Genomic DNA, 130,848 nt, shown 5'->3' on the forward strand with positions numbered 1-130,848 from the left:
GGAATATAGAGTTTTTGTGCTTGCCTACAACTACTCTAAATGCATATACGTTTTTTTCTGCGCACATCCAGTTTGCCTTCTTCGCCTGTGGAGTTACAAATTGTTTTGTCAAACTACGCAGCAGTCTTTTCTAAAGACATTTACATTAACTTTAAGACAATAATGTTTTTTACGACATGGGATTTTTTTTATTTATGAAATTACATTATAAATAATACAAACCACACACACACCCCACCTAGTGATTATTGTGGCCGAAAGTATTCGAACTTGTGACCTCTTGGACAACAGGCAACCACCCCAACCACTAGGCCATCCCAAGGGGACTACGACATGGGATTATTGACTAGCGAGGATGGTGCATATGTGCTATAATATTAATTTATTTATATGTAAAGTTGTGTGTCAGTGTGTGTACGATTTAAAACCTTCTTAAATTCAAGGAGTGATTGTTGGGGTTGGTCATAGAATCGGAATATTGCTTGCGATTGGACAAGTGTATGATATGTCTAATTAGAGAATCTATCAAAATAGAAACAAAGTAAGATGAGATATGTATATGATGATGCTTCAGCCCAGCATAGGTCATGAATTTGACGTCCGCACGCAAATAACCTTATTAGCCCAAGAAGCCCAACAATGAATTCCAGCCTCTTTCTTTGTTTCTCTTCACAAAACCAAATAATCCCAATCCTCATCTCAACACAAACAAACTAAGAAACTAGCTAGAAGAATCTGGTGCTCTACAATTGTTGTAGAAGAACCTCAACGTATGTGTCAAATCAAGAAACAGGTCAAGTTATATAGTATCACACAGCCAAAAAGAGAAGGAAAAAAGAAAAGTTTATTAGGATGTTTTTGTAGAGACAGGTGAAGTTGTTACATAACCGCGCGGTATGTTGTTATACAACTGGTACATAACCACAAAATGAGTTCTGCCTTGCCTCAAGCATCATTGTATGGTTAAGCAACACCTCCGCTCGTCGCCGTCCTGATTATCTGGAAGAGTGCTGATCAAAACAAAACATAATGTCACAAACCCACTCCTCTTCAATTCAATGTTGCTACAATCAATCAAGTAAGAAGCATGAACTTTACCCAAGAATCGCAGAGTAACAAACTTATTGTTCTACAATATAAATCTAATGTCACATGCAGTAGAATAAGATACTTGCAAGGTTTCATGAGCAAAACATAATGTCACAAACCCACTCCTCTTGAATTCAATGTTGCTACAATCAATCAAGTAAGAAGCATGAACTTTACCCAAGAATCGCAGAGTAACAAACTTATTGTTCTACAACATAAATCTAATGTCACATGCAGTAGAATAAGATACTTGCAAGGTTTCATGAGCAAGACCAATATCCATATGAGATGGTTATAAAGCATCATAAGTTAGGTAAATTACTTCCTAAAATGTTTGATCTAATCTCAGTCTAATATAACAAAGGCATGTGCGAGTGCGAACTAACATTAGAGAGATGATCATGAGAAATACTTACATGAGCCTATGACAACAAAAATGAAAAACCCAAGCAAGATAGGGCCAACAGGGTAGTTGTTGGCCTTCTTTGCGGTGGTCTCTGGGACAGCACCTCGCTTAGTTATGTTCTTCTCAAACCTCTCCACTTTCCTGTCAGCAAGCCTCCTTGAAGTTGTCTGCATGGATAAAATCATATTAACTCCAATGTGAGTTATGTACTTCAAAATTCAAATAGTAATCCTAGCCTACGATCAACTTACGTTCATTGATAACAAAAATAATGGAGGTATCTAATCTGCTTAATTTGGGTACAATGCATGAGATGAGAGAGATAAATCTCGGTTCTACATACCAAAAAATTCGAGAGTAAGATAATGCTTTTTTTCATACACGACGGCTTTCATGAACTTGCGGAAATTTCTATTTAGCAAGAGAAGACATTGCGAATCATCACGGACAAGATTAATGAGAGGATAAACATGATTATTCAGCTATTCCAGCACCATAAATTCTCCAAAATTTCATATATAATTCTCGTTTCAACTTTAAAATTATTAAGCATGCCTACATTGGCACTAACTAAACAGATAAGCTCTCAAATTTAACGAATAATTAATCCAGCATTCACAAGAACAATATCGACATAGCAAACTGAAATCATCGCAAAAGAACAAATAGATACAAATCTTACCATTGTTACAGTGAGATCGGTTATCCGTTAAAACTCCGAACAAAAAAAACTCAGCAAAACACAAGAGCAATTCAGCTCCGGCGAGGTAATCAGAAACCGATCTCTTTATTTGTCAACGTTTTCCCTTTTTCCTCTCCGGAAAATTTCGCCCACAGAACCAATTGGCACGATTACGATATAAATCTCGCCGCTTTCTACAGTAATTATAGGAGTTATTGCCGCGTCAATCTCTGGCTTCTGATTGGGTCAAACGCGTATGTGATATACGTGGCTTAATACCATTGGCTGATCATACGTAGGCACATTACGAGTCCGAGTTCTGTTTTGTTTCTGGTGGGTCTATTTTTCATAATATTCGTTAGTATCGTTACACAAAATTGATCTCCACCGTTAACGGTTATATTTTGGGCTTTAATAGTTCTAGCCCAATTTTGGCCCGTTAAATATTAGAAGTCATCAAAATAAGGCCTGTTAACGGATATATTTATTATTCCAAGCCCACGTAGATCTCCTTCATGCTTACATGAGTTGTAGTACAATTATATCAATATTAATAGAATTTAATAGTATAAATTTGTACTATCAGGTGCGTTTACATTGATGGAAAAGGTATATTTTCACCTATTTTTAACCATTTTTACATGTTTATTATGATAGAAAAAAATTTCGGGCATGATGAAATATTTTCTCGAGTAGCCCTTTTTCACTCATTTTCTCTATAACATTAAATAATATTATCCTAAGATAGAGGTGTGAAAATATTTTTCAATATTTTCTCATGTTTTCTTATATATAAAAGGGTGTTTCTACGTCTTCACGTTACGGAATATTTTACAAGATTCTAGCCATAAGGTGATGCGGTGATTAATTAATCGGGGCATGCTAATTCTGAACTAATTAGATCATTGATTGCGTCACGATCAAAAGAATGCGTTCAGTTGTGTAAAAGTGTAAACTAAGATTTTTCAATGGTTAGATAGAATTGTGTTCATTTTAATTCGAAAAAAAAATACTACTATGTTGTAAATATATCTTCTAGATATATCTTATGTGTGTTGACCAAGAAACCTAGAGGGAGAATAACACTTGACATCTTCAAGCCACCGGAGTTGACTGTCCTCCGTTCACACCGGACGTGTGTGAACGTTCACACTGGACGTGTGTGAACGTTCACACCGGACGTTCACACTTGGTTTAACACCTATAAATATGGGTGTGTTGTGAACTTCACAATAACGATATTTGTATTCTCTACTATATTCTCTCGCTTCTCTCTAGTTTATAACACGTTATCAGCACCATAGTTCTAGTCCTCTCATCTTCCTTCGATCGTAAAAGGATTGGAGGTATGCCCTAGGAAAGAATTGTGTCTTTCCAATAAGATACGACTAATTTTCTTTTCATCTGAATTTCAATCCGTATAATTTTAGTAATCATCTAAATCCAGACGAAAGAAACTTTGAAGTATTAGAATATTATACTGTTTAATATGTTTATATCAATAAATTGGCTTGGAAATAACCAGAAAACGGAATCATGGTAACATATATGCTTTGCATAAAAGAGATTGTTATTGAAATTTGTGCAAATTCCCCTTATATTTGTGGTTTGATGCAAATATGTTATATTTGTTTATTACGAATGATATAATTTTCGTTATTCTTGAAGAAATACAAATAATCCTAAAAGTTATATTTTGATGCTATTAAAATAGCATTTGTTTGAGCATATTAAATTAGTGATGCATTTCGAATGATATTGATCTTAATCATTCCACCAAACAAAAGTGAATTTTGATTGGAATTTGGAGGATATAAAGTAAATTTTTGATCTGTACTTAGACGGAATATGTCATTTTATGTAAACTTGTATTTGATATGGTATAAAAAGTCAATGTGAAATAGTAGATTTTAGAAAAATAATAAAGAAAAATATGAAAAGTTCACGCAAAATAGAAGACTATTTTGATAATTGGAGACATAATAGATTCGCTCGATTATGTTAAAAAGATATGATGCCAATAGATTTAATCTCAATATTTTTGTGCACCCTTTCGGTGAGATGACAAACATATATAATTGAGTTTTAATTTATTTTGTTTGTTAAGAGTGCAATATTTGATTGGATCTTATTCTACAAAATCTTGAATATGATTTACTACTACGTGGCAATTCTTGTTTCGTATTATTCAATGTTCTACTACTTGAATCACTATTGATATTATCATGTATTGGGAAATTTTTTAATTCATAGTGGATATATACTTTGTATATTATATATATACAACGTATTTTTTTAAAATAATCTTGAAAAACTCATTGATGCTATTCAAATAGCACAAGTAGTATTCCTGAAGAATATTACATTCAAGATCTTAAATTGATGCTATTAAAGTAGCACAAGTAATATTCCTGAAGAATATTACATGCTCTAAGAGCAAGTAAATTAAATATTTGGATAACATATCCTTGAATCTTTATCTATTTGATTCATATTGTTGCTCCCGATGTAGCACAATCAATATTCCATGAAGGATATTACATACTCTTCAAGAGCAATCCATATTATATGCTTTTGAAAATTAGACCTTGAAGGTCAAACGGCCCTAAAGGCCGAATGGTTGTACTCTTTTTCCCTTACTAAGTTTTTTCCTACGAGGTTTTCTTAGTTAAGGTTTTTAACGAGGCAACTAGTGTAATATATGAGTAAATATATATGTCTTGTACTATTTTCCTCGTCCAAATTTTTCCCATGGGGTTTTTACGGAGAGGTTTTTAACAAGGCATGAATATATATATATATATATATATATATATATATTAATATCATATGAAATCTTGTGATATTTGTCTTGGTAAATAAATACACATATTATTCTTCAAAAGAAGAAGTATTTCCTTAAGTTGACATTAGATGAGAATAATGTTAACATAATATCAGGTGCATCAAAAATCATTGAAGGCTCCGGAAGAGCTTGTATCATTTTGTCAAATGATACTAAATTAGAAAGAAGAAGTATTTCCTTAAGTTGACATTAGATGAGAATAATGTTAACATAATATCAGGTGCATCAAAAATCATTGAAGGCTCCGGAAGAGCTTGTATCATTTTGCCAAATGATACTAAATTAGATATTGAAAATGCCCTGCACTTTAGTAAGTAACTTACTAAGTTTCAAGGATATCCGAAATAATGGATACCACATCGAGACAATTATGTGAAAGGTAGAAATGAATATATTTGCATAAATTCTTTTGTTTCAGGCTATAAGCTGACAAAAGAAAAAATTAGCAACACTACCTTCTGGAATGTATTACACATTCATAAAAACAATTGAGACAAACCATTTCATGAACGTAAAGTTCAATGATACAAAAAGCTTTAAGCTTTGTCATGATAGGTTTGGACATCCTGGAGCGACTATGATGCGCCGAATAATCAATAATTCATATTGGCACAACATAAAGAATCAAAAGGTTCTTTCTACAAATGAATTCTCATGTGATGCTTGTGCGCAAGGCAAGTTAATTAGTCATTAGACCTTCATATACGAAGGATAATACTGAATCTCCATATTTCTTAGAAAGAATTGAAGGAGACATTTATGGACCTATACATCCACCTTGTGGACCTTTTCGATAATTTATGGTATTAATTAATGCCTTTTATAGATGGTCCCATGTATGCTTGCTTTCTACTAGAAATGCAACATTTGCTAGACTACTTGCTCAAATAATAAAATTAAGAGCTCAATTCCCAGACAATTCAATTAAAAGAATTCGTCTTGATAATGCTGGTGAGTTTACATCTCAAGCATTTGATAACTATTGTATGGCTATTGGAATTGAGATTGAACATCCAGTAGCTCATGTCCATACTCAAAATGGTTTAGCGGAATCATTTATTAAACGTCTTCAAATTATTGCTAGACCATTACTTATGAAATCAAAACTCCCAACTACTGCTTGGGGTCATGCCATATTACATGCTGCAACATTAGTTCGACTAAGGCCATCAGCTAATCATGAATACTCCCCAATGCAAATTATCTTTGGCCGAGAACCCGATGTTTCTCACTTACGAACTTTTGGTTGCGCGGTTCAAGTCACAATTGCACTCCCACAACGTACAAAAATGGGTCCCCAACGAAGACTTGGGATATATGTTGGATTTGATTCACCATCGATTATAAGGTATCTAGAACCTTTAACAGGTGATTTATTTACTGCACGTTTTGCAGATTGTCATTTAGATGAAATGACATTTCCAACATTAGGAGGAATAAATCTACATCCAGAAAAGCACAAGGAAATCTCTTGAAATGAGAAAAACTTATCACATTTTGATTCTAGAACAAATCAATGTGAACAAGAAAATGAAAAGATCATTCATTTGCAGAATATTGCAAATCAAATTCCTGATGCTTTTGTAGATACAAGAAAAGTGACACAATCTCACATACATGCTGCAAATACTCTAGCTAAAATTGATGTCCCTGAAGGACAAATAGCTTTGGCAGCAAATGAGTCCAAAATTCGTCAAAAACGTGGTCGACCAGTTGGTTCCAAAGATTCTATGCCTAGAAAAAAGAAAGGGGCAAGATATAAACCAAACAATGACGAAAACGACTAATCAATCAAATGAAAGTGATGTAATTCCTAAAGAATTACAAGTATCTGAAAATCATGAGATCTCAATAAATTATTTACATCAGATACTAGAGAGAGAAAATATCATTGTTGATGATATATTTGCCTTTCATATAGCTCTTGAAGTTTTAAATATCAGGATCCTGAACATACATCTGTTGCTAAATGCAAACAGAGACTTGATTGGCCAAAGTGAAAAGAAGCTATAGAAAGGGAATTAAATTCCTGTGATAACCGGAAAGTATTTGGGCCTATAGCCTTAACTCCGGAATCTAAAATCCCTGTTGGATATAGATGGATTTTTGTTAGAAAGAGAAACGAGAAAAATGAAGTTACGAGATATAGAGCAAGACTCGTAGCACAAGGTTTCTCACAAAAACCAGGAATTGATTATGAGGAAACATACTCTCCAGTAATGGACGCTATTACTTTTAGATTTTTGATTAGTCTGGCTGTGTCACAAAGGCTTGATATGCGCTTTATGGATGTAGTGACTGCTTATCTATATGGGTCATTAGATACTGACATATATATGAAAATTCCTGAAGGATTTAAAATGCCTGAAGGATTTCAGTCAAAACCCAAAAGCATGTATTCAATTAAACTGCAAAAATCGTTGTATGGGTTGAAACAGTCTGGTCGTATGTGGTACAATAGACTGAGCGATTATCTTTTGAAAGAAGGATACAAGAATGATGAAATATGCCCAACAGTCTGGTCGTATGTGGTACAATAGACTGAGCGAGTATCTTTTGAAAGAAGGATACAAGAATGATGAAATATGCCCTTGTGTTTTCATTAAGAAAACCGAAAGTGGATTTGCAATCATAGCAGTTTATGTTGATGATTTAAATTTAATTGGGACTCCTGAAGAGCTCAATAAAACTGCTGAATATTTGAAGAAAGAATTTGAGATGAAAGATTTGGGAAATACAAAGTTTTGTCTTGGTTTGCAAATGGAACGTATCCGTGGAGGTACGTTTATCCATCAATCCACATATACAGAAAAAGTGTTAAAACGCTTCTATATGGATAATGCACATCCATTAGCATCACCAATGGTCGTTAGATCTCTTGATACTAAGAAAGATCCATTTCGACCAATTGAAGAGGGTGAAACGATACTTGGTCCTGAAGTACCATATCTAAGTGCAATTGGAGCATTGACTTATCTGGCTAATAATACTAGACCAGATATAGCTTTTTCTGTTAATCTTCTAGCAAGATTTAGCTCTGCACCCACTTTGAGACATTGGAATGGTGTTAAGCACATTCTACGTTATCTAAAGGGTACCATTGACCTTGGATTATATTATCAAGAAAATTCTGATAATACTCTAGTGGGGTATTCGGATGCAGGATTTTTATCCGATCCACATGAAGCTAAGTCACAAACTGGATATATTTTCACATATGGTGGAACTGCTATATCATGGAAGTCTGTGAAACAAACATTGACTGCAACATCCTCAAATCATTCTGAAATCATTGCAATCCACGAAACAAGTCGAGAATGTGTATGGTTGAGAAATGTGACGAGTCATATCCAAGAGTCATGCGGGTTAGCTTTATCAAAGGCCAAACCAACTGTTTTATATGAAGACAATGCTGATTGCATCGCGCAACTCAAGGAAGGATACATCAAAGGAGATAGGACGAAGCATATTTTTCCAAAGCTCTTCTACACACACGACCTTCAAAAGGGTTACGATATCGACGTGCAACAAATTCGCTCAAGTGAAAATCTGGCGGACTTATTCACCAAGGCATTACCAACATCGACATTCAGAAAGTTGGTACACAAGATCGGCATACGTCGACTCAAAGATATTCAATGATCTCAAGTTCAGGGGAAGCAGTTGTACTCTTTTTCCTTCGACTAGGTTTTGTCCCATTGGGTTTTCCTAGCAAGGTTTTAATGAGGCAACATTTTTTAGGGATTGGTCAATCAAGGGGAAGTGTTGTAAATATATCTTCTAGATATATCTTATGTGTGTTGACCAAGAAACCTAGAGGGAGAATAACACTTGACATCTTCAAGCCACCGGAGTTGACTTTCCTCCGTTCACACCGGACGTGTGTGAACGTTCACACCGGACGTGTGTGAACGTTCACACCGGACGTTCACACTTGGTTTAACACCTATAAATATGGGTGTGTTGTGAACTTCACAATAACGATATTTGTATTCTCTACTATATTCTCTCGCTTCTCTCTAGTTTATAACATACTACTATTATTGAATACTTTATGATACCTTCAACTGAAGGCAGTGTAAATAACTTATGTTTGTCACTTTGTGAGCCGCGAATTTAGGCCTGTTGAGTTAAATTGGACTTTCTATCCTTTTTATTTATATTTATTTACTTATGTGTGAAAACCTCTCAAAATTGATCGAAAGATATAAATTATTGGTACCGCTTCTTGAAATTTTATATTATATATATATATATATATATATATATATATTATATTCCTATACTTATTAATAACAATAATTTAATAATCGACACGCATAATATGCATTTCATATATCATAATATCGAAATATAATACTCCAACACCAACACATATAAATGAGTTTAATGACTGTCAAATAGAGTGACGCTAGAAAAACGTAATCTTACATAATCTCATCCGCTAATATAAAAATATGATTATTTCTACAATTAAATATATAAAAATTAAAGACATCAACCAAATATTGCATACGTACTATATTAATTAAGTCATATACATATGAAGGCTATATTCGACAATAAAATAAAATAAAAGTAATGAACAAAAAAAGAAGGAATAAGGTTTGGCAAGTTCCCACCTTCAGTCACGTGGATGAATAGCTAACATACAATTTTTATTTTTTATTTTTTTAAAAGTAAACCCTACCAATTATAATAAACTAATCAAATATATGCAAAGTGATAAAGTTACTGATTGTTTAATGATCTAATGTACACATTTTCTTCCTCTCATGAGAGATTTTTCCACGTATTAGTTAATCTAACGGCCCAAATGTAGGCTCTGACTGTTAAGAGATGTTGCCGGCAATCGTTCGAACATTATTAGAATTAATTATGCTAGTTTAAGTAAAATTTATGGTAATTAATTAAGAGTTGTAGTTTGAGGGTTTTGGACATTTGTAGTAAAGTATTAGTGTTGATGTCGGCTTTTACAATGGGAATTGGAAGAGTCAGGTGGAATGTCATAATCTTTGATTAATTTTCTAAACATTGGTTGCAAAGTGTTAATTAGAAGATGACATAGGAATGTTTCATGTGATATATCTGAGATGATAATTATGTGGAGAAAATGTAAAGGAAAATACAAGTAGTAAAATATTTATTGATTGCAACTGTAGAAGTTGATTTTATTTCGTAGATTTATAGTCAATTGGTTGTGAATTAGTCTGATTAAATTGATAGTCGTGTATGGATGACTTTAGCTGGCTAGAACTTCATCGCATTATGTATATATTTTACGATGTAACATTTAAATTATAAGTTTTTACTAGATTTATTATAATTTTGATATAGGGGTGATGTTAGTTCGAAGCGATTGTATCGGTTATATTTTCGTCATAGCTTTCTTTGTCTCTTCTTCTTGATTGTATTTTTTAGACGATGGCTATACCGAAGCTTAGACAACGTTATTTTTCTGTGCGCTGCATGCTTTTCGTTTCACATGCACTCTTTTTTCTTCATCATTTGAAGCTTTTGAAGGGTTCGCTTGTATGTTTTGAAGGATTCGCTAGCATCTGTCTTTTGAAGGGTTCGCTTGTATGTTTGTTTTTTATTTTATTTTCTTAAATAAAATCGCATGTTAATTAATAATAATTTTGATAAAAGACAGATTTATATTTTATGGACGTTGAAAAAATATTTTCATTGTTTACAACTAAAACTTCTCAAATTTTATAGCGGTGGAAACTTTGAAAATATTTTTCGGGTCCTTAATTAATTCAAAAAAAAAATGAATATTAATGGAATGGAATGGGGAAGAGAAATTATGAGATATGAATGTCATCACAATATTCCCTTTTTAACAATTTTCATTATATTCGAAATTGAAACTCGTTGCTTTACCACTCATCAATTTATACATTAAAATATTTCAGTTTTCGAAACTTGACAAACCCCTTATTTTTTTATTTCTCAAATAGTTGGATCAACTACATCAATCATAGAATTTTGGGTCTTATATTTTCTCAGGGGAGTTCTAATTATGAAAATTTGAAATATTGATTTGTTTTATTACGTTTTAATTTAAAATTATGTCAAAATACAAATTAAGTAAAAAAATAATAATTTAAATAGAAATTACATTCACGTGAAAGCAAGATCTTGGCAACCTAGGTTGTTAGTCGCTACATCACAATTTACATAAAATTTAATTATCGATTTGTTGATTATTTTCAATTTGGATTCGTGCTATTTGATAGGAAAGGGTGCTATATTTTTTCACAACTTTCAAATATCTTTTAAGATAATTTTATTTGAGCAGCATGAAAAAACTTCACAAATAATTTATTTGTTTTCACTCTCACTTCAAATCATAATAATACTCCCTCCGTCCCATATACATAGACTGATTGAGATTTTCACAAAGATTAAGAAAAATAATTGGAAATGCAAATATATAAATAAACTTCCTAATATGCCCATATTTATTATTTAATGATATATTAAAGTTGGAGTAAATTAAAGAATTGAATTGGGATACAATAGTAAATGAATAAAAAAACATTACTTTTAATAGAAATAGGTCTATATAAATGGGACATCCGAAAAAAAAAGCCTGTACATATGGGACGGAGGGAGTATTATCTTAATGTATTTGATGCAATAATATTTTTCTATATTTTTTATTTTAGAGAAAATGAGATAAAAAAGAAAATAAATGTGATCAAATTTTACTGTCTTTGTCACCTTTTTTGAGCTACAATGAGTTAATTAATGAAGTAATTCTTTTATGCACGAGAATATAGAAGGGTTAATTGCCCATAAAATATTGAACTTTCGTCCAATTCTGATTTTGAACACAAACTTTGAACTGTAGTGTGAAAATTACTAAACTTTAGATTTTATCTGTTTTTGCTACTAATTCAAATTTCGGTCAAATATCAGGCTAATATGACGTGCCAATATTTGACGTGACGTATTTATTGTTAATTTCTTATTAATAAAAAAAGAACACAAAGCAAATAACCAAAATTGTCAATAACTTAATATATCAAATCAAATAATAGTATTTTTTTAATTCTCAAGTTTAAACCAATTTTTTTTTCTAATTCACTATTACACAACTGATTACTCCAATATATAAAATAGAAGTCATTCAAATAGTATAAATATATATAGTTTATATAAAAAAAATTTATCTTTAGATAATGAAAATTTAATAAACTTTATTACTTAGCTAAATAATTTTTATATATATTAAGTTATTGATAATTAAAATATTTTTTTGGCTTACACACCTAAATTCGAAGAATCCCCTTACTATTATTGAATTTATTCAATTAATTAATTCAACTAAAAAAATACTACTTTGATTTGATATATTTAATTATTGACAATTTGAGTTATTTACGTTGTGTTCTTTTTTTATTGATAAGAAAATAAATAAAAAATATTATTTTGCCAACTAATTGTCACGCAAGAATAAATACGCCATGTCAAAATTGGCACACCATATTATATATTAGCTTAGTATTTAGCCGGAATTAGATTAGTAGCAAAATCAAATAAAATCAAAAGTTTAGTAATTATCACGCCACAATTCAAAATTTATGTGCAAAATTAGAATTGGATGAAAGTTCAGTATTTTATGGGCAATTAACCTAATATAGAATTTGGTGTTAATACATACAAATTCACCCAAAGAAAAGATCCGATTCCATCACACTTATTTGTAAACTTTATTAAATGCGATTTAATTTACAAAGCACACATAATTAAACGGCAAAGCTGATTTTCTTATAATTTGAAAAGGTAAAACGCAATAAACTCTAGTGTTAAATAAACTAGTATGCCCCCTCGTGCGATGCACGACCAATGTTAAAATTGAACGATATTTTAAATAAATAAATACATATATTAAATATAATTTAAATATAAATAAATGCAAACATAAATCTCAATAAAAAATTGAAGTTATGAACAACATAATCTTAATAAACACATGAATCTGAAAATATTTGAATTTTCAATTTTTGAACTACCAAATACAAATATAAGTTTAATCTGTTTAGTTGCCTTAAATTTTTATAATAGAAAAAAATATAAATAAAAAATATTTAAAATAATTTCTAACAAAAAAATAAAATAAAAATAGAAAAAGGAATGAAATAAAAAAGAAAAAGGAAAAACAGTAGCATTTAAATAAAGAAGATAGGAGAGAGAGAAGATGATAGATAAGAGAGAAGAGAGGAAAAAAAAATAATTTTGTGACTTTAAATGATAATAACTTATTTATTTTAAATTTATTTTATATAATTTTTACATCAAATTAAAGATCTTGTCATCATCTTTAATTTAACATCCATATTAAATATTTTTTTATGAATCAAAGTTTATGATTTTTAAAAGAGAATCAAAATAAAAAAAGAAAAGTGAGAAGAGAAAAATTTTGGTGGGAAAAAGTAATCGTTATACTACTATTTTACATATATTATATAGATGGGGTTAAAAAAAGAAGCAGAGAAAAAATTAAAGGGAGGTTGTGGATAAGCGATAAGCACAAGAAACAGTCTGAGAGGTAGCAGGATCGACCCCATAAGGCCACGTGGCGGAGAGAGAGAAAAAAATCCCAACACGTACCACCCAAAAAATTAAAAGCCCATAATGGGCTACTATTATATAAGGCGGTCAACGTCATTGGTCCGGCCAAATTACTGGTGGGCTGACGTGGGCCGTCGCTTTCAAAGCCCAGTACGCAACTCACACCAAATTTTTATTTTTATTTTCTTTAAAAATTACAAAGGAGAGAAGTGGGTGTAGTGATGGCCTAATCACTTCATGACAAGGCATCGCAGGGATCACTTTGCCCCCGCTTTTGGGCGGTATTTACGTCGCTGCCACTGCCCGTTTTGCCCCTCTCGTGTCCTTTTTGGGAATTTTGTTTTTATTCTTTTGTTTTTTGTTTTGGTTAGTAATGTTTCGATTAGTTCAAATAATAGGGTGATGAGGAAGACAAGGCCTATCCAATCATAGAATAGGTTTGTTGGTTACAACCTTGCTGTGCACCATAAAAGTCAATTTGTCAGTGCCAAAAAGCCAAAAGCCTTCATAGTTTTTTTTTTTGGGCAAAGAAAAAAAATAAAACATTCCAATAGTAAAAGGTGGTAGTAGTTTAATTTAAGATGGTGTCTCGTGTCGTGTCTGTTTGGAAATTTTGAAATTGGTAAAATTTTCAGCTTATTTTTATATTTTTATTCACATGTGAATACTAAGAAAGAGGTATAAACGAAGAAAGAGGATGTGTTTAGTGAAACGGATATAAGGTAAACCATTTTAATAATGTGTTGTATAAGAGAATCCAAGTATATTAATTATGAATTATGTGAGCTTTATTCCATCTAGAAGTGTTAGTGGTGTAAGTAAGCCTCTTAGCTAAACACCACTTTAATTAGATTCAATCACAAGGGAGCAAAAGCAAAACATAATAACACCTTGAGGGCTCATCATGGGCCTCATTTTCTATCAATTCTTGAAAAAATTTCCCCCTTCCAACATGCCTGTCACTTCCATTTGAGAGGTGAATGTCATTTATTTCTCCTTGCTAAGAGCATAAATAAATTCCAAGAGGATCACAATTTATTTGCATCATCAAAGTTGAGCTGGTGTCAGATCCAATTATTTAAATCGAGTGAGGGTTCATGAAAAGCACAATGTCAAAAAGGGGGAAGCAAGAAGTTATGATTTGGGATATTTTTGTATGATTGAAAGGGTAGTTAGGACTTTCAATGTGCGGATGCATCCAAAAAAGAACAATAGAGTTAACTTGTTGGCGTGTAAGACTTGGCCAGTGGATGTGAACATCAAGGGAGTTGGCAAAAGCAGTCATTTTTATTTTTTTTTATTTTTTATTTATTTTTTTTCATGGTGAGTGGGAGCATACCTTTTCTGCCCTCTCTCTTTAATAAATTATTGTTTTCCCATTCTTTCTGCTAGTTTATTCCTGCAATTATTAATGTTCAAAATAAATTTTTATCTTTTGGTAGGATTATTGTTATTTTTTTTTTATAAATTTATTTGGCTTTTCTTGGGCGGATGGAGATAGATGGATGGATGAATTGGGATAGAGATAAGAGCATCCACAATGGTTACACGATAGCCATTACACGATAGGGCTATCGTGTAAATGTGCTATCGTGTAACCGTTGCGGGAGAGGTTTACACGAGGGCTACACGTTCTATCGTGTAGCCCATTTTCTCAATAGTGTAAGGCGCGTGCGATGCACGCGCCTATTTAAAAAAAAAAAAACGATTTATAATTTAAATTTATGTTTTTAAATTATGTTTTTAATTTATGTTTTTAAATTATGTTTTTAATTTATGTTTTTAAATTATGTTTAAATTATGTTTTTAATTTATGTTTTTAATTTATGTTTTTAAATTATGTTTAAATTATGTTTTTAATTTATGTTTTTAAATTATGTTTTTAATTTTTTTTGCATAATGTAATTTTTAGGTTTTTTATTTGAATGAAATTTTAATTATTAGTCAAATGTGTTATTTAAATTTGAGCAATTAAATTTAAGTAAAAAGCATAAAAATCAAAACTAATTCTATCATGTAACCCCACTGCAGCATCTTTACACCATGTGGTCCCCTATCATAAAGTAGGCTATCATGTAAGCTATCATGTAACCCCATTGCGGATGCTCTAATGGTCCTTTACTAGCAGACATTTCTACCACCATATTCCCCTCATCTTACTTTCACAGATTCTTGTTGCATAGTGTCCATATTAATCTAAGCTTTTCTCTTTTCTTTTTTCTCCCCCTCTTTCCCTCTTAGATGCTTTTGCTCTCTTTCTTTTTTTTTCTTTTTTATTTTTTATTTTCTCGTAGTGGGAACATTATTTACTGCAGCAATCATTAATCTTTCAAACATATTATTACCTCAGTTGCTGTCCAGAGCTCCAAATAGTTGGCTCATTTGAGAGTCAAACTCAAAAACCCACAATCCCACTTTTCTGATTACTTTGATTTTTCAGGAATTTTAAGGTAAACCTTAATCAGAAGAAGATTTAATTTTTATGGGTGCAGATTCTTGGTTTTGCTTTAGATATGCTTATTGGGGTGTGAATGATTTGATTGCAGTGTTGTTAAGGGAATCTTTGCTTGGTTAGTTGCTTTGGAGCATTTCTACGGCTGAGTTTTTGGTTGGTAGCTAACAGGATAGAAACCAAAGTTCTCGTTTTGTTAAGGAAAAAAGTTGGAATTTTCGAAGATTCCTTGATTCTTTCTCTGGTTGGGGTGTTGGAGAATTTTATCATCTTACTCAATTCTTGGTGTTTTGAGGTTAAAGTTTGTGGCAATTAAGGTGGATAAGGTAGCATCAGCACATAGCCTTTCACTAATTTGTTGTCTTTCTAATCTGAATTTTTTGAGGTGGTTGGTTGATTTGATTCAAAATTCTCAAATTTGTTAGATGGGATTCTGTGATTATTATTATGTCTGCTCGAGGGCTGTGTTGGTGTTGCTATTCGATAAAAATGGGGAAAATTTCTGAGTTTGTTGCTGTTTGAAAGTTTTCTGTTGGAGATAGATGAACTTACTTCACGTAGTTGGATTTGGGTTGAAGGTGGGCCATCTTCTTTTGATGCTTTGCTGCTGGTTTCTGTCTCTGATCTCTTTGAATTGGCTGAGTAATGGAAAAATCATGACCACCAAGAATAGTTTGCTTGGTGATGGAGGGAAGATATGGATGAAACTGTGGGATCAGCTACCGGGCTGTGGTTCGAAGATCCATCACCAGTATTCACAGTATATATCCTTGAGGAGAGTGAGGAAGAATTGGTGGACCAAGCTTTTGATAACATGGATAGTATTTGGGATCATAACATCGCTGTCTGTGTTTTGGTATATGCGCTCACAAGCCATCGAGAAGAGGAAAGAAACGCTTGCTAGCATGTGCGATGAGAGGGCAAGGATGTTGCAGGATCAGTTTAATGTCAGCATGAACCATATCCAGGCAATGTCTGTGATAATTTCAATCTTCCACCACGACAAGAATCCCTCAGCAATTGATCAGGTAAAGCTGTTATTAGCTGACTATAATTCGAGTTCCAGAGGATTTAGAGACAGCTAGTGTTGGCTGCTGAATTTACCGTGTTTTCAGTTACTTAATTGTCAGTTGATTGAGCATTTCTCTTAGCTACACTCATTTGCAGTTGAATCCTTATATTCGTTGTAGGCTATGGAAATCATGCCCTTACATACAGAGATTGCTATTAAAATATGCATATAAAGTTTGATATATTTGAATGGCGTACATAGTACGTAAGACGACGAGATTCTTATCTGGAAGTGTCTAAAGCATCATTTTAACTTGTTGCCCGACTGACTTGCAGAGAACTTTCGCAAGGTATACAGAAAAAACATCATTTGAGAGACCTCTCACAAGTGGAGTTGCATACGCAGTGAGGGTGCTTGATGCTGAACGAGAGCAATTTGAGATTCAACAAGGATGGACTATTAAGAGAATGGACAAGGATGAACAAACCCCAGTTCATGAAGACGAATATGACCCTGAAGACCTCGAGCCATCGCCTGTGCAGGAGGAATACGCTCCTGTCATCTTTGCACAAGAAACTGTTGCTCATGTAATCTCTGTTGATATGCTGTCAGGAAAGGTAATTTTTTTGTATAAAGATATTAAATGAAATTATTGGTTGGAATTCATATCTGCATTTACAAAATCAATGCTGTGGTTTCATGTCACTTACATTCTGGCTTAATGATCTAGATGGATGTGTGGTTAAGTAAGAAATACGGATTCCTTGTGGTAACAGGAAGATCGTGACAATATATTGCGTGCCAGAGAATCAGGAAAAGGTGTCCTAACTGCCCCATTTAGGTTGCTCAAGACGAACCGGCTAGGAGTGATACTGACTTTTGCCGTGTATAGGAGAGATCTCCCTCCCAATGCAACCCCTGCTGAAAGGACCCAAGCGAGTGCTGGGTAATGCCATCTAACACAATTTTGTCATCTCAAAGTGGCCTTTTCAAGTGAATATTCTTCCAGTCTTATTCCAATATATTCTCTCTTCGAATAGGTATCTTGGCGGTATCTTCGACATTGAATCACTTGTAGAGAAACTACTTCAACAGCTTGCTAGCAAGCAGACCATCCTTGTGAACGTGTTTGACACTACCGATTCCTCCCGTCCTATCAGTATGTATGGCTCAAATGCCTCGTCCGATGGGCTGCTTCGTGTCAGTGCTCTTAACTTTGGAGATCCGTTCAGGAAGCATGAGATGCATTGCAGGTAGTGTGTGCTCTTCTTTCCTTGAAAGATCTGCTGTATGTTTAGTTGGATTCCAGTCCTTATATTTTTATTTTTAGTCATCATTTGCAAGATGAATCTATAAATGATTGCATAGTGGTGAGTTTTGAAGGAAATTTATTGATGCAGATTCAAGTATAAGCCACCATGGCCATGGGTTGCAATAACTACATCTGTCTTTATCCTTATAATTTCATTGCTTGCGGCGGAAATATTCCATGCTACCCTGAATCGAATAGCCAAAGTTGAGGATGATTATCATAAAATGATGGGGCTTAAGAAACGCGCAGAGGCTGCTGATATTGCAAAGTCTCAGGTAGTTTTTTCTTTTAATTTTATTATAAGTTATGGCCTTGTTTTTTAAAGTACTCTGAAGCCTAAATGAATATGATATTTGTTTCTGTGCAGTTTCTCGCTACTGTTTCTCATGAAATCAGAACCCCTATGAATGGTGTTCTTGGTCAGTGAATAGCTATTATCTTTTTTATATTTCAAAATCTAATTATCTTTTTCACTTCCCGAGGAAACTGATTTTCTGTCGTGTTCCGACAGGGATGCTTCAAATGCTCATGGATACACATCTTGATGAAACTCAACAAGACTATGTCAGAACTGCAAGGGAGAGTGGTAAAGCTTTGGTTTCACTTATTAACGAGGTGTTGGACCTAGCGAAGATTGAATCTGGTAAACTTGAGCTTGAAGCAGTTAGCTTTAATTTGAGGGCAATTCTTGATGATGTTTTATCACTATTTTCGGGAAAATCACAAGATAAAAAAGTCGAGGTAATTTATGTGCTTTGACTTGTGGGTTTTTCTTTCCTGTTTTGACAGTTGTCTAACTTGACTCACGTTTATCTTCGACAAACACATGTGTAGTTGGCAGTTTACGTCTCTAGTAAAATCCCTGCTATGCTGGTTGGTGATCCTGGAAGATTTCGACAGATAGTCACGAACCTAGTGGGGAACTCGATCAAAGTGAGTTCAACCTATAAATTATTATCTGTTTGTTTTGTGGTTCTTGTGTTTTGATGCTTACTGACTATATATTCGTTTACAGTTCACTGATAAAGGACACATATTTGTGACTGTTCATCTCGTTGAAGAAGTGGCGGAGATGGAAGTGGAGAGAGACCCGACTAGCTCCTTGAGTGGCTTGTGTGTAGTTGATAGAAGGCAAAGCTGGGCTGACTTCAAAATTTTCAAAGAGACATCCACGATCACGTCCCTAGCAGATCAAGTTAGTATTATCGTGTCAGTTGAGGACACTGGTCAAGGGATCCCACACGAAGCTCAAGCCCGTGTATTCAACCCGTTTATACAAGTCGGCCCCTCCATCACCAGAACACACGGCGGCACTGGTATTGGCTTGAGCATCAGTAAGTGCTTGGTCCACCTCATGAGAGGTGAAATCGGGTTGTCCAGCTCCCCCGGCATTGGATCAACCTTCACTTTCACAGCTGTTTTCACTAACGGCTGCTCCGATTCAAACGGTGAGATCGCTCTGCCTGCTGACCATCCTTCTAATACTATCTCGTCAGAATTCCAAGGGATGAAAGCTCTGGTCGTGGACCCTAACCCTGTCCGCGCCAAGATCTCCAGATATCACATCGAGCGACTTGGAATCCACGTTGAAGTAGTTCCTCGTATCAGTCTAGTATCGTCCAGCTCAACACCGGTAAACATGGTTTTCGTTGAAGAAGATGTCTGGGATAATCAATTAGACGCGTTGGTTGCTTTAAATGAGTTAAGGAAAGATTATGAAGTCAGCCCTAAAACCTTGCTTCTTTCCAATTCGTCGAGCTCTAACCGGGCCGGAGCTTCAGCTTCTGGTGTCCCGACTCCGTTTGTTGTCATGAAACCACTGAGAGCGAGTATGCTTGCTGCCTCCCTGCAGCGCGTTATGGGTGTTGGGAACCGAGGAAAGCATCGCAATGGAGAGCTTCTTCACACATTGTCCCTCAGCAGTCTCCTTCATGGCCGGAAAGTTTTAGTCGTGGACGACAATCTGGTGAACCTCAGGGTGGCTGCCGGTGCTCTGAAGAAGTATGGTGCTGACGTGGTCCACGTAGAACGAGGGAAAGACGCCATCTCAAAGTTAACTCCCCCCCATACTTTTGATGCCTGCTTCATGGACATTCAAATGCCAGAGATGGATGGGTAAGCTTCATAGCCTCTTTAGGAATTCCGTTAATCATCTGTAGTCGAAACTTAACTGAGTTGTCATTGCACGTTCAACTGCAGGTTTGAAGCAACAAGGAGAATCCGGAAGATCGAGTCTGCCATCAACAATGGTCTCCAAAGCGGAGAGCTCTCCATGGAAGACTACTGCAACGTCTCAAACTGGCACGTGCCGATTCTGGCCATGACTGCAGATGTCATCCAGGCAACGAACGAGAAATGCTTGGAGTCCGACATGGATGGCTACGTCTCAAAACCATTTGAGGCGGAGCAGCTTTACTGGGAGATCTCACGATTCTTTCAGACAGCGACAGACGAGCATCCCTAGAAGGAATCTGCTCCCATACGTGATGAACTGAGGTGCTGCTGCTGCATTAGCTAGGTTGTGCATATTCCCAATTGTGAGTATGCCATTTTCAGCTACTTGCTCGGTTTTTAAACGTGGAGTAGCACAGTGCATGATCGATGATCTATGCTCGTTGCAGGTGAAGGTTTTTCTTTGGTTGTATATAGAAAGTTGAAGATTCTTTGTGGAGACTCCGTTTTGGATATGGCAAAACGGAGCTCCTTTTCGTCTTGGGTGTGCTTGTGGCCAAAGGTTTGTTACTCGAAAGTCGAAGACTATTCTTTTCGCGGAGAAGCCCTAGATGTTGGAGCATCATTTGTATGATAAGAAGAAGAAGAAGAAGAAGTAGGTTAGTGTTGCACAATGTTAGGTTGTAGAAACTAAAAGTGTATGATAGGTATATTTTGTGGTGCTTGAATAATAATAGAGCCAATTCACATTTGGAGCAGGGGATTTTGTTTAGTGGGAGAGCTTTTCAAATCAGTGATGTCAGTATGTACATACTGTATTTCATGGTGTAGCTGTAGAAATTATTTACCAAGTAAAAATACATATTTGGATCCCATGTACAAGTATTCTTTTGTGAATTTGATTCTTCTACTTGAGTAAAATTTTCATTTTTATTTGCATTTGCATAAGACTGTAATGCTTCTCACCAGGAATTTTATGGACACATTTAAATTAAAGTGAAATGGTTAAATAAGTAGTAACAAGAATGGGGGAAGCTTATTCTATTGAGCTAGCGAATATAAACTTAAGGCAGTATAGTTTATAAATACTGCACGAAGTCGATATGTCCGAGTGGTTAAGGAGACAGACTTGAAATCTGTTGGGCTTCGCCCGCGCAGGTTCGAACCCTGCTGTCGACGATCTTTTTTTTCACATGTTGATTTTGTATGCCAAATTAAAATACGAATTAGACTAATTTTCATCAAGTTCCATTTTAAGAAACTTTCCAAATATGAAACAATAATAATCCGAAATCGGTTAATTGAAATTGAAGAGGAGTTGAAATTTTAATTATTATTTTGCATTCTTTGTATTAATCAATTATGATGTTCCACTTCCACTAGTAAAAGTTTTTCCTATTAAATGCGACATGATTCAAAATAGATCCGCAAAATTTAAATTTGAAAAGCAACCCTAGTTGGAAGCCAAAATTTGAAGCGTTGAAAAGACGCGAACACTTAGTGTGACAAATATACCCCCGAGCATATCTTAAATACCCCCTTCCGCGGCGGCAACAAAGCAACAGCTCCTCCGCCGCAAGGGTAAAATAGTGCGATGGCGATGGATCCAGAAGCGGTGTCGAAGGCCTTCGTGGAGCACTACTACTCCACATTCGACTCGAATCGGGCCGGGCTTGCGAATCTCTACCAGGATACGTCGATGCTCACTTTTGAGGGCCAGAAATTCCAAGGCACCCAAAACATCACTGCCAAGCTCACCAGCTTGCCGTTCCAGCAGTGCCAGCACCAGATCACCACCGTCGATTGCCAGCCCTCAGGCCCCGCCGGCGGAATGCTTGTTTTTGTTTCCGGCAATCTTCAGCTCGCCGGCGAGCAGCACGCCCTCAAGTTTAGCCAGGTAATTTTTCCGGATTAATTTTCGAGACTTTTTAGCTGAAATTGAGTAGTTAAATCTGATGAATTTGTTTGAAAGTTGGATTCAAATTTGAGCGTAGTTTGTCGCGGTAGCTGAAGGCTGCGGTATAATAGGGATTGCGAAATCGAAACATCGCTGCAGCTGAGGAATTAATTATACTCGTATTAATAAATTCTGATTTGAAAACAATTATATTTAGGATGCTAGATTATCTTCTGCTATGCGTAATTAGTTGAAAACTGATTTTCTATGAAGGATGGCTGAAATTGTATGATGATTTAGGGTTTGAAACTCGTGTTGAAATAGCATTGAGTAGTAATGTTTGTCTTATTTGGTTACAGATGTTCCATCTGATGCCAACACCTCAGGGAAGCTTCTACGTATTCAATGATATCTTCCGGCTCAACTATGCATGAAGAGTGGTTGATGGATCTTTATTTGTTGTTCCAGATATTGGACAAAATTGCTTGTGTTTTTGATGCTTTGTTACAATGACAAAGAGTTTCTTTCTTGTATGGCTAGACTCATCACATTTGAGTTTGAATTGGAATTGGAATTGATGAACACCTTGAGAAATTGATCTACTCTACTCTAATCTAATCATCGTCGTCTTCTTCGTTGCTGGTGTCGAATCCGGGAAAATCGGGGATCTTAAGGCCCGGCAGGTAGGTTGGTGGCATAACCTGTGTTTGCTTCTGCTCATTATCTTGAGTGCTGGTGTTGAGGAGGGCTTTGATTGCTCCTCCAATGGATTTGAGAGGGTTGTTGAAGCCTTGTTTGATTCTCAAAATGAGAGAAAATTCTGAGAGCTGCCATGCCACGGTCACCAGAATTGAAACTGTGAGGAGATAATGAGTGATTGTGTTCTGCCGCTGTATGTTCTTGAGCTCTTTGATAATCTCTTTGTTGGACGTTTCTTCATCATCATCATCTCTTGCATGTCTATCCTCTTCTTCCGATGACGACTCTACCTGCGGAAATTGGGGTTGTGTTAGAAAAGATTGCTGTAGTTAACCATCTCAATCCATCAAGAATTTAGAGTAACCTCGGACAAGGGCTTGCTTCCGATGGAGGAGAGTTTGGTGCTGTTGCTTTCTTCTTCCTCCATTCGTTTTTCCTTATGGCTCTCTCTCTCTCATCTCCACCTTTTCTGTTTGATCCCATCTCTTTCTTTCGCTCTAGATGATTCTATCGTTGCCCAAGGCAAATGGGGCTACTGACACGTCACACCCACAATTCCACGTTCCAAGTTGGCTGCCGTTTACACGATTATTCAACTGTATTATTTTTTTTAGAACGCCAATAAAAGGAAACACTCATATAAATTTAATCAAATTACATCCTATTGTTAATAAGAAATAGGAAACAGTTTTATTTGATTCGATTTGTGTGAAAACTGAAAAGCGAATCATGCATGATCATAAAAATCCACCGGATAGTTAGTCGTTAAAATAATTGTAATTGATCTTTGAGGAACATTTGTTAGTACTTTTTTGGTTATTCCGACCTAAATCCCATGATTAATAGGTTTTGGCAATTTCAACATCTAGTTCATATTTGTTTACATACAAATTTTTTTTTTTTGCACAAAACATACAGACAGTAATTGTTCCTACAACATAAGCACAACCATTTACAGAGAAGATCCGATGAGCACACCAATTAGCAGCAGCTACGTTGGCTGGTAAATCTCATCATCAATCTCATCATAAGAAGCTGTGTCGGAGTCTGCATTTTGGAGTTTAGCCTGGCATTATGGATAGAGTAGTAGATTAATAGATATTGGTTAAGGGATAAATATTAACAATAAACACAAAATCTTGGGTACAACCTGCACCCAAAATAATGTTATTTATAAGGTTTAAGTCAGAATACGAGTTCAGATTAGGGTGTGGGTTAGGGTCTAAGTGAAGGTGCAACTCGGTTGTATGGTACACCTGATTGTACCCAAAATCATCTCAACAATAAATAGATAGTTTACCTTAACCTGACGATATTTGCCAAGAATACGATGATACTGCTGACGCGCCTCGGGAGATTCCACCATGGACAGCACTCTGGACACGGCTTCATCAATGGCTTCATCTACTTTCTGCTTCCGGAACACCTTGAGGATGTCGGTCTCGTCGATGGATTCTAGCTCCGGCCGGAATCCCCGAAGCCCCACTCCCCTCCGCCGCCACCTTAGTATGACCTTCTCCAGCACACCAACTGCCCAGCAAACCTTGTAGTTCTTTCTAACTTGGTAGCCCCTCACATGAGCCTGCACCACTCACACTCGCAACATATATATAATGCAAATCTCATAATCACATAGTTTCTTAGTTGTAATTATAAATTCATGGCACACCTGTATCTTGACGACTTTCTGGCGCAGTGCGAGGAAGTCCTTCCTACCTTTCCACCCTCTATATTTCTTCTGTATGGATACGGCGGCCGAGTTGTAGTCGCGTGTAGAGCGGAATGCCAACTTTGACGCAGCTGAAAGCCCATGAATGTCCTCCTCCAGGAGGGAGAATTCATCTCCACCAATGGCTATTGCGGATTCCCACTGCTGCCTCTTCCGGAATGAGTGAGCACGGAACGCTGATTGAATGCGTGCAGCAGCCTGAGCAGCATTGCGAACTGCGGCCAGAGTCTGACGGAGGGAATCCTCATCCTCGTACTCGGAGGATGATATACTATTTACGGCTCTTTCTGCTTCCAAGGCAGCAGAGCCTTTAGAGAGCTCGCTCTCCACCAGTGTCAGGGATGTTAGGTGAGTGGTTAATGCAACTTCCGAGAGATAACCTGCGAGTCCCCTGTGGCCGTAGGAAGCAGCAATTGATGCAGCTGTTTTCCCAGTAGGGTCCTGTGAATTGGGATCAGTAACTGCACCAGCCGACGCACCAGATGCAATCAGTGCAGCCACCATCTTTTCCCTGTCGGAAACTGGGTTAGACACATCAATGTCATAGTTACAACAAATTTGGAGGAAAAAAATATATATTCACCTCCCAAATCGTGCAGCCCAATGAAGAGCAGTCCATCCATTATTGTCGCGGAAGTTAACGCTTACTCCAGAGTTCAAAATTGGTTGCAACGCCCATTCAAATCCTAATATGGCAACCATGTGTATGATACCTTGTTCGTTCTTGGATAAAGAGCAGTCTTTCTCGTTACTATTTTGTAATTTAGACGAAAGCCATACTTCCAACTTGCCCCTGAGAAGTTCTTGGAGAAGCCAATCAAGAGTGCTTGATGATGTAGAAGCACCAACCAAAAGTGCATGAATGACTTGGCTCCATGAGTCTTCATCAGTTCTTGATTCAGAGGCTTGCTGAGCATCAGATAGCAGCATTTGCACAAATCTGACAAGCGACACGAGTTCCTCTGGATTCTTATAAGCCTCTGTTCCAGTTAAATTACTGTGACTGTGTGCACAAACATCAGACTTGGCTCGATATTCAAACTCCCTGACTTCGCTGCAAGCCTCTCGATTCCCAGAAGTGATGCAAATACTAACTTCCCCCTGCAGGTGAGCTGGAGCATAGCAGCAGAGGACACCTTCTTGAATGATCTGGACAGGAACTTCAATGTCACCAATCATACAAGCCCATTCGCACTCCGAAGGATCACAGTAGAAAGAACCAATAATGAGGATCTGCAAGTAGAATTTGAAACCTTGTATAAGCAACTCAGAGAGTCTCATATGAATACTGATCAAACTCCAAAATGAACTCTAGTGCATATGCATGTGTACATACATATATGTGTGTGTATTTGTGGCTGGAATGAGCAAAGCCGTGATTTTATTTCCATTGCATAGGGCAGGAAATGACAAGTAACATTATATTCTGTCTAATGAATCATAAAAGTGCCATCAATCTAGGCCTATAAATCATGAAAAAGACGCATACAAGTACATAAGTAAACAAAAATGAGAATGCCAACAGAGGCCAAAACAAAAGTTGCCTACTAAACAGTGTCAGCCATGATACTTGGTGGTGGCTTCACATACTGAGCAACACGCAAGTAACTGCAACACACACGGGCGCGCATGCAAACACACAAAAACAACTACAATAGTAACTGCTGAATCTAATTCTCACTATATATACCTTTGAACCCTCAGAGGTATAACACCACTCTGGAGATATCTCACGGATAGTGAACTTCTGTTTTTGGGCAATGGTCAAACTCACGTTGTTGTCAAGAGAACTTCCCAAACCATCTTGGTAAAATAACGGCGAACTGCAAGCTGGAGGGTAAGCATGTGGTATAGGAGTATATGTATGATACTTCTGTGAATCTACTTCTTCGAGGATTAACGAAGCTGGCAGGGTAACTGGGGTGTGAGACTTCTTGCAAAATAAAAGATCACAAAAATAATAGAACAAAGATTGTTACGTAAGAAATCTTACGAGTTTCATGCCCTCCGAACTGCGGTGCTGATTCTGCACTTGGAAAATTCTTGGAGCCATCCAGCATCTCTTTCCAAATGTCAACTTCAGGTCCTGGTGGTTTCTGGTGCTGTTGAACTCCACCATCTAAAAAGTCATGTCCTATTAGCAACTTAGCAGCCCTTTTGGTTTACAGAGATAATTATTCAACTTGAACATGAGGAAGCAGACAAATAGTAAGAACCTGATTGTAATGGAAGAATGTTGTCTGTACTATTTGGTGTCAGACTAGAAAATTCATATTCCCGCAGCACATCTAGGTCATTTGAATCCTCGGCCTCAAAGTAGTATTTATTAAAGTCTGTCACCTCATCATCATTTAAACTTAGTTGGTGCCTAATTCTTTCTAATGCCTGGTCCATATCAGGCCCTGAAGAACTATTTACTTCATTTGCTCTCTCTTCCAACTGATTCATTACATGATTGTTGACAATTTGACTAGAGCTTATCTCCACCGAGCTGGGACTTGATTCATTATGATACAATTCATAAGATTCACCAATGACAAAGGGCGAGTCTGGCAACTCAGATGCAAAAGACGCAGGACTAGGACTGAAGGTGGAAGGAGATCGTGTTGGAAGAAGAGATGGTGATCCAGACTTCTCCATTCCCTACAATCCACATCTGAATTGGGTAAATCACGCTGAGGTTTAAGCAGACGAACCCATTAAAGCCATGCAAAATATTTAAACAGGTAAAGCCTGTGTAGATAAAGCATGGTTTTCATTAGCATATATTAAACGATTGAATGTTAAACTCAGTCCAAAGGAACAAAACAAAAAATCTACTTGTCTAAAAGCAAAGACCTAGTTTTTCTGTCATGAATGACAAGATTTGAGCCATCAGGGAAGTAAATACAACCTCAGCATATGAAAAGTTATCTGTTAAAGTCAATGCCCTTTAAATGATTGAAATACTAGCAGCAACATCACAAATACTGTGGTCAAAAAAGAAAAAAAGAAATAACTCAGCTATGCCTACAGTTAAACTCAAGAAGACTTACCACACGAATATCTCTGTAGTGCACAAGAACAATATGCTCGTATGCCCTGGTACAGCAAAAAACTTATTAGTTTACAAGTAGTCTCTGTAGTTTACAAGAAGATTGTGCTCATATGGCCTGGTACCAAAGAAAACTTACTGCAATAACACACACAAGCACGCACGCATGTGCTCTCACACAGAGGGATAAATCTAGGTTAAACTAAATCAGGACTGATGCTTATATACTCCCTCCTTCCACGAAAAGTGGAGCACTTCCAAAGAAAACTTACTGCAATAACACACACAAGCATGCACGCATGTGCTCTCACACAGAGGAATAACTCTAGGTTAAACTAAATCAGGACTGATGCTTATATACTCCCTCCGTCCACGAAAAGTGGAGCACTTTCATGTACATTGTACAATTTGTACATGAAAGTGCTCCACTTTTCGTGGACAGAGGGAGTATCTTTAAGTTATTATTTTCTACTCTTAAAAACTAAAAATCCGAGGATACAATCAAGACGCAACCTCCAATATTGCAACTGTATCATTAACCTCAATCACTGCCCTGACCAAGAGCTAAATGGGGCAAAACAAAAACTGATGTAGTATAAATCTGAAAACTTACGGATCTAACATCCAGTAGCTGCGTCTTTGAAAGCTATTGTTCTCCTCTCCATGAGCATAGTAACAGTTTAGGGCTTCAGCATTTCCAACCTGAAAATATCAAAATTTTCATGCAACAATTCACAGTAACCAATGACACCTAGCAAACTCAATACTGTAATTAGATCCCTTAGGGGGCGTTTACTTTGAAGGATTAGCCTTGATTGACAAAAATAGTAAGGCTAATCCCTTGTTTACTTTGATGGATTGCAACTTTGGATATCCCAAGGCCCATGATTATTTCTATTCATCAAGCTAGTTTTGCTTGATTCTTATCCCATGGAAAAGGTGGGATTAGAGATATCCTACTCTTGAGGATAAAAATACTCAATCATACATATAATCAATCATACAAAGTAAACGCCCCCTTAGCGTCAGACATACTGGAAGATGGCATGTTAACCTATAACTTGACATGGTGCTATCATCAGCAAGCACCTCTGTACCATAATTACAGTTTGATTGTTCTATAACTTATGTCCCAAGTGCTCATTAAAAACTGAAAATTGATGCACATTATTTCTGGACCATATTGGCTAACATTTCATGAATTTCACCATATTTATAATCATTTACTGTTAACAAGATATTATGCATTGAACACCGCCAGTATGAAAGAGCAGAAGATGGCATTTTGTTCATTACTCAAATATTCTGTCAAGATCCTAATAAACATTAGGTTATTATAGGTTTTATCCCAAGTCCCAACCTTTGGAGCATTTATAGAAAATGTCTGACCTTAGTGAAATAGCAATTTACTAACCAAACTTTGGCAGACTTTTATAAATCTAACATAAGCAAACATCAAAATGAGAGCTGAACGAAAAACCTTAAGCCGTTCATGTGCTTCAGCAATGGTTTTCTGATCCTTTCTTTTACGCCAACTATGACCATCTTTCCGGAAAAACTTTAGCACTCGTTTGTTGAACAGATATAAAGATCCACCTATTAAGATATATCAGTGGAATCAAAAATGTATTTCTTCAACAGCCTTGGAAAGAAAAATAAAGAGATAAAAAATCAGTAGATGTCAATATTACTAGTAGGTTTTTGAGGAATTTTGTGGGTGAGCTGGTGCTCCTCATAATTCTTCAATATGAAATAAACTTCAGCGGGCTTTAACCACCGACTTTGAGCTTCTCGAGCCAGATGATTAATATCATATCCTGAAATATTTTTTTTGCATTTGTGTCAAGTCCAACAAGGATCACACTCCTGTGCCTAGATCCAATTAAGTAACTACTGGAATATTTTCAGGGGAACAGCAACTCACAGGCAAATTTTATTACGAAAAACAAAAAAATCAGAGTCGAATGTGTATGTTTTATTAATTTCAGGAACCTAATAGTACTCAGAGATTTATCCAACTGGAATGCTTCTTATGCTAAAAAGGGAAACTTGAAGAAATCAAATGTCAGTAGTATGAATTTTCTTTGCATTTTGTCTGTGATTAGATATAGATTTAGAAAGTGCACATAGTATTCTAGAGAGACAAAAAATACTGAAGCTGCCAAAATTATCCAAAATTCCAGCTCTAAAATTGAAGTCTTTCTACAGGGGATCTTGCAAGTTGCAACTCGTACCACACAAAATGAACAGAAGAAGAACCAAAATTCTTCGGCTATTCAGCAGTGGCAAAATCTTAACTTATCAGACTTGGATATACACAATATACAAATAAATGTTCCGTTTTTTCTCAACTCTCACTGCCAGGGTATGCATTTATGCCATAAATCAAGCCTCCTTTGACCTAGACAATGGAATCATAATAAAAAGGAAAGTCACCAAAAAAACTCGGTAAACTGTAAACCTCTAGATAATTGGGCGACCTAGAAGCTCAGTTAGCCTCGGCGAAAAATGATTATAAGGTTGTCAACCGGAATTCAGGAAATTCCACCAAAAATATGAGTTACAAAGCATGATAAACTCGAGGCAATTAGCAAAAACAAAATTTAATCACAACTGTCGAGAATTAAAACATATGGAAGGAGATGAAAGAATTAAATTAATTCACCTGATTGCATCGTAGTGGCGAAGAACGCTTAATCGCACCAACTGTAGGTAAACACTTCAGCTGAGCGAATTCAAGCACATTTCACTGACTACAGAGAAGTACCTTGATTTCGAATATTCACAGAGCGATATTTTACGACGTCGGCTGATCGACGGAGAGCGAGAGAGAGAGAGAGTCAATTTTAACTGCAGAATGAAGTGCCAAAAATCAACTGTCGAGTAAAGTAATACAAATATCATACAATACAAGTTGATGTATTTTTAATTAATAAAGGTACAATTTAGTCTTCTACTATTCCACAATTTGACAGTTTCGTCGAAATTTTCTACACTAACAAGAACTTATAGTATATTATTAGAAGACTAATTTAAAACGTACGAAAAAAGGGAATTTTTTAAAGACAATTGGATAATGAATAATTGAGTGTACCATAACAACTATTGACGAGATTGAAGCTAACATGCTGGATCAAATGTGATTTGACTTTATGTATTTTTGTTTGCAGTCTCAAAATAGACTGCCATTTAATTTTCTCTAAGTGCGTTTCCAGCGTGTAATTCCACGACAAATAGGGCATGTGGGATATGAAAATAGACACAAAAATCAGTCTAAAATTGTACCCACAACCACAAAAAGAAAAATTAAATAAAATAATTTTATACATTAATTGGGTTCTTTCTTGAATTTTTGTAGCTATGTTGATGCATTCGTGTGAATCATATAACGTAGTATTATTGTGTTGACTACATTCTAAACAAATTTATAGAACTGATATTGGGGTTACTTTAATCTAATAGTGAAGTTGATGGTTCTTGATAAATGATAATAGTAATAATTTGAAATTCAGTATACTCATTAGATATCGTAGATAGATACTTATATTTGATGTGAATCGTTTCTTAACTTTATTTGTCAGTTGAATTTTATTTAATTATTACTAGTCAATGCATAATTTGACAAATAGGTTGGGAGTAGGAAAATAGATAATAGCAAATAAAACAAGTAGGTGTCTTATTTCTTAATCAAATCATCACATTAATATGGTTGGGCCGCTTTCTTGACTACTTCATTACTAGGCTACAATTTGTGCATTATATGGAATCATCCACTTGCTATTGGATTCCAATTTGTAAAATAAATTAATTATTAAATGCACATCATAAAAGTATTATAATTATGAATACGATTTAACATGTGTTAACATATACATAAAAAAAAATGATCAACTAACATTCCACCTACCCTAATTCTCCTAAGCTAGTACCTTTTGAGTGTGTAACCAGAGACTCTATGGAATATGGATTCTCTCTCTGTCTCTTTTCTAATAGATTCAAAATCCAAAAAGTGAAAGGACAAAAGAAAATGAAGAGATGGAAAATATGAGGAAAGAGGACTCGAAGATAAAGATGAATTAAATAATTGAGTGAATTATTTAATGATTGAAATGTCCTCAATCAAAATATCCAAATACTTCCGATTTATGCAGCAGTGTCTAGGATTTATCATTTTAGGGAGCGTTTACTTTGTATGATTACTTTGTATGATTGATAAAATAAAGCATTGCGTATTTTTATCCTCAATAGTAGGATTATTTCAATCATACCCTTTTGATGGGATAAGAATCAAACAAAATTAGCTTAAATGATAAAATAATCAAGGATCTTGTGATATCTCAAAGTTTTAATCTAACAAAATAAACATGAGATTCGTCTTACTATTTTTATCCATCAAGACTAATCTTTCAAAGTAAACGTGCACATGAATAATGGCTAAAAATGAAAAAGAAAAAAAATACTACTACAAATTATAAAATTGAAGAACATGGTGTCAAGACGTGATGATATCATTTGATCTATGGAAACAAATTAATTGTGAAACAACTAGTTGTACGATGAGGTTTGTAAGTTTGTGGTCTCTTCTTAATTTTTTTATTTTTTTTTTGTGAGAATATAAATGTTACTTAATTGTTATTTAAATACTCCCTCCGTCCGCCAAAAGTATGGCACAATTACTATATTTGGCGTCCGCAAAAAGTATTCTACTTTCCTTTTTAAGCCATGGTCCCACCATCCACCTTTATATTTTATCCTTACAAACACTCTTTATTTACAAAAAACCCACCCCAAATTCAATCTCCACCACACATCTCAAAAAGTGGTGGGACCCTTTCTCCACTACATCAACATCATCACCAATTTTATTAATCTCCGTGCCCGGCCAAAGTGCCATACTTTTGGCGGACGGAGGGAGTAGTATACTAGATAAAGCGAACTCATTTTTCACGTTTTCGCGGGACCACGTAGTAAAACAGTAGGGTGGGCCAGCCTATTAGTTTTTTGTTGAATAGGTTTAATCAGTGAGGCCCACAACATTTAATTTTACTATACCAATCACCAATCCACCATTTCATTTTCAAGCTTGTATTTTGCATGATGTTTGGAATATTCTCCACGATTTTTGGTCCGGATCTTGTTTTATTCATGGTCTCGTTTTTATGTTCAACATCCCAACATGAATCTATTTATTGTTGTATTTTTTTTATAGACCAACAATATTAGGTAAAGAAATTTAAAGACTGTGTCACGATGAACTCACATATTTTTTGTTGTATTTTATTATTTCTATATGCCGTGTAATGATGATATAAGATACAAAATAAAGTATGAATTTATACAAAGTCTCAATATTGCTGATTGCTCTCCGTTGAAATTTAGGCCTCTCTACAACAGTGTTGAATAGTTTTGGGTTCAATCTCAAATTAAGTCTATACAGTCAAATTAATTACTTAATTATGGGCTTTAAGTCTACATAATGGGCCAAGTCTGTAATTGGGCCCACTTAATCATTCTTAAAAAAGTGGTCCATCATTTTGCCCAGGCCCCATCACTGATGTTTTCAATCTACAAATAGACCAAAATAAACCCAATAGGTAAAGAAATTTTTTTTTTTTTTTCTGAGAACCAAAAGGTGAAGAATATTGAGACAATGTAAATTCTTTTTTTCTAAGACGCTTTTTATTACTATATATTCTCCTACATGATTACAAACCGAAACACATAGTTTTGTTAAATTAATATTAGTTGATAAATTACAATAAACTCGCGGTGGTAATTTTGTGTTTTGCGTAAATTAACATAAATCAAATGTAACAAGCTTAGACCTATATAGAAGATAATAAATTTTGAATTCAAGACCACTGAACCCAACAAATGACAAGTTTAGAGGCTGCTAAATATAGATTCTTTCTCTATTGAAAGCTAAAAAGTTGAGAACCATACGAAGAGGTATTGATTCTCTAAATGTAAAGGCAAATCAACCGAGTGAAACAACTGGAAAAATAACCTTTGCACTTTCCTTTTCGCAGCAATTGGCCAACTTAATTATGCTTGGTTTGATTCTTTGCGATTTAGCTTTGAAATTTGTAGAATAATTAATATTGCCAATATTTTTTTGAAAAGTGCAGGGTGTTCCTTTGTCAACGGATACCTCACAAAAAAAATCATTCAAATACGATTTCCTTTAGTTATAACCACCTATTTTGCTTGTTACTTGACTTGTAGGAGGATTTCTACATCATGAAAAAAGATTGGTTGAGCCAAAATTAATTATACTCTCAATTTGCATAGGAATTTAGCACCTCAACTCAAGCTCAAGGCAAAACTAACCAATAAGAATCACTTACATTCAAAGCTATGTTAATTTGCAAAATGCTGTTAATCAAAAACTCTAAATTGCGTCACATAAAATACTATCAATGGTTTTTAATTTTAGTGGAATTCATGAAATGCACGAAACTCAAAATCGCAAAGAAAGAAATAGTCGGTGGAATATATTTAGTAAGGAAATGGAAGAGTAATGTAGACGATAGAGACATGATTCCGCCACGTACTTAAACATAGTGGGCACATGTCCAAAGCTTCTCGGTAACGTGTCCATTTCTATCTTCAAATTACTCTCACTATCAAATATAGTTTCATAGTTTAGAGAGGGAGAGGGTGTAATTAAGAGTTATAAATTATAATTAAAAAAAAAGGGAGTTACAATCAAATATATTCTTTGCTTTGCTTCAGGCTCATCTTTGGAATCATGGGCAGCCACGTGGACAAACAGCTGCCCTCGATTGGATTAATTGCAATCCAATAAATGCGGTTAAATTTTGTAGAGAGATAGGATAGGATCATATTGATAGCGGGAGAAACAGTCGAGATTGTAGAGAGAGAAAGAGATGGCTGATTGGGGGCCGGTGGTGATAGCGGTGGTGCTGTTCGTGTTGCTGAGTCCGGGGCTCCTATTCCAGTTGCCGGGTCGGAATCGGGTGGTGGAGTTCGGCAACATGCACACCAGTGCAGTGTCCATTTTGGTTCACACCATTCTCTTCTTTGGTCTTATTACTATCTTCCTCATCGCCATTGGCGTCCACATCCACACTGGCTAGCCATTTTAACTAACATCTTTTTCTTTTTTTATAAAATAGATTTGGTTGCTTGCTTGGTTTAGTTTAATGTTTTTTTGTTCATGTGCTTCCTATTGTTTATCAAGTTGAAAGTAATTCGAATGATTGGTCGGCTCAATGTAAACCATTTAATTTTGTTCTTCCACTATTATATATATATGTTTGATTGACAAGAGTAGGTAGTTCTTGGGAGGGTTAATGATAGTTTGTGTCAATGTTTTTCATGTTTTTGCTTTAGAAACTCACCTTTTGAAGAAAAAAAGAAAAGATTCGATTTATAGCTTGCAATATTATGTTTACAATCGATTGGTTCTTAGGTAGATTATACATTGTCCCCAAGGGACAAGGGTACATGAACATCCAATTGCAAACTTTCTTATTTTTGATCAATTATATAAAGAAATAAAGAAATTCAAACATCGCTCGAACCTAAACTCTCAAGCCATTGCAAACTTGTGTATATTTGAGTGAGGTTTATGGTTCAAATCACGAGAGGAAAAAAGGTAGATTATACATTAAAGGAGAAACTGTTTCAAGCATTTACTACTTCTAAATCCTAATCGACACAGAAATTGCGATACATGAAAGGAGAAGACAGAATGTGCATATGCATATTGACATTTATTCTTTGTACACTCTCCTTGTTCATGATTAATAGTGTCAATATATAGATGAAGATGAAGATGAAGATGAAGATGAAGATGAAGATGATTGATGAAGATGATCCTACCACATAACATAAGTAGGCACAAAATCAATGCCTTGCAACACATGATCTGCTTCCTTTCCCCTCCATCGCTCTTCTCAACATACATAGCTTAGTTTAATTGCTTTGATCCTCTACTACCAAATTACATCCCACCGTGTAAATGCCTCACAACACCTTCCACGCTGCCATCACACTAAGCAACCATTCATTCTAACTAATTTCCCCAATTTTTACACAAAATTGAAAAATACAAATTCGAAATTCTTACGAGCAGCATCTTTCCTGCTCGGCGCAGCACAGAATACTTCTCCCAATCATCGAAATGCTGGAAACCACTCCCACGAAGTAGAGAAGCATCACCAGACCTAGAACCCAAGGCATCAAAACCAACCCAATGAAGAAAGTCACCGATCCACACAGCATCAGGGACAGGGAGATCCCCAGAAGCAGCGACGCGAATCCCGCCGGAGTCATCTGCTGCGCCGATCTCCTCCGCGCCGGGGATTGCTCCGAGAAGTCGAGGGGCGGCGGCGGAGATCTGATTATGTTCAGAACTAGAGCTGACAGCTCGTGTAAAGCCTTGGACCGATGATCTTGATGATTCTGCGTCATCATTTTTGATTTTTATATCAAACTAGTTTTAATCGAGAAGAAGAAGAAGAAGAAGAAGAAGAAAAGTGGTGTTGGTGTTGAGCGATTTGGGGAGGAAGGGAAGATATATCACAGAAAAAGCGTGTGTTCTTTTCCAATAGGGAGAGGGGAGAGATGTGGGGACTCTCTCTGCCTTGCTTTTCAACTTTCTTACACTTTTTCTCTTACGAGTTTGGTTTGACAAAGAGAGATCGGGACACGGATCCTCTACTATGCACCTCATTTGCCTATATGCTTCATTGTGTTGTACGTTGCTTAGGAGCATTTATTTTTTAAGATTAGTGTTTAATCTTATTGATACTTGGACAAATTCTTTATTTATCAAGATAAATTAAAATTTTGAATTGTACCAAAGGCTTTGATGTGTTATATTATTTGAGCTAATTTTTGTTTGATCATATCCTATTGTAAAAGTGACATTAAAAATTATTTTTGAGGATTATAATGTATAATCATACTTATATTTTATTAGTTATGAAAATTAACGCTTCTAATATTTAAAAAATAAAATAAATTATAAATTCATGTAAAGATAAAAAATCTTTCTAAAAGTTTCATTTACATTTTATTGCCAAATAACTAGCTTACTCGACTTACGACGGATAAACAATTGTTGATAAAGAACATATAAAATTATTGAAATTTTCAAATTTGATAAATATTTCAAAAGTATTTGCACATTATCTTAACTTCTAATTTATTTATTGTATGAAAAATAAAAATCGACCGTCAGAAGTAATTGTCAATAAAAAATGAAAATTGTGCATAAGTGTGTTAGTCTAATCATAAAATGGTTAACGTGTAAAATCAAATATATCAACTTTCGTACAAGTTTTAAAATTAGTATTTGTTTATCAATTTGTATGTTTTCTTAAAAAAAAAAAAAGGAGGATTGCATTCCATATAAAAGTCTTGGGCAAAGGTACAACACCTCAAAGCACGTGGTTGAGGAAGAAGGTTTGGATAGGATGAGAGAGAGGCCACATAGGGGTATGAGTGACATATTGGATTAGTGAGTCAGGTTGTAAGAAGAAGCGCTTATCTTTAAAGAAGATGTAAGAAATGAGATAATGTGTATGATCGGTGGCGGGGAGCCTCACACGTCTACATCGCCGGTGAGCCACACGCGCAGTCGGTCCAGTATAAATAAAATAATTCTAGTGCGGGCCCAGCTGACTTGGGCCTTATCCATATCGGCCCACCACCCCCGCTAATTATTAAGTTAATACTATTAACTACTAATATAATCTGTGACGCGGCAACAGTAAATCAGTCATGCATTTTACTTGCTTCTTTTTCGAGGGAGAAATATAAATTACACTAATAACAAGATGCTTAACAAAAGATGCCAAGCGGTAATTAAATTATTTATTTCTCCGATAAAAAAGAATATTTATGCGGGATATAATCGGTGGTAGAGTAATGAAAAAGAAGTTACGAATATTTAAATGCGTCCATACTTGGCTCAAATTTGACTACAAATCGGTAAATATATAATATGCTTGTTTATAATAATTAGAATATATCATATAGCCTTGATGTGATTGACAACCTTCTCCCATGCAAGTGGGATTTTTATTTATTTTAGATTTTATAGTAGATGATCAAATACGACTTCTACTTGATTTATGGCGGAATGTGATTATTCATCGATGTTATTTATGCATCTGAATTTTTTTGAATGAAAATGCAAAAAGGCAATGAAAAGAAAAGAAAAGAAAAGGTTGTTGGTGGGGTATAAGGTGTTTAATTTATTGTATTTTGGCGATGTGGAATTATGGTAGCATAGAAAAAGGCAAAATCATGGTGGGGGGGTAAGTACAAATTTGACTAATAAAAATTGACATCTCAAAATTCGTTAATTGCAACTTGCAAGAGATAGGATATAAATTAAAGACGTGGTTCATATATAATTGAGTGTAGGGCACGTATAGCATTATTGCAATAATGAACATGACATTGACATGTCGCCACCTGAAGTAAAGTTGCAACGTTTGGATGCATTTTCGTAATTTCGTTTTGTATATTATAATATAAGGTGATAATAAAACATAGCAGAAATTATATAAAAATGGAGATGTAATGTGTTTCGATAAAAAAAAAAAACGTGGATATAATATACGCACAGAGCAAGTGTAATCAATATGTAGCATTAATTGAATTATCAATATGGGTGATTCTGTCTATTCACAACCCCCCATAAAGTAATAGTAATAAAAAGTAATTATAAAATTACTATTTTATCCTATTATTAATATTTTCAAATTAAATTAAATTAGAACCCTATTTTTTTATAAAAGATATACTTACGTTTTCGTATTTTTCTTGTGGTAACAGATTCTATCACACAAAATCCACATGAAAATAGATCAAGCCAAATAATCATCAATTGAAAAACACAACAAAGAATTGACAACACTGGAACGTTGGAAACTATATTAAAATTTTCAAAATTTGAGAATATAGCATCCGTTTTCAACAACCATAGTAAGTTACTAAGTTTGAGAACAAAAAAATGACAACCTTAATAAAATCTAACTTGTGAAGATGTCTCCAACAACGTACATGCTTCACATAAGTTTATCTTTCCCATGGCATTGATGAACTCGAGAAGCCATTGTCCTCGTATTCTCAACCTTGACAAAGAACATTTCGATGAAACCTTGGCTAACGAATCACAAAACTTGCATCAACTATTAAAATTTTATATTCATCTTTGTCAACCGCATTATTTGTAAATCTATTTTATTTTTCACAAAAGCTTTTTGAAATTCTCAGCTGTTGATCAGTTGTGTGGTGTGGTTGGGGACTATGGTAAAATTTGAAATTTAATTTGCTTATTAAAAGAATTAAAAAGAGTTTTCACCGTGAGTGGCGCCTGCGTATGAATTTAGTTTGAATAAAAAAAAAATCACATTTAATTTTGAGATTATAAATTATAGGATAAAATAACAATTTTTATAATTATTTTTAAATAATATTTTATATGAGGCTATAATAAATAAAATGGAGGCTGTGAATATCATCATCCTCTTAAAATAGTACGTCCTCCGTCCAGCTTCAAGTGACCAAAAAAAATTGGGCACGAAGATTGAGAGATGTGTGATAAAGGTGTAAGGTGGTGGTGAGACAATTCAAAAAATAATGTTAAATACTTAATTTTATTTTTAATTTGAATTGGATCATTTGAAATGAGACGGAGGGAGTACTCCGTGTAAATAAATAAAGCAATATAATGTAAGGTGATGAGCACGTCAAGGCAATGGGCAAATGGTGTTTACTATCTCAGCCCAATTATAGTCGAAGTCGGAAAATGGGCTGTCGATAGTTAGGCCCATTATGCTGCTCACAGTAACACTCACACAACGCTTTGCATATAAACAAATTTAACAAGCGATAATTGATTTTCTTCAAGAAAAAACAAGCGATAATTGATTAATTAATGTGGAAGAAAATATAGTCCTACAATTTTAATTTTTTGAAAATTATCAAAGCGCGCCTCTCAATATGGGCACAACCCCAAATATCCAATACTATGATTGGGCTTGACTTGTGCTGGCCAATTTGATTTCTAACCCCAATTTAGTGTGCAACTTGTAGAAGCAGAAACCTGACCCAATTTGTTGTTTTTCCCAACTCTCTTCGTCTTCAACATCATTTAGCAGTCTCTTCGAAGGTGTGAAAAGCCAAAAACGAGAGAATCTTCAATGGGGGTCAGATGCTGTAGAAACCGTGGATGGAATTATTATTTGCATTTGAATATTGATCAAAGCGATGTTCTCCATTAAATTTTACTATTTCGTTCATGATTGATTTTCGACCCAATTTGCCTTCTAAATTCGTCTAGCTTGTGGAGGTGCTATTATTATTATTATTATTATTATTATTGATAAATTATATAAGCAAATAAAAAGAAATTAAAAATTGCGCGACGAAAAACTCTAATTCAGGACTTCAGGTCTTGGACATTAACCTTCTACCTTAGGCCAACACACGCATACAAGGTGCTGTTATTTTGGTTTTTGGATTGTGAACTCCTTAATGTTTGGATTTTGAATAACTGTGATACTCACTTCTTTATATATTCTCTCTGTCTCACAAAAATATGAACATTTTTATTTTGACTATCCATCACAATTTATTTATTTTTTATCTCTATTTTTCACTTACAATACACTTTTACCTAATATTTCTTAAAATTCGTGTCACTTATAAATGTTCATGGTTTTATGAGACGAATGAAGTATTTTTTATGGATTTTTAGAAAATAATAATAATAATGAACAAAGAGGATTGGATGATGTGTGGACGTAGCACATTTGGTGTTGCGTAGCTTGCCGATGAAGCTATGTGCGTTGAGAAAGTGAACGTGTAGTCGACGTAGATGCTATTATTAATTAAAGCTACGTCATTAATATTGTAGCACTCATATTCCACCACGTACATTTATTCTTTTTTTTTGTTCTTTCCCTGCAACCAATCCAATCCAGTATTCATGATTTTTATGATGTGCATCCAAATTTTAAAATATCTAATAAAGTAATTTACTTAGTATCTAGACTAAATAACGTAGATTTAAGTAGAATTAATCACAAGTGGAGTATCTTTCTCAACTTAAATATCCCACCGCATAATTTGGCCAATCCTCATCGCACCTCGCAACTAGAAATACAAATACAATTGGACGTAGTGTTTTTACTTTTTTACATTTTACCACGGATGTTAAAAACTTAAAATTGCTTTTCCTTGTTTCTATCCACTATATATACATGGCTGGTTTCACTCATGCTTATCGAACTGGAGAAGAAAGAGGAAATTGTATGATTTGCTCGGGCTTTCAGAATGTAATAAAAACAAAGCTATGAATGTGTTTATTGTTACTGTATGGTGGCGATGATGACACTCTTATTTGTCGACGACATTGTTACATTCTGAGAGCTTGAGCTAATCACTCATTCTCTCCTCGAAAGGAAGCGCGTTGAGATCGATCGTCGGTATCTTCGTCTTGCTCTTGCCCTTGCTCCCGTTGATCTGTTGTTAATAGGTGAGTTACATCCTTAGTAGTTCCCAATACATCACTTCACTTGTATTATGTATCTAATCTTTATATATATACATACATATATATGTATACCTTCTCCTGCAGCAGTATCTTCTCTTCCTCCAACAGCTTTTCCTGTTTAAAATTAAGACCTAAATGAGGTGCCTCTAAACATTTTCATTTCTGTAACTAGTAATCCAGTTTAAAATACATGCTGCAAATCATTACCTTTTCCTCAAGGCTTGATATAGTCTTCAGAAGCAAATGTGTCTGCATAAGCAACAAACTTGGCAATCATAAATATAAATCCTAAGATGGTAGGAGGCAGAAACAGTATATATAAGCTCCTTCCTAGCATTTATAATTTTTTTTAATATTTTTTATAAGAAGACAAAACAAACTTTTCTCATCTTGTATTATAATTTTTGCCTGAGCTCCTTCCTAGGTTTGAGAATCAATGGACTTATCTGCTTGGACTGTAATTGGTCATAGCTTTTAACAAAAAACAGTTTGCTGGTAAGCGGCATAACTCAATATATCGCTTCATTATGTATGGCTTATATTATAGTTGAGATTAAGAATGAAAGTCCAATTACCTTAGTTGCTCTGGCCTGTATTAGTGCAGTCTCAAATTGTTTCTCAAGATGCATAAAGTCGGCGACGCTGAGGTCGTCAGCGGATGGCTCCTCAAACTCCCTGCAAATAATTAAGTAGAAGAGCTGTTGTAGTCATGAATGCCAACTTAACAAAGTAAAGAAAGTATAAGGAGAGGGAGAGGGAAGGATGAAGTGGCTGCCTTTCCACTACTTGTAGGAGCTCCTCACATGTCATGAAACGCGAATATTTAGCCTGACATGGAAACACAAAACCATTAATAACCTTCACAACATCCAGCATATATTCATACAATTAATTTAAGACTATGACCCCTGTTTTCATTTATAATTCAATCACTATCTAAAACTCATTTACCACATCCGCGGATTTCACCACATTAACGAATACGGTTATTTATGTATAACATTGATTTATTCATGAATTTTATTAATTTATTCGTTAATCTCATTTCGCACGGTATATATATTGTCCCGTAAATTATGTTTTGGCTTCTACTAAAGACAAACCCACATAACATATCTGCTTACCTGTTTCTCACAAACTTGAGTGGAGGGGCCTGCCTCTGTCTCAGCACGACTATGATATCGTTGCAGGATCTCACTCAAGCTGGATAGCAATTCAACTTCAGCTAAGTCAGAACATCAGTCACAAACAGAAGAAAACACCAAAAGCAGGAAAATAATGAAGGAATCTTTCATCACTCAAAAGTAATAAAATTTTGTTTCAAGTGAATGATAGATATAAAAAGGAAGACAATGCAGGCACATGTGCTAGCTAGCACTATTCATTCCAACAAAATTTTATACATCTCTAACAAAAGCATCTCAGCAGCAAAAAACTCATTACATTAGTATATAGGCCTGCAATCTAAGTAATCAAGCTAGTACATATATTTTGATTGATGCATGGTTTTTTAATTAACTTGCAAGCAGTAGACAAGAGTTGAGATATTATTGCATGCACATACATACAGGAGTGGAGAAGGAAGAGCAAAGAAAAGCTGCAGCTGAAAACGTTCCTGTCTATATTATAACATACTCGAATTGAATTATCTCAAGCAGCCTTCTCAAATGGAGTCGTGTTAATTTGTCTGTGTATAACAGAAGTCCAATTCCATGAAAGATCATGTCACGTTTCGATCGTTAAAGCTATCAATTCTCTGAAGGAGAAGTAAATTAAAGCCAGCATATAAAAGAGGAAAGGAAATTAACTCCCAAAAAGATTAAAAATCTCAAATACCGAAGTAGCCGGTGGTAGATGGATAAAGTTGAGCGATACGACGTAGCACAAGGTTTTCAGGGGAAGAAAGGGATGGAAATTAGAAGGCGACACCTTTATGCTAAATTAAGCTCCGAGACTTCTATTTTGGGAAATCAGCAACTTGGGCCAACCTCAGCTTACATTGCAATGGGAATTTAATTATATATAAAAAAAAAAATTAACCTGTTGGTGCTGCAGTAGTGGTAGAGCTTGCCTCGGCAGGAATAGATTATGGCGCCGATATCCAGATCGCAGAGCACCGATAGCTCTTTAGCTTTCTTGAGCAATCCATTGCGGCGCTTGGAGAAGGTAACCTGGCGCGAGCTCTTATCTTCGATTCGCTTAATCTCGAGCTTCCTCCTCCCCATTGATTATCTCCCAAAATGGAAAATTAGGTCTGGAAATGAGAGGAGGAAAGCGAATCTGGGATAAAGTTAGATGCGGGATGGGTAGAAACGAAACGCAGAAGGGAATATTAATCTTGTTTGGAAATTGGAAATTGGAAGGAAGGAGAGGATGACTGAGTATTGAGCATCCACGTAATGGAAGGGAAGGGAGGGCCCAAACACTTGGCGTATTGCTTAGTGTCGCTGCCATCGGCGCCTCTCTGTAGTTTCCAAATATATAAAATGTGCGTTTGCTGGATTTGGATTAGCTCAGTAATGACAGTGTTAGGTTTGTGCCCATAACTAGCATTCAAGTGCATGCCAAATTGCCAATTCCCATGGATGGAATGGAATGGGAGGGTAGATTTAATTAAAAAAAAAAAAAAACAAGTTGTTTGAGATTATCAATAAAATAAATATTTTATGTCTATAGCTAGTTTTTTTTTTTACTATCCACATTAATGATTTTACGAATGTATTGGAACGGTGGTGTAAATTACTCGAGGAATTTAGCGTTCGATTTTCACCGTCTTACAATTTCCTGCGTATTGATATTTTTAATTAGGGATATTTACCATAAAATACACGAACTTTCAATAAATTTTGATTTTTCTCCCAACCTTTAAACTTTGAAAAAAAATACATCACCTTTCAATTTTTTCTGATTTTTCCCACAGCGACTCTTTCCGGTGAAATTAAAGCTGAGGTGGCATACTGTCACGACCGGCCCTAATTAAGGATAATTAAGCCGGGGAAAACGTGACTAATGGAGGGAGATTAGAAGCGGGGTAGAAAGGGGAATAATCAAACAAGGAAAGATCGCATTTCATCCGAACTTACTAGTTAATTGAATCTTTGTGGCTAAACATAAGTTATATTATAAATGTCCCCTTCGCTGTCAAAGATTAAGTTCGATCCTTCATTATATATTTACCCTTTCTATCCCCGCTTCTAATCTTCCTCCCTTAGTCATGGTTTCCCGGCTTAATTATCCTTAATTAAGTCCGGTCGTGACACATACTAACGCCAACATAGAAAATAAACTAAATAAAATTTATGTTTTATTAGTTGAGGTGGCACATTAACTTAAGTCTTAAATTAGTTGATCCCTCACGAATTTCTCTCAAAAAAGAAAAGAAAAAGAAAGCCTCACAATTAACTACAAATTCTGATCTGAAACTTAATCAAACAACTCTACTATCTTATTTTACATCATATAATCAAGCTCAAGCAAAAGTCTTCAATCACAAAAGTATCGAGCTGCTCAAACAAAAATACTCAAACATACTTCACAACAAGTAACATCACTACAATAAAACCAAATGCAAAATTCATCATTTTGATCCTCAACTTCATCCTTTTGAGGCTCATCTCCATTTATTTAGTCAATGTTTTTTCTACAGCATATGTACGAGTTCGTCGAATTCCTCTAGTGAATCTGAATCTCCAACTCTATCGTAATTCACATCATCCATCAAGCTTCGATTGTGCAGTTGCTCCAAGGCTTTATCTCTCTCTGATTTCATTGTCAGAAAACAAGCTTTGTAGTGCGTTGTCAATTCTGGGTCAATCCACTCCCAAAAGCCACAATCTTCCCACTACATGAAATCGAAAATCAGGAATCAAAATATATATAGGAAGAACAAAAAAAAAAAATAGAATCAAAATATACCACTATGCGTCGACAATAAGCATATCTTCGCTTTGGGTTCTTACTGGTATGTGAAGTCTGGATGACCACAGGTATCTCATGCTTGTAAATTCGTAGCGGAATTTCGGGCGCCATTTGAGAATTTGAGGGTGAGCGTGATGACTAGTTGTTTCCCATAGACATGGCTTCTCGATTTCTTCACCTAAATTGCTGAAGATGTGCAAATGTTGTGAGGATGAGAAGATTCATTGTTCGAATTGCTGATTTTCATTGCTTGGTTTGCTGTTGGATGAGCATATTTGTCAATGTTTTGAAGAACCCCAATTTTTCTTTGAGCAGATTTGCTGCCGGATAGAGGAAGAGAATGCAGATTTCAAGATCCCTAATTTTTGTTTTAAAACTCTCACAAAACGGCGTCGTCTCATACAATTGAGAACGACGTCGTTTTAGATAGCCGACGATTGTGCCACGTTGGAAATTCAGGCGGCCACCTCAGCTTCGATTTTGGGTATTTTAGATGCGTGGGAAAAATCAGAAAAAATTGAAAGGTGGTGTATTATTTTTCAAATTTTAAAGGTTGAGGGAAAAACCAGAATTTATTGAAAGTTCGTGTATTTTACGGCAAATATCCCTTTTAATTATATTACATATATACTTTATCTTTAATAAATTAAATTTGATATTTAATTATAATTATAATTATGATAAACTTGGGATGTTAAATTTCATGAACACGAGTACACGACAGCTTGTAGGGGGGCGGATTGGAGGGCAGATTTTCCACATTCGCCTTTTAATTTTTTATTTCATATATATATATATATATGTATATATATATATATATATGTATATAAAGGTTAAACAGAGAATGCTAAATATTTAAAGAATAGAAAATTCGCGAAACAAAAACGAACATATGTATAAATTTGATGAACAAATCAATGTACCGCATGAACATCAATTTGCCCCAGGTTCGAATCCTGCTGGTGGCGAATTTTTCTCTTTTTTTTATTAAATACGTCTGTTCGTTAGTTATAATGATCTGTTCATAAAATATATAAATTTGTTCAAAATGAAATATATAATAATTCTCTGTTTAACTTGACCATATATATATAACCTCTCTGTTTTGCTTGAATAACTAGTGTGGCAAATGGCAATGTGACTCCATTATCATTCCAATTTACCATACTAATAATTCCTCGAAAATTATTAGTAAGTAGAACAAAAATAATATTTCGTTCCTTGGTACATAATTAAGCTAGACTGGAATAAGAAATACGTACGTTCTATAATCTATATAAGGAGTGAGGCGTGTTGGAGATAAGAGAGCATCATTATCAGAAACAACCTGCATGCAGGATTGTAAAAAACACTATACTAATTAATCATAAATCTGAAGATTAATTTATTTTTCTGCCTACCTGTTATTATTAATTAGTTATTACCACTGTCACGGTTTGACGCACAATATGACTCATCAGCAAAATGCATGCATGCATGCATGCAGAAATATATAATGTGATATATGCGGATAGAATTTAGGGATCTTCTTTTTACGTACCAAAGTATGGGCAATAAATAAATAAAAGTTATATGTAATCAATAAAAAGTTGAGATCATTTGATATACTGTCTAATTGGTTATTGGGTTTCGGATAATTCGTTAACTGAATCGAAATTTTCGGGTTTGGTTATCCAATAATCGAATTTTTTGGTTATTGTGGTTCGTTTTCGGGTATCATTTTTAGAAAAATTCCGGGTATCGGTTAACCCAATAACCGAAATAACCAAAAATTATTTAATAAATGATTTAATATATATATATATATATATTATATTTTTTAATTATTAATTTATTTATTTAAAAAAATCAATTATTAGCTAAAATAAAATTATGATATATTTAAAGTATAAGAATAAGCTTTAGTCTAGTGGACAAGTTGCTTTGTTTATTTTCTGGAGACTAATGTTCAAATCCTCTGTCTAGCAAATTATTTGAATTTTAATTTTTTAAATGGGTATTTCGGATACCCAAATAACCGAATCGGGTAACCGAACACCTAAAACGGTTAGTGAAATATGACAATTTCGAATTCGGGTAACCCAAAATTTGGGTATGGATAACCGAACCCGAACTGATCGACAACCCTAGTAGGTAGTGCCTAGCTGGATGTTATTATTTATTTTTTATTTTAAAAAGAAAAAATGGAAAATCGATCAAGACCACCTGCAGCAGCAGCTAGAAATGTGGTTATTGACATATAATTTTGATATATATATATGAGAGAGACGTAACATCTGAACAAACTATAGTTCAAAAATTTTGTAGGCCACTAACTTAAGGAGCTTTGCAAAATTAGGTCACATTTTTTCGGGCTTGCAAATTTGGGTAATTTATTATTAATTTTGGCGTAAATGAGTAAGATTCGTGGAACGGCCCAAAAAGGAAAACGTGTCAAGATTCGTGGGACGGATGGAGTATATATGTTCCTCAAGATAACGATAATTATTTATATATATATATAAAGACATCTTATACTATATAATAGGAAAATATTAATTTTCTCTTCTACATGACAATATAAAATTTCACTATTTGAATTTTTTTCAAATATCTTTTATTTATACTTATTCTCATTATATACATTCTCAAATATGCGAAATGGATAGTGAAAATCAAATGTTAGCCACCAATTTAATTGAGTTCAAAATTTTTTGTAGGCCACTAAGTTATGGCACTTTGCAAAGTTAGGCTACATTTTTTCGGGCTTTCAAATTTGGGCAATTTATTATTAATTTCGGCATAAGTGAGCCATATTATAGCCCAACCGGACCCAAATGTGACTTATTTACGCCGAAATTAATAATAAATGACCCAAATTTGCAAATCCGAAAAAATGTGACTTAATTTTACAAAGCGCCCTAAGTTAGTAGCCTGCAAAAATTTTGAACTCAAACAAACTATAGCCAGCTTGATTCATTCGTTTGAGTTAAATGAAATGTACGAAACAAATTTAAAAATGAACAAACATTTTGGTTCAACCCAAAATTATAATTTAATTATCTAAATTTGTGAAAGATTAATGACTTTGACTCTGTCGTTAGAGTTGGTGAAATGCAATTACTAGAAATTGAATGCACATCAATACAAGAATGAACCACATGCATGATCAGATGGCCGATTAATTAATATTCTTTTATTTTTATCAATTTAATTAGTCTCGTAATAAATTAGGCTAGCTAGCATCGTAACCTTTGAATATACTTAACACTGTATATTATTGATAAGGTTACATTTTTATGACCATATGATAATGATATTGGGCATACAAATTAAAGAGTACATAATAAGTCATGATAAAGCAGATGGTCACACAATTAAGATTATACTGTCAATAAAGCGTAGATTTAGCTAGGGTTGAGTATGTAAATGGATTGCTAATATCGCTATGAAATTAGTAGAAAAAGATTATGAGTGATTTTAAAAAATGGAGGCGACAAGAGATTTTGGAAATAAATTAATCAAGACATCCTGCCATTTTGAAAGCAACAATTCAATAACATAGGCCAGATGCTCTTTTTTATTTATTTAAGTGTCTGCTTTGAATTTGGAGCATCGAAATGGCGTGCAAATCGTCTTTTACCAATAAGGATGCGTTCTCTTTGGTTGTAAATTTATCATGGGAAAAAGAAGGAAAAATAAAATTTCACCCTTTAAATCAATCAATTTTTTTTTCACATTTTTTATTTGACCCTTACTCATTCCTCATTTACACTACAAAGAAGGGATAATATCCTTTAAAAATAGTGTGATAATATTATCTCTCATTTGTAGTGTAAATGAGAAACAAATAAGGGTCAAATAGGAAATATCATATGGGAAAATAAAGGAAGAATTTAAAGGGTGAAATTTTGTTTATCTTTTATTTTCTCATGCTAAATTTACAACCAAAGAGAACACATCTAATGGTAACAATCTTATTCACTCATTTAATTTTAAATTCGTCGGAACACTACACAAGTACTCCCTCCGTCCCATTAAAATTGGCCACATTTCTTTTTTGGGTGTCCCACTAAAGTTGGCTACTTTTCTTTTTGGGTAAGATTTAATTTAATTAAACCAACCATTAAACTAAATTTAATTAAGATTCTAACTTAATTAAATATCTCATCTCCTTCTCTCTCTATAATATCGTGTCTCTCTCCCTATCTCTATATTCGCCCAAAAGACACCCCCCATGGCCGCCTTCTCTCTTCTTCTCCGGCGGCACGCCGCCTCTCTGCGACCGCCGCCGCCTCTCTGGTCTGCGTCGAGACCACCGCCTGTCACATCTCCTGCAACCTCCGGCGTCTTTCGAATTCCACTTGGTCTCTGTAATTCCAGAGTCGCGAGCCCTAGCCCTCTCTCTTCTTCTCCGGCGGGATGCCACCCCCATCGCCGCCGCCTTTCGCCCATTCGGCCGTCGCCGTCTCTCTCCCTCTCTCTCTCGTTACAGATCTCGTGATCTCTCTCTCCCTCCCTCTCACCGTCGCATCCTTGGGCGATTTGGGGGTTCGAAGCTCGCCGCCCAAATGCGTGAGGTCGTGCGCCGATTAGGGGGCTAGGGCTCGCCGATTTGGGGGCTAGGGCTAGGGCTCGCCTGCGCCGATTTGGTTTTTGATTTCTGGTTTTTGAGTGGATTTTGAAGGGTTCTGGTTGGCGGTGGTGGTGGTGGTTGTTGGCGGCGACTTCGCTGGAGGTGGCGGACAGAGGGAGACGAGGGCGGACAGAGGGCGACTTCGCTGGAGGTGGCGGACAGAGGAAGAAAAAACGAGGGGGACAGAGGGAGACGAGGGTGGCGGCGACTTCGCTGGAGGAGGGGGTGGCTGATGCCGGCAACTTCGCCGGAGGAGGGGGTGACTGATGCCGACGACTTCGCCGGAGGTGGGTGGCAGTGGATGAAGAAGAAAGTGAAAGAAGGAAGAAATTATTTTAATTAACTCAATAATTTTGATGGGCCCCACTCAATTAAAACATAACACTCCATTTCTTAATCTCCGTGCCGAAACAAATGTAGCCAACTTTAGCGGGACGGAGGGAGTATTAGGTTGAGTATGCAATCAAATATTTCTAAATTGGATAATTAGTAAAACAAGAATTTCCAAAGATATACTATATTATCCATGACCCTAACAAATTTAGGAATTTGAAAGTTATTTTTTGAGTTTGATTCTAATGCTATATTTTGTATAATCCTTGTATAAGAATGACGAATGTGCAAAATCCGCCCTCCGCCCAAAAGCCGCCGAACCAACCTACGAAAATATTCGGATAAATTGGGTTTTGTCGTTTTGTGGAGATTTTCCCAAATCAAAATTACTATGATAATAGTTAAATACTGAACTGACTTATCAAAGATTATAATTGTAACAATTAAATCATTAAATTGACCAAACCTAAATGATACACTATAAACATAATTTATGAACATCCTGATTTTTTTAAATTAAATTAAATGTGTATGGACCACATGAATTCTCATGCGTCCCATCCCATTCATGGCATGATCGAAGCTTGAATGCTAGCTGCTGACACAAACCTAACACTAACACTATTTGAGATTTGCTATCATTTTTACTACTCCCTCCGTCCCGCGAGTCTTGACACGTTTGGGTTCGGCACGGGAATTAAGGAGTTGTAGATTAGTGTTTTAAGTGTGTAATTAATAAAGTATAAAATTGATAAAGTAGGAGAGAGAAGGTAATAAAAGTGATAAAGTAGGAGAGATAATATAATAAAGGTGATAAAAGTAGGAGAGAGAAGGTAATAATTATTGCTCAAAAAGGAAACGTGTCAAGATTCGTGGGACGGCCCAAAAAGGAAAACGTGTCAAGATTCGTGGGACGGAGGGAGTACTAGTGAGTAGTGAGTTGATCCAAATCCATAAAACTATGAGTCGGCGGCGATGCCAATGGTTTTTATCCTGTGATAATGCGGTGTATGTAGGTAAATACGCTCTACCTGAATACACACGTGTTGAATATGTAGCTGCATGAATGCTCTAGCTTCTTCTCTTATTACTATTATTTTTTTTGTTTTTTTTTTTTACCGTAAAGTAGAAGAGAATAGCGATAGGGAGTGGGAGCGGCAAAGGCAAAAACTGCCGCTGCGAGCGACCACAAGCAATCGACAGGTGTTTGGGCCCTCTCTTCTCTTGAATTAGACGTGGATGCTGAATAGTCAGTCATCCCCTCCTTCCTTCCAAGTCCAATTGGATTCCACTTCCTTTCCTTGCTAATTAGATAACTTTATCCCATTCCCAGATTCGCTTTCCTCCACAAATATCTCTCAATGCCGCTTCATTTCCAGACCTAATTTTTGTGTTCAATGGGGAGGAGGAAGCTCGAGATTAAGCGAATCGAAGATAAGAGCTCGCGCCAGGTTACCTTCTCCAAGCGCCGCAATGGATTGCTCAAGAAAGCTAAAGAGCTATCGGTGCTCTGCGATCTGGATATCGGCGCCGTAATCTATTCCTGCCGGGGCAAGCTCTACCCCTACTGCAGCACCAACAGGTTATTTTTTTTTAATTAAATTCCCATTGCAATCTAAGCTTAGGTTAATTTCTCTCTCGAGTGATCACGTCAGTGGGTGGCCCAAGTTGTTGATTTCCAAAAATAGAAGTCTCGGAGCTTAATTTAGCATAAATGTGTCGCCTTCCAATTTCCATCCCTTTCTTCCCCTAAAATTAAACCTCGTGCTACGTCGTATCGTTCATTCTTCTGCTCCAATTTATCCATCACTATCAGGGACGGACCTAGGAATTTAATAATGACCGCGCGAGATTTCACCGGATGATTTTAATAAAATTTTAGTAAAGAAAACGTATTGAATCTTGAAATAATTATTTGAAATTACATAATCATGACCGGACCGGACGAGATTAACATACATAGATAAAAAAAAAAAATTAAATCATATATATATATATAGGTAATAAAAAAAAATGACCGGGCGACGACCAAGAGTGCCTGGCCTTTAGATCCGTCCCGCATTTGAGTTTTTTAAGATTTTTTCACGACTAGAGAATTCCCATTGATTTCCTCTTAGGGTGCGATCTCTTTGATTGTAAATTTATCATGGGAAAAGGAAGGATAAACAAAATTTAACCCTTTAAATTCTTTCTTTCTTTTTCCACATTTTCTATTTAATCCCTACTCATTTACACTACAAATGAGAGATAATATTATCACACCATTTTTGGAGGGATAATATTATCCCTCTTTTGTAGTGTAAATGAGGATTGAGTAAGGGTCAAGTAGGAAATGTGGGAAAAGAAATGAAGGATTTAAATGGTGAAATTTTGTTTAGCCCTCCTTTTCTCATGATAAATTTACAACCAAAGAGAACGCACCCTTACTATTTTAATCAATGTATTAATTGATTAATGCCGGCTTTAACGATTGAGACGTAACATGCATTTGACTGCTGCTTACTGGAATTTGAATCCAGCTACTTTGTTTTGTTTGCAAGTGCTACTTCGAATTGATTAGTCTTTCATGTAGTTGGACTTTTGTTCTTTCATGTAGTTGGACTTTTGTTATACAGCAGACAAATTAACGCGACTCCATTTGAGAAGGCTGCGTGTGATAATATAGACAGCAACGTTTTCAGCTGCAGTTTTTCTTTCGTCTTCATTCTACACTCCTGTATGTATGTGCATGTCAATAATATCATATCTCAACTCTTGTTTGCTGCTTGTAAGTTAATCAAAGACCATGCGCAATCAAAATATAACAAGCTTAATTACTTAGACTGGAGGCCAATATATTCTAATGTAGTGCAAGAAAACGCACAAAATGTAGCCCTTATAAGCTTCCACCAACCAACCTTCCAACTTTCAGTTTTCTTGCCAATGAGTAGCTCTTAGTATTAATAAATACATGCATATATACATATGTGTTATGTTAAACATTGTTAAAGCATGCATTTTTATTATCAATGATGTAGTTTCTATTTACATATTCTTTTCTTTGTGGTTGTTATTACATGCATCTTTTGTTTGTTTTCATTCAAGTTTTACTTTCGCGCAAATTAAGATGATGATTTTATTTTAATATATTGGTATTTCTTTCTATGTATTACCTGCAGTTTTGTTTGCTTCAAGTTTTATTCTCAACTAAAAGTCATGATTTTATTATAAAATATTTGTTTACATCATATTGGCACATTATTTACAGTTAATTGCCAAATAACACATGGCTTTTCTACTAATTTTGCAATTTTAAAAGCGATCTTTGAGACCTTTCAATAAGGACTTAAGATTTCGACTTGTAGCAAATTCATTACTCCTAATTTTCCCAACAAACAAAAGGTTGATGTGGCACAAGAATTTCGTTTTTTGATGACGTGGAAAGTTTTTTCTACCTCATGATAAATGATGTCATTTTGTTCATAAACACAAAAATAAATAAAACTAAAAATTTATATTTGTTTCTTTCTCTCTACACCTAAAAGTTGTACTCCTTTGAATCCATAAAATCATCGTTTAACGCCTGTTAACATCTACAAGTGGTCTTTGGCTTTGCGATCGCCACGTCGAAAGGGACGGTAAATGGGGATATCAATCCAATTTGAAACCAATAGGTTTTTCCAGATAGTCCTAAAAGAGGAGGGTTGAAGGCCAAAATTTTCTAGCTTGAAAATAATTCAGTCAGATTTGTCCGCAATTACCCGACATTCGCAACTCAGAATTCATGTAGGTTGGCCCTAGGGATGTCATCCGGTCCGAAACCGAGGAAATGGCCCAATAATAGAATGAGTTAGGCCTTATTGACATCCCTAATGGTAAATCTATTGCTTAATTAGCCAAAACTTTTTAATGTACATCAGCTGGAAGTGGCTGTTTTGGCCATGAATGGTAGCGACCTAAAGGGCAAAGCGTGGCTGTTTTGGCCATGAATGGTAGCGACCTAAAGGGCAAAGCCACCACCTTACCAAGCAACAATCGATCATTGTATGGTGATCACTATGGATGTCAGCTTGTCGAAGTGGCAAAAACTTATGTTACACATTCGCGGAATTACTTTGTTTTTGTTTCACATGATTTTTTTGATTGTTGGCAAAATTGTGGCTCCCAATTTTGCTATAAATACAAAATTTTAGGTCCTTATGAAACATATCAAAGATTGTGTCAAAATTGCAAATCTGTTGAAAGGTTGGCATAATTTGTCAATTAACCTTTGTATTTATTCAAACATAAGTTGAAATTATAGACGAATATAGTAGGTTTTGTAAAGTGTAACTTTTTATGTCACAATATTATGAACATATAGTTCTTTTATTGTAAAATTGTTATAATGTCATAGCACATTGTATCTTTACTAATGTAATTTTATGATAAATAGTTGATCTCTTGTATATTAACTCCATCATGACTACTATACATTATGCATGGAGATGATTGATCAACACAATGTCTATGTCAAATATGTGTTGAACATCCAAACTCTAAAATATTGTATAGATTCATTGTACTTTAACTCCTTACCGCAAGTAAAAAAGCATGATGTATATTTTCTCAAGTCAAGCTCATTTAGTGAAACTCATTAACTAAATAAGTAGCTCAAGCTTGATATCACTTGATTAACTAGCTCGTGAGCAAGTTCATTATTCTAATTAGATGGGAAAAAATTATTTACTTGGTATGGCTTGTTTACTTGTATTTTAATTTGTAATAATAATAAATTCTAGTATGTTTCTTGATTCTAATTAAATGATAAATTCAAGTAAGAATATTATATATCTTTTCTAGGTTATTCATATTTGAATTTAAATTTAACTTTAGAAAGCTTGTTTAGGCTTAATTTATCTTGTCTCAAAGTGTCCGGTAAATAAAGCTCGACTTGATAATAAAATATAAAGAATCCATAGCTTTTTTGCATTAAATAAGTGAGCCATTTTTCTAAAAATTGATACAACATAACTACAATAGAGACAAAATTTTAGCTTCTGAATGAGAAATTTAGGATGACAATAGAGATTTAATTCCAAAAATTTGACATAGGGCTTTGTGAGATGGCATACACAATATCTTTTTACAGATTTCATAACTTTCTCTTAAACAACAAATAATCAAGCGAGCAATAATCTACATACTCACCTCATCACCATTAGGATCCTCTTGGAATATAACTATTTGATGGTTTCAAACCCTTCAAGTTGTGGAACTAGCAATACAACATGTTGATAATAGCAACGCTATTCAAAGTTCCACTCTAGTTATTTTCCACAAAAGTGTAACTTGTACATGATACCCAATTAGCATGCCTCATATTAAAATTTGATTAGTATATTTGAGATCTTTATAATTCAGAGGTATATGTATTTTCTAATCAGATATGGATGCCTATCTCTAAAAGTTTGAATAGGTTTTAGGCAAGCAAGCAATAATATTCACTCACCTCATTTACATATCATAAATCTCCCAAACATTAGGATCCTCAGTATATAACTCTTTATTGGTTTCATAACGTTAAAAAGTTCTGGAATTAGCAACATAATATGATGATTACTACTACTTTATTCGAAGTTCTACTCCTCTGCTTCATACAAAGGGGGAACTTGCCGATTAGCATGTCTCCAATACATTATAATTTGGAGTTATAGAAACTATTATTTAACCAGATATGGCTGCATATGTCAAAAAACTTGAATGAGTGACACGTTATGTGTACAATGCTCCCCTTCTCTTTCAACTTTTGACATTAGATGCTTCACAATCAACTCCAGTAATTTTCTTATGGCAACAAATGCATAAAATGTCCTTATCTTTATTGAAACTTCCAGGGAACCTTAAATAAGTTTGTTCTTCAACTATTTAGTTGAACTAGTTGTAGTCATGCTAAAATTTCTTATAAAATAGGTGATACAATAATGTCAAACCATTGATGTAAGGTTTTTAGGGTAGCATTATTGGTTTTATCTTTTTCTATCACAATGCCTCATTGTGATCTATTGAGGCATAGCAAATACATGAGAATATTATCGTAATAAACAATTATCTTGAATAGGACTTTCGTTTTTAGAATGAATGGCTAACCAAGCCTTTGACATAGGTTTGCTCCTTTTTTGAAGCCATTTAGCCTTCATCCCCCGATTTAATTTGAATACTATAATTTAAAAATAATTTTTGGAAATGTTTTGGCTCCCACGAGCAAGTCCACTATCTTTAACACTAATAAGTTGAAAACGCCTATTCTAATACTTGATGACAGTTCATTTAACACTAATAAGTAAGTACAACTTAATAACCTAACCATTTCTGATGCGACATTTGTGTAAGAAGTCTATGTTTATTGTTTAAGCTCTTCATGTTAACTTGGACCCTTTCAGTATTGACGTTTCTTTGGTACAATGACATTTGGGAACAAATTGATCTTGTGTTTGCTATGGAAAAGACCATGAAGTGACTTTTTAGGAGTTATGGTATGACGCCCCAATTTATATAAATATGAGAGGCAAATGTTGATGAGTTATTCATAATAAAATCTCAAATCTAATAAGCACAACCGAAGCTAGTTACATAATCTCAATTTGAGTCTTTCACTTTGGAAACACTCAAAATCCTCGGAGACACTAGACCATCATCATGCGTCCCGCCACTCATTGCATGGGTTCATTGTTGAAAAAGAAACGTGGTGTTATGCATTTACTTCAATTATAACAAATAAGCAATAATAATGTCATATCATAGTGTGTCATACGGCTCGGAGACTAGGATCATATCATGAGCTTGTAAACTCATGTTTAGCTTGTATGATAAATTCAATTTTCACAATATAAAGAATTGTCATCTCGACTTGCTTGATTTAACTCAAAATTGCAAGTAAATAGTAGAATTTGGTGTAGGATAGAGTTCTTGGGTCAAAATTTTGTATTTAAGCTTAGGTCATTGGGGTTAGGATGTACTATCTCAGTTCAATTGTAATTTGTGCATGAATAAAAATATAACATAATCGAAAATTGATTCTTTAAAAGCAATTATAACAATGTTTTTGATACAATGAAGAGAGATTAAGATAAATGAAGAACGATTAACAGTCAAGTTATCAATTGAATGACAATGAAAACGTAGAGAAAGCATAGGACCCTCATTCTGTTTCCTCCTCCTCTAGTACACTTGTAGCTCCACATAAGCCTTATTTTCCGCCCTAGCATAAGTTCTTCGCGGTTAAGTTGGAATCTTTTACACTTTGAATGCCATCAACAATAAATAGCAATTAGTTAGACCATAGACATGTATGCCGTTATAAGATGTATGAAGAGCTTATAAGTTGTCAAAGTGATTGGATATTCAAGCTTATAAGTTAGAAAGAGATAATAGTAGTTAGAGAGAGAAAATTTATGAGAAATGAAATTGAAAGGCTATGTGTTGAAAATAACAAACCATAGTGAAGTTATAGTTGTAAATTTGTTGTTTCTTATAAGATCATGATAAAATATGGTGGAATTGTGAAAATTAGTCTTTGGTGAGCTTATAAACTAGTTAGAGCTTATTTCTTTGGGGGGATAAGTAGTTTATAACAAAAAACTATAGTACAAAACCCTCCCTCCAAGGCAAACCCTCACAAAGGAAAAGTGCACCAAATCCATGAAGAATTTAAAAAGCGGTGAACTTAATCCCATGAACAATACTCCTTCCATCAAAAGGGCGATTTTGCCAAGCACTCTTAAATAGCTTATAAGTTGTTTTAAGCAGCTTATGAGCTCAGCCGAACACCCTTTTTAGTTGTGCCTTTCTTGAGCTATTCTTCTCAATTTTCACGTACCCCTTCTCGGGCACCTTTGATCTTTTGTGACCAACTCGGGTATGTGGCTTGGTCCAAGTTACGTAGTTCCAACGCCAAAAGTCATCGTGTTCCTGCTGTCGCCTTTGCTTGCTTCATGAATCTCACCAACACATTATCCTTCTCATCCAACTTTCCGAACACTTCAACTCACCAACACCTTTGATTGGTCCTCTCCTATTCCTAAGGAGACCTTGGCGATTCCATTTAACACTATCATGTCTTTCTCCTCCTCTAACCCTATTATGGGTCTTGGGGACAGCTTCCCCTTCCCCCAGTGAGGGCAGCGGAGGAACGGATGCAGTGTTGGTGGCATTAGAGAGAGTCGGCAGCGGTTTCGGTGAAGAAGCAAGAAAGATTGGATGAGAAATTAGAGAGAGAGATAGTGAAGTCGCGCGGTTAGGGTTCAAGTCTAAACCTTGACATTTTTGGGTGAGTTGTATATATATAATTCAATGGCACCGCCATATCCACCATCACAGCCGCCATACAGAAAAACTGCATGCCATGGGGTGGTGCCGTGGTAGTGGCGGAATCCTCAAAAACCGCCACCACCATGGTGGAAACTTAACGACATTGATGTATATTTTCAACTTGGAAAACTAAATAAATGAATTATGCATTAGAAATATATACTAGAGTGAGGATGGTAATTTTATACTAAAAGGAATCCCTTTTACGTTTATGAAAGGTGTCATCAGATCTCCCTAGGATAAAAACCGAGGGTGTATAGAGAAAAGATCTTATTAGCTCTTGCTAACTTCTTAACTTTAAGGTTATAGAATGTTATAATAATAGAATACACAAATGATCACAAGTTGTTAACTAATAAAGCATCACAATCAAAAGCATCTTTCATCTATGTTCTTTACGGGAGGGGACCCCAGTTGAACCACTTGAAAGATCTTTTTAAGATAAATTCATTAATATAGTTGGATGAGAAATGTAGAGAACAAAAAACATAGTATATGATATTTTGTCCAAAAAAAGAGATATATTCATAGAAATTGTAGAGTGAGATTACAAACCTTAACCTCCCTCTCTCTTTATCTTGAACACGACAAGCTAGCGACATCAAGCTAGCAGCAAAGACAGTTTATCTACTTAGGTTGATGTGATACAGTATATCTTTATGCCCCTTTTGAATCTTTGAAATGTATAATTTTACAGGCTGAAGCTGAACAGATGCTTTAAAATGATTTGAGAATCCGTTATACTTATTCTACAAGGATGATTTGGGCAAAATAAAACAATAGAAAAAGAAAAGAAAACTGATGTATTGTGTATTTACCAGAAGGGGGAATGCACGTCAATATTCATCTGGAGGGGCGTTAAATGTCGACATTTGTGGAGATTGTACAAATCAGGTCCTGTCCTATTCTTGGAGGTTTAGATTGAAGACCTTTCCTCAGTTAGTAGACTGGCTAGTAGATTAATCTTCTATACCTAGAGCTATATAGGTAGGCTAAACAATGTATTAATTTGGTGAGAATTTCTGCACTGGAAGTTAACTAAAATAGTGAATAGTTCACTTCCAATGGAGGTGTCAACCAGTTTACATGGTGATCAAATTTCTAGCATGATTTAATTTTAAGATTTTTGCAGGGCCCATCTATGCTATAGTTGCACCTATATATGTATGATGTATCTATACAGAAGTTCGCATTTAGCGACTATAGGCCAGAAGATAAGAACAAGTGGCAAGACATGCCCTAGTTGTGGTAGCTTTTCTTGTTTTTTTATCCCTCCACTTGGTTACATCTTACAATCCGTTACTCATGACTGTGATGTATGAAAAATTCTAATGTGGAGTCTCTTGCTACATAGATTGGAATTGGTGATTATCTATTTTAGCATTTTTATCACCATATCTTGACTCATACCTCAAAATATTTGAAGCTAATATAATATTATAATGAGATTTTTGCTGCTGATATGCTTGTGTTAAAGATGTATAATATCCTCTAGAGACTGGTGCTAGCTAGCTAGCACATGTGCGTGCATTATCTTCCTTTTTATATTTATCATTCACTTCAAACTATCTAAAATGTTTATTGTATGATTTACAAAACTTCATTACTTTGTATGATGAAAGATTTCCTACTTGAAAAGTCTTATGCTTGAGTCGGCAAGAATGTCTGGATATTTACCTCGAGATTATGCTTTATTTTTTCAGCCATTTGCAGTTGTTATCTTTTATCATTCATGCTAGGCCCATGGACTTGTGTCTTTTAGTACGTGTCTTCTTTTATTTGTGAGTGATATTCTGACTTAACTGAACTAGAATTGCTATCCAGCTTGAGTGAGATCCTGCAACGATATCATAGTCGGACTGAGACAGATGCAGGCCCCTCAAGTCAAAGTTGTGAGACACAGGTAAGCGGATCTGTTTATGAAATTAAAGTGGGGTTAATAAGGCCTCTGTGCAGGTTTGTTTTTAGTAAAAGCCAAAACATGTCTGAAGGTATATATTCAAGTATTTATTCATCTTACCATAATTTGTGGGACAGTTTTGATAGAAATATAAATTTGAAAGCAAATATAATAATATATGTATGGATGTTTACATGCGTGTCAATGTAAGATGTAGATGCAAAATATAGATTATAGTATTTAACATAAATAAATTTTAAAATCAATAGTTATATCATGGACCATGCATGCATGTAGTGATTTGATTGGAAGTTAATTTGAAATTGGCCTATATTTTAGCCTTAGTTGAACAAAAATTCCATACTTTCATTTGCCAATAGATTTCTTTAACACCAATGTGTGATTATGCTTATGCATGTTCCATACTAATTACTACACTCTCTTCATACAAAATTGTATATGTTTACAGTAAAACGTTGTATCCAAGTGTATAACATAATAAATGAATTTACATTTTCAAAGATTTGTGCGTAAATGTACATAAAATCTACGTATAAATGTAAAGAGCATAGGGTTAATAGTAGTTATGACCTCAACTTTGAGGTTTGTTTTGTTTACGACATCAACTTTAATTTATCCTTTAATATCCTGAACTTTGCAATATGTTTAATTTTGTCCTGGGCCGTCGGATATCTGACTAGCTCACCCATAGATGCAAGGAAAAAAAAAAGATATGATACGATTAACACGTTTTACGGATGAGCCTAGTTTGATATCCGACGACTGATATTTTTGTTGGGAGGCAAAATTAAACAAATTTGCAAAGTTCAGGATATTTAAGAAATAAGTTAAAGTTGGGGTCATAATTAACTACTGTTAACCCTATGCTTAGTTGTTTGATATATTTTTTATAAGTTCATAAGCATTACATTATTTATGATTGTAATCATTATTTTTATGAAGATTGTATGTAGGGGTGGTTTTTTCTAGCTTGTACATTTTTAGACATATCTATAGTCCAGATTGTGTGATTTATTTAGCAGACACTCGGTTTGAGTTTATTTTTCAAATTTTGCTTCTCAACTATTTTTCCTATAATTTAGCACTAGTCTCTAGAACAGCACCTAGTAGGAATATTTGTGATACTTCAAATATTTGAGTATCCATATAATTATAAAGAAAATGGGTTTTAGATAGTGATTGAATTATAACTGAAAACAGGGATCATAGTCCTAAATTAATTGTATGTGTATATTATGAAGGTCATTGGTTTTGTGTTTCCATGTCAGGCTAAATATTCGCGTTTCCTGACATGTGAGGAGCTCCTACAAGTAGTAGAAAGGCAGCCACTTCATCCCTCCCTCTCCCTCCCCTTACACTTTACTTTGTTAAGTTGGCAGTCATGACTACAACAGCTCTTTCTATTTAATTCTGCAGGGAGCTTGAGGAGCCATCCACCGACGACCTCAGTGTCGCCGACTTTATACATCTTGAGAAACAATTTGAGACTGCACTAATACAGGCCAGAGCAACTAAGGTAACTGAACTTTTATTCTTAGCCCCCGTTTGGTTGGGTGTTTTTAGAGGTTGGAAAGAGAATCAAGTAATTGAATCCATTACTTGTTGTTTGGTTTGGGTAATGAGATAATCATTACCCTTACTTGAAGGTAACCCAATCACCCAATTTGTTACCCCTCAAAATAGAGGGGAAACAAAAGAAAGGGAATCCCTTACTAATGATTCCTTTTCATTGTTAAACCAAACACTCAATAAAAGTAATGGTTATTGTTACCATTCCCTTTCCATTTCTCTACTTGAACCAAACGAGCACTAAATATGAAGCGATATGAGTTATGCTGCTTACCAGCCAACTGTTTTGTTGTATCGGCATGCCTTTGTGTTAAAAGTTATGCCCATTTGCAGTCCAAGCAGATGATTCCGTTGATTCTCAAACCTAGGAAGGAGCTCAGGCAAAATTATAATACAAGATGAGAAAAGCTTGTTTGGTCTTCTAATAAAAAATATATATGTACGCTAGGAAGGAGCTTATGTGTATATATATATCTCCTGACTGACCAGTGACCACCTATTATCAAAAGCATAATCTAGATTGAGTTGAGCGACCTATTATACGTACATATATATCAATTTTACAATTTTCTTATGCTTAACTTCCATTAATAGTTGGTAGATTGATTCTTATTTGATTGCCGAGTTTGTTGCTTATGCAGACACAATTGCTTCTGAAGTCTATATCAAGCCTCGAGGGAAAGGTAAACATTTGCATCTTGTATTTTTGGTGAAGACTGCTAAGCTATGAACCATGCAAATGAGTTATATATATTCACAACGGGTTTAAACATAAGGAGAGGAATTAAAGAGATGCTGTGTATTACAAAAGTGGAAAAGTTAAGGAGTCACCTTATTTATACCTTGATTTTGAACAGGAAAAGCTGTTAGAGGAAGAGAAGATGTTGTTGAAGGGGAAGGTATATTTGTAGACTTGGATATACAATACAACTGAAGTAATGATGTTTAGTTAGTAACTCACTGATTAAGAACAGATTGGTGGGAGCAAGACGAAAATACCGGTGATCGATCTCAACGCCCTTCCTTCCGAGGAGTGAATGGCTGAATACTAGCTCAAGCTCTCAGAATAATAAGTGGCAAGAAACACATTCACAGCTCAGTTTTTACATTCTGAAAGCCCGAGCAAATCACACATTCTCTCACCGGATGCATATATATATTGGTGGTTCAGCATGGAAATAAACAAGAAGAAAGCAACATCCATGGCAAAAAGAAAAGAGATGAGACGTGGCGGAATGTGATTGGGGAGAATCCACCTTTCATCAAAGACTAATGCGTCTCCACTTGTATTTGTATCATATTCATATATATACGCTCAAGAGAGATGCTGCGATTTATTTAAATCTTAATTAATACCTGAATAAATACTCGTATAGACAGTCGACGGTAGGGAAAGTAGAAGAAAGACGTGGTGGAATGTGAGTGCTACAATATTAATTAGGCTGCCCACTTTGTTTTTTAACAACATAACTTTAATGGAATCGCATCTACGTCGACGATACGTTCACTTCTCTGCACCCATAGCTTAATCGAATAGATTATAGAGCCAAATGTGCCACGTCTACACGTCGTCTCCTCCCAATAATTCATATGCATGTAACAATAATTTAAATATTGCCTTACTCCTCAAATATTAATGTATATGAAAAGAAGGAAAAGCATATGCGAGGTGGAGGAATGTGATTGGCCAGAATTCCTGATCAACTTATGTATACTTTCATTTCATTTCATTTCATAATCATATAACAATGTTACCATGGCATGCATATTAGTAAGCTTGCCTCCTATACATAAATTTAATAACAAAACTTTGAATTTGAATCCGAATTGCATATTGATGGATCAATCTTAAAATTCATGTACAATTTCGTATATGACTTTACTTATATAGTTCGTATATTTACATGTTAATAATCTTGTAAATTTCTGCCACCACCTCTTATTTTGGAAATTAATTATTTACCCTAAATTATTCAGTAATTTATCTGACATCCTGCCATTTTGAAAGCAACGATTCAATCGTAGAGATCATATGCTTTATTTATTTATTTATTGTCCGCTTTGAATTTCGGAGCATCGAAATGACAAATTATTTTCAAGTCGTCTATATCAATAATATATATTTATATATAAAAAATTCAATAATAGGTTGAGTATAAATTAAATATTTTGAAAATGATTACTTGAGTTGCTGCACCACTTGTAGAGCTGTAGTAGCAAAACCTGTTTATGGCTCCAATTACTGAAGCAAGAATTTCCGACGATATATATTCTTGTTTCTGTTTTTTTTCAAAGAAAATAAGTAGAAGCATGGTTTTTCTTAGTGGGTCTGTTGGAATTTATTATAATGCAATGTGGGCTAAATTTTAATGCGGGAACATATGTATCTCAGGCTGCCACTTTTTTCAGCCCATTAGTTTCAGAAAATAACAATGATAGGTCATTTTATTATTTATATCCTCCGAAATTAATTACTATTTTAATTACTTTTGAGGGCTATATATGAGAAAAATGGGAGCTAGCATTGGATAGATCAAAGTGCATAAAGTTTGTCTAATACATTTTGTTTCTCTTATTTAGGTCGTGGATGATTGCTCATGAATGAGATTTACTCAAAAAAATCCCAACAATATGATGGCTATAGATTTCTCTACGTCAACAAAAGTAAATACTATATAAATAAGACTTCGATATATATCTGTATTCTTATTTTTCTTTTAATATTTAAAAGACGACGATACATATATGATAAGTCACACAGGAAAACCATGAGCTAGCCAAGAAAAAGTAGTATGTATAATTACAGTAGCAATTATATTAAGAAATGCTATATGTAATTATATATAAATAGTAGTAGTAATTAATAGTTTCCGACTAAATTAGATTCTTCAAGTCTCCGGCGTTCTCTGACTTGAGAAATATAGGTGGAAGCTTTTGTGTCGACAAGATGATCTCCGGCGCCACCGCGGGGGCCGTGAACGTAGCCGTCGTCGGAGTCGCAACGCAACGACGTCGTTTTGACCAAGGCAGGTGCAGCAACCGTAGTAGTGGTTGGCGGCGGCTTGGGACTTCGATAGAAAGACATGAACAGCTTGCTTTTCATTGATCCACTGCGTTTCTCACTCACTACTTCCATTATTTTGTGTTGGCATTCATTTTAGGCTCACATAGCTCTATATATAATACACAATTAATTAATTAACCCAAGAGAACATATACCGCTAGCCCCTCCACATTTCATTTTTAAATGCTTTATATATTCTTTGGGGGAGATAGGAATGGATCTTATCTTGTAGCTAGCTCTAATATGTTTAATTATAGCTAAACAATATACTATATAATTGGGGTTTGCTCATGCATAATCAACTTGGATATATTCTTCGTGGATGTTTTTAAATTTGATTTCATCGCTTTATAAGATATGGATCGTTTGTAAATAAATTAGAATTGGAGATAGGCAGGAATAAATAGGGGTATAAACATGCTCAAGCTTGAGCTCGGTCTATATGTATGAAGCTCGAGCTCGACTCGACTCGTTCGAGTTTGATATTTTTGAGCTTGAGCTCGACTAATACCGAGTTGATTTCGAGTAATTTTTGAGTGAATCCCGAATAGCTAATTGTGAATTGGTAATGCCAAGAGAATTGTTAATTTTTATTTCTCATCGTAACCCAATATATATAATTGTGTGCACATCATCTTTTTAAGTTTGTGGGCCAACGTAAAAATTAAGAGATGGGTTTATGGGAATTGAAGCTTATGTTGAGATGGGCCAAGTTTAATTACATCGGAGCCCAGTTACGATGACTAGAGTCTAGAGCAATAGCAATTCTGTATCTCTCATTCTTTCGCAGGCGTCCTTCAACACTCAAGCCATAGTTTAAATGAATTTATTATTTTGCATCAACATAATTTCAAGACTGCGCTCAAAATATAACATAAATATAAGCTCAATTATTAAAATAATTTGATAGTTTTTTTATTATAAATTTTTTTGTTTGATTTAGGACACTGAGGCGTAGCAGCAAGTTCCGAAACTAGTTAAAGTGGGCGTAAAAAACTCAGCTCTTTCTTTCTCTCTTTACTAAAAGACAAGTTTCACAGCATAACTCTTGTGTTTTCTTTGATGCAATTTCCTATCAAATTTTTCATTTTTAAATTCCCATATATATCTATCCATCTTTATCTTCAAGATCCATGTTGCAAACTGAATCCTTCAATAAAGGAAAAAAAAAATGAGCCGTCTTTGAGAAGAGAAATTCATTATAGCTCCGCCCCTAGTTTTAGCGCCTATCGTCTTTCAATCTAAAATATTTTTTAACTATTCGAACAAAGCAAGCCCTAATTCCAGCGCGGCTCCCTTCAAATCTCCCATCTCGTCCGCCGTCTGTCCCCACCGGCACGGCGTCGGAAAAACTGCCATCGTTGAAGGGCTCACAGTCAAAATCGTACGAGGCTCAGTTCCGGATAAACTAATTGGGAAAAAAGGTAATTAATTTGATTTTTTTATTATTATTATTATTGTCAAATTAGTTTGATTATTGTATTCATGATTTTCATTCCGCAAAATTGTCAGGACCATGTCTTACGAAATCGTCGAATGCTATTTTATTGCCCAACTGTGAAGAGCATTTTTACAGATAATAATATACAGAGTAGCGGCGCTTACTGTGTGTAAGAGATAAGTAAGCATAGTCAATCTCTCAAAGTTAATATTTTTCATTTATTTATCTCTGGTACTTAGAGATTTCGATAAATTGGATGACATTGATAGGAGATGATTATACATTTAGTTTTGGAATGATAATAGTGTGGTAGTGAATGAATAAGGATTCAATAGTTGTCGGTTTTAAATTGCTGAAAAGTAAATGATCAAAGATTTATCTTTTCCGATCAGTTGAACTCTATCTTTTCTTTTTACAATCACAGAGAAAAATAATTACTTAGGCAACACTTGCAATCTATGTCAAATCTAGAAGAAAAGTTAGAAATTGGCATAACTGTTCAGTTGCTGTTGTTGATACTATCTGAACAACTCTTGTAGATTGAAAGAAACCCAGTTGCACTCAATCGGATTTCTCACACCACCAATGCAACAACAAGCAATTCAATTAAGCGAAATGAATCAAAACAAGTAACAACACAAAAGAGTTTACGTGGTTCGGATGATTTCTTATCCTACATCCACGGGAAGTGAATCGAAGATTTTATTGCCAAGGATCAAGAGAGAATACAATACAAAAAAACAGATCAAGAACACATCTCAATCTCTCACGAAATCACACACCTCTCCACTTTACTTTTTCCACTCAGTAAATTGAAGAAGAAAACAAAGATGAAAAACTAACTAACTGGAAATCAGCTGTACAAGTTCTATTTGTTGATGAAGACCTATCTTGAACAGAAAGAAACTCATCCAACGGTTGAGATTGAATTCTGCTCCAATGGCTTCATATCCAACTAACAAACTTATACAATATTGCTGATAGGTCCTTAAAGAAAAGAACTTACAGCTTTAAGACCCTCAAGTTCAGTATATTACACAAACGTCCCAACACTCTCCACCTTGCTTGTGTAATAAAAGAGCTTCAACTTCCTTCCAATCTGCCCCACTACAGGGCTAACATCATGTTAAAAAACTCATTGCTGCCTAAGCAGCACACTTACTAGTTTCAAGCAATGCTTGAACTTATCAACAGTTAAAGCTTTTGTAAGCATATCTGAGGCATTATCCTCAGTACCAACCTTAACAACTTTACCCTTCCCCTTATTCACAATATCTCTGATGAGGTGGTACCTAACATCAATGTGTTTGCTCCTTTCATGAAACACTTGATGCTTAGCGAGATGTAGTGCAGTTTGACTGTCACGGATTATCTTCACACACCTATGCTCGAGTCCAAATTCAGATAGTATCCCTTTTAACCACAATGCTTCTTTCACAGCCTCTGTTAATGCCATATATTCAGCTTCTGTAGTAGAAAGAGCTACTACAGATTGGAGCACAGATTTTCAGCTCACAGCTGATCCATAGAGTGTGAAAATGTAACCTGTTTGTGACTTTCTCGTGTCTACATTAGCTGCGTAATCAGAATCCACATACCCTTCTAATATATCTTCCTTTACAACATCATGCTTCTAAACATAATGCCAATAGATGATGCTCCTTTAAGATACCTCAGTATCCACTTTAAAGCCTCCCAATGACCTTTTCCTGGATCACTAATGTATCTACTCGTAACACTTATAGCATGAGATAGATCCGGCCTAGTACATATTTTGCAATACATAATGCTTCCAACAATATTAGAATAGGGTATATTCTTCATGTACCTTTTATCTTCATCAATCTTTGGCCTTTGATCTGCACTAAGTTTGAAGTGTTGCCCCAAAGGAACCTGCACTTGTCTGGATTCTGCCATCTGAAATTTCTTGAGTACCTTCCTTATATAATCTTCTTGGAACAACCACAGTGTACCAGCCTCTCTATCTCTTAAGATATCCATACCCAAAATTCTCCTGGCCTGCCCCAGATCCTTCATTTCAAACTTAGCTTTTAGATCTTGCTTCACCTTTTCTATTTCATCTCTACTGCTCCCTGCCACTAACATATCATCTACATACAGTAGAAGATATGTCATTCCATATTCAGCTGTGTTCTTGATGTATACACAGCTGTCATAGTTAGATCTTATAAACCCTATAGCCTTCATGTGTTCATCAAACTTGAGGTACCATTGCCTCGAGCTTTGCTTCAGGCCATAAATTGATCTTTTAAGCAAACAAACCTTGTTTTCATTACCCTCAGCTATAAAACCTTGCTTCGAATATAGTCGATTTGCCAGAGATTTCTCCATATACAGACTTTCAAGCTTGCTCCACACAGCTGCTGCACTCTTCCCCTTGGCAACTTCTCTTAGAACTTTATCACTTAAGTTCAAGATAATTGCACTATGAGCTTTCTCCTGAAATTCTGCATTCTTGGCATCAACCACTCCGGTTTTATCATCGGTTGCTTTCGCATCCTTTGGTTCATTCCTCAGAAATCCAGCCAACCCTTGCTGCACCAGCAAGGCTCGCATCTTTATTTGCCAAATGGCAAAATCGTTCTTGCCATTAAACTTCTCCGCTTCATACTTTGTTGTCGCCATCGCCGATCGAAGTAATTGCAAGATTTGCAATCGCAGTTATCACCGATAAGATCAGATCGCAATGATCGCACCGTGGGCGTGGGTTACTCTCTTCCCACAGACGGCGCCAAATGTAGATTGAAAGAAAACCAGTTGCACTCAATCGGATTTCTCACACCACCAACGCAACAACAAGCAATTCAATTAAGCGAAATGAATCAAAACAAGTAACAACACAAAAGAGTTTACGTGGTTCGGATAATTTCTTATCCTACATCCACGGGAACTGAATCGAAGATTTTATTGCCAAGGATCAAGAGAGAATACAATACAAAAAAACAGATCAAGAACACATCTCAATATCTCACGAAATCACACACCTCTCCACTTTACTTTTTCCACTCAGTAAATTGAAGCAGAAAACAAAGATGAAAAACTAACTGGAAACCAGCTGTACAAGTTCTATTTGTTGATGAAGACCTATCTTGAACAGAAAGAAACTCATCCAACGGCTGAGATTGAATTCTGCTCCAATGGCTTCATATCCAACTAACAAACTTATACAATATGGCTGATAGGTCCTTAAAGAAAAGAACTTACAGCTTTAAGACCACCCTCAAGTTCAGTATATTACACAAACATCCCAACAACTCTAGTAATCTTTCTTTATTAATGTAATTGTATATGGGAATTAAGATTGGAACTAAGAGCAAAATCCTTGAATTGGGGATGTATAACTCTGTCAATCTTTGTTCTTGATGGTGATTGATGTTTATTCACTGGTTATTAGATCATCTCTCGTGGAAACAAAGCATATCCGTTTGGAAGATAATTGGCGAGAGAGAGAGAGAGTAATAAAGAGATAAGTTTCAACGGTGACTCGGTGAGTTTCATATACTCATGCTTATATTCTAGGTTTGAGTCGAAAACCAAGGAGAAACCCGCTGTCAGATTCTAAGGTGAAGGCAGTAGGTTCTTAGTGTATTTTCATAGTCTTCCACTTTGATTCTTGGCGTGGAAATTTTATGGTATTAAATTGATTGTGTTGAAAGTTTACCCTCCAAATTTCATCTCATTTAAGCTCGTCTTCTATGTAAATATACATTTGTAAAAACACTGCGCGTCCAGTGGATTCACTGACGGCAGTAGGCCTTTTTCATTGTATAATTTTAAAACCATGGGTGTTATATTTTTAAGGATTTTTATTTATTTATGAAAAATAGACACTAAGACCTCTAAAAAATGGTATGACAAATATTTTTTGGCCAATTACTGAAGGAGTTATGGATTTTTTAAGTTTGGAAACAAAATCCTTGACTTCCAGAATCCGACAAGTTTCAACCTACATGTGCTTGCCACTTGGTCTTTTGATCCTTAGTCTGGGTGATTTGTAGCCTGAAAATTTTATGGTATTAAACTGATTGTGTTGGAAGTTTGCCCTCCAAATTTCAACTCATTTCGAGCTTGTTTTCTATGTAAACCTATTTTTGTAAAAGCACTGCGCGTCCAATGGATTCACTGGTGGTAGTGGGCATTTTCCAATGTATAATTTCAAAACCATGAGCGTTATATTTTTGTGGTATTTTTTTTTTAATGAAAAATACACACTAAGGCCTTTCTAAAATGGTATGGCTAATATTTTTTGGCCAAGTAATGAAGGAGTTATGAATTTTTTAAGTTTGGAAACAAAATCCTTGAATTCTTACAGGTTTTGTTTTGTTTTCTTCGGGCTGATCTCAATGGAGTCGCCGACGCCAGTTTCTCGATACGTCTCCCAGAGTTCCAAGTAATTTTTTGTTTCCTCATTTTTGGGGGTATTAATTTTGATTGTATGTTGTGTTGATGCCGATGATGCTTCAGGAAAAGAGTGTTTTCGTCGTCGGTGTTTAATGATGACGAGGTTTTGGAGATACCTCCGCCGTCGACGATCAATCGCGCTTCGAAACCCAATTCCTCCAAACAGAAAGAGGTTCAAGAATTACAGTTATAATTGTTTTCGTTTTTCTCTTATTTGTTATTTGTCAATTGATTATTCCGCCTTGGGGTTTAGTGAATTGTTTAGAATGCCGCCTTTTCTGTTGTAATTTTCTGGGTTTTGTTATTGACGATTTAATCTATTATGTGTGTGTAGTATTATTACCTAAGGGATTCAATTTTCAGAACTATTGCAGCTTTTGTGTGGTCAGAATTCTGATAATTTTGGATAGTTTTCTGTTAGATTCTTGTATGGCCTGAATTATATGTGGCTAATAGATATCAATAGAAGGGCACTGTCCTAAATGCTTTTGCCTCGTTTAGTGCTATTATGAGTTCATTCTTATATGTTTACCCATTGAAAATAAACCATTTTTACCATCTTAGTCGTATTTGGACCTCTCTTGGACCAAATTGCTGTGAAATTACTAGTTGGTGAGGCATGGTTGACAATCCTAAGAACTAAAAGGTGACTTTTTTGCTTAAAGGTAGAAAAACTGAGATAGACTGGAAACATAAATTTCATAGCTGCTTCTTGGTTGTTTCATCAACTCTGATGACAGATACACTGCTGTCTTTTTTAATTATGTTATGTTAAAAATGTCGCCGTCTAGGTTTAGATAGAGAGGCTTGTATTAACTTTCTGGAGGCAACTTCTAAAAGCCATATGGGATAACATGTTGATTGTTGGTGGGATTAAGCTTTAGTAAAAAATCAGGTGTTTGAATCTAACGAGTTCCCCTTGTTGCTGGCTAATCAGCATTGTTTACAATTGTCATAGCATGCACTGTACCAAAAGCTAGCACTTTTGGTACAATATGATGAACTTTTAATTTTACAGGCAATTTCCCAATGGAGCTAAACTGATTTGATGACGTCATATTGCAAATGCCTTTGTCTAAATTGGCCTAGATTTCCTGTTATGGTCACAGAACTCTTTACGCTGCATAATTTATTGCATTCTATGTTGAAATGTCATCTACCCAAGTTGCCTTCTCTTCCCAAACATCCTTATTTGCATTAATTAAACCCAAGTGTATCATATGTCGATAAACAGAGAATATGGGATTTCAATTTGGGTGTGCTATTGTTCTTGTTCTTTTTGTTTTTTATTTATCTCTTATAATGATTTTCTGAAAATCATGCCACTAGATGCATCTTAACCTCCAATATTCCAAATACGTTGAAGGTAATTTGTCATGAAATAATAGATCTTGACATTGAAGAAGATCATGCTGATGTCTTCCGTATCGAGGGGAGTAGCAAAGGCAAGGTACTTTAGAGTTCTCACTAATAAACATAGATATAACTTCTCCCTCTCTCTCTGGAAATATACATTTACTTTTAACCTGATGTGTAGAAAGCTTTGTCGAACTCTTCAGCGAGCCTTTGTAATTTTACAAGTGATGGATCTGGAAGTGATATTCAGAAGTCAAAGCATGGAGCTATTAATGATTTCAATCCTAATCTATTTTACGGAGAGGATCAGTGGATAGCTACATATTACGATGACATAGTATATGATGATTTCTCAGTCTTGGATTTTGATCATATGGATATTCCGCCTGGGGTTGAAGCGCCATTTCCTTGGTTGTCAAGTAGCCCTGAAAATGATACAAAGGTTCAATTGACTAGAACTTTCAACTATTTCAAGTTCCCAAATTGAGTTAAATGATGCAAATATCTCAAGACTTGCATGTGTCTGACTGTTAGTTGGCTTTTAAACTATTCAGGCAAGAGGTCTGACAACTTCGTCATCAAAGATAGGTAATCAAGCAGCAAGCCACAATCCAAAGAAGAAACTATCTTCTAGGTGGTCTGAAAGTGGTCCCAGTCTAACGAAAACTGCATCTTCTTCTAGAAGTAGAGACGTTTTTACTTCAAAAACCTCTGGTGGTTCCCTGTCTCCTGGTAATTTATCATCTTCAAGAAAGAGTAAAAGGTTGCGTGCCAGTTTAGGCTCAAGCAGCCAGTTTTCTTCAGGAGCAACTCTTGCAAGCACTGTACATAATCACAGCAGCTATTTAACCTTAAAGAAGATTTCTTCTAGTGCACCGGGAGTGGGAATCCACATGCCTTCGTGGTCAAATTCACCCCTGAATATTCTTGAACCTCCTATTGGTCCGTCTACATTTACGAATGGAAGTGGATATATCCCCTTAGTGCAAGATTCTGCTAATAACAATCTGAGAGTAGCTTCTGCCAGGGTAGATAAGAGAAATGCGGATGAGATACTACAGGACTTTGTAGCTTTTAAGAGTTTTGATACCGTTGATGATTACTCAGATCACCACTTCGCCAAACATGATTCTTCAGCAAACCTGGTGAGTGCATCTTTAAGAGGTTTACTTTTCTCCTTTTTTTTGTTTCCTTTTGTTTTTCTCTAGGTTGGGGCCAGGGGTGTGTGTGTAGTGGTGTTTTTACTTTGCTCTTCTTCTGTAATTGTATTAATATCATCCGGTACAGGCGCAAAAGAATTGGGCGAAGAGAATACAAGAAGAATGGAAGATACTGGAAAAAGACTTGCCAGGTTGATATTGAAATAATTATGCACCAATTTTCCTTAATTGCAGATTATAGTTTAACTTTTAATTTGATTCATAGATTATTTTGTGAGTTTTGATAATCCCACTCTTGTTAATTGGAGCCATGTACACTATGTTTATTTTATATACAGTATCTCCATATCTGCTATATTTATACAGCCTTTTTCTCATGTTTCTTGCGGTTATTGTGAATGCACCTGTCTCCTTGCATTCTTCTGCTGTTGCTCCAACAGATACAATATTTGTGAGGGTATATGAATCAAGGATGGATCTTTTAAGAGCTGTCATTATAGGAGCTGAGGGAACTCCATACCATGATGGTCTCTTCTTCTTTGATGTATTCTTCCCCAGCAATTATCCCACTGTTCCTCCTGTAAGTTTCTTCATATAAACACAGGGCTGTGATGTCAATTTTGGAGTTAATTACTTGAATCTATTGTTAACAGAAAGTCCATTACCATTCTGGTGGCCTTCGAATAAATCCCAATTTGTACAATTGTGGAAAAGTATGCCTGAGTCTTCTCAATACTTGGAGTGGTCACGGCCGGGAGAAATGGATTCCTAGAGTTTCAACCATGTTACAAGTTTTGGTCTCGATTCAAGGGTTGATTTTGAATGCCAAACCCTATTTTAATGAACCGGGCTATGCGGACTTGGGTGGCACCAAACATGGTGAAGAGAAGTCGCTGGCGTACAATGAGAGAACTTTTATGTATACCTTGCAGACGATGGTATACAGCATGAGAAGGCCTCCAAAGGTAAGAAGAGGAACTGATGATTGAATCTTTACACACAAGTCGAGTCTGCATAGTTTATCTATTGTTTTGGCTTATTATGAGTGGCATTCTGGTTATTGTAGTATTTCGAGGCATATGTTCAGGGCCACTTCTGCAAGCGTGCACGAGAGATCCTGGTGTCCTGTAAAGCCTACTTGGATGGAGCTCAAGTGGGTTGCCTAGTGAAAGGGGGCGTTCAGGATGTTGATGAGGGCGACAAGAGCTGCTCAAAGGATTTCAGAAACAGCTTGGCTCGGTATATCACCACACTCGTTAATGAGTTTTCTCAAATCGGAGCCAAGGATTGCCAAGAATTCCTTTGTTTATCTCAAAAGGCGAACGGACCTGCGCCTGCCACTTCTGGGGCTGTCAACTTCTACATGTAAGTTATATGCAGATTTGTGACTTAAGTTTCTACCTGCGCTGTGATGTGAGATATATACTTGTCTCGGGTTTTTCTTTGCAACTGATTTATTATGTTGGTCAGTTTGAGAACGTAACAACAGTGTTCCTTACGATCTTAGAAGGCCCCTCTTTGATTTTGACAATAAATTAATGTTTTTACTTGTTAATATAACTTTGCGGTTATCTTTATCATTGCTCGACCTAGCACAAGTTAAGTTGTGAATCTATCCTGACTTTTAACTAATTTTATTACTAAATTCCTAAAGCTTTGTCCTTTTTTTATTTGCTATGATTCAGTCATTTAACTCATACTCTAATCATTTAAGGGGCATTTGGTTGCTCGAGATTGAATTATTTTGAGATTATCTAAAATTGCATTGGTTCAAAATTACTTGAGATTATTTCTTGGTCCAAGACTTGTTGAGATTATTTCTTGGGCCAAATCCTATATAGAATTGTTTCTAGATTAAGTATTGAACTTTATCTACCCAATTGAACTAGTCATAGTTTAAATTTGGCTTAAAAGAAAAAAGGCATAGTTTAAATGAATTTATTATTTTGCATCAACATAATTTCAAGACTGCGCTCAAATATAACATAAATATGTTGAAAAGTCACCACAATGTCATAAGCTCAATTTATTAAAATATGGTGATAATTTTTATTATTATCTCAAGACATTGAATCTTGCATTTACTTTAATAAAAGAGAAGATAAAAGATATATTTTCACCATTTTCATATGATTATTACTATGATAGAATTTTTTTTTCGTGTAGGGTGGACAATTCATTCACTCATTTTTTTCATCTCTAGTAAAAATATGATAAAAAAGATATAGTATTTCCTCATCACCTCTTATTCATCCTTTTTCAATAATTTTTTTTACAACCAAAGTAAATGGCATAAGTAGTTGAAAAATGAAAATTATAAAGCTCCTCTAAGTGAGAAAGCGAGTTCCATACATGATGTAGCTAGTTTTAGACGGACATCTAAGCGTAATATGTATATCCATGAATCGAAATTATTAAGATCGATACATGGTATCTAGCTAGGTTTAATTGTAAATATATTTAAGGAGTTAGAAGGAAGAGTAGATTTGCATCTGAGTGAGAATGTGCTCGAAATTGTCGGTGGAGTTTTGAATGGGATGGGAATGCATCCCTTCGTAGGTCGTGACTACGATCCCTTCATCTTTGGACAGCCTCTGGATTTGCTTTTTAACATTGCAACCTTGATGTGTGCAACGGTAATAACTTCTGCAAAAAATATAGTAATTAATTCAATTCATTCGTTATAGTATTTAATTCAATTCAATTAACTACTAATTACCTTGGGAATGTGTTGTTCTTGACTGCCTTCTGACCATATTTCCTCCATCTATAACCATCATCCAGTATATCCACTTGACTTCTTGTCTGAAAAGCAAACCTAGGTTTCCTCGACTTCTTCTCCATGGACCCCTTTTTCTCTGCAGATTTCATCATCATCATCGATGACGATGAACACTCCAATTCATCTACTATTCTTCGATCATCCTCCATATATGTCGAGAGAGATTGTTTTTGTTTGATTGAAGAAGAAGAAGAAGATATATTAATGGGAAATTGGTATATTGGTGCAAGCATAAGGGTATTAATTACTATGGGTATAGGTAGCCAAGATGAATTAAAGTTGAAAGGCGGCTATGATTTAATAGTATGTCTTTGTCTAGAGGGAGAGTCGTAAACGCCACGCAAACTCAAAACAAAAATTAATCAAAATGGATTGCTGGCTATTTTACCACTACAATTCGTGTGGGGGCTAGAATTAGAATTAGAATTATATACTGTGTAACACGGGATATCATATTCATTTCTATATATTCATGACTTTTCTTTTTATTAATTTTCACCACAACTACACTTTCCATACTCACAATACTAATACTTATATGTATTCTTTTCATTTAATATTAGCGTTTAGGTTGGTTAATATGGTGTTTCAATATATTTATATATCATGCATCTCTCGGTCTAAAGTCCTTGGACGACTGTCGTCTTTTTTTTTGCACGTTGTTATAGTCAAAATAATCTATTTTATTATTATTAATTAATGCAGAAAAACTAACTAATGAATATGTACAAATTTTTTACATAAGTTAAAGCCCTCATACGTGATTGAATAAAATATGTTTATTTTGCTCAAGGCAACTACATATAATTGGCCCGCCACATGTTTTGATGACAGTAGCTCGATCGACAATTAATAATTAATTAATTAATTACAAATTCCATGACTTCTATAAGTTTTATGTTATCGCAATCTTATCAAAAGATTTTGTCGTATCACCCGCCGTAGTCATTAATGCGTTTCATTCGTCTATTTATGATTACTTCTTTTTTATCGAATTAAATTAAATGGATAATTAGACAGTTATTTTTTAGAAGGTCTGCCATCAGCCTGAGAGATTTTGTTTTTATTTTTTGTTTGCTAAACACACATAATCATCAAAAGATAATTAATTATATTGTCTTTTTTTTTTGTCCGGATGGGTTGGTGGGATTACTTTTGATCGATCCCTCTTAGATATGCAACGATCCACACATGTATTTCGTGGAATAATAAACTGGTCAAAGCACATGTTCTAATTTTTTTTTTTAGTAATTCATTATGGTAAGATGTGTTCTTAATTATCATAATTAATTGGATGCATGCTGATGGGATGCATTGATAGCTAGGTTTGGTGCAATTTGTTCAGATAATTAATTAAAAAATTTAAGAAATACTACCAACGTATGAGTCGCACGTTCTGTGACGATTTTTATTTTCCTTTATTTTGATAATCTTCTTTGGAATGTATATTCTTAAAAAACAAACTAAAAATCTTCTATGGAATCAATTTCCTCGTTATTTCTGCTTGCTAATTTCTTCGCCACGTGCCTTTTTAACGACTCTAAATATTGAATTTTGATTAGTCAATTGCACTGTATGTGATGAGATTTAATATGTACTTCTACTCAAATTGCATTTCTTTTTTATATAACATCTTCTTTTTCTATGCTATCATACATTCGTTCGCAAAAAAGAATGCTATCAATACATAATATCGTAACAATAAGGTTCATCCCGAAATAGATATATATTTTAATAAGTGGCGGACATATATATTAGAATAACGTTCATCCCGAAACTGATATTTGAATTCTATAATATACTACTATTTTTTTTAGAAGAATTCTATAATACTAGCAATGAATACTACTATATGAATTTAGATATATATATTCTCATCAGGTTGCATGGGATTGGACGGTCAAATAAAACCACCTACTATATCAAATACTTATTATATAGTGTATTGATACATTGATATTAATATATAACTCTCGATCTAGAAAAAACAGTGATTGTAGTTTCATGTATTATGTTGAACAACGTGCTCTAAACGCTGCAATATTATATGGCAATCTGTAAATACGTACATGCATATGCATTATTATTAAAAGAGAAAAAAAAACAGCAGAAATTCAATGGATGTGGAAATATTCATTATTTCAAGAATATAATGTTCCCATACATAGATAGTCCAGTTTTATGGACTGCAGCTGCTCGTGACTTAAGTCCTTTCAACTTTTTTATACTTGGTTATTTTATAAGTTTAATATTCTTCATTTATCACACATGTGACGTGAGTCTTTTACTCAAACACAATAAACTTCACAGACAACAATCATTTTCCGAAAAACTAATTTTGCAAATTTAGGACATCATCATGATCATGCCAAAAACCTCAAACAAACACCTTATTAATGTCAAAAAACTTAAACGAGACCGTCTTATTTAAAAGTAGATAAATAAAATAGGAAAGTACGAAATAAAAAAATACGCTAAAAAGAGAAAAAAGAAGAGAGAAGAAAAGAGCTCCAAATTAGAATTGTTGTTGGCTTCATGTCAAGTGAAACAATAGCTTTTGCTTTGTGTTGTGTTGTGTGATTTTTAAATGCGGTCCTAATGTGTCAATGGGCTGCTCTTTTAATACCCTAAGTGGGCCGTCCCTATTTATTGGGCCTTTTTTGGATCCTCAATATTAACATGATTCTGGGTTTTTTCAATATTTATATATGATTTATAAAGATAACAAGACATGCTGGAACAATTTTTTTAATACAAATTTATATTTATTGTAAACATTAATACTAATGCATTTTTGTAGGTGGCCGTGGATAGGGATATAAACAAATCAAGCCGCTCGCGAATTATTCGAAGTTCAGTTGGAGAAAAACTCGTTCAAGTTCATTTAAAGAAGTTCTATAAATAAACATACCAAACTTGAGCTGAGTAATATTTGGCTCGTGAACACGTTCGTTAAGTATTTTAGGTTGAAAAATATAAATTATTTGTAGATACGACTTATATTTATATATTAATAATAATTGTATTAACTTTGTAATTTTCTTTGCTTGTTCTAAAAAATTATATTATTATTTTGAATGAAATAATTTATTTTTAAAAGAAAATAATTACTCCCTCCGTCCCAATATTGTTGGCCACATTTCCTTTTTGGTCCGTCCCATTATTGTTGGCCACTTTCTTAAAATGGAAATATTCAATTTAATTAAGCCCAATTAATTAATTTCTACTTAAACCTAAATCATCTTTAAATAAACACACGCATAGCCTCCCCTCACCCCCACCCCTGCCGCCCGGCGCCCGCCGAACGACAACAACACCGATATGCTCTCTCCCCCTCGCCACCCCATGCTCTCTCTCTCTCTCTCAGCCTTCCCCTCCATCGCGTATTCACTTGCCTCTCTCCACCGCGACCTGCATGGCCGTCGCCTCTCTCGACCATCTCCCTCTGTCTCGCATCTCCCATCTCCCATCTCCCCCGCGTCTTCACTATGTTTCGCATTTCCCTCTGTCTCCAACTAGAGAGGTGGCGCGATTTGGGAGCTAGGGCTTGGAGGGGGCTGTTGGTCTTGACGAATTTGGTCTGGATTTTGCCACAACACCGACGTTGATTTGGGGTTCTAGGCTCTGGATTTGGGGATCTAGGGTTTGGAGGGGGCTGTTGGTTTTGATTTTTTAGTTTTTGATTTTTTGGTGACAAAACATAGCCAGAATATTTGGGGCCATTGTCGCCATCGTCGGCGTTGCTGTCGGCCGGAAAATGGAGAAGAAGACACAAATTAGAAAGACTTAATTAATAATTTAATTAAATTTCACAAAATACATTAAATTGTAGGATTACACTTAATCTCCATTAACTACCTCTTTTTTAATTTTCGTATCGAAAAGAATGTGGCCAACAATATTGGGACGGAGGGAGTAATATTTTGAATATAAATATAAACTTAAAAAGTTGGTATAGACTTGATTAAATTGGTGAACTTTAAAATATTCGATAAATAAAATTGGAAATTAGATTCAATATTAAACAACCCTGCAACACACCGGTCAAATATTAGTGCATTGAAATATCCGACTTAAAAAATTCAACAAAATTTGTGACTGATTGCATAATAAAGAATCAATTAATTTATTAATTTGAAGGTGTCGCAACTCACAAGTCACAAAGTAGCCTTTGCTCATCGTCAAAGTGGCAAAACCCATACATTTCATCCAGACTCAGCAGCCTTTCGGAGATCTCAAGGGCCCTCTCGACAATTTCTAAGTTGTAGTATATCAGTAGACAATCTCTCTCTCTCACAGTTGAATTTGGGAGGAATTGCGTTTGAGACTATGGCCGCAAGTCCTATCTCTGTGTCCAGACACTGCTGTTCTTCATCTTCAGCTTATTCCAATTCATCCTCTACTTGGTTTCACCAAAATCCCAGTAAATTTCTATTTCCTGCCGCTTCTCCTAAAACAAAAAATGGCTCTTTGCAATTCAAGGGCAACGCCGTTCCTAGTGTGATTTTCATGCAAGATGGTTGGTTTTCTAATTTACAGCTGCTTCATCTTTTTCGTGAGCTGACGCGAGTTTTTGTGTTTGATTGCCTTTTCTATGGTTTATGAGCTTTGTTCTCTTTCGTGTTTTTTTTAGACTGTTATGTCTCTCTTGGGACTAAGAACAATCTGCGGATTCATGATTTAAGATTCTTCGATGTTCATGTTAATTGAAGAAACCTAGAATTTACTAGTGAAGTTTGAGGCATTTGGGTTTCTTTCTTTTGAAGAAACCAAATAGAAAGGGCTTATCCTCTTAGGATGTGTTTACTTTTGAGGATTAGATACTAATCTTTTGTTTACTAAGATGATTGAAACTTTGGGATATCCATTCCCAAGGTCCTTTGTAACTGTTATCATTTAAGCTAATTTTGCTTAATTCATATCCCATTGAAATGATAGGATTGGAGAAATCCGAGTAATGAGGATAAGAATCCTCAATCATGTTTCTTATCAATCATGGAAATTAAACCCCCTTAGTGCGATTATGTTATTCTATTTCAATTTGTATGTTGAGGCCCCCGTTTTCATCTTCATGTCAGTGTTGTGTAATCTGCAATGCCATGTGAGGATTTATCTAATTGAATAAATTATATAGGTTCTTTGGCTGCAGCAGTTGCTGGACTGGAAAATGAAGCTCCTTGGAAAAAATTGAAAAATGGGCTGACGTCAGTTACCCCACCTGAGGAGAAAAAACAGCTTGGTAATTTTGATGTTAATGATGATAAATCAACTGTCACTATTACTGTTGTAGGGGCCTCTGGGGATCTTGCAAAGAAGAAGATATTTCCTGCTCTTTTTGCTCTATACTATGAGGATTGCCTACCTGAGGTCTGTTTGGAATCTATCCTAGTTTTGGGGAAACACCTAATAAAGTATAAAAACTTGCGTAGTTTGCTCTTATCACTAGTCTGCATGGTGCTATAGTGGATGATTATTAAGTGTTTAATTGTTCCAGCATTTCACCATCTTCGGTTATGCCCGTAGTAAGATGACGGATGCTGAACTAAGAAATATGGTTAGCAAGACTCTTACTTGCAGAATTGACAAGAGGTAATTGCTGCTGCCTTCTAAACCGAATTTCTTGTTTGGAATTCGTCGCACTTAATTTTATGGGTGAGTCAATCGAGTATTGATTTGAAGAATTTTGACCTGTATTTAGGGAAAATTGTGGTGAAAAGATGGAGCAGTTCCTCCAAAGATGTTTTTACCACTCTGGCCAATATGATTCTCAAAAGGATTTTGCTGAGCTTGATAAGACACTAAAGGAGCATGAGGTAGTGGGTCACAGAGCTTTTAACTTTTCTTATATTCTAGTATGCACACTCATTTATGCTTATTAGTTGGAGCCCACTTTAGATGTTCCCACTTAGAATAAAAATTACTCGAGTGATTTGAGTAGAGCTACTCTGTGGCTCTGCCTGTGGTGAACAAGCACTGCCTAGATAGACGATGTTGAAAGAAACTGTAAAGTTTTCTCCACTTTTTGGTGTCAAAGCATCCATACGACTTAATGCAGACAGTACCTTGGGCTTGCTTCTGAGAACCTGTTTCTGTTTGTTGGACATATTTTGAATGCTGTGCAACTTCATCTACTTATATGACTCTCTTGTTGTTTGCAATTTCATGTTTCCTGGACATTGTTGTTGGTCTGTAAAACTCATTATATATTACTGAAGATATGATGACGTTTGGCTTCTGTAGGCTGGTCGGGTCTCAAATCGGCTATTTTACTTATCCATCCCACCAAACATTTTCGTAGATGCAGTAAAATGTGCCAGTCTCTCTGCTTCTTCTTCTGCTGGCTGGACGAGGGTCATTGTTGAAAAACCATTTGGCCGGGATTCTGAATCCTCTGCTGCTTTGACTAAATCCCTAAAGCAATACTTGGACGAGGATCAGATTTTCAGGTAGGTTAATTTTCATCTCTATCTGAATGCATTTCCTTATCAGGATTGACTATGGTTAATGGCTTCAGCTAAAATCTGATTGACAATGCGTATTTGTGACAATTCTCTCCTCACAGGATTGATCACTACCTAGGAAAGGAGCTAGTGGAGAATCTCTCTGTCCTTCGCTTCTCCAATCTTATTTTTGAACCCTTATGGTCAAGACAGTATATAAGAAATGTTCAATTGATATTCTCTGAGGACTTTGGCACTGAAGGAAGGGGAGGGTAAACTATCTGGTTAATTTGATACCGAACGAATTCTATTGAGTAACTCAAAGTTTGCTTATTAATCATTTTGTTCTGTGCCAGCTACTTTGACAACTACGGGATCATGAGAGACATAATGCAAAACCATCTGCTCCAAATATTGGCACTCTTTGCCATGGAAACACCTGTCAGTTTGGATGCTGAAGATATCAGAAATGAAAAGGTTCCTTTTTGTGTGTTTTTTATTTGCTTGTTTTCTGCTGAAGAGAATGCTAATTCTTCATGGATTACAGGTTAAAGTTTTGCGCTCCATGAGGCCTATAAGAGCTGATGATGTAACCATAGGGCAGTACAAGAGTCACACAAAAGGAGGTGTCTCATACCCGGGATATACCGACGACAAAACTGTTCCCAAAGACAGTTTGACCCCAACTTTTGCTGCTGCTGCACTTTTCATTGATAATGCAAGATGGGATGGCGTGCCTTTTTTAATGAAAGCTGGAAAAGCTTTACATGATAAAAGGTATACCAAAGTCCAAATATATGACATATACAGTGTGGCTAAGTTCAAAAAAATAATATACTATATAATTAACTCAGGATTGTCACAGGTTTCTTATTTGCTGTACTGGATCAGGGTTTGATGCTAACATGTATTCCTTTTCTTAGGGCTGAAATAAGGGTGCAGTTCAGACATGTTCCTGGTAATTTATACAATCGAAACTTTGGGACTGATCTCGACCAAGCAACAAATGAGCTTGTAATCCGGGTTCAGCCTGATGAAGCTATTTATTTGAAGATTAATAACAAAGTCCCCGGACTGGGAATGAGATTGGACCGAAGCAATCTTAATCTTCTCTATAAAGCAAGGTATTGATAAGATTTTTCTGATTTCAACTTTTAGTTATAAATTTTTGTCTTGCCATACAATTGTTTAGACGAATCCCTGAAAGTGCTATATGGTTTTATGTCCAACGTATTCAGAGGCTGAAATGTAGTTAGTGATTGTTGGTTGTGGTTTTGGCTTTGAATAGAGAAATTCTTGGCACTTTATAATATTTGAGTGATCAAATTTATTATCTTGTGTTGCGTAGGTACTCCAAGGAGATACCTGATGCGTATGAGAGACTTCTATTGGATGCTGTTGAAGGTGAGAGGAGACTATTTATCAGGAGTGATGAATTAGATGCTGCGTGGGCACTCTTCACCCCTGTGTTAAAGGATCTCGAAGAAAAGAAAAAAATCCCCGAGTATTATCCTTATGGAAGTCGAGGACCAGTAGGGGCCCATTACCTTGCAGCCAGATACAACGTTAAGTGGGGTGATCTAGGGGTCGACGAATAGCATCCAGGTCATTGCCATCTGAGTCCAAGAATATATATTTGAAATCTGCAGGAGTTTCCGAAGATGCACTTCACTCATTTGCTCAACATGTTTTTTGCTGCTTTACAAGATTTTTTCAGTTTTTGATTTAGTTGAGGAGAAAGAAATGTAGATTGTATCTTGGTATCGACATGTGCATGTAGGGAATAAACTTGAATAAGCTACTATGTAATTGGATATATGTAGTAGAATTCCAGAAACTACATGGTTAATGACAGTAAAGTTTCCGACTTTCTGGTTTCTATATGATTTTCTTTCTTAAATTTCCGCTGATTCCATTGTAAATGAGAATACAAGAAGCTGTAGATGAAGGAGTAAGACAACATGGTTGTTCTTGGTAAATCCCAATATTTGAATGGGAATGTTTCCAAAACAAAGGCATGTTCCTAATTTACACTGAATCAGCAAATAATGTATAAATTTATGTAATGATGGAGCTATGGATTGGTAGGGGGAGGATGAGGAAACCATGTATTCGGATCCCAGAAATTGAATATAGGTGATGGTGGAGGGGGAGGAACATATGGGAATGGAAAAGGCAAAGACGGCGGAGTTGGAGGAACATATGGGAATGGGAAGGAAGGGAAAGGAGGCAGGGGCGGGAACGGGAAGGAAGGGAAAGGCGGCAGCTGAGGCAATGGAGGCAGGGGCGGGAACGGGAAAGGCGGCAGCTGAGGCAATGGAGGCAAGGGCGGAAACACGTAGTAGGGAGGAAGGAAAAACTTGGAAGTATTCCAAGAGGGATGGCTCTGATTCCCACTCCCACAAAGAGTAAGATTTGTTTGAGGTGGAGAGTATGCCAAGGCAGCTAAGGTGTAGGTGCAGGCATTGTCTTGCTTTGATCTCACTGTAATGTGAGATGAAACGGTTTTAGGTGCGGTGAGGTTGCAGCAGCAGGGTGGTGCAGAGCCTATCAAAGTTGCCTTGCACGAGGACTGGATGGTGGGATGCCGGCTGCAGTCGACGCCGTCCACACAGGGAATCTCCACCTTGTACATTCCATATCTATCTGTGCTTCTGTTCACTGAGAATGATATGTCTTCTCTGCTCCTTGCCCACCTGCTTTTCATTTTGCACTCTATATTAACATCTACACCTGCATTAATCATGCAATAAAATCAAATCCCTCTCCTCTCATACTACTTAATTAGTTTCATATATGTTTATACCTGGCAAGAAGTAGCTATGCTTGGAGAAAGTATTCTCATGACATACATCACAATATACAGAACCTAGTACGACGATGCGGGTGGCCCGCGGCTGAGCTGCTGCGAGGGCCAAGCATGCAACAAGGAGAATGATGATGGAATGAGACATGCTTCCAAATCTAGTACTCAAAACCATGGATGGATCAAGCTATATAACAATGCTAGCTACTTATAATCCGTGAACCAACAACTGTAAATAACTAAATTTGAATTCACGTTCTATTTCTGACTTGCAACCTTCAACCATTAATTCAATCCAAGCTTGCTTTTCTTCTTCTTCTTTCCTTGCAATACTTAGTTGCAACTTCATTCTCTGCTTGCTTTCTTATGAGCCTCACCTCACCTGCTGAATCTCATGACTACATACATCACCAAGCATTTACTACATCTCCTTTTCAACCAAAAACAACTTAGCTACCTACTATATATGCCTTCACATGCATACAATTCTACAATTAATATCTTTCTTCTATTTCCATCTATGTCAAATACAACATTTGTATTCATAACAAATTATATATTGTATCCGAGTAGATAAATAAAATGGCTCAATTGCTAGCATTGAATTTGGATCATTACTCCAAACTGAAGCCATTCGCATGCGTTCGACTACATCACCTCTACCATTTCATCAATATTTGTATTATTTCTCCTAAAATGATACGTACATTTTTATATTTTAATAATCTTGTTTCATATTGATTTCACGATTCATGAATACTAAGTTTAGATTTTGATTGGTCACAACTAGACATCAAGGTTCTATGGTGTAGTGGTTAGCACTCTGGACTTTGAATCCAGCGACCTGGGTTCGACTCCCGGTAGGACCTTTTAATATTTATTTATTTGTTTTTCTGTTTTTTTATACATAGGTATGTGTCTGTATTAACGAGAAGCTTAATTATTCCAAGTAGGAAATTGTTTTTATAGATGCATAGCTCATTCTCTCAAACAAACAAAATAAAGCTAGCTTCCAAGGAAAGTAATGATCGCAAATAACCTTTATTTTTCTTTTGGGGTGGGGGGTGTTTAAACTTGTCAAACTAGCTATACGATGCATTACAGAGAGACTCCTAAAATTTGAGATTCTAGTCATTGCAATTTGCACGCAACATAATAAAAGTAACTAGTAGTTTTCCTTGGAAATAATGTAACTAATTAAATTCGTTTTTGCGGGTATAATATATATGTCCGTACCTGAACACATGCTTAATATACTATTTTAGAGCACTCCCAGCAGATCACTTAAATGCATCACTGGTGGACGTCGTATACCACCAAATAATTCCTGCAGAATTATCAAAATAAATTAGTATAATGACAAGCAGGGTCGATCCCACAGAGAGCAGGTAAAATCATTCAATTCCCTAAAATCTATAATTTTGGTGTAGCCACCACGCCTTAAATTTGAGAAGAATATTAATTAACTAAGAAAGCAAATTAAATCAAATAAAATAACTCTTGAAATAAATCAATAAAAAGGTAATTCGGCTCAAATAAATCCACACTAATTTAATCTCTGATCCTCGACGCAAGAATTAATTAATCCCTATCAACCAACCAGTTATAGGATACCGTGAAACGCAACGGACGTACCCCAATTCCTACTTACTGTGTCGATAAACAGCTGGAGACGCCAGACCTGCTTATTTCCCTTATTAAAATATAACCTAGCTGGAGACGCCAGACCTAGATTTAATATTCTAATAGCATTAAGATGAAGGAACCCAGTTTATATCAATTATCCTAGATACGCTAGTAATAATTAATATACCAATTAATTCCTACTACGAACATGGTAGTTTTATCACTAATCAGCCCTATTCCAACAATTACGGATTGGAGGTGCTAATTGACTGTAATCCAATTAAACTTAAGTTGGCCAGACTTAAATAAAATCAAAATTATCTTTAAACCCTAGGAATAAATCGAAATCAATAGGAACCAATTTTAAACCAATTAGGTCTCACAGATCATTAAATTAGAGTTTCATTATTCTCGCCGAATTAAAAGATTTAGCTACTCATGCTTAAAATAAAAACAATCAAATAAATAAAATTAAACATGAATAAAATAAACGAAACAAGCTATGAAATCAATACTAAAATACGTAGAAAGAATCAAATTGCATGAAGGGAAAGTTGCATGAATAAAGTTAACTATAGCTATCAATTTCAAAAAGTGCGGCTGTATCAAGTTAAGCAAATAAACCTAAACTTAACTTCCATGCATGAAAATAAACGTCTGATCAAAAGCTTAAAAGAAAATATATGTAATGCCCTAATCAAAGTCAAACTCTAATTCCTAATCCCTCTAAACTTGCGGCTCTTGCTAAAACTAATTAGAGTCCTAACTTAAAGCTAAAAAGTGTGCGGCTGTTTCTATCTTTTGCAAATATATATGGGATTAAAATCCCTAAAGTACCGATCAGCCCTATAACATGGGCTTCTCGGCCTTTTACAAAACAAAACCCCAAAAAATAATTTAAATAAGAGTATTAGACTTTAATTAAATCTAAAATAATTAACTTCAAGCCCAATCTCTAATCTCCTCCAAAATTCATGCAATTCTTTATCAAAAATCTCGACTTTCACCATCTCTTTGCATCCACGAGATCCATCTCCAATCCATCTAATTCCTGCGCCAAAAGCACCACAACATGGGTAATATCGAATATAATCCATGGCAAACAACACGAATATAAATAACTAAAACACACCCATCAAATCCCCTCACACTTGAATCATACTTGCCCTCAAGTATGAAGTGAAGAAAAGACTCAAAAGTGGAAATAGCTATCTAGACAAGACCTCCCCCCTCGACACGACACTAAAAACTCACAAGAAAAGAATAAAACAACAGACGCAACAACTAACGGAAAGAAAACATAAAAGAACAAGGACACTAAACAATGACAAACTCAACTAAAAACGACAGCCAAGCAATCATCAAAACACTAGTAACGTAACATACTGCCAAGTCGAACCATGCAACTCACAATCGATTCTCAACTCTCAAATCAAGAAAAGGAAATGTCAAACAAGTGTTTTCATTGTCTATCTAGTCCAAATCAAGCAACAACGAGTTCCTCTCAAGATTCACTCTTCTCTCAAATATGTATTTTGGAAATTCACACTCAAGAAGGAAAATCCACTTAGTCGTGATATGTCGTGGTCACATAGTAACTCAAAAAGGTCTTTTCTCATTGGTTGTAATGGGGCTAAGGACCATTCATGATGTAGGCAAGATCCTAAGGGTCCTAAGCTTAAACATTGAAGATCAAAGTGTGCATATCTAATCCAAATCATCATCCACAATTCAAGTTTATATAGAAAGAAAGCAACCAAACTTGGGGAAAAACTCCAACAATAACAATGATACTACATGCTCAACTCAAACTGGTGCAACATCTTTTTTTTCTAATTCTTTTCTTCTTCTTTTTTTTTGATTTTTTTTTTCTTTTTTTTTTCTTTTTCCTTCTGCAGCACCTTTCCTTTTTTTTTATATCCTCAATCAACATGCAATCATCATCTACAAAATATCCCCACAAATCGTCTCCCAAAACTGCTCCCATCCCAAGAACTCAACTGATCAATGCCACTGTTTGGCCAAACGGATCACAAATCCTTATCATTTTGCACAAGACAACAGTTTGGGCAAACGGCACATGAAAACACAGCTTAACTTTCTCTAGTAATTAATGGAATGAAGTTTAAAATTAGACATGCATCACTGGGCCAAAGAGAGAGTCCAAAACAGGCCTTGGCTAATTATTTAGTGACTAATATGAACAAAACATGGTCAATGCTTCAAACACGGCTCACTAGGGGTTAATGTTTGGTAGGAATTCAAAAGCAGGCCAAAAGGCTACCCTAGTGCCTTCTATCATGCATCACCAATGACTCACAACATATCACAACTTCATGAATAACAAACCACTCAAAAAAGAAAAATAGTAGAGAGTGCTCTACTCTAATAAGCTCAATTCTCACTTATATGTGGCTTTTTACTCATTGTTGCTCTTATTTGTCATCCCAAATGTCATCCAATAAAAACACAAATTTCTCAATCTCAAAAACCTAATTCTCAAGTATCAAATCTCAAGTTCATCACACAACTCAACCGGGCAGCATGCTTATCACTAATATTTCAACAACCAGAAGGCTCACAACACACAATCATAAAAAACGGACCCAACAGAACACAAACTCAAAGACGCCCCCCTCACACTTAGATTTTGCTTGCCCTCAAGCAAACAAAACAAAGCATAAGCAAGGAGCACACAAACGCAACAACTAAACGAAGAAAACAAAGACATAAACAAAACAAGACAAGAGACAAAAGATAAAACACGAAGACAACACAAAAAACATGCGAAACAAAACAAGAAAAGGAAGGAAGTCACCGTGTGCGCCGCCGCCGCCGCATCTCTTGTCGAATGGTGGCGCTCAAGTTCACGATGCTCTCCTGTAGTGCAGCCACGTTCCCGCCGATCTTTTTTTTTTTTTTTTTTTAACTGAAACATAACAAAAATTAAAACTAAGGAAGGGAAACAAGGAAACTGAAAGAAAAACTTAACGAAACACAAATAAAGGAAGAGAAAGGCAAAATAGGAAAAATAAAAGGGAAAGAAAATCGGGTTGCCTCCCGATAAGCGCCATTATTTAAAGTCTTTGGCTAGACTATTGATGCAATCAGAATCTCGTCTGAGGTGACAATGGAATTTCTTCCACAGTTGTTATATGAGATGCATCGCAATATGGCTCCAACTTGTGATAGTTGACTACAAACGTCTTTGCCGTAGCCAAACTCTTAATCTCCACTGGTCCGCCTGGCCAAACAGACTGTATCTCAAAAGGACCTATCCATTGCCTTCCAAGCATGAATCGGACCTTTTCACCGACTTCAAATGTTCTCCAGAATCGATGCTTGTGATAAGCTATCGCTATTAGATCTGCATACCCCATGTTGGTATTATAGGCTTCCAAACGGAGCTCCTCCTCACACTTATCTTTTAAGTCAGGTAGTTCCACATTAAAATGCAGAGTTCTATAACGTGGCTTCCGTCTGGGCAAACAAACCGTATGTCCAGAACCTGTGAATTTCGGGTCATCGTGAAGAATTTTGTCCTGTTTGGGCAAACAGAACGTATTTCCAGAATCTGCCAATTTCGGATGGGCATGAAGAGACTTGGTAGATTCTTTGATTTCTTCATTGTTCATCCCACGAGCATCAAGACCAGTTGCTCTTTTGATCAAGGTCGGTTCCAACTTGTCCTGCACAGATTTAGTCTCAAGATGTTCTTGGACAGAAGGGTCAGTAATGTTAGTGGCACAAACAGTTTTAACAACAAGGGGACTTTTCATGGTATCATCAATGTTGAAAGTAAACTTTTCTCCATGATAATCCAAACAAATGGTACCACTATAAACATCAATGACTGCCCTAGTGGTCCTTAAGAAAGGACGACCTAACAGAACACCGGCTGACTCTTTCGACTGCATACCACTCATTTTCACCACATAAAAGTCAGCAGGATAAACAAAATCATGCACCTTTACAAGAACATTCTCTAGAAGACCCTCAGGATGAACACATGACCCATCAGCCAACTGAATTACCACCTTAGTAGCCACCAACTTCACACCAATTAGGTTATTATAAACAGCTAAGGGCATGACATTAATAGAAGCTCCTAGGTCACACATAGCATGCTCAATCTTAGTATCACCGATGAAACATGGCAGAGAAAACATACCTGGATCCTTGCATTTGGGCGGCAACTCTTTTCGTATCACTGCTGACACGTTCTCGCCCATCACAATCTTTCCAGATTTCTTAGACTTTCCATCGATGAAGTCCTTCAAAAACTTGCTCAGATGAGGGAGTTTGAGTGCTTGGAGGAAAGGAAGATTAATCTCCAACTTTCCAAATATCTTCATGAAGTCATTGATCTCTTCCTCAGGCTTCTTCCTTGCTAACCTTCTTGGGAAAGGTACTGGTGGCACAAACTTAGGATCGCGGAGGCTCAGTATTAGTTCCTCCTTGGTCGAATCATCTTCAACACTTTTTCGTTCTGCCTTCCTTCCTTTCTGCACAGCTTCAGACTCACTGTCCTGTTTGGGCAAACGAGACGTATTTCCAGATTGACCTCCAGTGAGCACAAGTTCTTCAGAATCGTTCTGTTTGGGCAAACAGTTGCTCTCGCCAGATTCGCCTTCTCGAGCTTTTTCCACTTTCTTGATTGGTGGTTCATCCAATTCTTTGCCACTTCTCAAGGTGATCAAGTTCACACTTTCCTGAGGATTCACTTGGACTTGCGATGGCAATTTGCCTTGATGGCCTTTGAGTTGATTCACGGAAGTTGCGAGTTGAGACACTTGACGAGCCAACCCCTCAATCTGCACCTTCTGCTCGGCTTGAGATTGTTGAAGCTGTTGCACATTATTCTGCAAAAATTGTTGATTACCAATTAAGTCCGCCATCATCTCCTCAAGTGACTTGCCTTGCTTTTCCGGAACAGATTGTTGAACTTGTGGTGCTTGGTACCCTGTCCTTTGATGTGGAGGATGGTAGTTCTGCTGCTGTGGCTGATGTTGCTGCTGCGGTTGCCTCTGATCCGGATCCCCCCAACGAAAGTTAGGATGGTTTCTCCATGGTGCATTTTGATTATTCGAGTAGGGGTCCCGTTTGGGCAAATGGGGCAGTGGCGCGTCGCAGCTGTAAAAATTGTGAGAAGAATTCGCTTGTGCTTGATATTCTTTCTCACCCCCGGTGCATTGCAAGCTCGTGTGGCCAAAACTTCCACACGTTCCACATGATTTCTCCATAGGTTGTCCAGGACTTGCCACTTTTTCCACCACAGTGCTCAACATCTTCTCTATCCTTCCCATCCTTTCTTCAAACTTATCCTCAAAGTGAGAGGAACTTGCTTGAGCGGCTTTCTTGAGCAATTGGATACGCGGCTCCTCGTACTCTCTTGTGGCTTCCACCAAGTGCTGAATCAACCTCTTAGCTTCACTCACAGTGTTCTGAGAAAATCCGCCTCCACTAGATGAATTCACCAAGTTCTTTGTGTCAACTGTCATCCCTTGGTAGAAATACTGCAACAAATCTCCATCAGAAAATTTATGGTTCGGGCAACTATCCACCAATCGTCTGAATCGGGTCCAGTATGCGCTCAATGACTCATCAAACTCTTGCTTAACTCCGCTGATCTCCTTCTTCAAGGCATTCGTCTTGGTAGGAGGAAAGAAGTGCTCCAAAAACTGTTTCTTCATCTCGGCCCATGTTGAGATGGAATTCGGTGGAAGACTAGCAAACCAAGAATTCGCCTCGGCCGATTGGGTAAATGGAAAGGCAGCCAATCGAAAGTGCTCATCCGTCACTCCAGCGGGGCGTTTCTGCACCTTACAGATCTTGATGAATTCGCTCAAGAAATTGTACGGATCTTCTCCCTTCTTGCCATAGTACTTCGGGAGAACATTAAGCAGTCCAAGCTTAATCTCAATACCGGTAGCAGCTGCCGGCATCTGAATTGGGGTGGGCGGGTCATCAGCTTCGTGGCTGGAGAGATCGCACATTCTAGGATCGTCAGCCATGTCGCTCTCAGTACTTGCAACAGAATTCGAGTCGGTTTCCTCTTCACTGTCTGCTTCTGTCTCTGAATCGTGGTCTGTTTGGGCAAACAGAACCTCGTCAGCAGCTACAACACCGAGCTTCTCCTCGACGAACTGTTCTGGTCGAACGGGAAGGTCAGGCTGCGAATCCAGCAGATCCAGTAACTTCCTCGCCTTTGCCTCCTTCCTAAACTTCTTCGCGGTCTTCTCAAATTCAAAATTGTAGAGGAGGTTTGGCTTGGACGATCTGCTCATAAACAAAGAAAAAAAAATAAAGGGAAAAGAATTAATTAACACCGCTCCCCGGCAACGGCGCCAATTTGGTGGACGTCGTATACCACCAAATAATTCCTGCAGAATTATCAAAATAAATTAGTATAATGACAAGCAGGGTCGATCCCACAGAGAGCAGGTAAAATCATTCAATTCCCTAAAATCTATAATTTTGGTGTAGCCACCACGCCTTAAATTTGAGAAGAATATTAATTAACTAAGAAAGCAAATTAAATCAAATAAAATAACTCTTGAAATAAATCAATAAAAAGGTAATTCGGCTCAAATAAATCCACACTAATTTAATCTCTGATCCTCGACGCAAGAATTAATTAATCCCTATCAACCAACCAGTTATAGGATACCGTGAAACGCAACGGACGTACCCCAATTCCTACTTACTGTGTCGATAAACAGCTGGAGACGCCAGACCTGCTTATTTCCCTTATTAAAATATAACCTAGCTGGAGACGCCAGACCTAGATTTAATATTCTAATAGCATTAAGATGAAGGAACCCAGTTTATATCAATTATCCTAGATACGCTAGTAATAATTAATATACCAATTAATTCCTACTACGAACATGGTAGTTTTATCACTAATCAGCCCTATTCCAACAATTACGGATTGGAGGTGCTAATTGACTGTAATCCAATTAAACTTAAGTTGGCCAGACTTAAATAAAATCAAAATTATCTTTAAACCCTAGGAATAAATCGAAATCAATAGGAACCAATTTTAAACCAATTAGGTCTCACAGATCATTAAATTAGAGTTTCATTATTCTCGCCGAATTAAAAGATTTAGCTACTCATGCTTAAAATAAAAACAATCAAATAAATAAAATTAAACATGAATAAAATAAACGAAACAAGCTATGAAATCAATACTAAAATACGTAGAAAGAATCAAATTGCATGAAGGGAAAGTTGCATGAATAAAGTTAACTATAGCTATCAATTTCAAAAAGTGCGGCTGTATCAAGTTAAGCAAATAAACCTAAACTTAACTTCCATGCATGAAAATAAACGTCTGATCAAAAGCTTAAAAGAAAATATATGTAATGCCCTAATCAAAGTCAAACTCTAATTCCTAATCCCTCTAAACTTGCGGCTCTTGCTAAAACTAATTAGAGTCCTAACTTAAAGCTAAAAAGTGTGCGGCTGTTTCTATCTTTTGCAAATATATATGGGATTAAAATCCCTAAAGTACCGATCAGCCCTATAACATGGGCTTCTCGGCCTTTTACAAAACAAAACCCCAAAAAATAATTTAAATAAGAGTATTAGACTTTAATTAAATCTAAAATAATTAACTTCAAGCCCAATCTCTAATCTCCTCCAAAATTCATGCAATTCTTTATCAAAAATCTCGACTTTCACCATCTCTTTGCATCCACGAGATCCATCTCCAATCCATCTAATTCCTGCGCCAAAAGCACCACAACATGGGTAATATCGAATATAATCCATGGCAAACAACACGAATATAAATAACTAAAACACACCCATCAATCACTAATTATAAATTTAGGCTAAAATAATTGAAAATGAGATAAAAAATACATTCAGCAAATTCCCTAAATTGGATGGGGCCCACAAAATTTTTTACACCCACCTAAATTCAATCTTAAATTTACACCCACCCTAAATTTATTTTAAGCTTATAATTAGTAGGGCCCACACATAATTATTATTTTTATGTAGAAAATAGGAGATCTGGTGTATGCATTTATAAAATCGAGATCCTAAAATTAAATAGGAAAGCTTTAGGGAGGAATATAGGAGCATAATTTTGGGATTTCTGCTGGGAGTGCTCTTAGTATATGTATAAAAATTACTTTTGCTTAACAATAAGGTACTTATTTACAAAGCTTCGTCTTATGAAAATTCTTTTCGTTATTTAGATCATACCATTAGTGTTGAATTCTTACTATACCTTATCTTTTCTTATCTTTTGATTGAATTTTTTTTTTGAATAATTGGCTGAAAAAAAAAATTATGTTAATATATTATTATTGTATCGTCAATATAAAAATAAAATTATAAGGGTCAATTTTCTAATTTTTGCTTAGATTCCTATGAGATATAGGATCGGCCCTGCTAATATATATACTTAGAGAAACACATGAAATAACTAATTTACAAAGTTGGATGTCCGTGGGGGTGTTCACAATTTAGTTTAAACCGTAGATCAAATCAAACTAAACCATATTTATGCGATTGGATTTGGTTTATGGTTTGAAAAATATGGTTTGGTTTATATGTTAGAAAAAATATAGTTTATGGTTTAGGTTTGATTTTTTAAAATTATAGATTAAACCAAACTGTAAACCGTATATTATTATTATTATTATTATTATTATTATTATTATTATTATTATTATTATTATTATTATTATTAGTTTAGTAATTTGTTGCACACTTATTTAGTTATGTTTAAAAAAAGATGCAAGAAATAGTACAGATAACTATATATTACTCATTACATGCGCTATTAATTATTGTCATCTTTTTTTCATACAATATTAATGTTGGATTGTTGGTTCTATCACATAAGTTGAAGTATGTTGAAGATGTGAAGTTTATACAACTTCTTGATTATTTATAAAAAGTGCTATTTTATCCTTAAAAATACACATAAATTAAAATCATTTCATTTAAGTTTTAGAATACTTCTTAATATTTTTATTATTTTTGAAGATCTTTTTATTACTTCGAAATAAGAAAATCGCACACCATTAAATCGTATGAATACAATTTGATGATTTAATTTTAGTATTAATACACTTTAATTTGATTTCAAAAAATTATCAAATCGTATTTTACGGTTTGATTTAATTTTGATGCCAAACCGCATCAAATGAAACCGCAATGTGTACATGCATGATGCATGCATACATATATTAATCTTGACTTGTTATCATCATATTCCTACACAACTTATGATGGCCACTTTTTATGTGGCTGTGCCATCTCAACTAAACAATTGGTAGGCAATAGCATGACGAGAGGATATACTGTGGGATGTGCGCCGTGAATTATATACTGATTAGATTTTGCGAAATGAAAGAAATAATAATAATAATTCCTCTTATTCATAAAAATAGGTTTTAATTTATTATTTTCATTCGTCCATAAAAAAATATTTTAATAATTTTTTTGTCACCAATTTTTAATTTGTGAAGTTAATTCTCTTACATGACTCTCTCTATTTTTCTAAAAAAAATTATAGAACTATTTTTTCCATTCACTAAATAAATAACTAATTCTTCTTAAAACTCGTGTTGCTCTCACTTAATTATAACCTATTTTCATAAGTAGAAAAAGTAATAGTAATAATAAAAAAAAAAAACTGACATGCTAGTTCTCATTCAAATTACTACTACTAAATTAGAATGATACTATGATGAGCTAGAGATGTGAGCAGCCAACTAATGCACGTAAACAAGCCTTTGTGATTAATTATTTATTATACGCGCGAACGGACTCTCTACTTGCACGTAATCTACCGACTCTCTGCGAATTGGGAGTGTAGTTTCTTTGTTACATTATATTAATTTGTCGTGTTTAAGTTGGGTATATATATTATTAGCCTCTCAATACACACATTTTATATATTTTCTCACTTTATGAAATTTAACATGAATTTTATTTTCTATCCACAAATACATGAATTTAACGTTTTTTTTTCTGATTTTTGACACTAATAAAGAAAAATTCTATTTACAGTTGACATGAAGGTCGGAATACATAACGTGGACTACAAAATATGCAGTTGAATAGAATAATTGTATTCATTATGTTGATTGGAGAGTGAATGATATGATATTACGACTTTCACATCAATAATAAATTAGAATTTTTTTTTTGTTGGTGTCAAAAATCAGAAAAAATAATAAATTCATGTTTTTATGGCCAGAAAATAAAAGTGATATTAAATCTCAGAAAATATATAATAAAAGTTTGTTGGCCCTGTAAATTGAATTATTGGCAATGTGCACAAGAATAATGAATTATATTGTAGCCACACAAACACACCCACAAATGGATGCAACCAATCCTAGTTACTGCATATTTTGGTGTTTTATGACTTATGAGTATACATACATATACATATATATCTGGAATTGAAACAAGTTTGGAAGGGAAATGGATGAGCTGCCAAATGTAGAAGTGATGAAATATGCATGCATTAATCAATCGTTATAATTCCTCCACCCATCTTAATCTTGCAACCAAATGATTGCTCTGATTTTGCCCCCTAATCATACTAGCTAGCTATCTCATTGCGTCACCACAATTATTTGCTTGATATTGACACTTGGAATTAACATATATACATACGTCACTTGTCGACTAATATATTAATCATATCATCGATCTTTATATAATTCACGTGTGCCGCGAGATTTAGCCCAACACACCACATTTCCTATACACTATGCGATGACCACTTCATTTACCCACAAGTTAATTTGAACCATTGGGATCGATGATTAATTCTAATAGTGAGGAGATGGGAATGGGACTACTGTATGCTGTTTGGTGTTGACGTGGCTTACGCTTACGTATTTATGCAAAATTTGTGGGGTCCACGTCCCTAGGTATATATAGGGGCGGATCTATGCATCATTTTTTTTAGGGTTATTAGTCTGTAAATACACGAACTTTTTATATTTTCTGAAATTTAACATGACTTTTATTTTTAGCCCACAAATACACGGACTTAACATTTTTTCTGATTTTTGACATCGACAAGAAAAAATTCTAATTTACTATTAACGTGAAGGCTAGTATATCATGTCATTCACTCTCTAATCAACATAATGAATCAAATTACTCTATTCAAGTGCATATTCCGTAGTCCACGTCATGTATTTCGGCCTCCACCACAACAATAAATAGAGTTTTTTTTCAGATCGATGTCAAAAATTAGAAAAAATGCTAAGTTCGTGTATTTGTGGACTAAAAATAAAAGTCATGTTAAATTTCAAAAAATATAAAAAGTTCGTGTATTTACAGACTAATAACCCTTTTTTTTAAATGAAGGTATTACTGTGTGAAAGAACGACACTTATATATGAATGATAAAAAATATATAATGAAAGAGGAAAGTTCGTTACCAATATAGTATTTTTAGTACTTAATTAATTTCTCTCTTTTATAATTATACATGTACATGTTGAGTAATATTATGAATTATTTTTAATTTTTGAGAAAATTGCACCTAAATACACAAACTTTGCCAAAAATCCATATTTAACGCGAAGTTAGAATTTTACATTTTAATACACCATCTTTCGTTGTTGTCCAAATTTGACACGACTTAATTCTTAAAAATTCAAAAAACAATCCCTTTTTGTAAATAATTATACAAAGACCCACTTATGTTATAATTTGGGACATTTAAACCAAAACAAGATATTTCCTTATGATGTTTTCTTTTAAACCATTTTAGGCGCGGATCAAAGATTAAAAGAAAACATCATAAGGATATATCTTATTTTGGTTTAAATGTTCCAAATAATAACATAAGTGGGTCTTTGTATAATTATTTACAAAAAGGGGTTGTTTTTTGAATTTTTAAGAATTAAGTCGTGTCAAATTTGGACAATAACGAAAGTTGGTGTATTAAAATATAAAATCTTAACTTCGCGTCAAATATGGATTTTTGGCAAAGTTTGTGTATTTTCACGCAATTATCCCTTAATTTTTTTTAGGAAATTACGTAATTTCTTTAAAATGCATCCATATTGTAGTTGTGATGGGCCGTAGTGCAAATTTCCGATGAATCACTAGATTTATAAAATAAAAATAAAGAATATTTGGAGGCCGGGTGAGGCTCCCAGCTCAATTTTTTTTCTTAGATTAATTTATCAATATATTAAGCTCAATTTAAAATTGGTCAAGTCCAAAATGATTTAATAATGAATATCGAAATATTTCAATATGTATAAAATTTAAATTCAGTCTACTCTATTAAGAAGTTGTGGATAGCTAGCATTCACATATAATATAAACCCGTAGATGCATACAAAAAATAACGGCATCTGAGAGCATAAATATCATTCTTCTGTGTCACTACAATTCTGAATACGTAACCGCGCGCTCCAAATGGGCATGGAATCAAGGAGAAAAAGAAATTAAAAGTGAGTGAGGACGCATAAGTCATTAAATCATCTGAATATGGGGCAAGAAATGAAGGTGGAGGAAGCAAAGCCATTAATTAATAATGTGTTGCTAATCCCTACATGGGAAAAGATTTTTGGACATCAGGTATACATATTATATATAATATGCGTACGTTACAGTTCCGACCACAAATTAAAAATCGAGATTAATGGTAATTATAGTGGAAAATAAATGAATATGCATGTATATGGAGTAATATATGATGGTGAAAATCGATCGGCTAGGAGAGGGAAATTTGCTTATTTGGCATCGATAGATTCGTTTCACTTATATTCACTGCGAAGAAAATCGGCATGCATGCTGACTTTATGGTTAGAAGAGGACATTAGGTCTAAGCATTGAATTATTTTTGATTGTTTTTCTGCTTTTCATTATTTTCTTATTCTGGTTATGATGGATCAAATTGATTATCCTAATTTTAGATTCAAATATCAGGTTGATAGTTAGTTTGTTTTGAGTCTGTTCTTTTTTTATGTTGTTTTCCTTGTCTTATGAATGTAGTTATTTTTGGGCTATACCTATATATGATTTTGCTCTACCTGATGTCCGTTTTTCTTTGTGGTTTTTGTTGGGCATTGTCACTTTGGGACAACGTCATGTATGAGATATTGATTGATGTTTTAATTTATAGATTATGGCCGGGGTCTGTCTAACCCTCATCTCGAATGTTTGTTCCAAAAAAAAAAAACCTGACTAGTATAGATGATGATTTAAGGGGTGCGTGTTTTGTGCTTAAATTTGTGTGGGATCGATAGATGATGATTTAAGGGGTGGGTGTTTGTGCTTAAATGTGTGTGGGGTATCACGTGAACCTCTCATCATCCCTCTTTCCTTAATTTACCACTGCAAACTGCTTTATGCCACCACAAATATCGCCATTCCGCGTGACAACAACGCCATCCTCTCTTACGTATCATACCTTAATTATTAACTCTACTTTATGAATTGAGTTGAGTGACACAACTTATTTTATTTAATTTTTATATATTAATTCAAAATGTAAGTATCATAATTAAGTAGGGTTATTATAATTAATTTGGCTAATTAAGTAGGTAGTTGGAATGCATGTATGTATATGCCGCAGCGTCCGAGGTGGAGATACGTAAGAATGAGGTGGTAGGGCACGTGAGGCAGGCTGAATGATTTTATCGTACGCCACCTACTAATTTTTCCACATGTCATGCAACAAAGATGACTTCTCTTTCTCCCACCTCTCTCTATATATGTATCATAAGCAGTCATCCCATATTCTGCATGAACTAGCTAATTAGAGAGAGACTAATTAGAGAGCCTTCGCCGGCCAGCTACCACTCATATATGGCTCTCTTCGACATTCATCATCCCTGGGCATTCACATTCGGCATCTTAGGTATAAATAACTCATCTCATGTCGATTTTCATACTTAATTTTTGAATATATAAAATCATGCAACATTTGGGTTGTGATTTGTTCAACTAGATATATATGCATTTATTTATTAATATTTTGGCTGTGCAGGTAACATTATTTCAGTCTTGGTGTACCTGGCTCCAGTGTAAGTTGATAGTTGTAAGGAAGTGAGTAATTGAGAAAAAATAAATAAATTAATAAAGTAAATATATACATGCAGGCCAACATTCATCCGGATTTACAAGGAAAAATCTACTATGGGATTCGATTCACTGCCTTATGCAGTGGCCCTCTTCTCATCGATGCTGTGGATGTATTATGCGTTGCTCAAGACAAATACTATGCTTCTCATCTCCATCAATTCATTCGGATGCCTAATTGAGACTGCCTACATCTTCATCTTCCTCATTTATGCTTCCAACAAAGCTAGGGTAGGATCCATTCCTCTTTATTTAATTTATATATATAGTACATGCATATTTATATAATTACTTAATTTCAGAGTCATACTGGCAAGATCCTGGGGTTGATGAATGTGGGGCTTCTTTTTGTGATATTTGCGGTGACATTCTTCATATTCGAGGGCAACACCCGAGCTCAGGTGGTTGGATGGATTTGTGTCGCTGTTTCCGTCTGTGTTTTTGCAGCTCCCTTAAGCATTGTGGTATAATTAATACTCCTACTACTTTTTTCTTTTCTTTTTCTATATTTATATATATAATATGACAATTAATTAATTAATTAATTACGCGCCAAGTTTCGAGTTGTCCGAACGCGAAGCGTGGAATTCATGCCATTTCCGTTGTCATTTTTCTTGACACTGAGCGCAGTGATGTGGTTCGGCTACGGTTTGTTCCAAAAGGATTTATGTGTGGCGGTGAGTGCTCTGCTCATTAATTAATTCCTCTTAATTATAGTAATTAATTAATGACATACGTTGGTGCAGCTCCCGAATGTGATGGGATTTTTCTTGGGAATGTTACAAATGTTGGTGTATGGGATTTTCCGAAACAAGAAGCCCCTGCAAATGGAAATCAAAGACAAAGCCCCTACTGCTACTGATCACAATCTAATTAACATTAAGGTTGTTGAGATCCCCGCCGCCGCGGCTGCTCTACCTTGCGCAATAACCGTTGCAGTCCAACCACCTCTGCCCTTACTTGTTTGCGCACCTTAATGCTTAATATTATAATTTATTGTATCAACTTTATTCATATATATCAGTATTGCATCAATAATTCTTATTTACCCCGTACCACCAAGACTAATTATATACGAGTTTGAATATCATACGCAAAACTCAGTTGTATTATATACTATGTGATGATTGATGATGCCAGAGATTGGTTGCTAAATATAGACACCCACGATCATTACTTTTTTCGGCGGCGCCGTCACCACTACAAAAGGAGAGTTAGAGATGATAATTATTCCCTCCGTCCATGAAAAAACTTTCTAGAAGAGAGTGGCACAGGTTTTAAGAAAAAATATTGTTGAGTGTATTGAGAGTGGATAAAAGGTAGTTGAGTGTATTGGGAGTGGTGAAAAGGTGTTATAATTAATATTGAGAGTTGTGAAAAGTGAAAAGTAAGAGGATTATAATTAAGTGATGGGATATAGTCCAAAAATAGGTAGGAAGTTCTTTTGTGGACGTCCCAAAAAGGAAAGATAAGAAGTTCTTTCGTGGACGGAGGGAGTATTAATTATAACTAAATTTGTCTTCTATACAATGCACATGTAATAATTTTAATTAAAATAATGTGTGTATATATATATATATATATATATATATATATATATATAATTAGAAAAGAAATCTAAATAAAATTTAAATATATTTTATACAATATTCATAATTGTACTATAAAAGAATAAAGTAGTATATTAATAAAATAAAAGTTTTAATTAACACTTCATAAAATTAATCTTTAAAAACACAAGTTTGCAAAATAGGCTGACTAATTACAATTATTACTTTTAAAAAATTATAATTGTTATTATATACTCCATTCGCTCCACGTAAATATGTCATGAGGAAAGTTGGTATGGGTGTTAAGAAAATTATTTGTTTATTTAGTGAGTGGGGAAATGATTTAAAAAAATGGAAAATAAATTAATTAAAGAAATGACAAATTAAAAATGGTGGATCTATGAATGACAATTGTAGAAATGTTAAGGGTAATAGTTGCTAGTTAGTGGTATTATTTCAGAAAATGCTAGGACGGACGGAAATGAAAAATTGTGACTTCTTTTTATCGACGGACGGAGTAATATATAAGAGAGAAAAAAAAATATGCTTAAAATTTCTAACTTCTCTAAAATATAAATATAAATATTTTTTAATGTACGAATTTTATCCAACATGGTTACAAATTCATCAAACATGGTTATGAATTGTGAAAAATAATTTTTTGCTACCTTTGGGATTCGAACCCAGGACCACGAATTCATCCAACAGGGTTACGAATCAACCGTAGATCTTGATGATCTAAGGGCTGAAAATCATTTATATTTTATACACTTAAGAGTGTTTTTATTCTAGCCCTCCCCTATATATATATATATATATATATATATATATAGGGAGAGGTTCAAGAAAGAACCATAAATAAAAGAAGACGGAGAACCATTTTCAGCCATTCGATCATCAAGATCTACGGTGGATGCATCATCTTGTTGGATGAATGCAGATCCTGGGTTCGAATCCTGAAGGGAGCATTTTTTTTTAAATTTTTTTAGTGCATTAATTTTAACAGCGAATGCATTAATTTTTACAGTGGATGCATTAGATTTGATGGTTCTCCCGTTCTCACAAATTATGTAGTTCTCTCTAGAACCACACCCTATATATATATATATATATATATATATATATATATATGAATGAGATCATATAGATCCCAATGCTTATAATAGATCCCTAGATCCAAATCGTGACCACACATTTATGACATGTGGCGCATCAAGATGGTGACACGTGGCAAGGATTCCAAGGCAAAATCTGGAGGGGTAAAATTGGAATGTAATTTTCGGATTTAATAATTAAAAAAAAATATTTTTTTTTAGATTTTCTCAAAATAGATATATTTTAGATGCATATAGTTTCACACAAAGATGCATAAAGTTTTCACATGAAATGCATAACTTTGAACAGAAAAATGCATTTAATTTTTCGAGTTTTGGTATTTTCACCACCCCACCCCATACCACCCCCCCAATCCAGCCCACACCACCCCCCAACCCTCCCCATTACCACCCCCCAAAAATAGGCATGTTTCACATGTATATAAAATCAAACAAAATGCATAAAGTTTTCACATAAAAATGCATTAAATTATACAAAACATGCATTTCATTTTAATAAATCTGGTAGTTTCGCCACCCCACCCCTGCCCCACCCCCACCCCCACCCACCCCCACCCCCAAATTTTTTTTTCTTTCAAAAACTGATTTTCTGATTGCTGGCCCACCCCCACCACCCCCCCCACCCCCCAAAAATTTGTTTTTTTATTTTTTTAAAAACTGATTTTCAAAAAAAAAAAATTTTTTGGGGGGTGGGGTGGGGGGGGTCAGTGGTCAGAAAATCAGTTTTTGAGAAAAAAAAAAATAAAAAAAAAAAATTTTTTTTTGGTAGGGGGGTGGGTGGGGGGTGGGTCAGTGGTCAGAAAATCAGTTTTTAAAAAAATAATTTTTTTTTTGGGGGGGGAGGGGGGGTAGGGGGTGGGTGGGGGTGGGGTGGGGTTCAGGGGTGTGGGGGGTGGGGTTGGGGTGGGGTGAAATCTTATGCATTTTTATATGAAACTTTATGCATTTTTATATGAAAGTTCATGCATTCTCGTATGAAACTTTATGCATCTAAAATATACCTATTTTGAGAAAATCTATTTTTTTTTTAATTTCGAAAATTACATTCCAATTTTACCCCTCTCCAGATTTTGCCTTCAAATGCCTTGCCACGTGTCACCATCTTGATGCGCCACATGTCATAAATGTGTGGTCTAGATTTGGATCTACGGATCTATTATAAGCATAGGGATCCACCGGAACCCAACCCTATATATATATATATATATATATATATATATATATATATATAGGGGTGGGCTAAAATAAAAACACTCTTAAGTGTATAAAATATAAACGTTTTTTAATGTACGAATTTTATCCAACATGGTTACGAATTGCGAAAAATAAATTTTTGTTACCTTTGGGATTCGAACTCAGGACCACGAATTCATCCAACATGGTTACGAATCAACCGTAGATCTTGATGATCTAAGAGCACTCCCAGCAGAAATCCCAAAATTATGCTCCTATATTCCTCCCTAAAGCTTCCCTATTTAATTTTAGGATCTCAATTTTATAAATGTATACACCAGATCTCCTATTTTCTACATAAAAACAATAATTATGTGTGGGTCCTACTAATTATAAGCTTAAAATAATTTTAGGGTGGGTGTAAATTTAAGATTGAATTTAGGGAGGTGTAAAATTTTTTGTGGGCCCCATCCAATTTAGGGGATCTGTTGGATGCATTTTTTTATCTCATTTTCAATTGTTTTAGCCTAAATTTAGAGTTAGTGATGCATTTAAGTGATCTGCTGGGAGTGCTCTAAGGGCTGAAAATCATTTATATTTTATACACTTAAGAGTGTTTTTATTCTAGCCCTATATATATAAGTATGTATTAATTTAAAAAATTTCATATATATTTTTAATTTAATATGTATATTTTTTATTTTACAATTAGTCAAATTACACTATTTTTGTAAAAGAAAAAAAAAGAAAACTACAAAAAAAAGAATGCATTTCCTAAAAAACGTAAGACTGGCGGAAAAAAAATAGGCAATATTAGAATGGAAAAAAAACATTACCAACCATTCCAATCATAGATCATTTATTTTTGAAAAATCACAAAATTGTCATTAAAATTAATTTAATTTGTTTTAATATAGTTATTCAACGCCGTGCATCTACTGTTAAAATTAATTAATGCACTTGGAAAAAAATATTGTTCTTTATTCCCGTCGTCCAAAACCGCCTTGTACGCCGTTCCAGAGCCCGCCTTTTCCGAGCATCTCCGCCGACGCCCTCAGCAGATCCTCCAGCTCAAACCTCCTCACCCCCTCCCCCTCCAAGAACACGATCTGCCCCCTCTCGCACCCCGCTTGGCCCGGGTTCGGGTTCGGTTACGGGCTCGACGAATAGATCGTCTTCTCCCCTGATCCGCTGCTCTTTCCCGATGGCGATGACTCCAGATCGTTAGAGTAACTCCTCCAGAAATAGCAGTACAGAAGCATCGAAATAGCTGAGTTCTCCTGAGCAGATCCGCCGCCCAGAGGTCTTTGCCGGCCCGCCGTCGCCATAGATCCGCCGCCCAGAAACACCTGCCGGCCACGCCCACCGCGCCGTGCCGCTCACCCGCGACCAATCGTCGCTGCTGTCACGTCGCTTTATCCCAACCGAACGGGCAGTCAGTCCTTCTTCTTTTAAAGCTAAGTTCTACTTCCTTATCTCGGGTGATGTTCAGTTGATATGGATGCGAATTGAATTGAGCAATTGAGATAGCAAATTACCTTCAAAGTTTTCAAGCAGATGGGTTGTTCTTGGGGTTGAACGTATTGTATAATAAATGAAATGAATTGAAGGTGCCATGTTGAAACGAATGGAGTAGATTTGAACTGAAATTAGCAAAGTTAAGGACAGAGCTTACCTTACAGTTGTTTTTGTTTGATTGATGTATTGCTCGTTGTAGTTGATTACTTCCTAAAAACAGTGATAAACTCTACAATGGAGCCTAGAGAGAGGGAGAGAGAGTGGAGAGAGGTGAGAAGAAGAGGGATTGGTCCCAAACATGTCGAGAGAAAACCAGCAAGAAGCTGGAACCGGAGCAGTTTGAATGGAAGGAGAGATTGGAGTTCGAATGAACGTGAAGGCACTACAACCTTTTTCTTTAACAACATCCCAGAGGATTGCAGCATTGATTTTCTAAGACGTAAGTTCGAGACGGTTGCGAAGACGGTGGATGTATACTGCCCAAGGAAGAGAGATCTTTGGGGAAGACCGTTCGGCTTTGTTCGATTTGAAAAGGTGGAGAGGTCTGAGACTTTACTGGAGGACCTGAACAAACTTTGGATTGGCAGTTATAAGGTTAGAGTTTATAAGCCTAAATTCGAAAGGGATGATGAGAAGAGAAGGAATGAGCAGAATAGCGTCAAAGAAAAAAAGTTGAAACAGATCCAGCAATGCAACATGAAAGTGTATAACAGACACGCAGGTGTCTCGTTTAAGGAAGCTCTTACAGGTGCTAAAGATGATAAAGAACTTGATGACGAAACCTTACAGTTCCAGACGACGGAAGAAGACCTGGTTTGGCTTAATGGGGCTTTTACAGGTTACATTAAATCTGAGTTTCTCTGGGAGGAAGTTCGAGAGGAAATAAATAGTGAATGCGCAGGTTGTTTTAAGTTGAACTCCCTCGGTGGCAACATGGTCCTAATCCAAAGCAGCAACGAGCAGACGACCGAGGAAAATCTCAATAAGCTCAACGAATGGAGAGACTTCTGGTTGCAGTGGTGGAGGCCTTGGAAATCTGTGGATATCAACTATCAAAGAGTTGTCTGGACTAAATGGACCGGAGTCCCGCTACATGTTTGGAATTCCCGTTTCTTCAGTACGGCAAGCGCGAGGTTCGGGTTGCTTCTGAAAATTGAAGAAAAAACAAGAACGAAAGAGAGGCTGGACGTGGCTTATATACAGATGTCTACTGGGTTCAACTCTATTGGAAACATCATGAAATGTAAAATCGACGGTGCTTCGTTCCAAATCCGGGTGGAAGAAATGCCCGATAATTTCGTTTCCCCGGAGGAGGAGGAGTGGTCTTTGGACGAAGATGCTGACTCAGAATGTTCTTTACTAGATATCTCACAGTCTCCGGCGAAGGCTTCCATCGTCGAGTCGGAAACAGAGGACGGTGAAGGAAATGATTCGGTTACTCAAAAAAACGGCGTCTCAGAACTTGAGAGGAAGGTTGTGGAAACTAATGGCCCGTTCCCACATTACTCTGGCACAGATAAAGGGAGCCAAGTCCAGATGGTTTCCTCCAAAGGGATTGATAAATCACCTTCAAATGAGCCAGAGAGTAGAGGTAGAGAGATCAACGAAGGGAGTAGAAACGAGAAAGAGAAGGAATTTCAAAATGAACTTGAGGGGGAGGAGTGCGATCCCTCGAGGGTATCAGATTCTCTCACTGCGGGGGTTGTTTATAAGAAAGGAACGGTGAACAGACGAGGAGGAGTTTCGAGGAAGAAAATTCATAAATCAAAAGCCACCGAAAATCAGCATCAAGTTTGGGGCAATTTCATTGCTGATATTGAATCAGAGGGTGAGATGGGTAAGAATGGAAGCGGTTCGCGATCTACTGAGGCGGATTGGGAGAAGTCGGACAGAGATGAAGATACAAGAACATGGCTCTTTGCCAAGAAGTTGGGTTTATCGAGCAATCACCAAGACGCGGTCATGATCGAGCAATTAAAGGAGCAAAGAGCGAAGGCAGGAGATCCGAAGGTCGTGGGTGATATTGAAACAGGTTCTTAATGAATATTTTATCTTACAACATTAGAGGCTTGGGGAGTTCCATTAAACAGAGTGATATCGGAGAATTGGTTAGGAAAAATGCTTTAGATTTTTGTTTTGTTCAGGAAACCAAAATGGAAATTTTCTGTTCCCCAATGTGTGATAAGTGGTGGGGGATGAGTAATTTTGATTGGGCTGTGAGGGAGTCAGAAGGCAGATCGGGTGGAATACTATCGGTCTGGAACAAGGATAAGTTTGTGGCAACTAGTAAATGGAACGTGACGGGGGCTGTTATTGTTAATGGGATTTGGCTACAAGGAGGCCTGCATTGTTGTTTTGTTAATGTGTATGCGCCCATGGGAACCACCGAAAAGGAATCTTTGTGGGATACATTACAGCTCATTGCTCTTCAAAACAAAGACTCGTGCCTGTGTTTTCTTGGCGACTTCAACGCAGTGCGTGATTCGGGAGAAAGGATGGGGAAAGGTGCTGTCTTTAATCAAGCAGATGCAAGGTCTTTTGACGCTTTTATTAGGCAAAGTAATCTGCTGGAAATCAGAACACAGGGAAGAAAGTTTACGTGGTATCAACCTGGTGGAGGATGCAAGAGCAAACTAGACAGATTTATGGTCAACGAGAAATGGATGCAGGAATGGCCGGACACAGTCGGAAGGGGGCTTCAGAGATCAGTGTCGGACCATTGTCCGATCTTCCTGACTACAAAAACCAAGAACTGGGGACCCAAACCTTTTAGGTTCCTTAATTCTTGGCTCTCACACCCAGATTTTTGCGCGTTGGTAAGGAAATCTTGGGATGAAGCTAAGATTGAAGGATGGAGTTGCTTTGTGTTCAAAGAGAAATTGAAATTGGTGAAGAGTGCGTTGAAAGAGTGGAATATGAGGATTTATGGCAACATTGAGCACGACTTGACAGATCTTAAGGATGAACTTCAGGAGCTGGACATTTTTGATGACACCTTTGGTCTTGAGGAGAGTGAGACAATCAGGAGAAATGAATTACGAGCAAAGATTTTCCTTAAATCCAAAGAAAAATGTAGTCTTCTCCAACAAAAGACGAAAGTCAAATGGGTCAAGGAGGGCGATCTGAATACTAGTTTTTATCACAAAGCAATTGTTGGGAGAAGAAAGAAGAATGAAATTGCAGGGCTTGATGTTGGGGGTTGCTGGATCGAGGATCCAAAGATCATTAAGGAGAACGTCAAAACGTTCTTCGAGAATCACTTCAAGAAGACGCCGCGCGTCCTACCTATGATACCGGGAGATTTCACTGCTCGAAAAATTTCTGCAGCAAATAATGCGGAGCTGATCAAACCTTTTTCAGAATCAGAAATTAAAGAGGCCATTTGGAGCTGTGACGGTGACAAGAGCCCGGGACCGGATGGCTTTAACCTCAAGTTCTGGAAAGCGTCATGGGAGATTATCAAGAAAGATTTTTTAAAGGTGATGACTGAATTTCACTCCAATGGCAAAATCCCTCGGGGATGTAACTCTTCATTCATCGTTCTCATTCCTAAAAAAGAAGGAGCTTGCTCACTTGAGGAGTTTAGGCCTATTTCACTTATTTGTAGCCTCTACAAAGTCATTGCGAAGGTTTTGGCGAATAGGATGAAACAGGTCATGGATTCAGTTATTTCGGATAATCAGAGTGCCTTCATTGGCGGCCGTTACATCCTAGATGGGGTGGTGGTTCTAACTGAAGCAATCGCGGAGGCTTCTAAGAAGAGAAAGGGGAGGATTATCTTCAAGGTGGATTTCGCGAAAGCCTATGACTCCGTTGAGTGGGATTTCTTGGATTTAATGCTTGAAAGAATGGATTTTGAGCCATTATGGAGGAAATGGATCAGAGGTTGTATCTCCTCGGCGACGACGAATATTTTGGTAAATGGATCTCCATCTGGTGAGGTGTGTTTAGAAAGAGGATTACGGCAGGGGGATCCGCTTTCCCCGTTTCTCTTTCTTGTTGCAGCGGAGGGGATCCACTCTTTGATTACGAGAGCTGTTGAGAAGGAGCTGATTAAGCCGGTAAAGGTAGGAAATGATGACATTTCAATTTCGCACCTCCAATACGCCGATGACACGGTCTTCTTGATGGAGGATGATGAAAGAAATGCAGTGGCAGTTAAAATGATTCTCAGAGTGTTCCAGCTACTATCAGGGCTTGCCGTCAATTTCAAAAAATGCTGTCTCTTCGGAGTTGGGGTCGAGGAGGATACGATCGAGAGGATGGCGGCTGTTTTGGGTTGTGATGTGGGCTCCTTACCTTTCAATTACCTCGGTATTAAAGTGGGCAGCAAGGGCAAAAAGGTTGCTGATTGGAAATACTTGGTTGAGAAGGTGAGAAAGAAAATCGATTCGTGGAAAAATGGGAAGTTCTCTCTCGCGGGCCGTGTGACCTTGGTGAAGGCTGTGCTTCAATCCATACCGATTTATCAGCTCTCTTTTACCTGTTTACCAAAATCAATTGTGAGTTCTCTAAATGCTTTACTTGGTAATTTTCTGTGGGGAGGGGGTGCTAGTAAAAGTGCGATTGCTTGGGTGAAGTGGAAGGTGCTTTGTGCTTCAAAAGATGAAGGAGGCTTGGGGCTTAAAAATATTGAGTGGTTTAATCAGGCACTAGTCGTTAAATGGTTGTGGCGGTACCTTACTGGAAGGGACATGCTTTGGGCAAAAATTGTTAGGTCCATTTATGGTGAGGTTGAGTGGGGAGAGACAGGTATGGAAAACGTGGGGAAAGGTAGATTTAGAGATGGGTGGTGGCCGAAGATCGTTTCTGCGGCGGGAGGGGCGAGCAATTTTTGGTTTGTTCAAAATTTGAAGCCAAAGGTGGGGGATGGGAAGACCTTTAAATTCTGGACTCAGTGGTGGGTTGGTCAAAAGCCGTTGAAGTTTACTTTTCCTAGACTTTTTCAGTTGAGTGCGAATAAAGAAGCTGCAATCTGTGAAGTTGGGGAATGGACCGATACTGGATGGTGTTGGGATTTAAGGTGGAGAAGAGAGCTGTTTGAGAGAGAGAGGGAAGGAGTTTCGGAGCTGCTTAGCCTTGTTTCTGGTACTAATCTGTGTGCAGGTAACAAGGACGGATGGACATGGAATGGCGACACTGGGAGAGGCTTTACAACCAAGTCCGCTTATGAAGCTATTAAAGATCAAGCAAACGAGACTACGGAGGCGGTGGAGGAAACTGATACGAGTACGAAGGTGTGGAAGATCCCTATTCCAAACAAAGTCAAGCTTACCGCATGGAGAATTTTGAAGAACAGAATTCCGACGTGTGACAACCTCTCGAGAAGAAATGTGATGTTGTGTGAAGTCGAGGTGGGATGTAACGCCTGTTTTCATCGGCAGGAATCCACGAACCACGTGTTGATCCACTGTCCAAAGACCTCAAAGGTATGGGAAGCAATCTTTCAATGGCTCGGAGTTAGCATGGCGCAGCCATATGACGTGCCCTCGCACTTTCAGTTCTTTACTAGTTTGAGTGGCCGGAAAAAAAATAAGAAGCTCTTGATGGCTCTTTGGTGTTGTACTACTTGGCTTATCTGGAAAATGCGGAATGAGAGTAGATTTGAGAACAAAAGATGGGAGAGTGCAAACTTGTTTGGAGAAATCAAAGCTAGAGTGTGGAGTTGGGGTAGAATTTTTGGTTTTGTTAATGATGGAGTTGGGTTTCATAGGTGGATGTCGAATGAGGAATCCCCGATGATTTTGTAATCTTCTTGGTACTACTGGTGCCTTTTCGTTCTATAATATTTACTTTCCTTAAAAAAAAAAAAAAAAAAAAAATATAGTAGAGATATTACATCAAGGAAAAAAGCATTCCTTTCAAAATTCCAAGTAAAAGACGTTCTAATGGGCCTTGAATTGTGAGAAAATGGGCCGCGAACTAGGCCCACATAGCCTTCGCTTCTCTTATCTCCATCCTCATCAATATACATATATTTACTAATAATAATAATAATAGTAAATCAACATAGAAAAGGGGAGATGGAAGAGGTGATTCCCAATTACAAAACCCTGCAAATCAATCGGAAATCGCCCAACTCAAGAGTGTTCCATCTGCTGATCAACCGCCCCTCACGCGGCAACGCCCTCTCAGCCGACTTCTTCACGGAGTTCCCCCATGCTCTCTCCTCCCTCGACCGCAACCCCGAGGTCGCCGTCATCGTCCTCTCCGGCGCCGGGAAGCACTTCTGCACCGGGATCGACCTCCACCTCCTCAACTCCACTACTATGGATACCGGATCCGCGGACGAGGGACGCACCCGGGAGAAGCTCCGCCGGCAGATCAAGTCAATGCAGCGAGCCGTGACGGCGGTGGAGGAGTGCAGGAAGCCGGTAATCGCGGCCGTCCACGGGGCGTGCATCGGCGGAGGCGTGGATATAATTACGGCGTGCGACCTGAGGTATTGCACGGAGGAGGCGGAGTTCTCGGTGAAGGAGGTGGACCTCGCTATCACCGCAGATCTGGGGACGCTCCAGAGGCTCCCCGGCATCGTTGGGTTCGCGAACGCGATGGAGCTGGCTCTCACGGCGCGCCACTTCTCCGGTTCGGAGGCCAAGAGCCTGGGATTGGTCTCGCAAGTTTTCGGCGATAGAGCAGCCATGGACAAAGGGGTTGCTCAAGTTGCTGAGGGTAATTTCTAAATTTATTTAATTTTAATTCAGGATCTGTTGAAATTGAGTATGATTGTTAGGTATTGCTGGGAGGTCGCCCCTTGCTATAATTGGAACAAAGCGGGTGTTGATAGAGAGCAGGGACATGGCGTTGCAGCAAGGCCTGGATTATGTTGCTACATGGAACTCCGCCGTGCTGCTCTCACACGATTTAAAAGAAGCAATATCTGCTCACCTTCACAAAAGGAAACCGTTGTTTGCTAAGCTCTGAGAGGAGACCTCTGCTGTGTATTATATGTACAATAAACTGGAACAACATCACATTCATTATCGCCTCTTAGCTTTTCATTCATATATTACTCATTTGCCAGAAATTCTGCCTCTTATCTACATGTGATACTAATGACGTTGGAAACTTCCTCTGGCAGTTGAGTACGAGTTTACAAAGGAACTAAATCACTAATACTTGGTGTTGAATTGAGTAGCATGCACAAAAACTATTCCATCCCTCGATATATGATATTATGATTACTAATTTTGGATACAGAATCATCATAACTTGTATTAATCGTCATTACATAAGACAAAACAAATAAAAATTCTTGACATTGGAACTTAAACAATAACCGTCAACGATAATCAAGGTATTAAAATGTTATGTTCAACATTATGTCTACTCCACAATCTCTCCTTAAAAATTTGCAAATCAATAATAACCGATATAATTCCATCGTAGTTATCTATGTTTCTTTATAGAGTTATGTTCAACATTATGTCTACTCTACAATAATAATCATCTCGCTTCGGGCCGGGAGGGCAAGATCGCTCGGTGCGTGGATTACCGATCAAACTGCCCGACAATTTTTCAATGGATTGGAAATGTGATTTGGACCGGTCAGGATTGTTGTGAACCTCTAATTTAACTTTCCAACGGCACGGGAATCGTCCCAATCCGTCAAGTAACGAAGGAGATACGGCCAAAACAGTGGGGATCTGCGTTTTTCGTCAAGGGTTATATCCCGTTCTTGCCCAGTTTTTTGTGCGGAAGTTGAACGTCAATTTCGGCTGCATCGGGCCGTAGGGATCGGAATAAGGTTTCCATAGATGCGTGAATCGCTGCAAATTTCAGCTCCCCGAACCACTTAATGTAGCTAAAATGGCCTTGGCGAACCACCAGCCCAAAAATCGACCGACACGGATTTCAATTCTGATCATGCACACACGTAGCCACCCTAAAAATATTCCCAACGGTCTTTGAACGGACCAAATCAAACAAGGATAGGTTGGGAAACGGAGGGGACGTAGCGTCGTCCCCCGACGGACCGTTTTGCCAATATCTCCCTCGTTACACGTCTGAATTGCAAGATTCTTGGGCCATTGATTATCTTTCATGATGCGGAACATGAGATGAAATTCCCTCGCCGAACCGCTTCCGTGCCAAAATCGAGATTTCGGCTCCCCGAGCCACTTAATTTAGCTAAAATGGCGTTGGCAAACCACTTGCCCAAAAATCGACCGACACGGATTTCAATTCTGATCAAGCTCCCACGTAGCCACCCTAAAAATATTCCCAACGGTCTTTGAACTGACCAAATCAGACAAGGATAGGTTGGGAAACAGAGGGTACGTAGCGCCGTCCCCCCGACGGACCGTTTTGACAATATCTCCCTCGTTACACGTATGACTTGCATGATTCTTGGGCCCTTGGTTATCTTTCATGATGGGTAACCTGTGGTGAATTTCCCTCGCCGAACCGCTTCCGTGCCAAAATTGAGATTTCGGCTCCCCGAACCATTTAATGTAGCTAAAATAGCCTTGGCGAATCAATCGCCCAAAAATCGACAGACACGGATTTCAATTCTGATCATGCTCCCACGTTGCCACCCTAAAAATATTTCCAAGGGTCTTTGAACTGACCAAATCAGACAATGATAGGTTGGGAAACGGAGGGGACGTAGCGCCGTCCCCCGACGGACCGTTTTGCCAATATCTCCCTCGATACACGTCCGAATTGCATGATTCTTGGGCCCTTGGTTATCTTTCATGATGGGGAAGATGTGATGAAATTCTCTCGTCGAACCGCTTCCGTGCCAAAATCGAGATTTCTGCTCCCCGAGCCACTTAATGTAGCTAAAATGGCCTTGGCGAACCACTCACCCAAAAATCGACCGACACGGATTTCAATTCTGATCATGCTCCTACGTATCCACCCTAAAAATATTCCCAACGGTCTTTGAACAGACCAAATCAGACAAGGATAGGTTGGGAAACAGAGGGTACGTAGCGCCGTCCCCCGACGGACCGTTTTGACAATATCTCCCTCGTTACACGTATGAATTGCATGATTCTTGGGCCCTTGGTTATCTTTCATGATGGGTAACCTGTGGTGAATTTCCCTCGCCGAACCGCTTCCGTGCCGAAATTGAGATTTCGGCTCCCCGAACCACTTAATATAGCTAAAATGGCCTTCACGAACCACTCGCCCACAAATCGACCAACACGGATTTCAATTCTGATCATGCTCCCACGTTTCCACCCTAAAAATATTTCCAACGGTCTTTGAACTGACCAAATCAGACAATGATAGGTTGGGAAACGGAGGGGACGTAGCGCCGTCCCCCGACAGACCGTTTTGCAAATATCTCCCTCGATACACTCCGAATTGCATGATTCTTGGGCCCTTGGTTATCTTTCATGATGGGGAACATGTGGTGAAATTTCCTCGTCGAACCGCTTCCGTGCCAAAATCGAAATTTCGGCTCCACGAGCCACTTTATGTAGATAAAATGGCCTTGGCGAACCACTCGTCCAAAAATAACGGAATGCCTTGATTCTTTCGCCTTTGGAACCCATATGTCATGGGAAATGTACAGTGACGTTCCAACCACGCTCCGATCGCATATCGGTTCGGGCCGGGAGGGCGAGATCGCTCGGTACGTGGATTACCGGTCAACCTGCCCGATAACTTTTCGACGGACTAGAAATGTTATTTATACCGTTCATCATTGTTGTGGGCCTCTGAATTAGCTTTCCAACAGCGTGAGAATCGTCCCAATCCGTTGAGTAACGAAGGAGATACGGCCAAAACAGTGGGGATCTGCGTTTTCCGTCAAGGGCTATATCCCGTTTCTTGCCCAGTTTTTTGTGCGGAAGTCGAACGTCAATTTCGACTGCATTAGGCCGTAGGGATCGGAATAAGGTTTCCATAGACGCGTGAATCGCCACAATCCGATAAGTAACGAGGGAGATAAGGCCGAAACATTATTTCGCAAGAAACGGGGCCAAGACAACAGAATCCAAGTGGCCTCAATTGAGCTCCGTTTCCCGGTAGACGTCCACTGTTTTGGCCATAACTCATTCGTTATGGGTCGGATTCATGTCAAACCAATGCTGATTTCAAGCTAACTCAGAGGGCTACGACTATGGTAGTGCCGATCCGCACGATCCCAAGTGCATCGTATTTGAAAATTGTGCGGTTCAGAACGGCTTCGGAACGATGAATCGGGTATTATGTGCACCATTCCTTCGTTACAAGTCGGAATGCCTTGATTCTTTCGCCTTTGGAACCCATATGTCATGGGAAACGTATAGTGACGTTCCAACCACGCTCCGACCGCATATCGGTTCGGGCCGGGAGGGCGAGATCGCTCGCCACGTGGATTACCGGTCAACCTGCCCGATAATTTTTCAACGGACATGAATTGTGATTTGGACCGTTCAGCATTGTTGTGGACCTCTGAATTAGCTTTCCAACGGCGCGAGAATCATCCCAATCCATCGAGTAACGAAGGAGATACGGCGAAAACAGTGGGGATCTGCGTTTTCCGTCAAGGGCTATATCCCGTTTCTTGCCCAGTTTTTTGTGCGGAAGTCGAACGTCAAGTTTGACCGCATCGAGCCGTAGGGATCGGAATAAGGTTTCCATCGACGCGTGAATCACCGCAATCCGATAAGTAACGAGGGTGATAAGGCCGAAAAATTATTTCGCAAGAAATGGGGCCAAGACAACAGAATCCAAGTGGCCTCCATTGGGCTCCGTTTCCCGGTAGACGTCCACTGTTTTGGCCATAACTCATTCGTTATAGGTCGGATTCATGTCAAACCAACGCTGATTTCAAGCTAACTCAGAGGGATACGACTATGGTCCTGCCGATCCGCACGATCCCAAGTGCATCGTATTTGAAAATCGTGCGGTTCAGAACGGCTTCGGAACGATGAATCGGGTATTATGTGCACCATTCCTTCGTTACAAGTCGGAATGCCTTGATTCTTTCGCCTTTGGAACCCATATGTCATGGGAAACATACAGTGACGTTCCAACCACGCTCCGACCGCATATCGGTTCGGGCCGGGAGGGCGAGATCGCTCGGTACGTGGATTACCGGTCAACCTGCCCGATAACTTTTCGACGGACTAGAAATGTTATTTATACCGTTCATCATTGTTGTGGGCCTCTGAATTAGCTTTCCAACAGCGTGAGAATCGTCCCAATCCGTTGAGTAACGAAGGAGATACGGCCAAAACAGTGGGGATCTGCGTTTTCCGTCAAGGGCTATATCCCGTTTCTTGCCCAGTTTTTTGTGCGGAAGTCGAACGTCAAATTCGACCGCATCGAGCCGTAGGGATCGGAATAAGGTTTCCATAGACGCGTGAATCGCCACAATCCGATAAGTAACGAGGGAGATAAGGCCGAAACATTATTTCGCAAGAAACGGGGCCAAGACAACAGAATCCAAGTGGCCTCAATTGAGCTCCGTTTCCCGGTAGACGTCCACTGTTTTGGCCATAACTCATTCGTTATGGGTCGGATTCATGTCAAACCAACGCTGATTTCAAGCTAACTCAGAGGGCTACGACTATGGTCATGCCGATCCGCATGATCCTAAGTGCATCGTAATTCAAAATCGTGCGGTTCAGAATGGCTTCCGAACGATGAATCGGGTATTATGTGCACCATTCCTTCGTTACAAGTCGGAATGCCTTGATTCTTTCGCCTTTGGAACCCATATGTCATGGGAAACGTACAGTGACGTTCCAACCACGCTCCGACCGCATATCGGTTCGGGCCGGGAGGGCGAGATCTTCAGTATTGTTGTGGGCCTGTGAATTAGCTTTCCAACGGCGCAAGAATCGTCCCAATCCGTCGAGTAACGAAGGAGATACGTCCAAAACAGTGGGGATCTGCGTTTTTCGTCAAGCGCTATATCCCGTTTCTTGCCCAGTTTTTTGTGCGGAAGTCGAACGTCAATTTCGACTGCATTAGGCCGTAGGGATCGGAATAAGGTTTCCATAGACGCGTGAATCGCCACAATCCGATAAGTAACGAGGGAGATAAGGCCGAAACATTATTTCGGAAGAAACGGGGCCAAGACAACAGAATCCAAGTGGCCTCCATTTGGCTCCGTTTCCCGGTAGACGTCCATTGTCTTGGCCATAACTCATTCGTTATAGGTCGGATTCATGTCAAACCAATGCTGATTTCAAACTAACTCAGAGGGCTACGACTATGATCGGGCCGATCCGCACGATCCCGAGTGCATCGTATTTGAAAATCGTGCGGTTCAGAACTGCTTCCGAACGATGAATCGGGTATTATGCGCACATTTCCTTCGTTACAAGTCGGAATGCCTTGATTCTTTCACCTTTGCAACCCATATATGTCATGGGAAACATACAGTGACGTTCCAACCACGCTCCGACCGTATCTCGGTTCGGGTCGGGAGGGTGAGATCGCTCGGTGCATGGTTTATCGGTCAACCTGCCCGATAACTTTTCGACGGACTGGAATTGTGATGTGGACCGTTCAGTATTGTTGTGGGCCTGTGAATTAGCTTTCCAACAGCGTAAGAATCGTCCTAATCTGTCTAGTAACGAAGGAGATACGGCCAAAACAGTGGGGATCTTTGTTTTCCGTCAAGGGATATATCCCGTTTCTTGCCCAGTTTTTTGTGCGGAAGTCGAACAACAATTTCGACCGCATTAGGCCGTAGGGATCGGAATAAGGTTTCCATAGACGTGTGAATTGCCGCAATCCGATAAGTAACGAGGGAGATAAGGCCGAAACATTATTTCGCAAGAAACGGGGCCAAGACAACAGAATCCAAATGGCCTCCATTTGGCTCCGTTTCCCGGTAGACGTCCATTGTTTTGGCCATAACTCATTCGTTATGGGTCGGATTCATGTCAAACCAATGCTGATTTCAAACTAACTCAGAGGGCTACGACTATGGTCGGGCCGATCCGCATGATCCCGAGTGCATCGTATTTGAAAATCGTGCGGTTCAGAACTGCTTCCGAACGATGAATCGGGTATTATGCGCACATTTCCTTCGTTACAAGTCGGAATGCCTTGATTCTTTCACCTTTGCAACCCATATGTCATGGGAAACATACAGTGACGTTCCAACCACGCTCCGACCGCATCTCGGTGCGGGCCGGGAGGGTGAGATCGCTCGGTGCATGGTTTATCGGTCAACCTGCCCGATAATTTTTCGACGGACTGGAATTGTGATGTGGACCGTTCAGTATTGTTGTGGGCCTGTGAATTAGCTTTCCAACAGCGTAAGAATCGTCCTAATCTGTCTAGTAACGAAGGAGATACGGCCAAAACAGTGGGGATCTTTGTTTTCCGTCAAGGGATATATCCCGTTTCTTGCCCAGTTTTTTGTGCGGAAGTCGAACAACAATTTCGACCGCATTAGGCCGTAGGGATCGGAATAAGGTTTCCATAGACTCATGAATCGCCGCAATCCGATAAGTAACGAGGGAGATAAGGCCGAAATATTATATCGCAAGAAACGGGGCCAAGACAACAGAATCCAAGTGGCCTCCATTTGGCTCCGTTTCCCGGTAGAGGTCCAGTGTCTTGGCCATAACTCATTCGTTATAGGTCGGATTCATGTCAAACCAATGCTGATTTCAAACTAACTCAGAGGGCTACGACTATGGTCGGGCCGATCCGCATGATCCCGAGTGCATCGTATTTGAAAATCGTGCGGTTCAGAACTGCTTCCGAACGATGACTCGGGTATTATGCGCACCTTTCCTTCGTTACAAGTCGGAATGCCTTGATTTCTTCACCTTTGCAACCCATGTGTCATGGGAAACATACAGTGACGTTCCAACCACGCTCCGACCTCATCTCGGTTCGGGCAGGAGGGCGAGATCGCTCGGTGCATGGTTTACCAGTCAACCTGCCCGATAATTTTTCAACGGACTGGAATTATGATTTGGACCGTTCAGTATTGTTGTGGGCCTGTGAATTAGATTTCCAACGGCGCAAGAATCGTCCCAATTCGTCGAGTAACGAAGGAGATACGGCCAAAACAGTGGAGATCTGCGTTTTCCGTCAAGGGCTATATCCCGTTTCTTGCCCAGTTTTTTGTGCGGAAGTCGAACGTCAATTTCGACCGCATTAGGCCGTAGGGATCGGAATAAGGTTTGCATAGACGCATGAATCGCCACATTCCGATAAGTAACGAGGGAGATAAGGCCGAAACATTATTTCGCAAGAAACGGGGCCAAGACAACAGAATCCAAATGGCCTCCATTTGGCTCCGTTTCCCGGTAGACGTCCATTGTTTTGGCCATAACTCATTCGTCATGGGTCGGATTCATGTCAAACCAATGCTGATTTCAAACTAACTCAGAGGGCTACGACTATGGTCGGGCCGATCCGCATGATCCCGAGTGCATCGTATTTGAAAATCGTGCGGTTCAGAACTGCTTCCGAACGATGAATCGGGTATTATGCGCACCTTTCCTTCATTACAAGTCGGAATGCCTTGATTCTTTCACCTTTAGAACCCATATGTCATGGGAAACATACAGTGACGTTCCAACCACACTCCGACCGCATCTCGGTTCGGGCCGGGTGGGCGAGATCGCTCGGTGCATGGTTTACCGATCAACCTGCCCGATAATTTTTCAACGGACTGGAATTGTGATTTGGACCATTCATTATTGTTGTGGGCCTATGAATTAACTTTCCAACGGCGCAAAAATCGTCCCAATCCGTCGAGTAACGAAGGAGATACGGCCAAAATAGTGGGGATCTGCGTTTTTCGTCAAGGGCTATATCCCGTTTCTTGCCCAGTTTTTTGTACGGAAGTCGAACGTCAATTTCGACCGCATTAGGCCGTAGGGATCGGAATAAGGTTTCCATGGACGCGTGAATCGCCGCAATCCGATAAGTAACGAGGGAGATAAGGCCGAAACATAATTTCGCAAGAAATGGGGCCAAGACAACAGAATCCAAGTGGCCTCCATTTGGCTCCGTTTCCCCGTAGACGTCCATTGTTTTGGCCATAACTCATTCGTTATGGGTCGCATTTATGTCAAACCAATGCTGATTTCAAACTAACTCAGAGGGCTACGACTATGGTCGGGCCGATCCGCACGATCCCGAATGCATCGTATTTGAAAATCGTGCGGTTCAGAACTGCTTCCGAACGATGACTCGGGTATTATGCGCACCTTTCCTTCGTTACAAGTCGGAATGCCTTGATTTCTTCACCTTTGCAACCCATGTGTCATGGGAAACATACAGTGACGTTCCAACCACGCTCCGACCTCATCTCGGTTCGGGCAGGAGGGCGAGATCGCTCGGTGCATGGTTTACCAGTCAACCTGCCCGATAATTTTTCAACGGACTGGAATTATGATTTGGACCGTTCAGTATTGTTGTGGGCCTGTGAATTAGATTTCCAACGGCGCAAGAATCGTCCCAATTCGTCGAGTAACGAAGGAGATACGGCCAAAACAGTGGAGATCTGCGTTTTCCGTCAAGGGCTATATCCCGTTTCTTGCCCAGTTTTTTGTGCGGAAGTCGAACGTCAATTTCGACCGCATTAGGCCGTAGGTATCAGAATAAGGTTTCCATAGACGCATGAATCGCCGCAATCCGATAAGTAACGAGGGAGATAAGGCCGAAACATTATTTCGCAAGAAACGGGGCCAAGACAACAGAATCCAAGTGGCCTCCATTTGGCTCCGTTTCCCGGTAGAGGTCCAGTGTCTTGGCCATAACTCATTCGTTATAGGTCGGATTCATGTCAAACCAATGCTGATTTCAAACTAACTCAGAGGGCTACGACTATGGTCGGGCCGATCCGCACGATCCCGAATGCATCGTATTTGAAAATCGTGCGGTTCAGAACTGCTTCCGAACGATGAATCGGGTATTATGCGCACCTTTCCTTCGTTACAAGTCGGAATGCCTTGATTCTTTCACCTTTGGAACCCATATGTCATGGGAAACATACAGTGACGTTCCAACCACGCTCCGACCGCATCTCGGTCCGGGCCGGGAGGGCGAGATCGCTCGGTGCATGGTTTACCGGTCAACCTGCCCGATAATTTTTCAACTGACTGGAATTATGATTTGGACCGTTTAGTATTGTTGTGGGCCTGTGAATTAGCTTTCCAACGGCGTAAGAATCGTCCCAGTCCGTCGAGTAACGAAGGAGATACGGCCAAAACAGTGGGGATCTGCGTTTTTCGTCAAGGGCTATATCCCGTTTCTTGCCCAGTTTTTTGTGCGAAAGTCGAACGTCAATTTCGACTGAATTAGGCCGTAGGGATCGGAATAAGGTTTCCATAGACGCGTGAATCGCCGCAATCCGATAAGTAACGAGGGTGATAAGGCCGAAACATTATTTCGCAAGAAACGGGGCCAAGACAACAGAATCCAAGTGGCCTCCATTTGGCTCCGTTTCCCGGTAGACGTCCATTGTTTTGGCCATAACTCATTCGTTATGGGTCGGATTCATGTCAAACCAATGCTGATTTCAAACTAACTCAGAGGGCTACGACTATGGTCGGGCCGATCCGCACGATCCCGAATGCATCGTATTTGAAAATCGTGCGGTTCAGAACTGCTTCCGAACGATGAATCGGGTATTATGCGCACCTTTCCTTCGTTACAAGTCGGAATGCCTTGATTCTTTCGCCTTTGGAACCCATATGTCATGGGAAACATACAGTGACGTTCCAACCACGCTCCGACCGCATCTTGGTTCGGGCCGGGAGGGCGAGATCGCTCGGTACGTTGATTACCGGTCAACCTGCCCGATAACTTTTCAACGGACTAGAACTGTTATTTAGACCGTTCATCATTGTTGTGGGCCTCTGAATTAGCTTTCCAACGGCACAAGAATCGTCCCAATCCGTCGAGTAACGAAGGAGATACGGCCAAAACAGTGGGGATCTGCGTTTTCCGTCAAGGGCTATATCCCGTTTCTTGCCCAGTTTTTTGTGCGGAAGTCGAACGTCAATTTCGACCGCATTAGGCCGTAGGTATCAGAATAAGGTTTCCATAGACGCATGAATCGCCGCAATCCGATAAGTAACGAGGGAGATAAGGCCGAAACATTATTTCGCAAGAAACGGGGCCAAGACAACAGAATCCAAGTGGCCTCCATTAGGCTCCGTTTCCCGGTAGACGTCCATTGTTTTGGCCATAACTCATTCGTTATGGGTCGGATTTATGTCAAACCAATGCTGATTTCAAACTAACTCAGAGGGCTACGACTATGGTCGGGCCGATCCGCACGATCCCGAGTGCATCGTATTTAAAAATCGTGCGGTTCAGAATTGCTTCCGAACGATGAATCGGGTATTATGCGCACCTTTCCTTCGTTACAAGTCGGAATGCCTTGATTCTTTCACCTTTGGAACCCATATATCATGGGAAACATACAGTGACGTTCCAACCACGCTCCGACCGCATCTCGGTTCGGGCCGGGAGGGCGAGATCGCTCGGTGCATGGTTACCGGTCAACCTACCCTATAATTTTTCAACGGACTGGAATTATGATTTGGACCACATGAATTAGCTTTCCAACGGCGCATGAATCGTCCCAATCCGTCGAGTAACGAAGGAGATACGGCCAAAACAGTGGGGATCTGCGTTTTCCATCAAGGGCTATATCCCGTTTCTTACCCAGTTTTTTGTGCGGAAGTCGAACGTCAATTTCGATCGCATTAGGCCGTAGGGATCGGAATAAGGTTTCCATAGACGCGTGAATCGCCGCAATCCGATAAGTAACGAGGGAGATAAGGCCGAAACTTTATTTCGCAAGAAACGGGGCCAAGACAACAGAATCCAAGTGGCCTCCATTTGGCTCCGTTTCCCGGTAGACGTCCATTGTTTTGGTCATAACTCATTCGTTATGGGTCGGATTCATGTCAAACCAATGCTGATTTGAAACTAACTCAGAGGGCTACGACTATGGTCGGGCCGATCCGCACGATCCCGAGTGCATCGTATTTGAAAATCGTGCGGTTCAGAACTGCTTCCGAATGATGAATCGGGTATTATGCGCACCTTTCCTCCGTTACAAGTCGGAATGCCTTGATTCTTTCACCTTTGGAACCTATATGTCATGGGAAACATACAGTGACGTTCCAACCACGCTCCGACCGCATCTCGGTCCGGGCCGGGAGGGCGAGATCGCTCGGTGCATGGTTTACCGGTCAACCTGCCCGATAATTTTTCAACTGACTGGAATTATGATTTGGACCGTTTAGTATTGTTGTGGGCCTGTGAATTAGCTTTCCAACGGCGTAAGAATCGTCCCAGTCCGTCGAGTAACGAAGGAGATACGGCCAAAACAGTGGGGATCTGCGTTTTTCGTCAAGGGCTATATCCCGTTTCTTGCCCAGTTTTTTGTGCGAAAGTCGAACGTCAATTTCGACTGAATTAGGCCGTAGGGATCGGAATAAGGTTTCCATAGACGCCTGAATCGCCGTAATCCGATAAGTAACGAGGAAGATAAGGCCGAAACATTATTTCGCAAGAAACGGGGCCAAGACAACAGAATCCAAGTGGCCTCCATTTGGCTCCGTTTCCCGGTAGACGTCCATTGTTTTGGCCATAACTCATTCGTCATGGGTCGGATTCATGTCAAACCAATGCTGATTTCAAACTAACTCAGAGGGCTACGACTATGGTCGGGCCGATCCGCACGATCCCGAGTGCATCGTATTTGAAAATCGTGCGGTTCAGAACTGCTTCCGAACGATGAATCGGGTATTATGCGCACCTTTCCTCCGTTACAAGTCGGAATGCCTTGATTCTTTCACCTTTGGAACCCATATGTCATGGGAAACATACAGTGACGTTCCAACCACGCTCCGACCGCATCTCGGTCCGGGCCGGGAGGGCGAGATCGCTCGGTGCATGGTTTACCGGTCAACCTGCCCGATAATTTTTCAACTGACTGGAATTATGATTTGGACCGTTTAGTATTGTTGTGGGCCTGTGAATTAGCTTTCCAACGGCGTAAGAATCGTCCCAATCCGTCGAGTAACGAAGGAGATAGGGCCAAAACAGTGGGGATATGCGTTTTCCGTCAAGGGCTATATCCCGTTTCTTGCCCAGTTTTTGTGTGGAAGTCGAACATCAATTTCGACCGCATTAGGCCGTAGGGATCGGAATAAGGTTTCCATAGACGCATGAATCGCCGCAATCCGATAAGTAACGAGGGAGATAAGGCCGAAACATTATTTCGCAAGAAACGGGGCCAAGACAACAGAATCCAAGTGGCCTCCATTTGGCTCCGTTTCTCGGTAGACGTCCATTGTTTTGGCCATAACTCATTCGCTATGGGTCAGATTCATGTCAAACCAAGGCTGATTTCAAACTAACTCAGAGGGCTACGACAATGGTCGGGCCGATCCGTACGATCCCGAGTGCATCGTATTTAAAAATCGTGCGGTTCAGAACTTCCTCCGAACGATGAATCGGGTATTATGCGCACCTTTCCTTCGTTACAAGTCGGAATGCCTTGATTCTTTCACCTTTGGAACCCATATGTCATGGGAAACATACACTGACGTTCCAACCACGCTCCGACCGCATCTCGGTTCGGGCCGGGAGGGCAAGATCGCTCGGTGCATGGTTTACCGGTCAACCTACCCGATAATTTTTCAATGGACTGGAATTGTGATTTGGACCGTTCAGTATTGTTGTGGGCCTGTGAAGTAGCTTTCCAACGGCGCAAGAATCGTCCCAATCCGTTGAGTAACGAAGGAGATACGGCCAAAACAGTGGGGATCTGCGTTTTCCGTCAAGGGCTATATCCCGTTTTGTTGCCCAGTTTTTTGTGCAGAAGTCGAACGTCAATTTCGACCGCATTAGGCCGTAGGGATCGGAATAAGGTTTCCATAGACGCGCGAATCGCCGCAATCCGATAAGTAACGAGGGAGATAAGGCCGAAACATTATTTCGCAAGAAACGGGGCCAAGACAACAGAATCCAAGTGGCCTCCATTTGGCTCCGTTTCCCGGTAGACGTCCATTGTTTTGGCCATAACTCATTCGTCATGGGTCGGATTCATGTCAAACCAATGCTGATTTCAAACTAACTCAGAGGGCTACGACTATGGTCGGGCCGATCCGCACGATCCCGAGTGCATCGTATTTGAAAATCGTGCGGTTCAGAACTGCTTCCGAACGATGAATCGGGTATTATGCGCACCTTTCCTCCGTTACAAGTCGGAATGCCTTGATTCTTTCACCTTTGGAACCCATATGTCATGGGAAACATACAGTGACGTTCCAACCACGCTCCGACCGCATCTCGGTCCGGGCCGGGAGGGCGAGATCGCTCGGTGCATGGTTTACCGGTCAACCTGCCCGATAATTTTTCAACTGACTGGAATTATGATTTGGACCGTTTAGTATTGTTGTGGGCCTGTGAATTAGCTTTCCAACGGCGTAAGAATCGTCCCAATCCGTCGAGTAACGAAGGGAGATACGGCCAAAACAGTGGGGATATGCGTTTTTCCGTCAAGGGCTATATCCCGTTTCTTGCCCAGTTTTTTGTGTGGAAGTCGAACATCAATTTCGACCGCATTAGGCCGTAGGGATCGGAATAAGGTTTCCATAGACGCATGAATCGCCGCAATCCGATAAGTAACGAGGGAGATAAGGCCGAAACATTATTTCGCAAGAAACGGGGGCCAAGACAACAGAATCCAAGTGGCCTCCATTTGGCTCCGTTTCTCGGTAGACGTCCATTGTTTTGGCCATAACTCATTCGCTATGGGTCAGATTCATGTCAAACCAAGGCTGATTTCAAACTAACTCAGAGGGCTACGACAATGGTCGGGCCGATCCGTACGATCCCGAGTGCATCGTATTTAAAAATCGTGCGGTTCAGAAACTTCCTCCGAACGATGAATCGGGTATTATGCGCACCTTTCCTTCGTTACAAGTCGGAATGCCTTGATTCTTTCACCCTTTGGAACCCATATGTCATGGGAAACATACACTGACGTTCCAACCACGCTCCGACCGCATCTCGGTTCGGGCCGGGAGGGCAAGATCGCTCGGTGCATGGTTTACCGGTCAACCTACCCGATAATTTTTCAATGGACTGGAATTGTGATTTGGACCGTTCAGTATTGTTGTGGGCCTGTGAAGTAGCTTTCCAACGGCGCAAGAATCGTCCCAATCCGTTGAGTAACGAAGGAGATACGGCCAAAACAGTGGGGATCTGCGTTTTCCGTCAAGGGCTATATCCCGTTTCTTGCCCAGTTTTTTGTGCAGAAGTCGAACGTCAATTTCGACCGCATTAGGCCGTAGGGATCGGAATAAGGTTTCCATAGACGCGCGAATCGCCGCAATCCGATAAGTAACGAGGGAGATAAGGCCGAAACATTATTCGCAAGAAACGGGGCCAAGACAACAGAATCCAAGTGGCCTCCATTTGGCTCCGTTTCCCGGTAGACGTCCATTGTTTTGGCCATAACTCATTCGTCATGGGTCGGATTCATGTCAAACCAATGCTGATTTCAAACTAACTCAGAGGGCTACGACTATGGTCGGGCCGATCCGCACGATCCCGAGTGCATCGTATTTAAAAATCGTGCGGTTCAGAACTGCTTCCGAACGATGAATCGGGTATTAATGCGCACCTTTCCTCCGTTACAAGTCGGAATGCCTTGATTCTTTCACCTTTGGAACCCATATGTCATGGGAAACATACAGTGACGTTCCAACCACGCTCCGACCGCATCTCGGTTCGGGCCGGGAGGGCGAGATCGCTCGGTGCATGGTTTACCGGTCAACCTGCCCGATAATTTTTCAACTGACTGGAATTATGATTTGGGACCGTTTCAGTATTGTTGTGGGCCTGTGAATTAGCTTTCCAAACGGCGTAAGAATCGTCCCAATCCGTCGAGTAACGAAGGAGATACGGCCCAAAACAGTGGGGATATGCGTTTTCCGTCAAGGGCTATATCCCGTTTCTTGCCCAGTTTTTTGTGTGGAAGTCGAACATCAATTTCGACCGCATTAGGCCGTAGGGATCGGAATAAGGTTTCCATAGACGCATGAATCGCCGCAATCGATAAGTAACGAGGGAGATAAGGCCGAAACATTATTCGCAAGAAACGGGGGCCAAGACAACAGAATCCAAGTGGCCTCCATTTTGGCTCCGTTTCTCGGTAGACGTCCATTGTTTTGGCCATAACTCATTCGCTATGGGTCAGATTCATGTCAAACCAAGGCTGATTTCAAACTAACTCAGAGGGCTACGACAATGGTCGGGCCGATCCGTACGATCCCTGAGTGCATCGTATTTAAAAATCGTGCGGTTCAGAACTGCCTTCCGAACGATGAATCGGGGTATTATGCGCACCTTTCCTTCGTTACAAGTCGGAATGCCTTGATTCTTTCACCTTTAGAACCCATATATCATGGGAAACATACAGCTGACGTTCCTAACCACGCTCCGACCGCATCTCGGTTCGGGCCGGGAGGGCAAGATCGCTCGGTGCATGGTTTACCGGTCAACCTGCCCGATAATTTTTCAACGGGACTGGAATTGTGATTTGGACCGTTTCAGTATTGTCGTGGGCTGTGAAGTAGCTTTCCAACGGCGCAAGAATCGTCCCAATCCGTCGGAGCAACGAAGGAGATACGGCCAAAACAGTGGGGATCTGCGTTTTTCGTCAAGGGCTATATCCCGTTTCTTGCCCAGTTTTTTGTGCAGAAGTCGAACGTCAATTTTCCGACCGCATTAGGCCGTAGGGATCGGAATAAGGTTTCCACAGATGCGTGAATCGCCGCAATCGATAAGTACACGAGGGAGATAAGGCCGAACATATTTCGCAAGGAAAACGGGGCCAAGACAAAGAATCCAAGTGGCCTCCATTTGGCTCCGTTTCCCGGTAGACGTCCATTGTTTGGCCATAACTCATTCGTTATGGGTCGGATTCATGTCAAACCAATGCTGATTTCAAACAACTCAGGAGGACGCTACGACTATGGTCGGGCCGATCCGCACGATCCCGCGTGCATCGTATTTGAAAATCGTGCGGTTCAGAACTGCTTCGAACGATGAATCGGGTATTATGCGCACCTTTCCTTCGTTACAAGTCGGAATGCCTTGATTCTTTCACCTTTGGAACCCATATGTCATGGGAAACATACAGTGACGTTCCAACCACGCTCCGACCGCATCTCGGTTCGGGCCGGGAGGGCGAGATCGCTCGGTGCATGTTTTACCGGTCAATGCCCGAAATTTTTCAACGGACTGGAATTGTGATTTGGACCGTCAGTATTGTTGTGGGCCTGTGAATAGCTTTCCAACGCGCAAGAATCGTCCCAATCCGTCGAGTAACGAAGGAGATACGGCCAAAACAGTGGGGATCTGCGTTTTCCGTCAAGGCTATATCCCGTTTCTTGCCCAGTTTTTTGTGCGGAAGTCGAACGTCAATTTCGACCGCATTAGGCCGTAGGGATCGGAATAAGGTTTCCATAGACCGTGAATCGCCGCAATCCGATAAGTAACGAGGGAGATAAGGCCGAAACTTATTTTTCGCAAGAAACGGGGCCAAGACAACAGAATCCAAGTGGCCTCCATTTGGCTCCGTTTCCCGGTAGCGTCCATTGTTTTGGCCATAATCATTCGTTTGGTCGGATTCATGTCAAACCAATGCTGATTTCAAACTAACTCAGAGGGCTACGACTATGGTCGGGCCGATCCGCACGATCCTGAGTGCATCGTATTTGAAAATCGTGCGGTTCAGAACTGCTTCCGAACGATGAATCGGGTATTATGCGCACCTTTCCTTCGTTACAAGTCGGAATGCCTTGATTCTTTCACCTTTAGAACCCATATATCATGGGAAACATACAGTGACGTTCTAACCACGCTCCGACCGCATCTCAGTTCGGGCCGGGAGGGCGAGATCGCTCGGTGCATGGTTTACCGGTCAACCTGCCCGATAATTTTTCAACGGACTGGAATTGTGATTTGGACCGTTCAGTATTGTCGTGGGCTTGTGAAGTAGCTTTCCAACGGCGCAAGAATCGTCCCAATCCGTCGAGCAACGAAGGAGATACGGCCAAAACAGTGGGGATCTGCGTTTTTCGTCAAGGGCTATATCCCGTTTCTTGCCCAGTTTTTTGTGCAGAAGTCGAACGTCAATTTCGACCGCATTAGGCCGTAGGGATCGGAATAAGGTTTCCACAGATGCGTGAATCGCCGCAATTCGATAAGTAA

At 37.6% G+C, this 130,848-nt stretch overlaps 15 protein-coding genes, 3 long non-coding RNA genes and 2 other non-coding genes across 38 annotated transcripts; 11 read left to right on the forward strand and 9 right to left on the reverse strand.

Annotated features, from left to right (window-relative positions):
• Positions 1–824: 824 nt before the first annotated feature.
• On the reverse strand, positions 825–2,367 carry LOC131025427 (uncharacterized). Its single transcript, XM_057955197.1, has 3 exons — positions 2,178–2,367; positions 1,506–1,662; positions 825–1,010 (listed from the first exon to the last, which is right to left on the reverse strand). The coding sequence occupies exons 1-3, from the start codon at positions 2,178–2,180 to the stop codon at positions 964–966; spliced, it is 207 nt and encodes a 68-aa protein (XP_057811180.1). The 5' UTR covers positions 2,181–2,367; the 3' UTR covers positions 825–963.
• A 13,346-nt stretch (positions 2,368–15,713) lies between these two features.
• On the forward strand, positions 15,714–21,428 carry LOC131025428 (histidine kinase 3). Of its 6 annotated transcripts, none has more exons than XR_009102171.1 (13): positions 15,727–16,055; positions 16,152–16,383; positions 16,483–17,085; positions 17,405–17,686; positions 17,846–18,015; positions 18,110–18,322; positions 18,470–18,656; positions 18,749–18,800; positions 18,893–19,122; positions 19,216–19,314; positions 19,397–20,496; positions 20,581–20,918; positions 21,003–21,428. XR_009102171.1 is itself a non-coding variant. In XM_057955200.1 (12 exons), exons 3-12 carry the CDS (start codon positions 16,600–16,602, stop codon positions 20,843–20,845), a joined length of 3,084 nt encoding a protein of 1,027 aa, XP_057811183.1. In that variant the 5' UTR covers positions 15,714–16,055; positions 16,152–16,383; positions 16,483–16,599; the 3' UTR covers positions 20,846–21,428. The 6 variants fall into 6 exon arrangements, 3 of the variants coding, with proteins under 3 accessions (XP_057811183.1, XP_057811181.1, XP_057811184.1); XR_009102172.1 differs by having other exon boundaries at positions 16,636–17,085; XM_057955200.1 differs by having other exon boundaries at positions 15,714–16,055; positions 20,581–21,428.
• Positions 21,429–21,650: 222 nt separating this feature from the next.
• TRNAS-UGA (transfer RNA serine (anticodon UGA)) lies at positions 21,651–21,732 on the forward strand. The gene has a single exon. It is a non-coding gene; the product is annotated as a tRNA-Ser (tRNA).
• A 105-nt stretch (positions 21,733–21,837) lies between these two features.
• LOC131025431 (nuclear transport factor 2B) lies at positions 21,838–23,044 on the forward strand. Its single transcript, XM_057955204.1, has 2 exons — positions 21,838–22,450; positions 22,810–23,044. Exons 1-2 carry the CDS (start codon positions 22,148–22,150, stop codon positions 22,882–22,884), a joined length of 378 nt encoding a protein of 125 aa, XP_057811187.1. The 5' UTR covers positions 21,838–22,147; the 3' UTR covers positions 22,885–23,044.
• Positions 22,902–23,653, reverse strand: LOC131025430 (uncharacterized). The gene is made up of 2 exons (XM_057955203.1): positions 23,514–23,653; positions 22,902–23,439 (listed from the first exon to the last, which is right to left on the reverse strand). The coding sequence occupies exons 1-2, from the start codon at positions 23,574–23,576 to the stop codon at positions 23,065–23,067; spliced, it is 438 nt and encodes a 145-aa protein (XP_057811186.1). The 5' UTR covers positions 23,577–23,653; the 3' UTR covers positions 22,902–23,064.
• Positions 22,902–30,811, reverse strand: LOC131025429 (calmodulin-binding transcription activator 4). The gene is made up of 13 exons (XM_057955202.1): positions 30,578–30,811; positions 29,604–29,729; positions 29,393–29,508; positions 28,526–28,614; positions 27,914–27,959; positions 27,095–27,521; positions 26,872–26,997; positions 26,569–26,783; positions 25,462–26,111; positions 24,819–25,389; positions 24,450–24,731; positions 24,128–24,215; positions 22,902–23,722 (listed from the first exon to the last, which is right to left on the reverse strand). The coding sequence occupies exons 1-12, from the start codon at positions 30,585–30,587 to the stop codon at positions 24,141–24,143; spliced, it is 2,733 nt and encodes a 910-aa protein (XP_057811185.1). The 5' UTR covers positions 30,588–30,811; the 3' UTR covers positions 22,902–23,722; positions 24,128–24,140.
• Positions 30,812–34,728: 3,917 nt separating this feature from the next.
• On the forward strand, positions 34,729–35,203 carry LOC131025432 (uncharacterized). The gene has a single exon (XM_057955205.1). The coding sequence runs from the start codon at positions 34,803–34,805 to the stop codon at positions 35,010–35,012; it is 210 nt and encodes a 69-aa protein (XP_057811188.1). The 5' UTR covers positions 34,729–34,802; the 3' UTR covers positions 35,013–35,203.
• Positions 35,204–36,003: 800 nt separating this feature from the next.
• Positions 36,004–36,351, reverse strand: LOC131026181 (uncharacterized). The gene has a single exon (XM_057955953.1). The coding sequence runs from the start codon at positions 36,349–36,351 to the stop codon at positions 36,004–36,006; it is 348 nt and encodes a 115-aa protein (XP_057811936.1).
• A 4,595-nt stretch (positions 36,352–40,946) lies between these two features.
• LOC131025433 (agamous-like MADS-box protein AGL27) lies at positions 40,947–44,223 on the reverse strand. Of its 2 annotated transcripts, none has more exons than XM_057955208.1 (7): positions 43,493–44,223; positions 42,577–42,655; positions 42,228–42,280; positions 42,028–42,127; positions 41,660–41,701; positions 41,525–41,566; positions 40,947–41,421 (listed from the first exon to the last, which is right to left on the reverse strand). In XM_057955208.1, the coding sequence occupies exons 1-7, from the start codon at positions 43,675–43,677 to the stop codon at positions 41,335–41,337; spliced, it is 588 nt and encodes a 195-aa protein (XP_057811191.1). In that variant the 5' UTR covers positions 43,678–44,223; the 3' UTR covers positions 40,947–41,334. The 2 variants fall into 2 exon arrangements, with proteins under 2 accessions (XP_057811191.1, XP_057811189.1); XM_057955206.1 differs by having other exon boundaries at positions 41,189–41,424.
• Positions 41,177–42,496, forward strand: LOC131025434 (uncharacterized). Its single transcript, XR_009102173.1, has 2 exons — positions 41,177–41,434; positions 41,877–42,496. It is a non-coding gene; the product is annotated as an uncharacterized LOC131025434 (long non-coding RNA).
• Positions 44,224–44,879: 656 nt separating the features above from the next.
• On the reverse strand, positions 44,880–45,967 carry LOC131025435 (uncharacterized). Its single transcript, XR_009102174.1, has 2 exons — positions 45,412–45,967; positions 44,880–45,293 (listed from the first exon to the last, which is right to left on the reverse strand). It is a non-coding gene; the product is annotated as an uncharacterized LOC131025435 (long non-coding RNA).
• Positions 45,968–51,355: 5,388 nt separating this feature from the next.
• LOC131025436 (agamous-like MADS-box protein AGL27) lies at positions 51,356–63,637 on the forward strand. 5 transcript variants are annotated; one of them, XM_057955209.1, is made up of 8 exons: positions 51,356–51,521; positions 51,652–51,900; positions 60,471–60,549; positions 61,836–61,888; positions 61,984–62,083; positions 62,778–62,819; positions 62,994–63,035; positions 63,111–63,637. In XM_057955209.1, the coding sequence occupies exons 2-8, from the start codon at positions 51,716–51,718 to the stop codon at positions 63,171–63,173; spliced, it is 564 nt and encodes a 187-aa protein (XP_057811192.1). In that variant the 5' UTR covers positions 51,356–51,521; positions 51,652–51,715; the 3' UTR covers positions 63,174–63,637. The 5 variants fall into 5 exon arrangements, with proteins under 5 accessions (XP_057811192.1, XP_057811194.1, XP_057811196.1 ...); XM_057955210.1 differs by having other exon boundaries at positions 51,436–51,900; XM_057955211.1 differs by lacking the exons at positions 60,471–60,549; positions 61,836–61,888; positions 61,984–62,083; ... (1 more) ...; positions 62,994–63,035; positions 63,111–63,637 and adding an exon at positions 52,934–53,349 and having other exon boundaries at positions 51,407–51,521.
• On the reverse strand, positions 57,335–63,277 carry LOC131025437 (uncharacterized). Of its 4 annotated transcripts, XR_009102175.1 has the most exons (4): positions 62,968–63,112; positions 62,411–62,500; positions 60,324–60,559; positions 57,335–57,577 (listed from the first exon to the last, which is right to left on the reverse strand). It is a non-coding gene; the product is annotated as an uncharacterized LOC131025437 (long non-coding RNA). The 4 variants fall into 4 exon arrangements; XR_009102177.1 differs by lacking the exon at positions 60,324–60,559; XR_009102176.1 differs by lacking the exon at positions 57,335–57,577 and having other exon boundaries at positions 57,776–60,559.
• A 2,473-nt stretch (positions 63,638–66,110) lies between the features above and the next one.
• On the forward strand, positions 66,111–75,153 carry LOC131025438 (probable ubiquitin-conjugating enzyme E2 25). 6 transcript variants are annotated; one of them, XM_057955218.1, is made up of 12 exons: positions 66,111–66,624; positions 66,713–66,821; positions 70,057–70,149; positions 70,975–71,052; positions 71,127–71,235; positions 72,430–72,513; positions 72,601–72,861; positions 72,974–73,564; positions 73,707–73,770; positions 74,020–74,159; positions 74,233–74,544; positions 74,646–75,153. In XM_057955218.1, the coding sequence occupies exons 4-12, from the start codon at positions 71,006–71,008 to the stop codon at positions 74,946–74,948; spliced, it is 1,911 nt and encodes a 636-aa protein (XP_057811201.1). In that variant the 5' UTR covers positions 66,111–66,624; positions 66,713–66,821; positions 70,057–70,149; positions 70,975–71,005; the 3' UTR covers positions 74,949–75,153. The 6 variants fall into 6 exon arrangements, with proteins under 6 accessions (XP_057811201.1, XP_057811203.1, XP_057811200.1 ...); XM_057955220.1 differs by having other exon boundaries at positions 71,133–71,235; XM_057955217.1 differs by having other exon boundaries at positions 70,057–70,141.
• A 637-nt stretch (positions 75,154–75,790) lies between these two features.
• On the reverse strand, positions 75,791–76,709 carry LOC131025439 (probable WRKY transcription factor 75). The gene is made up of 2 exons (XM_057955221.1): positions 76,299–76,709; positions 75,791–76,225 (listed from the first exon to the last, which is right to left on the reverse strand). Exons 1-2 carry the CDS (start codon positions 76,592–76,594, stop codon positions 76,048–76,050), a joined length of 474 nt encoding a protein of 157 aa, XP_057811204.1. The 5' UTR covers positions 76,595–76,709; the 3' UTR covers positions 75,791–76,047.
• Positions 76,710–80,455: 3,746 nt separating this feature from the next.
• On the forward strand, positions 80,456–84,682 carry LOC131025440 (glucose-6-phosphate 1-dehydrogenase, chloroplastic-like). Its single transcript, XM_057955222.1, has 10 exons — positions 80,456–80,880; positions 81,496–81,728; positions 81,856–81,950; positions 82,060–82,174; positions 82,602–82,807; positions 82,924–83,073; positions 83,158–83,278; positions 83,349–83,578; positions 83,725–83,925; positions 84,150–84,682. The coding sequence occupies exons 1-10, from the start codon at positions 80,691–80,693 to the stop codon at positions 84,397–84,399; spliced, it is 1,791 nt and encodes a 596-aa protein (XP_057811205.1). The 5' UTR covers positions 80,456–80,690; the 3' UTR covers positions 84,400–84,682.
• Positions 84,683–84,766: 84 nt separating this feature from the next.
• Positions 84,767–85,986, reverse strand: LOC131025441 (leucine-rich repeat extensin-like protein 3). The gene is made up of 2 exons (XM_057955224.1): positions 85,608–85,986; positions 84,767–85,534 (listed from the first exon to the last, which is right to left on the reverse strand). The coding sequence occupies exons 1-2, from the start codon at positions 85,780–85,782 to the stop codon at positions 84,876–84,878; spliced, it is 834 nt and encodes a 277-aa protein (XP_057811207.1). The 5' UTR covers positions 85,783–85,986; the 3' UTR covers positions 84,767–84,875.
• Positions 85,987–86,404: 418 nt separating this feature from the next.
• On the forward strand, positions 86,405–86,476 carry TRNAQ-UUG (transfer RNA glutamine (anticodon UUG)). Its single transcript has one exon. It is a non-coding gene; the product is annotated as a tRNA-Gln (tRNA).
• A 14,363-nt stretch (positions 86,477–100,839) lies between these two features.
• LOC131025442 (bidirectional sugar transporter N3-like) lies at positions 100,840–102,372 on the forward strand. The gene is made up of 6 exons (XM_057955225.1): positions 100,840–101,103; positions 101,233–101,269; positions 101,345–101,555; positions 101,627–101,788; positions 101,882–102,001; positions 102,071–102,372. Exons 1-6 carry the CDS (start codon positions 101,052–101,054, stop codon positions 102,299–102,301), a joined length of 813 nt encoding a protein of 270 aa, XP_057811208.1. The 5' UTR covers positions 100,840–101,051; the 3' UTR covers positions 102,302–102,372.
• Positions 102,373–112,526: 10,154 nt separating this feature from the next.
• LOC131025443 (delta(3,5)-Delta(2,4)-dienoyl-CoA isomerase, peroxisomal) lies at positions 112,527–113,707 on the forward strand. The gene is made up of 2 exons (XM_057955226.1): positions 112,527–113,352; positions 113,414–113,707. Exons 1-2 carry the CDS (start codon positions 112,704–112,706, stop codon positions 113,602–113,604), a joined length of 840 nt encoding a protein of 279 aa, XP_057811209.1. The 5' UTR covers positions 112,527–112,703; the 3' UTR covers positions 113,605–113,707.
• The last annotated feature ends 17,141 nt before the right edge of the window (positions 113,708–130,848 follow it).

This window comes from Salvia miltiorrhiza, chromosome 5, assembly GCF_028751815.1.
Source record: "Salvia miltiorrhiza cultivar Shanhuang (shh) chromosome 5, IMPLAD_Smil_shh, whole genome shotgun sequence".
NCBI lineage: Eukaryota > Viridiplantae > Streptophyta > Magnoliopsida > Lamiales > Lamiaceae > Salvia > Salvia miltiorrhiza.

Coding starts and splice junctions, on each gene's coding strand:
- LOC131025429 (XM_057955202.1), bottom strand. Junction 27,960..28,525: donor AGCTACTGGATGTTAGATCC/GTAAGTTTTCAG, acceptor TTGCTGTACCAG/GGCATACGAGCATATTGTTC. Junction 26,112..26,568: donor ATACCTCTGAGGGTTCAAAG/GTATATATAGTG, acceptor TTCTACTTGCAG/ATCCTCATTATTGGTTCTTT.
- LOC131025432 (XM_057955205.1), top strand. CDS start 34,803: ATGGCTGATTGGGGGCCGGTGGTGATAGCGGTGGTGCTGTTCGTGTTG.
- LOC131025439 (XM_057955221.1), bottom strand. CDS start 76,594: ATGCTTGCACCAATATACCAATTTCCCATTAATATATCTTCTTCTTCT. Junction 76,226..76,298: donor AAGAACAACACATTCCCAAG/GTAATTAGTAGT, acceptor TATTTTTTGCAG/AAGTTATTACCGTTGCACAC.
- LOC131025438 (XM_057955215.1), top strand. CDS start 70,895: ATGGCTAATATTTTTTGGCCAAGTAATGAAGGAGTTATGAATTTTTTA. Junction 71,236..72,429: donor ATTCCTCCAAACAGAAAGAG/GTTCAAGAATTA, acceptor AATACGTTGAAG/GTAATTTGTCATGAAATAAT. Junction 72,862..72,973: donor GCCCTGAAAATGATACAAAG/GTTCAATTGACT, acceptor TAAACTATTCAG/GCAAGAGGTCTGACAACTTC.
- LOC131026181 (XM_057955953.1), bottom strand. CDS start 36,351: ATGACGCAGAATCATCAAGATCATCGGTCCAAGGCTTTACACGAGCTG.
- LOC131025427 (XM_057955197.1), bottom strand. Junction 1,011..1,505: donor TTTTGTTGTCATAGGCTCAT/GTAAGTATTTCT, acceptor TGTTTTGATCAG/CACTCTTCCAGATAATCAGG.
- LOC131025441 (XM_057955224.1), bottom strand. CDS start 85,782: ATGGTTTTGAGTACTAGATTTGGAAGCATGTCTCATTCCATCATCATT. Junction 85,535..85,607: donor GCATAGCTACTTCTTGCCAG/GTATAAACATAT, acceptor TGATTAATGCAG/GTGTAGATGTTAATATAGAG.
- LOC131025431 (XM_057955204.1), top strand. CDS start 22,148: ATGGCGATGGATCCAGAAGCGGTGTCGAAGGCCTTCGTGGAGCACTAC. Junction 22,451..22,809: donor ACGCCCTCAAGTTTAGCCAG/GTAATTTTTCCG, acceptor ATTTGGTTACAG/ATGTTCCATCTGATGCCAAC.
- LOC131025433 (XM_057955206.1), bottom strand. CDS start 43,677: ATGGGGAGGAGGAAGCTCGAGATTAAGCGAATCGAAGATAAGAGCTCG. Junction 42,656..43,492: donor CACTACTGCAGCACCAACAG/GTTAATTTTTTT, acceptor ATTGCTATCCAG/CTTGAGTGAGATCCTGCAAC. Junction 42,128..42,227: donor CTCCTACAAGTAGTGGAAAG/GCAGCCACTTCA, acceptor AATTATTTGCAG/GGAGTTTGAGGAGCCATCCG.
- LOC131025440 (XM_057955222.1), top strand. CDS start 80,691: ATGGCCGCAAGTCCTATCTCTGTGTCCAGACACTGCTGTTCTTCATCT. Junction 82,175..82,601: donor AGACACTAAAGGAGCATGAG/GTAGTGGGTCAC, acceptor TGGCTTCTGTAG/GCTGGTCGGGTCTCAAATCG. Junction 82,808..82,923: donor GACGAGGATCAGATTTTCAG/GTAGGTTAATTT, acceptor CTCTCCTCACAG/GATTGATCACTACCTAGGAA.
- LOC131025436 (XM_057955209.1), top strand. CDS start 51,716: ATGGGGAGGAGGAAGCTCGAGATTAAGCGAATCGAAGATAAGAGCTCG. Junction 51,901..60,470: donor CCCTACTGCAGCACCAACAG/GTTATTTTTTTT, acceptor ATTGCTATCCAG/CTTGAGTGAGATCCTGCAAC. Junction 60,550..61,835: donor GTCAAAGTTGTGAGACACAG/GTAAGCGGATCT, acceptor TTTCCATGTCAG/GCTAAATATTCGCGTTTCCT.
- LOC131025443 (XM_057955226.1), top strand. CDS start 112,704: ATGGAAGAGGTGATTCCCAATTACAAAACCCTGCAAATCAATCGGAAA. Junction 113,353..113,413: donor GGTTGCTCAAGTTGCTGAGG/GTAATTTCTAAA, acceptor TATGATTGTTAG/GTATTGCTGGGAGGTCGCCC.
- LOC131025430 (XM_057955203.1), bottom strand. CDS start 23,576: ATGGAGGAAGAAGAAAGCAACAGCACCAAACTCTCCTCCATCGGAAGC. Junction 23,440..23,513: donor GAAGCAAGCCCTTGTCCGAG/GTTACTCTAAAT, acceptor CAATTTCCGCAG/GTAGAGTCGTCATCGGAAGA.
- LOC131025442 (XM_057955225.1), top strand. CDS start 101,052: ATGGCTCTCTTCGACATTCATCATCCCTGGGCATTCACATTCGGCATC. Junction 101,104..101,232: donor ATTCACATTCGGCATCTTAG/GTATAAATAACT, acceptor TTGGCTGTGCAG/GTAACATTATTTCAGTCTTG. Junction 101,789..101,881: donor CAGCTCCCTTAAGCATTGTG/GTATAATTAATA, acceptor TTACGCGCCAAG/TTTCGAGTTGTCCGAACGCG.
- LOC131025428 (XM_057955198.1), top strand. CDS start 16,600: ATGAACTTACTTCACGTAGTTGGATTTGGGTTGAAGGTGGGCCATCTT. Junction 18,016..18,109: donor AGGACCCAAGCGAGTGCTGG/GTAATGCCATCT, acceptor CTCTTCGAATAG/GTATCTTGGCGGTATCTTCG. Junction 18,657..18,748: donor CTGATATTGCAAAGTCTCAG/GTAGTTTTTTCT, acceptor GTTTCTGTGCAG/TTTCTCGCTACTGTTTCTCA.